This window comes from Dermacentor silvarum, chromosome 1 (genome assembly GCF_013339745.2).
Source record: "Dermacentor silvarum isolate Dsil-2018 chromosome 1, BIME_Dsil_1.4, whole genome shotgun sequence".
Lineage (NCBI taxonomy): Eukaryota > Metazoa > Arthropoda > Arachnida > Ixodida > Ixodidae > Dermacentor > Dermacentor silvarum.
In genome coordinates this window covers 390,292,437-390,436,615 of record NC_051154.1, presented here as the reverse complement: position 1 = coordinate 390,436,615, position 144,179 = coordinate 390,292,437, and the positions used below count along the sequence as shown (strand labels likewise).

Genomic DNA, 144,179 nt, shown 5'->3' with positions numbered 1-144,179 from the left:
GAAGACGGAGCCGCACAGGAGGCCTAAGGCGTCGTAAGGACGAAGGGCTCGTGATACGGCTTGAGCCGATCGACATGGACAGTTTCGCGGCTGCGGCGACGCAGGTCCGTAGGGGGCGTCAGAGGTTCGATGACGTAGTTCACCGTAGAAGTTTGCTGTAGAACCCGGTAGGGTCCATGGTATCGGGATACAAACTTGGAGGAGACACCTGGTGTCGAAGTAGGAGGCACCCACAACCAAACGAGAGCGTCAGGCGAAAACTGGCTGTGGGGGCGCCCGTCGTCATGACGAAATTTCTGTAGCGCTTGTTCTTGCGTTGTTAGAGAGCGAGCTAGTTGCCGACATTCTTCTGCATACCGGGCGGCTTCGGAAACCGGTGTACCCTCTGATAAGTCGGGACGGTAAGGAAGAATAGTGTCAATCGGAAATGACGGTTCTCGGCCGTATAGAAGAACGAAGGGAGAAAAGCCCGTCGTTGCCTGGGGAGCCGTATTGTAGGCGTACGTGACATAGGGAAGGATGAGGTCCCAGTTTGTGTGGTTGGAGGCGACATACATCGAAAGCATGTCGCCAAGAGTTCGGTTAAACCGCTCTGTCAATCCATTTGTTTGCGGGTGATATGCGGTGGTACAGCGATGAATAATGCGGCATTCAGTGAGAAGTTCTTGAATGACATCGGCGAGAAAGACGCGACCTCGGTCGCTCAGGAGTTCGCGGGGGGCGCCGTGACGGAGAACGAAGCGTTGAAGCAGGAAGGAGGCAACGTCACGAGCTGTCGCGGCTGGTAGAGCGGCCGTTTCTGCATACCTCGTGAGGTGGTCTATGGCTACAATGACCCAGCGATTGCCAGCAGCTGTGTATGGCAGAGGCCCGTATAGGTCTATTCCAACGCGGTCAAAGGGTCGCGAAGGGCACGGTAAAGGTTGCATTGGTCCAGAAGAGCGGCAAGGATCAGGCTTGCGGCGTTGACATTCGGTGCAAGAGCGAATGTACTTTTGCACAAATGTGTACATACCGCGCCAATAAAACCTATGACGTAGTCTGGTGTAGGTCTTGAAGAGACCAGCGTGTGCACACTGAGGGTCGGCGTGGAAAGCGGCGCATACATCAGTGCGGAGCTGCCGGGGTATGACAAGCAGCCATTTGCGGCCGTCGGAACTGTAGTTACGGCGATAGACGATTCCGTCGCGGATGGCGAAGTGCGAAGCTTGTCGGCGGAGCGCTCGGGATGGTGGGCGTGCAGGTGAATCGGAGATGTAATCTATCAAAGATGAAATCCAGGAGTCCTTGCGCTGCTCCAAAGCCATGTCGACAGAAGCGAATGGGGGAACTGGGTCATCTAGAACGGAGACACTGACAATTTCGGCGGGGACAGGCGAGCGCGAAAGAGCATCGGCATCGGCGTGCTTCTTGCCGGAGCGGTAGACAACACGGATGTCGTACTCTTGGAGCCTCAGTGCCCACCGGGCAAGGCGGCCGCAGGGATCCTTGAGGGACGACAACCAGCAAAGTGCATGGTGATCGGTAACGACATCGAAGGACCGGCCGTACAGGTATGGGCGAAACTTTGTAATGGCCCAGATGATCGCTAGGCATTCTTTTTCAGTGACTGAATAATTCGCCTCAGCCTTGGTGAGAGTGCGGCTCGCGTAAGCAACAACATATTCCTGGTAGCCGGGCTTTCGCTGGGCGAGCACAGCGCCAAGACCAACGCCGCTAGCATCCGTATGGATTTCCGTGGGAGCAGTGGGATCGAAATGGCGCAGTATCGGTGGTGTTGTAAGCAGGCGCCGTAGCGTCGCGAAGGCCTCGTCGCAAGGCGGTGACCATGCGGAAAGATTGGGGTCTCCCCGAAGAAGCTCTGTCAGTGGTGCCATAATCGAAGCGAAATTTCGAATGAAGCGGCGGAAGTACGAGCAGAGGCCAATGAAACTACGCAAGTCTTTTAGAGTCGTCGGCCTTGGGAATTCTTTAACAGCACGGAGCTTTGTGGCATCGGGGAGAACGCCATCCTTCGATACGACATGTCCGAGAATTGTCAGCTTTCGTGCCCCAAAGTGACATTTTTTCAGGTTGAGTTGGAGGCCAGCGTCACTGAGACAGCGTAAAACCTGCTCCAAGCGATGAAGGTGAGTAGGAAAATCTGGTGCAAACACTACTACATCATCCAAATAACACAAGCACGTGTTCCATTTGAGGCCTCGAAGAATAGTATCCATCATCCGCTCAAAAGTGGCGGGCGCGTTGCAAAGGCCGAATGGCATCACACGAAATTCGTATAAGCCATCTGGTGTGATGAAAGCAGTTTTAGGCTTATCGTCTGCAGCCATAGGCACTTGCCAATAACCAGAGCGTAGATCGAGGGAGGAAAAGAACTCTGCGCCTTGTAAGCAGTCTAAGGCGTCATCGATCCGCGGCAATGGATAAACATCCTTTCGAGTTATTTTGTTTAGGCGACGGTAATCCACGCAAAAGCGGATCGAGCCATCCTTCTTTTTAACCAAAACAATTGGCGATGCCCATGGACTGTCGGACGGTTCAATGACACCACGCTGCAGCATTGCACCTACTTGCTCATCAATGACGCGTCGTTCTGTCGACGATACGCGGTATGGTCGCTGCCGTAGCGGTGAGTGAGCACCAGTGTCAATCCGGTGACATACAGTCGTCGTTCGACCCAAAGAAGTGCTATGGCTGTCAAAAGCAGGGCGAAATTTCTCGAGGAGACGGAGAAGGTCATGGCGTTGCTTGGAGTTTAAGGCGCTGTCGATGACGTGGCTGAAAACGTCTTCAGGCGATGTGGCAGGTGCGGGACTACCGGAGAATGTGTTGACCTCGGACGATCCAAAAAGTTCCAACGTGGTAATGGTGTCGTAAGGCTCCACAGTGCCGAGAGATTCACCGCGAAGCAACGTAATCGGGAATGGGAAGTGGTTGTATACAGGAAGGTGAGTCGCGCCTGCTTGAAGGCCAAGCAGCGCGGTTGGCAGTGGTGAGATGTGGCTAAGAACGAAAGCAGTGGAAGGTGTGAAGAGTACGGTAGAGTCGCAGGCAACGGAACAGGACACAGGTGCCAGAACGGATGCGTGTGGAGGTATCTGGAGGTCGTCAGTGAGGGACAACTTGGTGCGGGAAAGCGAAACGTCGTCAGATATGGCATTTCCAAGCGAAGAGAAGGCGACTTCTGCACGGGAGCAATCAATAACAGCTTGGTGACGGGAGAGAAAATCCCAACCTAAAATAATATCGTGGGAACAGTGGGGAAGAACGACGAACTCGACGAAGTAGAGCACTCCTTGAATTTCAAGTCTGGCGGTGCACGCAGCCACTGGCTGGACGTGCTGTGCTGTGGCCGTGCGGAGTAATGGACCGAAGAAAGGCGTCGTGACTTTTCGTATTGAGCGGCATAGTTTTTCGGCAATCACAGATATGGCGGCACCTGTGTCAATGAGGGCAAGCACAGAGACACCTTCAACAGCGACATCAATAACGTTGGGCGGCGAAAGAAGAGGGCTTGAGCGTTGCGACGATGACGCAGTTCTTGCCTCAGGAACTGCGCCACTTAGTTTTCCGTGTCAGCGGTAGAGGGACGTCGACGCATCGGGGAGAGCGAGCGACGACGAGGAGAAGGAGAACGGCGGTCAGAAACTGGGCGATGGCTTGGGCGGGGAAGGGGTAAATCGCGGTCTGGAGCGTAAGACAATGGATGGTCGTACGCTGCTGAGCGTGGGTCGTCACGTGGATGAAGTGGACGGCGGTGGCACAGGCGTGCAACGTGTCCGGCAATACCACACGAATAGTAGATGGGCCGATTGTCCGCTGTGCGCCAAGGATTTACTCGATGCACCGGAGGTCGTGAGGGCGTGGAGGTAAAAACAGGGCTAGGCATCGGAGGCGGAGCCCGGAACGTCGGTGGGCGTGGTCGTGCGACGGCGTCGGCGTAAGTCAACGGGGTGGTGAGTTGAGGCGCCCGCTCCAGAGGAAGAACTTCGGACACTTGTTCTTCGATAACGTGTCGTAGGGTCGGACTAAGGGACGAACTTGACTCCGGCGGGTTGTTGGAGATAAGGGAGAGCTGGCGAGCAACTTCTTCCCGGACGAATGCCTTGATCTGCGAGAGGAGGGTGGAATCTGGAAAAGGGGAGGTCAAGCCGGACAACGATTCCTGATGGGGATTAGGGCGGCGGGTGAGGAGGCGTTGACGGCGTAGCTCGTCATAGCTTTGGCATAGTTCAATGACTTGGGCAACAGTAGAGGGGCTCTTTGAAATGAGCATCTGAAACGCGTCCTCGTCGATGCCCTTCAGTATTTGTTTGATTTTATTGCCCTCAGGCATGGATGCATCGACGCGTTTGCAGAGATCGATGACATCTTCAATGTAGCTGGTAAAGGTCTCACAAGGCTGCTGAGCGCGCGACTGCAGACGCTGTTCGGCACGAAGCTTTTGAACAGCAGGACGGCCGAAGACCTCGCTGAACTTCGTCTTGAACACGGTCCAGCTTGAGACTTCGCTTTCGTGGTTTCGAAACCACAAGTGGGCAATTCCGGTGAGGTAAAATGGGACGGTGGTCAATTTCGTGATGTCATCCCATTTGTTGTTGCGACTCACGCGTTCGTATGATGACAGCCAGTCATCAACGTCGTGGTCATCACTGCCGCTAAAGAAGGGAGGGTCCCGCTGACGGAGTGTGCCGGGGCATACGGAGGACTGGGGAGCAGCTGGTGGTAAGCTCGTGGTGCTTGCGGAGGTCATGGTAGCAGGGAGAATCCGGCTGCGCAATTCCAGGATGACAGAAGACCCAGCAAACCTCCACCAAATATGACAAAGAAGTCTGGCACAGCTGTGGACGACACGAAGGACGCTGACAGGAAGACACAACTGCGTAGGCTTAGCAAGGCGCACCAGGAACAGCGTCGAGCCCGAGCCCCACTTCAGTAGCGCTGGCAATCCGGCTGCGGAGCTCTGCACGGCGTACTTCTTCTTCCTTACAGAGGTAATGAGTTACATTGAGATATGGTGATCATACTGTGACCTGTGTTCCAGTATGACCAACATTTGGCATGGGCCCAACGCATTTACACAACAGGGTTGAGACTACAAGTGTCACCCGTGTTTTAAAAACACTTACCATATTGCGAGATGTCCGGAGATCTGTAGCCCCCTGGGCAGTCCTTGAATGGATTTTTGTACTTTTCAAAATCGGGCGAGGAGAACTTGAGCTCAAATGGCTTGAGAGGGCTGTAAGAGCTGCTATCTGACAGGCTAGGAGATCCAAATTCTTCGCCAGCTGATTGTAGGATGCTCCCTTTTAACCTAGTGGTTGAAAACATCAACAAGGAAGATAGATGGTGAACAATTGGAATTTCACTGTGAATTAAATTATTAGTAGAAGTGGGCAAAGATAAACGTTTTCGAATACTAACTGAATACAAATATAGTAAGTATCAAATGCAGTGGACTCCGAATAAACAAAAACTTGCTTAAACGGAAATGCAGCATTATCAGAACAGTGGTGTCAACTTTAGTTGGCTAACGGAACCCATCTTTCTGCGAACACCGGTTAAACTGAACTTTAACAGAAAGTACCACTTCCCTCATAAGTGTATGGGTAGTGAAAGAAACATGTCATATGGTGAGGCTACTGCGAACTAATACTGTCATGGCGCTCTTTGGCCATACCTGGCCCTTGCGCCACTAAACCCCAACAATCATCATCATCATATGGTGAGGCTATGTAGAGTGAAGATAGCCCAGTCCATCAGGCAGTAGCGGGACGGTTCATGCAACTTAAACATGGTGAAGTTGCAAATGTGTTTCTATCATGAGGACTTTGGTGATTCCTGAGGCGGAACAGAACAATGGAATCGGTAGGATCTTTCAGTCTCGTTGCCACTGCTGTTTCATTCAAAGCGCCAGAAATAAGGAAATCCAGATGATGCTCTCGTTACCTGCTCTGAAGAGATATTTGAAATTATTTATCGGAGGAATCCATGGCACATGCCACGATTCTGTTAACGAAGACGGTTATTACTCGCCCAGTGTGCGTTACCGTTTCTAACCGGATGGCAAGAGATACAGTTGAAAGTTTGAAGCGCTTTCTCAAATGCAAGGACTGCGCAGTATTATCGGGTATCCTTCCGTGCATGTACATTACCTCGCGCGAAAACTATCGAAATTAGAAGCAGTACCTCTTTGATATCCCAGTAATATTAACCCTTTCAGGCACAAATTTTATTTATTGAAAACTTGTTACTTCAGAATCATAAAAAGTGTACAGTTGCAAGATTAAGAGTTTTCAATTCTTTAGTGAGTTTTGTCAAGTACACAGAATGTAGACTCCATGTGAAAACTCACTACAGAAACATCAGAAATGAAAACAGGAACTCTTTCATGCCTAACAGGCTCGCACCTAACCAGCCACTTGAATATTGTGACCAATGCAACACAGTGAAACACATGTGCCAGGCCACGAAGACGACGCTGAAGTAGCACGCGGGTGGAAAAACAGACAACGCGACAACGATGTCGCGTTGACTGCTCAGATAAAGTGCTGTTATCCGTGCTCTACCCCGGGTTTCTCGTCTCTTACTAGGATCTGAAAATATGATTTTGCACCTTGGCCTTGATTAACACATTCGTGACCACTGCTGTGATGGGGCAGCTAACATGTCCGGCCATTTTGCAGTAGTTCCGGAAAAGAATAGTGATTCTGAGACAAGATCTCTGTATGTAGGTTGTAATAATGATCCTGTATTGCAGAAAACTACTAAGAGCTGTAAAATCACTGACGATGTTTTGAGAACCGTAAACGATCCTTCCAAAGTCATTCTTGAATCAAAAAAGTGGAAAATTGGAACTTTGTCTATTGTTATTCGCTCAATAGGGGATCCATCGGATGAGCCAGATCAATGCCAGTGACAGCATTCTGCCACTGTGCCCGACGAGGTAGACAGTCAGGGTAAAGCCGATGAAAAGGCTCACTGAGGACCACGCCAGCGTCCAAGAAACACTGAGTGAGATCCTTTAAGAAACACGCTGGATGGCAGGCAACAGCAAAGCTGTTTTGAAGGGATACCAAAGACTCCTGGGAAAGTGTGAAATGTTGGGAATAAATATTTCTATAGCTCCCTTTGGTCTGTGCGAGGAACTAGCAAGGGGTCCTCCAACGCTCAACGATTCACGCTGCAGGTGTGCAAGAAGCTGTAGAGAGACTGTGCAAGGCATTGTCCTGCCTTCGGTCTGAAATTGAGTTTCAGGAGATGTGGGACTGCATGGCCACTGTTGCAACTCAACTAGGCCTAAACAAGTGTCGCAGTAGAAGGCCTACAAAGACATCGAGGAGGTTTCAGATGTTCACCTTATCTCTCCCGCCAGTTGCACTTGACCCCAAAGCTGCCTTGCGCAAAGAATACATTGAGGCGATCGATCATATTACGAGCGAAATGCGGCGGTGCTTTGATCAGCCTCGTATTGAGCAGCTAATGAAATTAGAAGGAGCATTGATTGACGCCGCCATAGGAACACAGCTCTCGGCTGATGACCTAAACGTGGCATAAGGTGTGCACGTTGCCAATTTTGATCTAAGCCAGCTCGCGGCGCAGTTCTTACATTTTCCTTCCAATGTCGAGTCTCTATCAACTGAAAGCATTTCAAAGACTCTTCAGGCGAAATGTGAATAATTCCGTGAGCTGTTAGACCAAGTCCTCAAATGCATGCAACTTCTTTCTCTACCTGCAGATGTAGCTTCGGGAGAATGCTCATACAGCACTTATGCCGCATTAAAACTTACTTGTGGGACTGCACAATGCAGAGGAGGCTAACACTGCCACTCACTTTGCATGTTCACAAGGAAAGGACCGCCCTGCTTAACTTAGAAGACGTGATCAAAGAATTTGTCACCAGGACTGCTGAGCGAACAGCCACTTTTGGTCGTGGAGGCAATCAGTAAGGTGTGCATCTGTCATCATAGGTTTGAAATCTGCATCATACAGCATACGCTAAGTAAGTGCAGCTATTGATCACTCTCGTTACGTCTGCCTTGAATTATCAGACGTGAGTCCATAGGCGGGCTGTTTAGAGTTTATGATGCAGAGATGCAGCTTTAGGCACTGCCTTGATTAAGCTTGCGAGTATAATAATTCATTCATCTATGAGCAGTGCATACCACGGTGTTCCATGCACAGCTCTTCCCCGTCCCCCTTGGAGCGGTGTTTCTTTTCATACACAGCAGGTCAGAACACGGGCTGTAAGCGCACTCTCACGCAGAAAAGATGCAGTGTTTCATTAAGCTTCGCGTGACGACAAGGATGACTGATAACCCAAAGTTTTGGCTTCAAACTGACGCACTGCTTCATGATTACTTGTATATTGTTACGGTGAGGAAAACAGACAAGGTCGACGAAGGAGAAGAGGACGAAGTGGCAACAGCCTCTCTGTGTTCTCAGCTGCTGTCTATCTCCTGTAAATACATTCTGTAAATAGTTTATACCCGTGACGTTTTGGTGGAGGTGCTGGGTACGCGTCTTCACCACGGAGCTCCGCAGCGGACGTCTCACCCAGCCCGAGAACATGCATTCAGCGGCAGGCACCGCGTCTTCAGCTGCATCGCCGACTACGCAGACCCAGTACGTTGCTCTACCTCAGCCGCAAGACCCCGGCAAGTTCAACGGCCTCAATGGTGTTGACGTAGAAGAATGGTTAAAGATGTACGAGCGCGTCTGCAAGGTGAACAGGTGGGATCCTACCATAATGCTCGCCAATGTCGTGTTCTACCTCGATGGAACACCGCGAACGTGGTATTATACACACGAGGAAGAGCTCACCAGCTGGGAGTTGTTTAAAGAGAAGCTGTCCGACGTTTTTGGCAATCCGACCGGTCGACAGCTAGCCGCCAAGCAACAACTCGCCACGCGTGCCCAAACTACTACAGAGTCGTACGTCTCCTACATTCAGGACGTCCTCGCCCTCTGTCATAAAATCGACACGTCAATGCCAGAGGAGGACAAGGTTGGCCACATTATCAAGGGTATCGCGGACGACGCATTCAACCTTCTGGTCTTCAGAAACTTATCGACCGTCGACGCCATCATGAAGCAATGCCGCCGTTTCGAGCAGGCGAAGAGCCGCCGTATACATAATAAGTTTACACGGCTTCCAAATACTGCAGCGACCTCTTCTTGCACCGACCTAACCGACCAATCTAGCGTGCCACCACCAAGCGAAAACGTGACCCGCATTGTGCGCCGCGAACTCGAAGCTGCGTTTCCTGTCTCGCCTCAACCGACTTCTTGGACCAACACTGCTGAGACGATATCGCTGATTCAATCCGTGGTTCGCCAGGAAATTGCTAATATGGGTCTCCCCAGCGCCTGCTCCTTGAGTCGTCCTGACCCCGGCCCTGCCCCTATGCCTCGGTCCTATCGCGCTCCACCCTCCAGTGCCCGTTATCCCTACAGTGCCCGGAATCCATCGGACTGGCGTACACCTGATGACAGGCCGATCTGTTTCTTCTGCGGCCGAATCGGTCACGTTTCCCGTCACTGCCGTAGCCGTTGGTCGTCCCCGCCTCGAAACACGTTCTGGAATACAAGTTCGCCCCGCAGTTCTTCACCCCGTCGCTTCTACGACGCTTCCGACGCCGCTACCTCTTTTCGCCGCTATACTCGCTCGCCCTCGCCTCAACGTCGCCAGCCACGTGCGCCCCAGTTTCACCACTCGCCCTCGCCGACCTACTCAGGACCATCCCAGCCGGAAAACTAGGCAATGCGGCACCTCGGGGTAGTGCGGCAATGTCGAATACGCCGCAAAATCCTCCTTTGACGCTGTTTACGAAACGTAACCTGCTCGACGTCCACGTTGATGGCACACCCGTCACAGCACTCATAGATACCGGAGCACAGATATCGATTATGACCAGCCGCCTTCGCCGCCATTTAAGGAAAATTGTTACGCCTGCCGTTACTCGGGTCGTACGAATCGCCGACGGCAGCATGGTGGCCGTGGTCGGATTGTGTACTGCACGCGTGAGCATTCCCGGCCGCCATACTGTCGTACTTTTTGCTGTGCTTGACCAATGCCCCCATGACCTCATACTAGGCCTCGACTTCCTCTCTGCCCATTCAGCGCTCATCGATTGTTCTTCAAGTACTGTGCGTCTTGACCTGCCTCTGCTGGACGACCCTACAACACCTCACGAAATTCGCCTGAGACCGACTGATTTTGTTCCCGTTCCCCCACAGGCCTTGCAATACATCGAAATGGCGTCATCTATGCCAGTTCCCGATGGTGATTACATCTCCGCTCCAATAACTGCCATCGTTCTCAGCCATAACGTTACTGTCCCGCATACAATACTGAGAGTCAAAGACAATCGCACCTATCTCCCTGTGGTGAATTTCGGGCTTACGAAGCAAATTCTGCCTAAAGATATTTCCCTGGCTACGATCATTGCCTTAGAAGTTCACTGCGTTGAAACTTTTGCCGTCGACACGTCCTGCGAACCCTTCCTGTCTACCAATTGTACTGACCACGACATTTCGAAAATGATCGCCCCGCGTCTTACGCCTGTGGAGGCTGAACAGCTCTCCAGTTTATTGCTTTCGTTCAAGGATATATTCGACCTAAACAACCGTCCCTTAGGCCAAACGTCTCTTATCAAACACCGTATACATACAGGCGATAATCCTCCCATCCATCGGCGACCCTACCGAGTTTCAGCTTCGGAGCGCCAAGTCATCAAAACTGAAGTGGACAAGATGCTCGCGAAAGACATCATTGAGCCGTCGTCAAGTCCCTGGGCGTCACCTGTTGTGCTAGTAAAGAAGAAGGACGGCACATGGAGATTCTGCGTCGACTACCGGCACCTCAACCGCATCACGACGAAAGAGGTCTACCCACTACCTCGTATAGATGACGCCCTTGATTGCCTATACGGGGCACAGTATTTTTCATCCATCGACCTACCGTCCGGATATTGGCAAATCGCTGTGGATGATCTCGATCGTGAAAAGACCGCCTTTATAACGCCTGATGGTCTTTACCACTTCAAAGTTATGCCTTTTGGGCTCTGCAACGCTCCGGCTACCTTTGAGCGTATGATGGACTCATTACTCCAAGGATTCAACTGGTCGACTTGCCTCTGCTACCTCGATGATGTTATTGTGTTCTCGCCCACTTTCAGCACACACCTTGAGCGCCTTTCAGCTGTACTTGCTGTTTTCGCAAGGCTGGTCTGCAGCTCAACTCGAAGAAATGTAACTTCGGCCACCGTGAAATTACAGTCCTTGGCCATGTCGTCAATGCGTCTGGCATCCGACCGGACCCGGAGAAAATTCGAGCCGTGAAAGATTTTCCTGTCCCACAGTCCGAAAAAGATGTCCGCAGTTTCGTGGGCCTTTGCTCCTACTTCCGTCGCTTTGTTAAAGATTTCGCCACCATAGCACGCCCGTTGCAAATGGTGTAACTAAACCTGCGGAGCGTATGTCATCCTACCTCACACCATTAAAAGTGTAGAGCTGTACATATGTGCAGCTGTGCATTTGCTCTGCGGTGGTCGTGGCGAGCGGCATCGCAGAAAGTGTAACCAAGTTCTTCGATTCTTGAAGTTGCGGCTATCCGTTCCTGGAAACATCGGCCACGTGGCACCGGCGCTGACAGAGGAATCCTTCCACGATTACATCCAGCAGTGACGTCACCGAGCTACTCTAAACGAACAAAGCTCCCGTGGCATCGGCGCATTTGCTCTGCGGCGGTGGTGGCGAGCGGCATCGCAGAAAGTGTAGCCAAGTTTTTCGATACTTGCAGGTTGGTGCTGATGCAAAATATAACTTTTATTAGAATTCCTGCTTGCTCCCTGCCACCACCACTGCTGCTTCTAATGTTACTTTGATGCACTTTTTTTCTTATAAATGCCTCTGTCTGTACTTTGTCTAGTCTGCAATGACACGCTTCCAGAATCAGGCTCGTACCATATGTGCACAAATTGCGGCTTTAGTTACCACCTCGGTGCATGCTCAGGTGTGACTAAGACCGCGTTTAAGGCACAAGATCGCGCAATGAAGAATAATTGGACATGTCAGACGTGTGTTGTATTAGCGGCCCAAATGGCCGCTGGCATGCGAAAAGAGAAACACGAACAAGCTTCAGGAGTTGAACGGATGCTGTCTGAAAATAACACGCAGTTGACACAACTACCTGCCATTATGAATAAAGTTGAAGAACTCAACCTGCTGAAGCACACAGTAACCAAATTAGAGCAAACTGTGCGGCATTTCTCGGATGTGTATGATCAAGTGCTGGCTACAATGGAAACACATTCTTCAGAGATAGCTGTTTGAAAAAAAAGGCCGAAGAAGCTGAGGCAAACAACGGCAAAGAAGAAATTCCAAAACTGCGACAGCAAATTAACCAACTTGAGCAGTATAGCAGTCACCAAAATTAGGAAATTCATGGACTTCCGCATAGTGACAATGAAGTACTGTTTGACAAAGTAAACAACTTAGCGAAAACACTGCAACTTGCTGAACTGTCTCGAGCAGACGTTGAACGTATGCATAGGCTTCCACCTAAAGCAGACAAAGAACCTTTAGTGCTCGTCCGTCTTGTATCCCGTGTCACGCGGGACGAATGGATGACAAAAAAGAGTGATTTGAAAGCTAGGAAATTAAATGTTTACTTCCTTGATAATCTGACGCTAGAAAATAAGAATATTCTGTGGGAAATGAAACTACGATGTCAGGAAAAGCATCACCAATTCGCTTGGCATAGGGATGGCAAATTGTTCGTGCACAGGGCTCAGGCCAAGCGTGCAATCCGTATTGCGTGCGAAGCTGATTTAAGTCTGATACGCTGCCCTTCTCGTTCCTTCTGGGCATTATAGATAACTTTCTTTTCTCATGGCGGGTACGAGCGCATCAGCTTACTTTAACTGTTCTTTATTTACTTCTGCCGTAAATAAGATAAGCTATGTATCTTTCAGTTCTCTGCAAGGAGCCTGAAAAATAAATATATCGAAACTGAAACTTATTTAGAATCTTTAGAACAGAAATTTTAAGTTGTTGCGTTTACTGAGACGTGGCTCACAAGTGCAGACGATATTATTCATTTTGATGGTTATAAATGTGAAGGTGTATATCGTAAACACCGCCGTGGTGGAGGTACTTCATTTTCTTTGAAAAACGATCTGTCCTACGAGCTGCTGTCTGAACTCTCGTGCGTTACTCATTCCTATGAATGTGTTGCTGTAAAATGTTGTAAATATCTAATTGCATCAGTGTACCATGCCCCTTCAGGTGATCTTGATGAATTCATTCAGTTTATTATCAAAATATTGGAATATGGTTGTGATCTGAGCCTCCCAGTTGTCTTGATTGGCGATATGAACATTAACTTATCATCACCTAGTGCTCACACTCAACGATTTATTGAAGTACTGCATTCTTATAATTGCATTACACAATTATTTCGCAACCTGAATAACGCCAAATACTGAATCATTGATATGTGCATAACGAACCACGATCCAAGTGATGTTTTTTCGGGAATTCTCACCTCCGATTTAAGCCATAATTTGCCCGTATTTTGTTTTTTATCACGACATGAAAACAAAAGAAGGCGTTTTTAATGTCAGCTTTCTTTCTTTCGCCCCCTTTAACAATGATAATATGAGTGCTTTTCACTCAGTTATAGAGAACACAGACTGGTCTAAAGTGTATAGTGAAAATGATCCGAATATTTCGTATGATACCTTTATTCAGATAATAAAGTCGTGTTATGATGATGCTTTCCCAATAAACAAATAAGGACCTACAGGAAAGCTAGGAAGCCATGGGTATCTCAAGAGATGTATAAAAGAATGCAGAAACGTGACAAATTTGACAGGGATCCTGCTATACTAAGTGAATACAAGAAAAAGTAGAAATAATTTGACTTCAGACCTCAAAAAAGCTATAAGCAGGTATTATGAACATATGTTTTGTACGATAACAAACAATCAAAAGAAAGTATGGAATGCAGTTCGCAGGTTAAACGGAACCCGGTATAACACAAACCCGAATACTCTAACGTTCGATGATACTGAGAACAGTGAAACTTCCTTGACCAATAAATTCAATGATCATTTTTTACTTGCTGGTGGGTCATCCCAGTCTAGTGTTTCATTACTGGCATCTGAAAGTTTTATAAACTACGAGTCATCCATTTTCCTATCACCTTGCCCCGAAATAGAAGTGTTTTCCATTCTTAAGGCTTTGAAAAAGGATACTGCAGCAGGGACTGATGACATAAAGGCAGCACCAATCGTATCTGTTGCTGATGCTGTCTCGACTCCATTATGCCATATCTGTAACAGTGCTTTTGCAAATGGCATCTTTACCGATTCTATGAAAATTGCCAAAGTGATTGTATTGCATAAGGGAGGCTCTGTCGCTGATTTAAATAATTACAGACCGATATCCATACTACCTCTTTTCTCAAAAGTGCTGGAACAACTCCTAAAGTGCAGATTAACTAAATTGCTACATAAAAATCACGCCCTTATGGACCAACAGTTTGGCTGCCGTGAACACAGATCTACTGAAATGGCACTTGCAAAGATCAAAGAAAAACTCCTCAGTAACATTGAGAACAAACTATATACGGTTGGTGTTTTCCTGGATATTAGAAAAGCTTTCGACTCCATTGAACACATCATTCTATTTAATAAACTGTCATACTACAGAGTTCGCGGAGTGGCCCTAAAACTGATTCAAGATTACTGCACTACCACACAGCAATACATTTCTTTTGCTCAATATACAGAAGAATCTCGTTAGCTAGAACTGCATGGGGACTGGAATTTTATTTGAATAAAACAAAGTTCAAACAAGGGAGAGCCCTTAAATTATAGCACCGGATCAATTGTGTGGTACAGCACACAAACCCAATACCGTCGCAGGATTTGCATTGAAAAACTCTTATCTTTCCTTTGTCAGTGCATGATGACATGTGCTGGCAGAAGCGTGGGCTCATGTTCATAAAGTCCATGTGCGATAAGATTGCACCTATAGTACCGTTTTCAGTGGGTGTGAGAGAAAACGTGCGAGGGTGAGTCGAGAAGGGTGGCGCTTTGATTGTGCCGTACTCCCGTCTGCGCAACGTTGGAGATTACGTGATAAAGCGGCTTGAGCCCTAACTGTTGCTTTTAAGCCGGTTAAAAAAAAGGACACGCGATGCTCTGCTAGGTCCAGTTTGGTCTTGGCTTTCAGTGGTTCTTTCCTCATTATTTTTTCCGACACGTGACGTTACGATAGATAGCGACGCATCGAACCTTCGCTATTGGCTTGGGTTTGTACAAAAAGCGGCATATGGGATTGCGAATTTGTTCGAGATAACTGTTGTGTGGTTTGTGTGGTTTTTGCAGTTCAATTTCGAGAGAGTTTTTTCGTATCGAAATACAGAGGACTTGAGGGGACCACCAGAGCAGTTCAAAGGATCAATAAATATTACTGTATCCATATTCCTATCAATCGAGTGAGCGAGTTCATCCAGTTCACAGTAGTAGAGGCATCTTTTACAAGGTGATGCAAACAAGCCCTTTATCAAAATTGTGTCCAGATCTTTTGATATCTGATTGTGTTCCACTGGTATTGCTTGTAACTTTATCAGTATCACTTATATATACATATTGAGCACAAAGGTCTTGTAAAGATAATATAAGGTTAGAGAAGTATGCTTGCATCACATGGTTAGAATTTTACAGCTACTGTATTAGTGTGCAACATTTGCACAAACTCCATGCACACGCTTATAATTGCTAGTACGAAGGTTGTGTAATAGATTCATCATCATCAGCCTATTTTCATATTCACAGCCGGACGCGCCGTGATTGCTCAGTGGCTATGGTGTTGGGCAGCTGAGCACGAAGTCGCGGGATCGAATCCCAGCCACGGCGGCCGTATTTCGACTGGGGCGAAACGCGACAACAGCCGTGTGCTTAGCTTTAGGTGCACGTTAAAGAACCCAGGTGGACCACATTTCCGGAGTCCCTCACTACGGCGTGCCTCATAATCAAATCGCGGTTTTGGCACGTAAAACTCCATAATTTTTTTCATGTTCACATCAGGATGAAGGCCTCTGCCAGCGACCTCCCGTTACCCGTATCTTGCAGTAGCCGATTCCATGTTATGCCTGCAAATTTCCCAATTTCATTGAACGACTAATTCTCCAGCGTCCTTCATTGGACTTCACTGCCCTTGGCACCCAATACGTTACTAATAGACGCCAGGATATCCACTCCATGCATTACATGACCTGCGCAGCTTCATTTCTTTCTCTTGATGTCAACTAGATTATCGGCTACTCCTAGTTTGCTCTCTAGTCCACACTGCTGCCTTCCCGTCTCTCAACGTTACGTCCAACATCTTTTGTTTCATGGATCATTGTGCAATCCTTAAGTTCAAGCTTCATAACCTCCAAGTTTCTGCCCCATGTGTTATGGTATTACCTGTATAATGCAATAACTTGTACACTTTACAAAAATAGCAGTAAGCTGCCAGTGATCAAATGCAAGGAAGTTTGACACATCAAGAGCCAAAAAAATCCATCTCACAAGTGCGGTTGTTGTGCTCCCCTTGATGCCGGTTTTTGTGCACTCCATGACGGTGCTCAAGCGGTGAGGTATATCCAGCGTTGGCCTGAAAATCGGACTGGGATTGTACGCAGACAATCTTGCAAAGTCCTCGTCCAGCGTCAATTTAGATGCCACAGAAATTGCGGCAGGCGGTGAAGAGGCAACATTGTGTTCATCTGACGCCGCTGACACTGTGAAAGCAAAAAAAAAATAAAGCAGCAGCCTATGAGAGAAGTACCACGAGTATCTCTGTCAAAGAAATGGATCTTTCTGGAAACTGTCGCACTGCACTTGCGATTTTCATGCAAATTTCCACAGCACTCCTGGTGGATATTATCTGGTCAGTTAGCACGTACAAAGTGCAAGAACGTTGGGCCATAATAGCGTGGCTATGATTACCAGCCCGTGTGGTGCGGATTCCTCCAGTGCAATGCATCGGTGTGGATAATGGCACGAGAGATTTGCATGTGTTGCGTCGCATGGCACCGTTAATCTTGGACGCCATGGCTGATTGCACTTAGTGCCCACAGCTGTCATCAGATGGCGCCCACAATAAAGTGTAGAAAGATACGCATACTCGTCCTGAGCAAAACAAAGAAGTCAGTTTTCCTACAAAGGTAGAGCATTCATGACGATAGCAGAAACAACTAGATAAAGTAAGGTTCGCAATTTTATCGGTGTCACGCACGCTCAGGCAAACGGGAACACACCTCGCTCGATGACCAAGAACACTGCATCACAGCGCGAGCGAACACTGCACTCGGAAACATGAGATTAAGCGACCGCAAACACTAAAAGCTCGGTAACACGATGTGCATCACGGCACCAACTGCATCGGCTTGCGCTTTGCACTTGCTACAGATTACTTCCGTGATACGGAGCGTGGTCCACGTATGGACGCGCGCGCTATGGGGAGGGTAGAGGGCAAATTGTACATCAGGGATGCTACAACATGCTTACAATTTCATGTTTTCTCTACGGTTCTACCATAGCATTGGGATGTTCTGTGTGCTTGTTCAGAAAGATTTTTCAATATTAACAAATTTGCACTGCATTTTATTCATTGTGTACTGAAGAGGGACGATGCAGTGGGGCATCCTTATACCAGCGCTGTCTAGTGGGTCAGTCTCTCCAGCGCATCGCTCGGACTACGCCGCTCGCGCTCGCGGTTCCTTGAACTGACCCAACGGTTGGCCCCAACGCCTGTGAGCAATAAACACCTTTACAAGTGGTGGAGAGTGCTACGCTCGAACGCATCCTGGCCCTACGATCCCGTACCCTCTCTTCAACCATGTCTCAGGGCGCATCTCAGCGGAAGTCCCAACAAATGCCTCCTGCACCCTCCATCTCGGGCTCTGGTCTACCTCGCCACAAGGATCCTCCTGTTTTCAGCGGCACCGACGACACCGACGTGGACGACTGGCTGTCCACGTACGACCGAGTAATCGTCATCAATAAATGGGACGATGCCGCGAAACTCAGCAACGTGCTCTTTTACCTCGCCGGCGTGGCAAGCCTTTGGTACAACAACCACGAGACGGAAGTTCAGACATGGTCCACGTTCAGGACTTTATTAGTAGCTGTGTTTAGCCGTCCTGCTGCGCGGAAGGTGCGAGCAGAGTCCGGCTTGCGAGAACGAGCCCTACAGCCGGGAGAGTCCTTCACGAGCTACATCGAAGGTATCCTGGACTTGTGTAAGCGCGTGGACGCGACGGTGTCAGAATCGGACAGAATCAGAAACGTTATGAAAGGCATCGAGGACGCCGCTTTCAACATGCTGCTCGCTAAGAATCCGCAATCCGTCACTGAGATCGTTACGTTATGCCAAAGTTACGAGGAACTACGCAGGCAGCGCTCGCTGACTCGTCGGTCTTCATCACGCGACGATCACATCGCTGGTCTGGCTACCACCTACGACCAGACCGCACTGCTTGCGGACATGAAAGCTTTCATTCGGGAAGAGGTAGCACGACACCGCCGCATGTCCCACAGCCCGCTTCGGCTATCGTGCCTCCGCTCCGCCGCACCAGTGAGCAAGAAATCGCTGAAGTCCGGAATCGCCGAGAACAAGAAATCGCCGACCACCGCCACCATGTTCGTGCGCCTGTGCCACTGAGCTATACCGAATTCGTCGCACCACCCCAACAGGCCCCGGCACCAGCACCACTGAGCTACGCTCAAATCGTCGCGAGGCCCCAACCACTCTCTGCTCGTGTGCCCCTCACTTATGCCGACGTCGTGGCTCGGCCACCAGTGCAGCCCGTTATACAATCCTATCACCATCCGCTCCATCCAGGGCGTGCTCTGACGTGGCCGGGACCAGCTACAGCGAACCGGTGGCGTACATCTGATAACCGGCCTATATGCTTTGGCTGCGGCTACGCCGGTCACGTGGCCCGTTTCTGTAATCGTGTGCAGCCGCCCAGCGTCGAATCATCCCAGACGAACCGTTCGCCCCGTCCATATTACGACCCACCATCCGGTATGTCATCGACAAACCGCCCGCCGCCGAACACCCGCCGTTCCTCATCTCCTCGCCGGCGCTCGTTATCGCCGATGCGGCCTCGTGCCACCCCTCGGAATGAGAAAAACTAACAGTCGCAGTCCAAGAGGCAAGGGCTGCGAAAACTTCGAAGTGCACAAGTCCTCATTGCAGCCCATCCAATGTGATAGACGTGTTTGTGGACGGTGTGCGCGCGTCTGCACTCCTGGACACAGGAGTAGCCGTATGTGTTATGGACGCTACACTTTGCCGCTTACTTCTTAATGTCACGACGCCCCTGTCCGGACTATCCCTTCGCACAGCCAGTGCTCAGCATATTCGAGCCTTGGCGTCTTGCTCTGCTCGTGTAGAAATTCAGGACGTTGTATACGCCATAGAATTGTTCATCATTTCCTCCTGCTCTCACGATGTCATCCTCGGCTGGGATTTTCTCTCACGCCACAATGCCGTTATCGAATGCGTACGGGCCGAAATAGAACTATCGCGGCTGCAAGATTTGACGCCCACTGAAGCTCCGACGATTTCCAGGAAGCTGATCGTCGAAGCTGACAAATGATCGTCGAATGATCGTGCCCACGCACTTCAGTGGCCTCTCGGACGTCATTGCATTACTTTCGCCATCTGGCCGTTTCCTCACAAGGAAGGGCCTGTTGCTACCTTTTGCGACTGTGGACATCACCAAGGGCAGTAGCGCAATTTTCGTTTGCAACCCGTGCCCATACCCTGTCATGCTGCTCCGAGGAGAATGTGCAGGTACCGTGAAAGCCATCGACGACGTGGAAGTTATCGACGTGCCCGACTACCCGAATTGCGCAACCTACCATACGCTAAGTGCTGTTTCTACATCTGACGCATTGCCCGCAGACGTATTTGGTTCCTCCATCGCTGGAACCCTTACAGCGGCCCAGCGTTCCCAGCTGCTGTCCGTCTTGGAAGAATTTCGTTCGTTTGTCCACGTGGGTAAATTTCTCTGGGTCGGACTTCAACTGTAACGGATCACATCGACACTGGCTCTCACCCACCATTGCGACAACGCCCGTATCGCGTTTCTGCCAGCGAACGTCGTGTGATTAACAATCAAGTCGACGACATGCTTTGGCGCAAAGTAATTCTACCCTCAAAAAGTCCATGGGTTTCGCCTGTCGACCTTTTACACGGAAGGACGGTTCCGTCAGTTTTTGCGTAATTATCGCCGGCTTAACAAGATCACTCGCAAGGACGTCTATCCCCTCCCACGCATAGACGACGCAATTGACTGCCTGCAAGGAGCCGAGTTCTTTTCATCGCTGGATTTGCGCTCCGGGTATTGGCGAGTGCCTATGGAAGAAGTCGATCGGCCGAAAACAGCCTTTATCACGCCCGACGGCTTGTACGAGTTCAACGTCATGCCTTTTGGACTCTGTAATGCACCCGCGACGTTCGAGCGCATGATGGACACAGTTCAGCGAGGCTTAAAGTGGCACACGTATTTGTGTTATCTTGACGACATTGTCCTTTTCGCGCCTGACTTCAGCACGCACCTCTAACGCCTTCGGCGTGTTTTGCCATGTTTATCGAACGCCGGCCCACAATTAAATATAAACAAGTGCCGATTTGCTGCGCAGCAACTCACGATACTTGGCTATGTGGTATCCAAGGGCGGAACTCTGCCCGACCCCGACAAACTTCGCGCCGTTGCCGAGTTTCCCAAGCCAACATCCATCAATGAATTGCGCAGTTTCATCGGTCTGTGCTCCTACTGCAGACGCTTCATTTGGAATTTCGCCGCCATCGTATCGCCCCTGACGAAGCTACTTGGGAGCAACGGGCTCCTCACGTCGTGGTCATGAGAGTGCGACGAGGCGTTCACGAGTCTTCGTCGTTTGCTGACTTCCCCCCAATTTCGCTCCACTACAACCCGACGGCCCCTACAGAGGTACACACAGATGCCAGCGGTGTTGGCCTTGGCGCTGTCCTCGCGCAACGCAAGCAAGGGTTCCCTGAGTATGTCATTGCTTATGCCAGCCGAACGCTCACGAAAGCCGAGAATTATTATACCGTGACTGAAAAAGAATGTCTCGCGATCATCTGGGCTAAGTTCCGGCCATATTTGTATGGCCGCCCATTTGATGTCATCACGGACCACCACGCACTATGTTGGCTGGCGTCGTTGCAAAATCCGTCCGGCCGTCTTGCACGTTGGGCACTTCGCCTGCAAGACTACGACATCCGCGTACTCTACCGCAGCGGGCGACACCACTCGGACGCCGATGCCCTCTCGCGCTCTCCTTTGGCTGACAACAATATATCTCGGTTGACTGTGTCTTCCATCGACCTTCGCACCATCGCTTCCGAGCAGTGCAAGGACCCCTAGATTGCGTCGATTATAGGCTGGCTCTCTGATCCATCGACCAGGTCAACAACCCGCTCGTTGCGCCGTCATGCTCACCATTTCGCCATTCGCGAGGACCTGCTTCACCGGTGCAATTACAGCTCCGACGGTCGCCAGTGGTTGTCAGTAGTGCCTCGCAGCCTGCGTTCCGAAATATGCGCAGCTTTCCACGCCGATCCCCAGTGTGCCAATGCTGGCGTTTTAAAGACTTACCAGCGCCTTCAACAGCGGTACTACTAGCGAGGGATGTACAGCTACGTTCAAAAGTTCGTACGCTCGTGTCCCGATTGCCAGCGCCGGAAATCTTCACCCCGCCTCACGCCAACTGGGCTGCAACCTTTACCTTGTCCCACCCGGCCCTTTGGGCGCGTCGGCATAGATTTGTACGGGCCCCTTCCTATGACTTCGGCTCGAAACCGTTGGGCCATTGTAGCAGTTGACCATCTTACGCGATACGCTGAAACTGCGGCGCTTCAGGCAGCTACAGCGCGCGACGTAGCCTTCTTCCTGCTTCGTCGATTCATCCTACGTCATGGGCCACCCCAGGAGCGTCTCAGTGACCGCGGACGGGTCTTCCTCTCCGCAGTAGTTCAAGCTGTTCTCAAAGAGTGCCACGTTGTTCATCGCACAAAACGGCGTACCACCCTGAAACCAATGGACTCACGGAACGATTCAACCGTACGCTCGGTGACATGCTCTCAATGTACGTCTCCTCCGACCACACGAGCCATATTTCTTATTCTACGGCCGGCACCCATCGCAGACCATCGACACAATACTGCCATACCGGCCCGACGTATCTGAATGTGCGCCCATTTCTGATACGGTGAGACATGCCGAAGAGTGCCGCGACCTCGCCCAGGCCTTTACCTCCAAAGACCAAGAGCACCAGAAGAACACTCGCGGTGACACAACCTCCGCGCCCACCTTTCTTCCTGGAGCGCTTGTGTGGCTCTCAGTTCCTTCCGCTGCACCTCGTCTGTCTTCCAAGTTAATGCCCAAGTATGAAGGTCCCTACCGCATCGTCGGGCGTGCATCACCCGTCAGCTATGTGATAGAGCCCGTTGAACCATCGTCGGAAATGCACCGTCGCGGAGCCGACATTGTCAACATCGAGCGCCTCAAACCATATTATGACCCACTAATAGTGACGAAATGTTAGGTCGCCGGACGGTTCCCTTTTTCGTCCCCGGGGTAATTGTAGTAAAGAAGAGGGACGATACAGTGGGGCATCCTTATACCAGCGCTGTGTAGTTGGTCAGTCTCTCCAGCGCATTGCTCCGACTACGCCACTCGCGCTCGCGGTTCCTTGAACTGACCCAACGGTTGGCCCTAACGCCTGTGAGTAATAAACGCCTTTACAATTGGTCAAGAGCCACGAATGGATTGATCAATTTCGGGCTGTCCAGAAGGCCCACGATGCGGTGGTGAGGCTTGGCCTTCCCGTCCCTACGTGGGAGCGGCCCGCAGTCTTGCCCTTATAAAAACGGGCTGAAGATTCTTCCGGACCAGAATAAATTTTACTACCTACCTACCGCATACAATGCGCTCGCTTACTTGAGTGTTCATAGTTGATGGAAGAGCCGCTGTTTTATTCTTGTGTGCACCGAAACTCAGAACGCCAGCGCAATACCGGGGAGTACCGATAGTTCATGGAAGAGCCGGCATCGCCCATGCACCTCTTGTTTAATTTGGATCATCGGATAATTCAGCCAATTTTATTGGTCCCATCAGGGTTGAGTTAACAGAAGTCAACTGTATAAACATGTTAAACGACTGTGTTCATTCTGTTCCCACATGCACATGCATAACGCTCGAGGATAACAAGTTTTCTGGGTGTATAATATACTTTGGGCACAAGACACCCCTCGATATGTGTAACAAAAGCACATCATAATGACAACATTTACTGCCATTCCTCATTTGCTTAATACTAAGAATCTCTCACTGTCTTTCCAAGATACTAAATGCCCAACACAGTTGATGGTGTCTTGCGTGCTTACCTGTGCTTGCGGGAGAGTCCATCAGCGAGGATGGCCATTCCCTGTGGGCATCGTAGCACTTGGCGATATCCTCCCGTATGAGACGCGGATAAGCTGTCATGTCCGGGCTCATAAACTGTGGGACAGTCGGTGCTCGGCCACTGCAGCATGCAGTGTTCCAGGGGCCTTCGTCGGCATTGGACTCTTCTGCTTCATCTTCTGTGGCCAGCTCGGGATTTAGTTCCACGCGTCTGCAATGAGGACACCGCAGTGTTGACCGGGGCACAACTCTTAACGAGTGTCAACTGTAGTCAGATTACGATAACTCATGATATTATCTTCAGACAAAGATCTCTGCTTTATCTGGTCTACTACACTCCGACAAAAAAATAACGCCTCACTGCAGCTTGTACAGATAAAAGGCAGTATCTATGGTGCTTTGTCATAATGACAATGCTCGGGTGCTGTTCTGCTCATCGGTGGCAGTGAAGGATTGTGACGACTTATGCTTCGTCAGGCCGTTTCTCATCACAAGTGAGTTCAATTGCGCTAGAGGAATGCGGTCACTTAAGTCGCAATTCTCTCTTGAAGCAAGCTGTTCGTGGGCAAGAAAATTATGCATATCCAACGTACTGTGGGAATCGATGTATCCGAAGTGTTCACAATCCAGCAAAGCAAAATGTCGCATTACGACAGGAAACGCGCTGTAGATTTCGGCGACTGACGAGTTCCTTAGCAAGCTGATAGTCCTTGCAGAGAAAGTGGAACGTTTATTGAGAATTAAAGAGGTACTAACATGATTTTTCAACTATTCATTTCTTGCACTAAATGCAAGTCCCAGAGGTCTGAACTCTAGAAAAAATTGTCGCATGCCTCAGAGTGCCGATTATAATTCAATGTAATCGCTTTTCTACAGTCAGTTTCTGTTTTGTTTCCATAAGTATAAAGTGCAATCTCGGATATAAGATCTTCACGGGAACCGGAAAATAAAGCGTATCATCCGAAAATCGTATTATCCAACGTATTACCGAACCAAATGGCATTATCAGGAAACAAAATGAAATGCATTATCCTGAAAAGCATATTACTCCGAATCGTATCAATACGATTGTCACGACGCGGTATTTGGTAGCGGGACATTGTGACGTTCTGACTCGCTAAGGCTCGCATGGTAGGCTCGTATTCTGCTACTCATTGAGAGGGTCGATGCGGCAGCATATCGGATGGTTGAGCGAGCTGGAGCGAGTGTCAGAACTTCACAACATCCTGTTCCCACGTGACCAAATACTGTGTGGTGATGTCACGATATAGTATCCTCCTGGGAAACGAAACCAAAATGGCTGTAGAGAAGCAATTATTCACGGTAATCTGAGGATTGTCCAGATTTTTACAGCGAAGCTGTTTATGCCTAGGGTTCCGTGTATTTTTTGTGTGCGTAAGCGAAACCTCAGGTCCCGCGCGAACGTGCTTGTGCCACTGTTGGCTTGTTTGTCGTCGTTTTATTCCACAGCTGGGTTGTCGGCGTCTCTCGGATATGAATTTTGAGTACATAAGTTATCAATCGGCCGCTCAAGATCAGTAGTCTTCCAGGTAGTTAATAAAGGATTCTCAGAGATTTGCTGCGATGCGTGCCGCGTTCGCCATGTCTACGTTCGCACCACCCTTTCTTTGTTGGCGTTCCAAGTGCTTAATTATCTAGTTTCCTTTCCTTCCACTCTCCCGTGGTGGCGGTATCTAAACAAACCACAAAAAAAAGTTGCCGTTCTCCATTTTGAATTTCACTTCTCTTCTGTCGGTTGTAATGGCTCCGGAGGCCGCGTATAGTCTGGACTCTGGAGAAGCAATGCGCCTATGAAGAGCGATGGCAAGAAAAGATGCCAGAGTGCATTCGGCGCCGGCGGGCCACAAATACCAAACGTCCACCGATCAAGACAGTAAATGTGTTCGTACTGTGGCTCAAAATTCTGTGACTTGTCTATGTTGTGTGCTAAACAGCTTCACTGGTGATCAACCTTAACTGAGCGGATTGGGTCATGATTTTTCTCTTGTTTGTTAGTTTCTTCTGTCTCAAAGATGATTTGCTTACCTATTTGGATGTGATTCTGGGAGTTCGCAGAAGGACGCCGGATTTTTTCTAGAGTTTAAAACTATAGGACCTTCATTTATAGCAAACAATAAAAAAGGAAAAATAATTAGTCAGAAATATCGAGTCACTACCCTTTAAAATGTCTTGAATCACACTCGCTCAACATTGTAGAAATGTGCACCGGCGTCACAATGCGATGAGAAACCCGCAGGCAATTTTGGCGACGAATGCGTCCTGTAACTTCTATCTTCATAATCAGACAGAACATGCACGTGCTCAGTTTCTGTCAGTGAACTGTTGCAATCTGATGCAGCTAACAAGCCAAGAGTCTCAAAGCGCTGGCTTGCACGGAGGAAGTTGGTAAGAATGTTTTATTCCGCCTTTTTATTCCGATGCGCAAATCGTTGCAGTATGAGGCGCCGACGCGCATCGAACTGGTGGGGCTTTGGTGGCTTTAGAAGCGTTTCGTTGTTTTGGTGTTGTGTAGTGTCTTAAAACGGCAAAGGAAAACCGAAAGAAAATCAAGCTGGTGGGCGCTGCCACTGGAGCAAAATGTGAAATGTTATCACCTAATAAAAGCCTGTAGAACGTTTCTAACAGCCCTACATCCCACAAGCTGTAAAACAGATAGGTGATGATGCTTATCGAATAGGGTTACCGGTGATAGTGAATGTGGTATGCGACGACCTGGGAGGAGATATGCTGGTACCAGAATAATAAACTAAGTGTGCGCCACCATTTTCAGGTGAGACGGGCACCTATAGTGCATGTCTCGCGCCTTTTCTTGAAACTCAAATTATGGGGTTTTACGTGCCAAAAGCAACATCGGACTATGAGGCACGCCGTAGTGGGGAACTGCCGAATAATTTGGACCACCTGGGGTTTTTTAACGGGCGCCTAAATGTAAGTGCATGGGTGACAAAGAAAGACGTTCACCGAACAAATAAAATTTTAAAAGCAAGAAGTTTCGGCTTCCAAACGTTTTGGTCGAAACATCTTGCTTTTCAAGTTTTGTTTGGTCGGTGTACGTCTTTCTTTGTCATGTTTCGTCTTGATAAGATGGGCTTCCGTCGAACTCTCGATTACAAGTACAAAGGTGTTTTTGCATTTCGCCCTCATCTAAATATGGCCACCGTGGCCGCGATTTGATCCTGCAACCTCAAGCTTAGCAGCCCAACACCATAGCCACGCGCCTTTTCTAGTTTACATGAGACCTAGCGGCCGGTAAACGTATCATACAATTGCTATTTGGCCATATATTGAGTGTTGGTCTGAAATATCGTGTCTTCCGGGAACACACGAACTGGATAAAATTAAGCCTAACACTACTGGGTCGTTCTGTGTGTTCTCGATCGTGAACGTTGGCACCGGGAAATCGTATCAACGAGTTTCTACTGTATCAGCATGAGGGACTTGTGAGTGGTTGCGAATATGTATCTGAATGAGTTGCAGTAAGTGGAAGCTGACGCAAGTATGAGGGTGAGTGGGTATAGGTATAGAGTGAACAGAAGTTGCTATGAACTTGAGCGAGCGCTGGTGATGAATTGTAGAGGCATCAGCGAGTACTGATCAGTTAGTGCATATGACTACGGGTACATACCCTGCAAACATAACGGCGTTAGTATACATGCAACTTGTCCTGGTAGACATGGCTTTCAATCCCCGAACACCAATTCATACATCCTAATGAACTGAAATGCTCAAAGTGGTCAACTCTACGGCTCACAATTAATTACAAATTAAGTTCAGGAGAAAAACATAGGTAAAAAGATCACAGGAAGCCCGTTCTGTTCAAAATGCTTGGAAAGTTATTCCCATCTTTATACATTAAAAGCGGACTGCCATATTGGTTAGAGGGGGGTTGTTTTCTTTTTACAATAATAGTCGCTGCAGGTTGTTGACATTGCACACTGTCATCTCTACTAGATACTGCCAGTGGATCTGTCAGACCATATGAAACAGATATCTTTGTGCAGCCCTTGTTTGCAATTCCATAGTCCACAGAGGCAAAAATAAAATCTTTTTTCTCTTGAACAAACATTACGCAAGTTGCACGTGTTAAGTGTTTTGAACTTAACGAAGTTTTTCATTTATTTAAATAACTAGAATCCACTTTGTGAAACTGAGGTCTAATGTAGGGCTTCAGCAGTTTAGAAGTGATACTGCTACCTTTCATTCAAGCCATCTTTCACTTCTTCCTCGGCGATTTCAGAAAGACATTCTACCCACCTAGACTGATTCAGCAGTATTTCCCTTCTTGCGTGTCTAAAAATATAACCTTTCCGACTTACTTTGTCGCATTTATCGGTGAGAATTCGGAGAAGGCAAGAGGAGACATGCTCTTTGTTGCTCATAGCCTCCTCAGGGTCACAGAACAGGTAAGGCTGAAGTTTTCAGCACTGCGACATGGTTCAGGCGCGTTCGCTGCAATGTCCGATATATATCACCAAGTGACATTTCTGTTTCACAGCTAGAGATGTAAGCGCTGCGAAAAAGAACGGGATTCGGGGAAAAAACGTTCTTTGCGATTTTTTCCACAGAGACAAAATGTAGAAAAAATCATTAAAATTTCTACATGCAGTTGTACATGAAACGTATGCTGCTCTGCAGCATACACTTCTAGAAGCGATGACGACAAGAGAACGGCAGCAGAGTTTTCAAGTGTCTTTATTATACGCTTTCAGTTTCATGTTGAAAACGCAGTGTAGCTTTCAAAGATGGCGGAATGCAGGACGCCATCCGAGTTTGGTTCCGGACTCTTGTCTCGGACTTCGCCAAATATGTGAAACCACCAACCTGGTGGCAAGGCCTTTGCACTAATTAGCTGCTCACACCGAATAGCTTCACGGCTGCTGCAGATAACTTTGTCATCTGCCAGTTGTGAACAAAACTGTCTGTGTTTGAAATGTTCATAACAAGTTTTGCACCAGACTCTCAAGTACACATTTTCGAAAGCTTGTCCACGTGCAATCAAATCTGAATATGGAAGCAATCCGTGGCCAATTTGAATTGGAGTGTGCCTAGCGAGAGTTACTGACACAGCGAACTTTTTCTCTGTTATTACATTAGCCATCTTTTGCAGAAGAGAACAAGGTGTTCATTCCATTGTCTTCACATTCTTTGCGGAATTATTGCATGTGTTTAAGTATAATTATTCTTGATTGCAGGAATAATAAGGTATAAAATATATTTAATGAAGTTTCATTTTTTTCTCGAAATCTAATTTAAATTAGGGCGTTTTACATGCCATAACCACGGCCTCATTATGAGGCACGCCGAAGTGGGACCACGTGGGGTTTTTTATAGTCCACCTGAATCTAAGTACACAGGTGTTTTGGCATTTCGCTCCCATCTAAATACGGCTGCTGTGGCTGGGATTCGATCCCAAGACCTCGTGCTTAGCAGCCCATCACCATAACCAGTAAGAAACCACGGCTGGTTCTCAAAATTTTGAGTTTTCTGAAAGAACAAGGGGGAAAGTTTGCTTCCACTCAGCATTTACGGAAATTTTGCATCCTTGTTCGCAGCACCGATCAGTATACGATTTTCTTGGAGGTTCGAAAGGTACAGCGCAAAGAAAAATGATGCATCTATACTTTTTCTGATTGGCAGGCGGTGCTTTAAAAACTATGCAAGTAGTTTTTTACAGTGGGAATTCCTGGTGCTGTACATAATATGTGAGCCCGTTTTTTGTACATGCAATAACAAACAATAAACAATAATCAAAGCTGCGGTCATAAAACTCTTCCTTTTAGCATTTTGCGGTACAGTCCTCTTTTATCCAGAACGCTTTCTACAGAGTAGTTTATACATGTACAATAGTACCTGCCAACCTATTAATTTATTTATTATCACACCCTCAGGGCCCAATGCACATTACAGACGGGGTGGGTACATGGTTTACAATCAAAAACATGCAAGCCTATAAGGTTAACGATAAGATAAACAGACACTGACAGCAGGAAAATAAAAAGAAAGAAAAAAAAACAAAAGTTTGAGTCATTTTAAAAGATGACCTGTTACAGCGGTCTTGAATGATGATGCATCGGCTAAGGTGGCGATGGAAGAGGGAAAGCGGTTCCACTCGGAACGAGCTCTCAGCATAAAACAATGCAGGAACATATCAGTGCGACAAAGACGAACAGCTACCTTCTTACTGTGATCGATAAGGGAGGATAGGTACGCTGGCTGCGGAATGAGTTGCGGATTCAATGAACCGTGATGGAACACTTTCTGGAATAAACAAAGGCGCGAGATTTTGCGCCGACTTTGAAGGCTAGGAAAGTCAAGTGACGATTTCTTCTTTCAGACACTAGCAGTACGTGAATAGTTTAACATAATAAAACAGGATGATTCATTCTGAAGGGATTTTATGAATTGAATGAGAGTGCAGTGAGCCGGATCCCAAAGTGTATGCGCGTATTCGAGTTTCGGAAGAACGAAAGTTTGGTAAAGCATTATTTTAGGCGCTGTGGAGCTTGGAAAAAATTGCGTCGGAAATAACCGAGAGTGCGATTTGCATTACCCATGATGTAGTCAAAGTGAGTATGCCTTGACAAGTCATCAGATATGTAAATACAGAGATACTTGTATGCAGACACGCGTTCCAGTCCGATGCCATTAATTCATTAATCTGAAGAGATTGAGCCATTAGTGCTTCGCGAAAATGTCATGTACTTGATTTACTGATATTAATCGTCATTAACCATTTATTGCACCATTCAGATACTTTGTTTAGGTGAGAATGAAGGACAAGTGTAGCATTAGGGTTATTTATTTCGCTATAGATAACGCACTCGTCTGCAAATAGCTTTATACTAGAGTTAATGTTATCAACAAGATCATTTATATACATCAGGAATAGTAGGGGACCTAAAACGGAACCTTGACGGACGCTAGATTCAACAGAACAAGGAGAGGAAGCAGTATTGTTAGCGAGCATTTAAAATTCATCAGAATACCTGTGTGCATAACAAGGAGCAGGGGGTGTGTATAGCAAGAGTTTTGTAAATCTTTCCTTGAGCACACACATTTCGTAGCCACATTCACACTTTATTTACCATGATTGACCTTCAGACAGAACACAAGCAGAAGCAAACTTGGAACAGCAGAGACTTGCAACGCACACAAAATATCACAGTGGCTGTTGCAATGACATTACTCTTGACGATTTGGCCAACTTAAGGAACTCATCTTAAACCTGTCTGAAGCATGTATACCCCCTCTCAGATATGGCCTCTTGCGCTAACACAAGAGGACGGAGCAAATGTCGGCATGATCAGAATTTAGTTTTTGAATGCTTCTTTTGCAATGCTGCCCTGCTCCATACTTCAACTTCGCAACATTTCCGAGAACGGAATTAATTTGTCGTATAACTTCACGCAACATCGGTAAAATCGTAGATCGAGCCGAAGTTCCTAAACCTTACGAAAAATTCGGGAGCGTTTACAGGTGTGATATAACAACCTGTAGACTGAAGGGTATGTCCAATGATGCTATATTTGTGCATCGCTGTGTATCCATTGTGAGACGTACCACGTTTAGGGCAGTTTTTTCAACTTTAAGTTTTTTCAATGCAAGGAATGCACCGTGACAGCCTGTCTCATAGATTTGGCACTTCACTCAGTTGGCAGAAAGAAGGTTCCCAGTTGAGACACTTGCTATGTAATAACTGCATCACATTTTGCTTCATAAACATACGAGACTTCATTGCATATGACGCAAACTCATCTGCCATATTTACGTTAATTGCTGGACAAACGCCTCTCCAAACGATTTTCAGTTACCCCCGTCTTGCACCAGCTGACCCAATGTTATGGCTGCGAATTTCCCAACTTTATTGCACATCTTTTATTTCTCTGCCATCCACAAATGCGCTTCCCTTCTCTTAGCACCCATTTTGTAACTATCTTATAACCCTTTTTGTAACCAGCCCAAGAATATTTCTTATTCTTAATGTCAGCTGTAGAATATTGGCTAACCCCCATTCGCTCTTTAATCCACACCACTGTCTTCTCTCTTAACACTTCACATAATTTCTCGTTCCATCAATCTTGTATGATTCGTAATTTTTTTCTCGAGCTTCTTTGTTAACCTTCATGTTACTGCTCTGCATGTCAGTGCCAGCAGAATGTTGTGATTGCACACTTTTTTTTCAAGGGTAGCGGTAAACTGCCGATAACGACCTGGCGATGCCTACCGTATGCACTGCAACCTACATTTCTTTGTTAGTGAATTTCCTTCTCATAATCAAGATCCCTTGCGCGTAAATGACTCAGATACACGTACTCCAGCAATGATTCTAGAGGCTGACTGCCAATCGGGAATGCTAGTTGATACGGTGACAACTGATGGGTTGATTGTTGGAATGGTTAATTCTGGGGCTTTTAACTGTAACGACCTCAAAATAACGAACAATTTGCTGCTGTCCCCTGATGTTCATTATATTAAGATTTCTCTGTACTACAACTGCACACCACCACCATCCATATTTTAACTTCTAAGGAAGGAGAAGAGGTGGCCCCAATGTGCCACAACTAATAAACTACACATGTTTGGTTGGAAACGTTAAATTTATAATGAACAATCTGGTTCAACATCCTAAAGCAATGCCGGGACAATTAGAGATGCTAAAGTTGAAGGCTCAGTTGCACTCAGTTGCATAATAAGCACATTGGCGTCTTTTCTATTGTGTCCCATTTAGAATGCGGCCATGGGGGCCTGGAATCGAACCCTCGACATTGGTAGCTGCAGCAGCAAAACACCATCACAACTGAGACGCCTTGGACTGCTAACCAAGGCAGGGTGAGATGAGAGCATTTATTTGACAAACCAAGAACATGTCACATGTCAGTCTGCTTGGATACATGCATACATACTTGCAGCCAAGTTGGGATACTCACTGTTATGTGCTGGCGAGTCTGGCAAGCGGATCGCCACATTTATTTCGTCATCAGTTCTCGAGGTCACAGGCGGGGTGTAAACTCTGGCGAGGAGTCCACTGAATTAAGAAACAAAATGAATAAAACTACTAGGGAGCAGCTCATCGCTAGACATGAACAGCTTTGGACACAGACTGCCCTGGTTGATTTGCCGTATGGCTTTTGTCACCTTTAAATGTTTCATACTGGTGCACACTACTTCATCTTTGAGAATTGTATGCGAATGTCAGAAACGCAGAAACGTAGTTTGAACGTATACATACTTGACATCAGACCTGATAACAATGGTAATATGAAGATAACGCCAGTCATGATAATTGTGAACCTGAAGCTTCTATCACATTGTTCGATTGTGAGATGCAGCTGCTTGCTCATGTATTTCTTGATGTCAACGGCATATGCACAGGCAGGTTGCGTTTTCTTTTGTGTTTTGCTCCCAACAAACATCAGTTATATCAGTGTTTTAGGTTTTAGAGGAGTGCAAAATTTTTGAAGTGTATATATATTAAAGACGTGTATAATGAATTACAAGTTTCAGTTTCAGCAAGTCCCGTTGCCATGAAATTGTTCACAGCAAAGCTTGACAAACAAAGCCAAAGACCAATTCATTTACAGTCACTGACTTGGTTAGTGCACCTGCTTGATTATTTGAAGATCGATCCAAGAGCACCGCAACCCTCTTTTTAGAACCAATGTATAACGACTACCAAAGTTTTGAACGGCTTATTTAAGGTGCCCTGTTCGACTTTTGTGCAGGTTCTGCACGCACGAGGCCATTAAAAATGGTAGCTGTGAAGAAGCCGCCATTCAGGTTGTCCCCTGTGCTCTCACTTTTGCTCATGATATGGCTTCTCAACTACCTGAGAGCTGTACGGCTGGTAAGACCTGACGGCAAATGTAGGTATGGCAACGGTGGGCAAACCTACGCAGGAAATTAATGCCCATGACTGATCATGTCAGGTTGTGCACACGAGCTAGGCTGAGGGATGCAAAAGCAGAGAGCGTGCCTATGAAGTTCCGTTTGCGCACTTACTAGATGGAACAGGTTAAGCTTGCATGTAGACAGAAAGCATCGAAATGAACTTGTGCAACGCAGCCTAAGCTACCAGATGACACAGTCAAAATCGCACTTTGCAGCATCACATTAATCGTTGAACACAAAAAGCTCTCGTGTGCTCGACCATCACAAAAATTGGAGGACGCTTAAGCTTCGCCTTTAAGAGTTGAACGCGATAGCGTTATCGTGACCCGTTCGCATCGCATCGTTCGCATACGGCAAGTAGACTTCATTCATTGCAACACTGAACTTGGGAAAGCCAGCTTACACCAATCCCCTTAAAGTTGGCTTCCCTTTTAAACTGAAATGCATTGCTGGGAAGACGTTTTTCCAGGGGCAGTATAAGTGGTCTTATATTAAAATGTGAAGGCCCTAGCACCTTTTTTATTATTTTAATAATTGTTTGCTGTTGCCCCGACGCGCGCAGGCCTGGTAGAAACGTTTGAGTTTTCTCGAAGGAGCATTCAGTTTTCTCGTACATTCAAATTACAATCTGACGCGTATTGGTAAAAAATCCGACGGCGAATCCAACGCTGAATGGTAAAATTGTACTTTACCATTTTTGGGTGGATTTCACTGTGAGAAATTCAATTTTTGTTCACCAAAACCTTGAATCACGTGGAGGGCCAGTGCGGCCGATGTGGTTGGATGATTTTCTCCGCCACCCGCGATTACACGCCGGTTGCTGAGGCCAGATTTTCTGCTTCTGGCCCTAAACGCTATCACGTTAAAATTACAAAATAGGCTCAGGCACAACAAGAGCCTCTAAATGAACGAAAATGAAAAGAATAGTGAACTTGCGTTTTCACATGAAAATATCTCAAACAGCACTGATAATAAACCGGTTCAAGAGAGAACCACTTTATTTTTTATTTTATCCAAATTTGTTTTTATGTGGCATTTGTGTCAAGATTTTATGTAATTCCGCAACTAGTATTCAAACCATTCACTTTGACATTATTTGGCACTAATTACTATTAGCTTAAATTTTTCTTCTAACAAAAAAATCTATATTCAAACAAGCCTTGGTATTTTGCATACTAAGCTAGCAGCGATGGAGTCACACCAGGTTTTTTCAACGTTGGTGAAAATTGCATCCACTAGAGCAGGGGTTCTAGGGCATATTGGTCCCAGGGAAACCTGATAAGCTCCATGAAAGGCTCTAAGCAGGAGGAGTGCGCGCCTGCGTATGCGCTCAGCCTCAGCCGCACTTACAGCTATGCGCAGCCACAGCCGAGATCCGCGCCAGAAATCAAGGCCGCACGAGCAAAGCGAGCGAGTGCGGTAAGGCACTCTCGCGACGCCATTGGGCGCGTTAGGTTAAGGCGCTCGAGCGCGCTCTAGCCAGCAGAGCGCGCTCTTTTTAAACTTAATGGCTAAAAAGCGACTTCCGGTGTGTCATTACGGAGCGCGCTCTACGCGCTCCACCCTGGAGACGGTGCGCGAGAGCGCGCGCCTGCTACGACTTCCGGAAAAATGACGTATTTCCGACTCTTTCCACTTATGCAAGTCCGTGCTCCTTGCCCACTCGTTCCTGCCGCCGCTGCGAAGCCGGGCGTCTGCTCTAAGGCATGATCGGGAACTTCGCGTGTTGGCGCGGTTTGAGCTTATCATTAACCGAAAATGACGGCCCGATCAATACTTGCAGACGCTCAGGTACGTAACCGAGCAGTCGCAGTTTGGCGCCTTCTCGTCGCTACGTTCATGTGTATGACTTCTTCAGGTCCTCATGGTTTCATGGAAGATGTTGGGGCACTGCTCTTTGAATTGTGTGTCCGTGTATCTGGGCGCAAGGTTGATCACATAATCCTGGATGTCTCGGATCATAAGGCTTTCTGTCCTCTTGCGATCGGCAATGAGTCATCAGTCAGCATACCCGGAGCAGAAATAAATCCTCGGATAGGGTACCTCTGAGAACAGCACGAACAGCTTGCATCGCATACATAAGCCGCTGCTGCTGCGTCCGTCACCGCGCGTCAAGTCTTCTAGCTCTTCATCGCCTATCAAAAACTGCAGGAGGGTGTTTATCGGCGGCGCCATCTTCATAAAGCTCGCGCAATGCGATAGCGGTCGCGGAAGCAACATAACATTCGCCAGACGGCGCGTTCGAACGCCCGAAAGCAGTTGGCGAAATCGCCGTTAAGTTAAGCTCCGAAGGCGTCGCACTCGAGCGCACTCGAGCGTGCTCCTTTGGAGTTCGGAGCGCGCTAACTTAACGCGCCCATTACCTTTCCTGTCGATCCCTGACACGCTTTCACTCACACCTGAAGCACACAGTGCACGGGGCATGGTAGTATCTTATCGCGCTTGGACTTTATGCGGGACTTCGTCGGTCGCTCATGTCGCGCAGTGCGATTTGAGAGGTGCGTTCGCAGGGAGCCGCTTGTAATTCAATCATCTGACCATCTGCTTCCGCGGAAGTTTCCTTTTATTCTCTTGGTATTCTTTTGCGGCGGCATTGAAATTTCATTATAAAAATCGCGTATAAACACACTTCGTTATATTGAGGTTCTAAATCATGTCTTCTATGGACAACGAGGTTATGAAAAGTTTAGTTCGTTATATTGAGAATTTGGTTATATTGAAGTTTGTTATATCGAGGTTTAACTATTTCAGGCAGTACCCATCAAGACCACATCCGCATTATCAGTTGGAAAATGCATTAGAAGCTGAGCCGATCGTAGCGTGTTTGAATATTTTGCAGCATGTTCGCACAATACGTTTACCGGGTGTCACATTTTCTTCTAGCAGTCCCATGGTAAACATTAATGTTAGAGGGCTTCTACCATACTATCTGTATGGAGAAAAAAGCACAACAAAAGGCTAGCCCTAATGACACGGAATCATCAGTGTGTTCACACATTATGTCAAAAGTACATAATATACAGTATCACTTTCAATATAGGAGGTAATGAGTTAAAATGAGATATGGTGGTCATACTGTGACCTGTGTTCCAGTATGACCAACATTTGGCATGGGCCCAACGCGTTTACACAACAGGGTTGAGACTACAGGTGTCACCCATGTTTTAAAAACACTTACCATATTGCGAGATGTCCGGAGATCTGTAGCCCCCTGGGCAGTCCTTGAATGGATTTTTGTACTTTTCAAAGTCGGGCGAGGAGAACTTGAGCTCAAATGGCTTGAGAGGGCTGTAAGAGCTGCTATCTGACAGGCTAGGAGATCCAAATTCTTCGCCAACTGATTGTAGGGTGCTCCCTTTTAACCTAGTGGTTGAAAACATCAGCAAGGGAGATAGATGGAGAACACTTGGAATTTCACTATGAATTAAATTATTAGTAGAAGTGGGCAAAGATAAACTTTTTCGATTACTAACCGAATACAAATATAGTAAGTATCAAATGCAGTGGACTCCGAATAAACAAAACTTGCTTAAACGGAAATGCAGCATAATTAGAACAGTGGTGTCAACTTTAGTTGGCTAACGGAACCCATCTTTCTGCGAACACCAGTTAACTGAACTTTAACAGAAAGTACCACTTCCCTCATAGGTGTATGGGAAGTGAAAGAAACATGTCATATGGTGAGGCTATGTAGAGTGAAGATAGCCCACTCCATCAGGCAGTAGCGGGACGGTTCATGCAACTTAAACATGGTGAAGTTGCAATTGTGTTTCTATCTTGAGGACTTTGGTGATTCCTGAGGCGGAACAGAACAATGGAATCGGTAGGATCTTTCAGTCTCGTTGCCACTGCTGTTTCATTCAAAGCGCCAGAAATAAGGAAATCCAGATGATGCTCTCGTTACCTTGCTCTGAAGAGATATTTGAAATTATTTATTGGTGGAATCCATGGCACATGCCACGATTCTGTTAACGAAGACGGTTATTACTCTCCCAGTGTGCGTTACCGTTTCTAACCGGATGGCAAGAGATACAGTTGAAAGTTTGAAGCGCTTTCTCAAATGCAAGGACTGCGCAGTATCATCGGGTATCCTTCCGTGCATGTACATTACCTCGCGCGAAAACTATCGAAATTAGAAGCAGAACCTCTTTGATATCCCAGTAATATTAACCCTTTCAGGCACACATTTTATTCATTGAAAACTTGTTTCTTCAGAATCATAAAAATTGTACAGTTGCAAGATTAAGAGTTTTCAATTCTTTAGTGAGTTTTGTCAAGTTCACAGAATGTAGACTCCATGTGAAAACTCACTACAGAAACATCAGAAATGAAAACAGGATCTCTTTCATGCCTAACAGGCTCGCACCTAACCAGCCACTTGAATATTGTGACCAATGCAACACAGTGAAACACATGTGCCAGGCCACGAAGACGACGCTGAAGTAGCACGCGCGTGGAATAAGCAGACAACGCGACAACGATGTCGCGTTGACTGCTCAGATAAAGTGCTGTTATCCGTGCTCTACACCGGGTTTCTCGTCTCTTACTAGGATGTGAAAATATGATTTTGCACCTTGGCCTGATTAACACAACATTCGTGACCACTGCTGTGATGGGGCAGCTAACATGTCCGGCCATTTTGCAGTAGTTCCGGAAAGATTAGTGATTCTGAGACAAGAACCCTGTATGTAGGTTGTAATAATGATCCTGTATTGCAGAAAACTAGTATGGGCTGTAAAATCACTGACGATGCTTTGAGAACCGTAGAAGATCCTTCCAAAGTCATTCTTGAATCAAAAAAGTGGAAAATTGGTAATTTGTCTATTGTTATTCGCTCAATAGGGGATCCATCGGATGAGCCAGATCAATGCCAGTGACAGCATTCTGCCACTGTGCCCGACGAGGTAGACAGTCAGGGTAAAGCCGATGAAAAGGCTCACTGAGGACCACGCCAGGGTCCAAGAAACACTGAGTGAGATCCTTTAAGAAACACGCTTGATGGCAGGCAACAGCAAAGCTGTTTTGAAGGGATACCAAACACTCCTGGGAAAGTGTGAAATGTTGGGAATAAATATTTCTATAGCTCTCTTTGGTCTGTGCGAGGAACTAGCAAGGGGTCCTCCAACGCTCAACGATTCACGCTGCAGGTGTGCAAGAAGCTGTAGAGAGACTGTGCAAGGCATTGTCCTGCCTTCGGTCTGAAATTGAGTTTCAGGAGATGTGGGACTGCATGGCCTGCTGTTGCAACTCAACTAGGCCTAAACAAGCGTCGCAGTAGAAGGCCTACAAAGACATCGAGGAGGTTTCAGATGTTCACCTTATCTCTCCTGCCAGTTGCACTTGACCCTAAAGCTGCATTGCGCAAAGAATACATTGAGGCGATCGATCATATTACGAGCGAAATGCGGCGGTGCTTTGATCAGCCTCGTATGGAGCAGCTAATGAAATTAAAAGCAGCATTGATTGACGCCGCCATAGGAACACAACTCTCGGCTGATGACCTCAACGTGGCATAAGGTGCGCACGTTGCCAATTTTGATCTAAGCCAGCTCGCGGCGCAGTTCTTACTTTTTCCTTCCAATGTCGAGTCTCTATCAACTGAATGCATTTCAAAGACTCTTCAGGCGAAATTTGAGTAATTCCGTGCGCTGTTAGACCAAGTCCTCAAATGCATGCAACTTCTTTCTCTACCTGCAGCTGTAGCTTCGGGAGAATGCTCATACAGCACTTATGCCGAATTAAAACTTACTTGTGGAACTGCAGAATGCAGAGGAGGCTAACACTGACACTCACTTTGCATGTTCACAAGGAAAGAACCGCCCTGCTTAACGTAGAAGACGTGATCAAAGAATTTGTCACCAGGACTGCTGAGCGAACAGCCACTTTTGGTCGTGGAGGCAATCAGTAAGGTGTGCATCTGTCATCATACGTTTGAAATCTGCATCCGACAGCATACGCTAAGTATGTGCAGCTATTGATCACTCTCGTTACGTCTGCCTTGAATTATCAGACGTGAGTCCATAGGCGGGCTGTTTAGAGCTGTATGATGAAGCGGCACTGCCTTGATTAAGCTTGCGAGTATAATAATTCATTCATCTGTGAGCAGTGCATACCACGGTGTTCCATGCACAGCTCTTCCCCGTCCCCCTTGGAGCGGTGTTTCTTTTCATACACAGCAGGTCAGAACACGGGCTGTAAGCGCACTCTCACGCAGAAAAGATGCAGCGTTTCACTTAGCTTCGCGTGACGACAAGGATGACTGATAACCCAAAGTTTTGGCTTCAAACTGACGCACTCCTTCATGATTACTTGTATATGTTGCAAATGGTGTAACTAAACCTGCGGAGCATATGTCATCGTACCTCACACCATTAAAAGTGTAGAGCTGTACATATGTGCAGCTGTGCATTTGCTCTGCGGTGGTCGTGGCGAGCGGCATCGCAGAAAGTGTAACCAAGTTCTTCGATTCTTGAAGTTGCGGCTATCCGTTCCTGGAAACATCGGCCACGTGGCACCGGCGCTGACAGAGGAATCCTTCCACGATTACATCCAGCAGTGACGTCATCGAGCTACTCTAAAAGAACAAGGCTCCCGTGGCATCGGCGCATTTGCTCTGCGGCGGTGGTGGCGAGCGGCATCGCAGAAAGTGTAGCCAAGTTCTTCGATACTTGCAGGTTGGTGCTGAAGCAAAATGTAACTTTTATTAGAATTCCTGCTTGCTCCCTGCCACCACCACTGCTGCTTCTAATGTTATTTTGATGCACTTTTTTTCTTATAAATGCCTCTGTCTGTACTTTGTCTAGTCTGCAATGACACGCTTCCAGAATCAGGCTCGTACCCTATGTGCACAAATTGCGGCTTTAGTTACCACCTCGGTGCATGCTCAGGTGTGACTAAGACCGCGTTTAAGGCACAAGATCGCGCAATGAAGAATAATTGGACATGTCAGACGTGTGTTGTATTAGCGGCCCAAATGGCCACTGGCATGCGAAAAGAGAAACACGAACAAGCTTCAGGAGTTGAACGGATGCCGTCTGAAAATAACACGCAGTTGACACAACTACCTGCTATTATGAATAAAGTTGAAGAACTTATGCTGCTGAAGCACACAGTAAGCAAATTAGAGCAAACTGTGCGGCATTTCTCGGATGTGTATGATGAAGTGCTGGCTACAATGGAAACACATTCTTTAGAGATAGCTGTTTGAAAAAAAAAAGGCCGAAGAAGCTGAGGCAAACAACGGCAAAGAAGAAATTCCAAAACTGCGACAGCAAATTAACCAACTTGAGCAGTATAGCAGTCACCAAAATTAGGAAATTCATGGACTTCCGCATAGTGACAATGAAGTACTGTTTGACAAAGTAAACAACTTAGCGAAAACACTGCAACTTGCTGAACTGTCTCGAGCAGACGTTGAACGTATGCATAGGCTTCCACCTAAAGCAGACAAAGAACCTTTAGTGCTCGTCCGTTTTGTATCCCGTGTCACGCGGGACGAATGGATGACAAAAAAGAGTGATTTGAAAGCTAGGAAATCAAATGTTTACTTCCTTGATAATCTGACGCTAGAAAATAAGAATATTCTGTGGGAAATGAAGCTACGATGTCAGGAAAAGCATTACCAATTCGCTTGGCATAGGGATGGCAAATTGTTCGTGCACAGGGCTCAGGCCAAGCGTGCAATCCGTATTGCGTGCGAAGCTGATTTAAGTCTGATACGCTGCCTTTCTCGTTCCTTCTGGGCATTATAGATAACTTTCTTTTCTCATGGCGGGTACGAGCGCATCAGCTTACTCAGTTCTTTATTTACTTCTGCCGTAAATAAGATAACAAGCTATGTAACTTTCAGTTCTCTGCAAGGAGCCTGAAAAATAAATATATCGAAACTGAAACTTATTTAGAATCTTTAGAACAGAAATTTTAAGTTGTAGCGTTTACTGTGACGTGGCTCACAAGTGCAGACGATATTATTCATTTTGATGGTTATAAATGTGAAGGTGTATATCGTAAACACCGCCGTGGTGGAGGTACTTCATTTTCTTTGAAAAACGATCTGTCCTACGAGCTGCTGTCTGAACTCTCGTTCCTTACTCATTCCTATGAATGTGTTGCTGTAAAATGTTGTAAATATCTAATTGCATCAGTGTACCATGCCCCTTCAGGTGATCTTGATGAATTCATTCAGTTTATTATCAAAATATTGGAATATGGTTGTGATCTGAGCCTCCCAGTTGTCTTGATTGGCGATATGAGCATTAACTTATTATCACCTGCTGCTCACGCTCAACGATTTATTGACGTACTGCATTCTTATAATTGCATTACACAATTTTTTCGCAACCAGAATAACACCAAATTCTGAATCATTGATATATGCATAACGAACCACGATCCAAATGATGTTTTTTCGGGAATTCTCACCTTCGATTTAAGCGATAATTTGCCCGTATTTTGTTTTTTATCACGACATGAAAACAAAAGAAGGCGTTTTTAATGTCAGCTTTCTTTCTGTCGCCCCCTTTAACAATGATAATATGAGTGCTTTTCACTCAGCTATAGAGAACACAGACTGGTCTAAAGTGTATAGTGAAAATGATCCGAATATTTCGTATGATACGTTTATTCAGATAATAAAGTCATGTTATGATGATGCTTTCCCAATAAACAAATAAGGACCTCCAAGAAAGCTAGGAAGCCATGGGTATCTCAAGAGATGTATAAAAGAATGCAGAAATGTGACAAATTTGACAGCGATCCTGCTATACTAAGGGAATACAAGAAAAAGTAGAAATAATTTGACTTCAGACCTCAAAAAAGCTATAAGCAGGTATTATGAACATATGTTTTGTACGATAACAAACAATCAAAAGAAAGTATGGAATGCAGTTCGCAGGTTAAACGGAACCCGGTATAACACAAACCCGAATACTCTAACGTTCGATGATACTGAGAACAGTGAAACTTCCTTGACCAATAAATTCAATGATTATTTTTTACTTGCTGGTGGGTCATCCCACTCTAGTGTTTCATTACTGGCATCTGAAAGTTTTCTAAACTACGAGTCATCCATTTTCCTATCACCTTGCCCCGAAATAGAAGTGTTTTCCATTCTTAAGGCTTTGAAAAAGGATACTGCAGCAGGGACTGATGACATAAAGGCAGCACCAATCATATCTGTTGCTGATGCTGTCTCGACTCCATTATGCCATATATGTAACAGTGCTTTTGCAAATGGCATCTTTACCGATTCTATGAAAATTGCCAAAGTGATTGTATTGCATAAGGGAGGCTCTGTCACTGATTTGAATAATTACAGACCGATATCCATACTACCTCTTTTCTCAAAAGTGCTGGAACGACTCCTAAAGTTCAGATTAACTAAATTGCTAGATAAAAATCACGCCCTTATGGACCAACAGTTTGGCTTCCGTGAACACAGATCTACTGAAATGGCACTTGCAAAGATCAAAGAAAAACTCCTCAGTAACATTGAGAACAAACTATATACGGCTGGTGTTTTCCTGGATATTAGAAAAGCTTTCGACTCCATTGAACACACCATTCTATTTAATAAACTGTCACACTACAGAGTTTGCGGAGTGGCCCTAAAACTGATTCAAGATTACTGCACTACCACACAGCAATACATTTCTTTTGCTCAATATACAGAAGAATCTGGTTTGTTAGAACAGCATGGGGACTGGAATTTTATTTGAATAAAACAAAGTTCAAACAAGGGAGAGCCCTTTAAATATAGCACCGGATCAATTATGTGGTACAGCACACAAACCCAATACCGTCCCTGGGTTTGCATTGAAAAACTCTTATCTTTCCTCTGTCAGTGCATGATGACATGTGCTGGCAGAAGCGTGGGCTCATGTTCATAAAGTCCATGTGCGATAAGATTGCACCTCTAGTACCGTTTTCAGTGGGTGTGAGAGAAAACGTGCGAGGGTGAGTCGAGAAGGGTGGCGCTTTGATTGTGCCGTACTCCCGTCTGCTCAACGTTGGAGATTACGTGATAAAGCGGCTTGAGCCCTAACTGTTGCTTTTAAGCCGGTTAAAAAAAGGACACGCGATCCTCTGCTAGGTCCAGTTTGGTATTGGCTTTCAGTGGTTCTTTCCTAATTATTTTTTCCGACACGTGACGTTACGGTAGCTAGCGACACATCGAACCTTCGCTATTGGCTTGGGTTTGTACAAAATGCTACGTATGGGATTACGAATTTGTTCGAAATAACTGTTCTGTGGTTTGTGTGGTTTTTGGAGTTCAAATTCGAGAGAGTTTTTTTGTATCGAAATACAGAGGACTTGACGGGACCACCAGAGCAGTTCAAAGGATCAATAAATATTACTGTATCCATATTCCTATCAATCGAGTGAGCGAGTTCATCCAGTTCACTGTAGTAGAGGCATCTTTTACAAGGTGATGCAAACAAGCCCTTTATCAAAATTGTGTCCAGATCTTTTGATATCTGATTGTGTTCCACTGGTATTACTTGTAACTTTATCAGTATCACTTATAATACTACATATTGAACACAAAGGTCTTGTAAAGATAATATAAGGTTAGAGAAGTATGCTTGCATCACGTGGTTAGAACTTTACAACTACTGTATTAGTGTGCAACATTTGCACAAACTCCATGCACAAGCTTATAATTGCTAGTACGAAGGTTGTGCAATAGATTCATCATCATCAGCCTATTTTCATGTTCACAGCCGGACCCGCCGTGATTGCTCAGTGGCTATGGTGTTGGGCTGCTGAGCACAAAGTCGCGGGATCGAATCCCAGCCACGGTGGCCGTATTTCGACGGGGGCGAAACGCGACAACACCCGTGTGCTTAGTTTTAGGTGCACGTTAAAGACCCCAGGTGGACCAAATTTGCGGAGTCCCTCACTACGGAGTGCCTCATAATCAAATCGCGGTTTTGGGACGTAAAACTCCATAATTTTTTCCTGTTCACATCAGGATGAAGGCCTCTGCCAGCGACCTCCCGTTACCCGTATCTTGCAGTAGCCGATTCCATGTTATGCCTGCAAATTTCCCAATTTCATTGAACGACTAATTCTCCAGCGTCCTTCACTGGACTTCACTGCCCTTGGCACCCAATGCGTTACTAATAGACGCCCGGATATCCACTCCATGCATTACATGGCCTGCGCAGCTTCATTTCTTTCTCTTGATGTCAACTAGAATATCGGCTACTCCTACTTTGCTCTCTAGTGCACACTGCTGCCTTCCCGTCTCTGAACGTTACGTCCAACATCTTTTGTTTCATGGATGATAGTGCAATCCTTAATTTCAAGCTTCATAACCTCCAAGTTTCTGCCCCATGTGTTATGGTATTACCTGTATAATGCAATAACTTGTACACTTTACAAAAATAGCAGTAAGCTGCCAGTGATCAAATGCAAGGAAGTTTGACACATCAAGAGCCAAAAGAATCCATCTCACAAGTGCGGTTGTTGTGCTCCCCTTGATGCTGGTTTCTGTGCACTCCATGATGGTGCTCAAGCGGTGAGGTATATCCAGCGTTGGCCTGAAAATCGGACTGGGATTGTACGCAGACAATCTTGCAAGGTCCTCGTCCAGCGTCGATTTAGATGCCACAGAAATTGCGGCAGGCGGTGAAGAGGCAACATTGTGTTCATCTGACGCCGCTGACACAGTGAAAGCAAAAAAATAAAGCAGCAGCCTATGAGAGAAGTACCACGAGTATCTCTAACAAAGAAATGGATCGTACTGGAAACTGCCGCACTGCACTTGCGATTTTCATGCAAATTTCCACAGCATTCCTGGTGGATATTATCTTGTCAGTTAGCACGTACAAAGTGCAAGAACGTTGGGCCATAATAGCGTGGCTATGATTACCAGCCCGTGTGGTGCGGATTCCTCCAGTGCAATGCATCGCTGTGGCTAATGGCACGAGAGATTTGCATGTGTTGCGTCGCATTGCACCGTAAATCTTGGACGCCATGGCTGATTGCACTTAGTGCCCACAGCTGTCATCAGATGGCGCCCACAAAAAAGTGTAGAAAGATACGCATATTCGTCCTGAGCAAAACAAAAAAGTCAGTTTTCCTACAAAGGTAGAGCATTCATGACGATAGCAGAAACAACTACCTAAAGTAGGGTTCGCAATTTTATCGGTGTCACGCACGCTCAGGCAAACGGGAACACATCTCGCTCGATGACCAAGAACACTGCATCACAGCGCGAACGAACACTGCACTCGGAAACATGAGATTAAGCGACCGCAAACACTAAAAGCTTGGTAACACGATGTGCATCACGGCACCAACTGCATCGGCTTGCGCTTTGCACTTGCTACAGATTACTTCCGTGATACGGAGCGTGGTCCACGTATGGACGCGCGCGCTGTGGGGAGGGTAGAGGGCAAATTGTACATCTGGGATGCTACAGCATGCTTACAGTTTCATGTTTTCTCTACGGTTCTACCATGCATTGGGATGTTCTGTGTGCTTGTTCAGAAAGATTTTTCAATATTAACAAATTTGCACTGCGTTTTATTCATTGTGTAGTGAAGAGGGACGATGCAGTGGGGCATCCTTATACCAGCGCTGTCTAGTGGGTCAGTCTCTCCAGCGCATCGCTCGGACTACGCCGCTCGCGCTCGCGGTTCCTTGAACTGACCCAACGGTTGGCCCCAACGCCTGTGAGCAATAAACACCTTTAGATGTGATGGAGAGTGCTACGCTCGAACGCATCCTGGCGCTACGATCCCGTACCCTCTCTTCAACCATGTCTCAGGGCGCATCTAAACGGACGTCCCAACAAATGCCTCCTGCACCCTCCATCGTGGGCTCTGGTCTACCTCGCCACAAGGATCCTCCTGTTTTCAGCGGCACCGACGACACCGACGTGGACGACTGGTGGTCCACGTACGACCAAGTAATCGTCATCAATAAATGGGACGATGCCGCGAAACTCAGCAACGTGCTCTTTTACCTCGCCGGCGTGGCAAGCCTCTGGTACAACAACCACGAGAGGGAAGTTCAGACATGGTCCACGTTCAGGACTTTATTAGTAGCTGTGTTTGGCCGTCCTGCTGCGCGGAAGGTGCGAGCAGAATCCCGCTTGCGAGAACGAGCCCAACAGCCGGGAGAGCCCTTCACGAGCTACATCGAAGGTATCCTGGACTTGTGTAAGCGCGTGGACGCGACGATGTCAGAATCGGACAGAATCAGAAACGTTATGAAAGAGATCGAGGACGCCGCTTTCAACATGCTGCTCGCTAAGAATCCGCAATCCGTCACTAAGATCGTTACGTTATGCCAAAGTTACGAGGAGCTACGCAGGCAGCGCTCGCTGACTCGTCGGTCTTCATCACGCGACGATCACATCGCTGGTCTGGCTACTACCTACGACCAGACCGCACTGTTTGCGGACATGAAAGCTTTCATTCGGGAAGAGGTAGCACGACAACTCTCCTTGGTACCCTTTCTTCCACCACCGCATGTCCCACAGCCCGCTTCGACTATCGTGCCTCCGCTCCGCCGCGCCATCGAGTAAGAAATCGCTGAGGTCCGGAATCGCCGAGAACAAGAAATCGTCGACCACCGCCACCATGTTCATGCGCCTGTGCCACTGAGCTATACCGAGGTCGTCGCACCACCCCAACAGGCCCCGGCACCAGCACCACTCAGCTACGCTCAAATCGTCGCGAGGCCCCAACCACTCTCTGCTCGTGTGCCCCTCACTTATGCCGACGTCGTGGCTCGGCCACCAGTGCAGCCCGTTATACAATCCTATCACCAGCCACTCCATCCAGGGCGTGCTCTGACGTGGCCGGGACCAGCTACAGCGAAGCGGTGGCGTGCATCTGATAACCGGCCTATATGCTTTGGCTGCGGCTACGCCGGTCACGTGGCCCGTTTCTGTAATCGTGTGCAGCCGCCCAGCGTCGATTCATCCAAGACCAACCGTTCGCCCCGTCCATATTACGACCCACCATTCGGTGTGTCATCGACAAACCGCCCGCCGCCGAACACCCGCCGTTCCTCATCTCCTCGCCGGCGCTCGTTATCGCCGATGCGGCCTCGTGCCGCCCCTCGGGATGAGAAAAACTAACAGTCGCAGTCCAGGAGGCAAGGGCTGCGAAAACGTCGAAGTGCGCAAGTCCTCATTGCAGCCCATCCAATGTGATAGACGTGTTTGTCGACGGTGTGCGCGCGTCTGCACTCGTGGACACAGGAGTAGCCGTATGTGTTATGGACGCTACACTTTGCCGCTTACTTCGTAAAGTCACGACGCCCCTGTCTGGACTATCCCTTTGCACAGCCAGTGCTCAGCGTATTCCACCCTTGGCGTCTTGCACTGCTCGTGTGGAAATTCAGGACGTTGTATACGCCATAGTATTGTTCATGATTTCCTCCTGCTCTCACGATGTCATCCTCGGCTGGGATTTTCTCTCACGCCACAATGCCGTTATCGAATGCGTACGGGCCGAAATAGAACTATCGCGGCTGCAAGATTTGGCGCCCAAGGAAGCTTCGACGATTTCCAGGAAGCTGATCGTCGAAGCTGACACTCAGGTTGCTCCCAACGCCTCAATGATCGTGCCCACGCAGTGCAGTGGCCTCTCGGACGTGATTGCATTACTTTCGCCATCTGGCCGTTTCCTCGCAAGGAAGGGCCTGTTGCTACCTTTTGCGACCGTGGACATCACCAAGGGCACAAGCGCAATTTTCGTTTGCAACCCGTGCCCACACCCTGTCATGCTGCTCCGAGGAGAATGTGTAGGTACCGTGAAAGCCATCGACGACGTGCAAGTTATCGACGTGCCCGACTACCCGAATTGCGCAACCTACCATACGCTCAGTGCTGTTTCTACATCTGACGCATTGCCCACAGATGTATTTGGTTCCTCCATCGCTGGAACCCTTACAGCGGCCCAGCGTTCCCAGCTGCTGTCCCTCTTGGAAGAATTTCGTTCGTCTGTCCACGTGGGTAAACTTCTCTGGGTCGGACTTCAACTGTAACGCATCACATCGACACTGACTCTCACCCACCATTGCGACAACGCCCGTATCGCGTTTCTGCCAGCGAAGGTCGTGTGATTAACAATCAAGTCGACGACATGCTTTGGCGCGAAGTAATTCGACCCTCAAAAAGTCCATGGGCTTCGCCTGTCGTCCTTGTTACAAAGAAGGACGGCTCCGTCAGATTTTGCGTAATTATCGCCGGCTTAACAAGATCACTCGCAAGGACGTCTATCCCCTGCCACGCATAGACGACGCAATTGACTGCCTGCAAGGAGCCGAGTTCTTTTCATCGCTGGATATTCGCTCCGGGTATTGGCGAGTGCCTATGGAAGAAGTCGTTCGGCCGAAAACAGCCTTTATCACGCCCGACGGCTTGTACGAGTTCAACGTCATGCCTTTTGGATTCTGTAATGCACCCGCGACGTTCGAGCGCATGATGGACACAGTTCTGCGAGGCTTAAAGTGGCACACATATTTGTGTTATCTTGACGACATTGTCCTTTTCGCGCCTGACTTCAGCACGCACCTCTAACGCCTTCGGCGTGTTTTGCCATGTTTATCGAACGCCGGCCCACAATCAAATATAAACAAGTGCGGATTTGCTGCGCAGCAACTCACGATACTTGGCTATGTGGTATCCAAGGGCGGAACTTTGCCCGAACCCGACAAACTTCGCGCCGTTGCCGAGTTTCCCAAGCCAACATCCATCAATGAATTGCGCAGTTTCATCGGTCTGTGCTCCTACTGCAGACGCTTCATTTGGAATTTCGCCGCCATCGTATCGCCCCTGACGAAGCTCCTTGGGAGCAACGCGCTCCTCACGTCGTGGTCTTGAGAGTGCGAAGAGGCGTTCACGAGTCTTCGTCGTTTGCTGACTTCCCCCCAATTTCGCTCCACTACAACCCGACGGCCCCTACAGAGGTACACACAGATGCCAGCGGTGTTGGCCTTGGCGCTGTCCTCGCGCAACGCAAGCAAGGGTTCCCTGAGTATGCCATTGCTTATGCCAGCCGAACGCTCATGAAAGCCGAGAATTATTATACCGTGACTGAAAAAGAATGTCTCGCGATCATCTGGGCTAAGTTCAGGCCATATTTGTATGGCCGCACATTTGATGTCATAACGGACCACCACGCACTATGTTGGCTGGCGTCGTTGAAAAATCCGTCCGGCCGTCTTGCACGTTGGGCACTTCGCCTGCAAGACTACGACATCCGCGTCCTCTACCGCAGCGGGCGACACCACTCGAACGCCGATGCCCTCTCGCGCTCTCCTTTGGCTGACAACAATATATCTCGGTTGACTGTGTCTTCCATCGACCTTCGCACCATCGCTTCCGAGCAGCGCAAGGACCCCTAGATTGCGTCGATTATAGGCTGGCTCTCTGATCCATCGACCAGGTCAACAACCCGAGCGTGGCGCCGTCATGCTCACCATTTCGCCATTCGCGAGGACCTGCTTCACCGGGGCAATTACAGCTCCGACGGTCGCCAGTGGTTGTTAGTAGTGCCTCGCAGCCTGCGTTCCGAAATATGCGCAGCTTTCCACGCCGATCCCCAGTGTGCCAATGCTGGCGTTTTAAAGACTTACCAGTGCCTTCAACAGCGGTACTACTGGCGAGGGATGTACAGCTACGTTCAAAAGTTCGTACGCTCGTGTCCCGTTTGCCAGCGCCGGAAATCTGCACCCCGCCTCACGCCAACTGGGCTGCAACCTTTACCTTGTCCCACCCGGCCCTTTGGGCGCGTCGGCATAGATTTGTACGGGCCCCTTCCTATGACTTCGGCTGGAAACCGTTGGGCCATTGTAGCAGTTGACCATCTTACGCGATACGCTGAAACTGCGGCGCTTCAGGCAGCTACAGCGCGCGACGTTGCCTTCTTCCTGCTTCGTCGATTCATCCTACGTCATGGGCCACCCCAGGAGCGTCTCAGTGACCGCGGACGGGTCTTCCTCTCCGCAGTAGTTGAAGCTGTTCTCAAAGAGTGCCACGTTGTTCATCGCACAACAACGGCGTACCACCCTGAAACCAATGGACTCACGGAACGATTCAACCGTACGCTCGGTGACATGCTCTCAATGTACGTCTCCTCCGACCACACGAACTGAGACGCCATTCTGCCCTTCGTCACCCACGCGTACAATCCCGCTACGCAGAGCACTACTGGGTTTTCGCCATATTTCTTATTCTACGGCCGGCACCAATCGCAGACCATCGACACAATACTGCCATACCGGCCCGACACATCTGAATGTGCGCCCATTTCTGATACGGTGAGACATGCCGAAGAGTGCCGCGACCTCGCCCAGGCCTTTACCTCCAAAGACCAAGAGCACCAGAAGAACACTCGCGGTGACACCACCTCTGCGCCCACCTTTCTTCCTGGAGCGCTTGTGTGGCTCTCAGTTCCTTCCGCTGCACCTGGTCTGTCTTCCAAGTTAATGCCCAAGTATGAAGGTCCCTACCGCATCGTCGTGCGTGCATCACCCGTCAGCTATGTGATACACCCCGCTGAACCATCGTCGGAAATGCACCGTCGCGGAGCCGACATTGTCAACATCGAGCGCCTCAAACCATATTATGACCCACTAATAGTGACGAAATGTTAGGTCGCCGGATGATTCCCTTTTTCGTCCCCGGGGTAATTGTAGTAAAGAAGAGGGACGATACAGTGGGGCATTCTTATACCAGCGCTGTCTAGTGGGTCAGTCTCTCCAGCGCATCGCTCGGACTACGCCACTCGCACTCGCGGTTCCTTGAACTGACCCAACGGTTGGCCCTAACGCCTGTGAGTAATAAACGCCTTTACAATTGGTCAAGAGCCACGAATGGATTGATCAACTCCGGGCTGTCCAGAAGGCCCACGATGCGGCGGTGAGGCTTGGCCTTCCCGTCCCTACGTGGGAGCGGCCCGCAGTCTTGCCCTTATAAAAACGGGGTGAAGATTCTTCCGGACCAGAATAAATTTTACTACCTACCTACCGCATACAATGCGCTCGCTTACTTGAGTGTTCATAGTTGAGGGAAGAGCCGCTGTTTTATTCTTGTGTGCACCGAAACTCAGAACGCCAGCGCAATACCGGGGAGTATCGATAGTTCATCGAAGAGCCAGCATCGCCCATGCACCTCTTGTTTAATTTGGATCATCGGATAATTCAGCCAATTTTATTGGTCCCATCAGGGTTGAGTTAACAGAAGTCAACTGTATAAACATGTTAAACCACTGTGTTCATTCTGTTCCCACATGCACATGCATAGCGCTCGAGGTTAACGAGTTTTCTGGGTGTATAATATACTTTGGGCACAAGACACCCCTCGATATGTGTAACAAAAGCACATCATAATGACAACATTTACTGCCATTCCTCATTTGCTTAATACTAAGACTCTCTCGCGGTCTTTCCAAGATACTAAATGCCCAACACAGCTGACGGTGTCTTGCGTGCTTACCTGTGCTTGCGGGAGAGTCCATCAGCGAGGATGGCCATTCCCTGTGGGCATCGTAGCACTTGGCGATATCCTCCCGTATGAGACGCGGATAAGCTGTCATGTCCGGGCTCATAAACTTTGGGACAGTCGGTGCTAATCCACTGCAGGATGCAGTGTTCCAGGGGCCTTCGTCGGCATCGGACTCTTCTGCTTCATCTTCTGTGGCCAGCTCGGGATTTAGTTCCACGCGTCTGCAATGAGGACACCGCAGTGTTGACCGGGGCACCACTTTTAACAAGTGTCAACTGTAGTCAGATTACAATAATTCATGATAATATCCTCAGACAACCATCTCTGCTTTATCTGGTCTACTACACTCCGACAAAAAAATAACGCCTCACTGCAGCTTGTACAGATAAAAGGCAGTATCTATGGTGCTTTGTCATAATGACAATGTTCGGGTGCTGTTTTGCTCATCGGTGGCAGTGAAGGATAGTGACGACTTATGCTTCGTCAGGCCGTTTCTCATCACAAGTGATTTCAATTGCGCTAGAGGAATGCGGTCACTTAAGTCGCAATTCTCTATTGAAGCAAGCTGTTCGTGGGAAAGAAAATTTTGCATATCCAACGTACTGTGGGAATCGATGTATCCGAAGTGTTCACAATCCAGCAAAGCAAAATGTCGCATTACGACAGGAAACGCGCTGTAGATTTCAGCGACTGACGAGTTCTTTAGCAAGCATGATAGTCCTTGCAGAGAAAGTGGAACGTTTATTCAGCATTAAAAAGGTACTAACATGATTTTTCAACTATTCATTTCTTTCACTAAATGCAAGTCCCAGAGATCTGAACTCTAGAAAAAATAGTAGCATGCCTCAGAGTGCCGATTATAATTCAATGTAAGCGCTTTTCTACAGTCAGTTTCTGTTTTGTTTCCATAAGTATAAAGTGCAATCTCGGATATAAGATCTTCACGGGAACCGGAAAATAAAGCGTATCATCCGAAAATCGTATTACCCAACGTATTACCCAACCAAATGGCATTATCAGGAAACAAAATGAAATGCATTATCCTGAACAGCATATTACGCCGAATCGTATCAATAAGATTACAATGTACTGTGTTGTGACGTCACGACGCGGTATTTGGTAGCAGGACATTTTGAAGTTCTGACTCGCTAAGGCTCGCATGGTAGGCTCGTATTCTGCTACTCATTGAGAGGGCCGATGCAGCAGCATATCGGATGGCTGAGCGAGCTGGAGTGAGTGTCAGAACTTCACAACATCCTGTTCCCACGTGACCAAATACTGTGTGGTGATGTCACGATATAGTATCCTCCTGGGAAACGAAACCAAAATGGCTGTAGAGAAGCAATTATTCACGGTGATCTGAGGCTTGTCCAGATTATTACAGCGAAGCTGTTTATGCCTAGGGTTCCGTGTATTTTTTGTGTGCGTAAGCGAAACCTCAGGTCCCGCGCGAACGTGCTTGTGCCACTGTTGGCTTGTTTGTCGCCGTTTTATTCCACAGCTGGGTTGTCGGCGTCTCTCGGATATGAATTTTGAGTACATAAGTTATCAATCGGTCCCCTATTCAAGATCAGTAGTCTTCCAGGTAGTTAATAAAGGATTCTCAGAGATTTGCTGCGATGCGAGCCGCGTTGGCTATGTCTACGTTCGCACCACCCTTTCTTTGTTGGCGTTCCAAGTGCTTAAGTATCTAGTTTCCTTTCCTTCCACTCTCCCGTGGCGGCGGTATCTAAACAAACCACAAAGAAAAGTTGCCGTTCTCCATTTTGAATTTCACTTCTCTTCTGTCGGTTGTAATGGCTCCGGAGGCCGCGTATAGTCCCGACTCTGGAGAAGCAATGCGCCTATGAAGAGCGATGGCAAGAAAAGATGCCAGAGTGCATTCGGCGCCGGCGGGCCACAAACACCAAACATCCACCGATCAAGACAGTAAATGTGTTCGTACTGTGGCTCAAACTTCTGTGACTTGTCTGTGTTGTGTGCTAAACAGCTTCACTGGTGATCAACGTTAACTGAGCGGATTGGGTCATGATTTTTCTCTTGTTTGTTAGTTTGTTCTGTCTCAAAGTTGCTTTGCTTACCTATTTGGATGTGATTCTGCGAGTTCGCAGAAGGACGCCGGATTTTTTCTAGAGTTTAAAACTATAGGACCTTCATTTATAGCAAACAATAAAAAAGGAAAAATAATTGGTCAAAAATATCGAGTCACTACCCTTTAAGATGTCTTGAATCACACTCGCTCAACATTGTAGAAATGTGCACCGGCGTCACAATGCGATGAGAAACCCGCAGCCAATTTTGGCGACGAATGCGTCCTGTAACATCTATCTTCATAATCAGACAGAACATGCACGTGCTCAGTTTCTGTCAGTGAACTGTTGCAATCTGATGCAGCTAACATGCCAAGAGTCTCAAAGCGCAGGCTTGCACGGAGGAAGTTGGTAAGAATGTTTTATTCCGCCTTTTTATTCCGATGCGCAAATCGTTGCAGTATGAGGCGCCGACGCGCATCGAACTGGTGGGGCTTTGGTGGCTTTAGAAGCGTTTCGTTGTTTTACTGTTGTGTAGTGTCTTAAAACGGCGAAGGAAAACCGAAAGAAAATCAAGCTGGTGGGCGCTGCCACTGGAGCAAAATGTGAAATGTTATCACCTAATAAAAGCCTGTAGAACGTTTCTAACAGCCCTATTTCGTCCTCATCTAAATGCGGCCACCGTGGCCGGGATTTGATCCTGCAACCTCAAGCTTAGCAGCCCAACACCATAGCCACGCGCCTTTTCTAGTTTACATGAGACCTAGCGGCCGGTAAACGTATCATACAATTGCAATTTGGCCATATATTGAGTGTTGGTGCTGAAATATCGTGTTTTCCGGGAACACACGAAATGGATAAAATTAAGCCTAACACTACTGGGTCGTTTTGTGTCTTCTCGATCGTGAACGTTGGCGCCGGGAAATCGTATCAATGAGTTTCTACTGTATCAGCATGAGAGACTTGTGAGTGGTTGCGAATATGTATCTGAATGAGTGGCAGTAAGTGGAAGCTCACGCAAGTATGAGGGTGAGTGGGTATAGGTATAGAGTGAACAGAAGTGGCTATGAACGGGAGTGAGTGCTGGTGATGAATTGTAGAGGCATCAGCGAGTACTGATGAGTTAGTGCATATGACTACGGGTACATAGCCTGCAAACATAACGGCGTTAGTATACATGCAACTTGTCCTGGCAGACATGGCTTTCAATCCCCGAACACCAATTCATACATCCTAATGCACTGAAATGCTCAAAGTGGTCAACTCTACGGCTCACAATTAATTACTAATTAAGTTCAGGAGAAAAACATGGGTAAAAAAATCACAGGAAGCCCGTTCTGTTCAAAATGCTTGTAAAGTTATTCTCATCTTTATACATTAAAAGCGGACTGCCATGTTGGTTAAAGGAGGACTGTTTTCTTTTTACAATAATAGTCGCTGCAGGTTGTTGACATCGCACACTGTCATCTCTACTAGATACTGCCAGTGGATCTGTCAGACCATCTGAAATAGATATCTTTGTGCAGCCCTTGTTAGCAATTCCTTAGTCCACAGAGGCAAAAATAAAATCTTTTTTCTCTTGAACAAACATTACGAAAGTTGCACATGTTAAGTGTTTTGAACTTAACGAAGTTTTTCATTTATTTAAATAACTAGAATCCACTTTGTGAAACTTAGGTCTAATGTAGGGCTTCAGCAGTTTAGAAGTGACACTGCTACCTTTCATTCAAGCCATCTTTCACTTCTTCGTCGGCTATTTCAGAAAGACATTCTACACACCTAGACTGATTCAGCAGTATTTCCCTTCTTGCGTGTCTAAAAATGTAACATTTCCGACTTACTTTGTCGCATTTATCGGTGAGAATTCGGAGAAGGCAAGAGGAGACATGCTCTTTGTTGCTCGTCGCCTCCTCAGGGTCACAGAACAGGGAAGGCTGAAGTTTTCAGCACTGCGACATGGTTCAGGCGCGTTCGCTGCAATGTCCGATATATTACCAAGTGACATTTCTGTTTCACAGCTAGAGATGTAAGCGCTGCGAAAAAGAACAGGATTCGGGGAAAAATGTTCTTTGCGATTTTTTCCGCACAGAGAAAGTGTAGAAAAAATCATTAAAATTTCTACATGCAGTTCTACATAAAACGTATGCTGCTCTGCACCATACACTTCTAGAAGCGATGACGACAAGAAAACAGCAGCAGAGTTTTCAATTGTCCTTATTATACGCTTTCAGTTTCATGTTGAAAACGCAGTGTAGCTTTCAAAGATGGCGGAATAACAGGACGCCACCCGAGCTTTGGTTCCGGACTCGTGTCTGGGACTTCGCCAAATATGTGAAACCACCAACCTGGTGGCAGGGCCTTTGCACTAATTAGCTGCTCACACCGAATAGCTTCAAGGCTGCTGCAGAGAACTTTGTCACCTGCCAGTTGTGAACAAAACTGTCTGTGTTTGAAATGTTCATAACAATATTTGCACCAGACTCTCAAGTACACATGTTCGAAAGCTTGTCCACATGCAATCAAATCTGAATATGGAAGCAATCCGTGGCCAATTTCAATTGGAGTGTGCCTAGCGAGAGTTACTGACACAGCGAACTTTTTCTCTGTTATTAAATTAGCCATCTTTTGCAGAACAGAACAAGGTGTTCATACCATTGTCTTCATATTCTTTGCGGAATTATTGCATGTGTTTAAGTATAATTATTCTTGATTGCAGGAATAATAAGATATAAAATATATTTAATGAAGTTTCATTTTTTCTTGAAATTTAATTTAAATTAGGGCGTTTTACATGCCATAACCACGGCCTCCTTATGAGGCATGCCGAAGTGGGACCACGTGGGGCTTTTATAGTCCACCTAAATCTAAGAACACAGGTGTTTTGGCATTTCGCTCCCATCTAAATACGGCTGCTGTGGCTGGGATTCGATCCCAAGACCTCGTGCTTAGCAGCCCAACACCATAACCAGTAAGAAACCACGGCTGGTTCTCAAAATTTTGGAAGTTTTCTGAACGAACAAGGGGGAAAAGTTTGCTTCCACTCAGCATTTACGGAAATTTTGCATCCTTATTCGCAGCACCGATCAGTATACGATTTTCTTGGAGGTTCGAAAGGTATAGCGCAAAGAAAAATGATGCATCTATACTTTTTCTAATTGGCAGGCGGTGCTTTAAAAACTATGCAAGTAGTTTTTTTACTCTGGGAATTCCTGATGCTGTACATAATATGTGAGCCCGTTTTTTGTACATGCAATAACAAACAATAAACAATAATCAAAGCTGCGGTCATAAAAGTATCACTTTTAGCATTTTGCGGTACAGTCCTCTTTTATCCAGAACGCTTTCTACAGAATAGTTTATACATGTACAATAGTACCTGCCAACCTATTAATTTATTTATTATCACACCCTCAGGGCCCAATGGGCATTACAGAGGGAGTGGGTACATGGTTTACAAACAATCAAAAACATGCAAGCCTATAAGGTTAACGATAAGATAAACAGACACTGACAGCCGGAAAATAAAAAGAAACAAAAAAACCCATAAAAGTTTGAGTCATTTTAAAAGATGACCTGTTACAGCGGTCTTGAATGATGATGCATCGGCTAAGGTGGCGATGGAAGAGGGAAAGCGGTTCCACTCGGAACAGGTTCTCGGCATAAAACAATGCAGGAACATATCAGTGCAACAAAGACGAACAGCTACCTTATTACTGTGACCGATACGGGAGGATAGGTACACTGGCTGCGGAATGAGTTGCTGATTCAATGAACCGTGATGGAACACTTTGTGGAATAAACAAAGGCGCGAGATTTTGCGCCGACTTTGAAGGCTAGGAAAGTTAAGTGACGATTTCTTCTGTCAGACACTAGCAGTACGTGAATAGTTTAACATAATAAAACAGGATGATTCATTCTGAAGGGATTTTATTAATTGAATGAGAGTGCAGTGAGACGGATCCCAAAGTGTATGCGCGTATTCGAGTTTCGGAAGAACGAAAGTTTGGTAAAGCATTATTTTAGGCGCTGTGGAGCTTGGAAAAAATTGCGTCGGAAATGACCGAGAGTGCGATTTGCATTACCCATGATGTAGTCAAGGTGAGTATGCCTTGACAAGGCATCTAATATGTAAATCCATAAATACTTGTATCTCTGGACACGCGCTCCAGTCCGATGCCATTAATTCTTTAATCGGAAGAGATTGAGCCAGTAGTGCTTCGCGAAAATGTCATGTACTTGGTTTACTGATTTTAAACGTCATTACCCATTTATTGCACCATTCAGATACTTTGTTTAGGTCAGATTGAAGGACAAGTGTAGCATTAGGGTTATTTATTTCGCTATAGATAACGCACTCGTCTGCAAATAGCTTTATACTAGAGTTAATATTATCAAGAAGATCATTTATATACATCAGGAATAGTAGTGGACCTAAAACGGAACCTTGAGGGACGCTAGATTCAACAGAACAAGGAGAGGAAGCATTATTGTTAGCGAGCATTTAAAAATCATCAGAATCCCTGTGTGCATAACAAGGAGCAGGGGGGGGGTGTATAGCAAGAGTTTTGTAAATGTATTACTCGAGCACACATATTTCGTAGCCACATTCACACATTATTTACCATGATTTACCTTCAGACAGAACACAAGCAGAAGCAAATTTGGAACAGCAGAGACTTGCAACGCACACAAAATATCACAGTGGGTGTTGCAATGACATTGCTCTTGACGATTTGGCCAACTTAAGGAACTCATCTTAAACCTGTCTGAAGCATGTATACCCCTCTCACATATGGCCTCTTGCGCTAACACAAGAGGACGGAATAAATGTCGGCATGATCAGAATTTAGTTTTTGAATGCTTGTTTTGCAATGCTGCCCTGCTCCATATTTTAACTTCGCAACTTTTCCGAGAACAGAATTAATTTGTCATATAACTTCACGCAACATCGGTAAAATCGTAGATCGAGCCGAAGTTCCTAAACCTTACGAAAAATTCGGGAGCGTTTACAGGTGTGGTAGAACAACCTGTAGAGTGAAGGGTATGTCAAATGATGCTATACTTGTGCATCGCTGTGTATCCAGTGTGAGACGTACCACGTTTAGGGCAGTTTTTTCCACTTTAAGTTTTTTCAATGCAAGGAGTGCACCGTGACAGCCTGTCTCATAGATTTGGCACTTCACTCAGTTGGCAGCAAGAAGGTTCCCAGCTGAGACACTTGCTATGTAATAACTGCATCACATTTTGCTTCATAAACATACGAGACTTCATTGCATATGACGCAAACTCATGTGCCATATTTACGTCCATTGCTGGACAAACACCTCTCCAAACGATTTTCAGCTACCCCCGTCTTGCACCAGCTGACCCTATGTTATGGCTGCGAATTTCCCAACTTTATTGCACATCTTTTATTTCTCTGCCATCCACAAATGCGCTTCCCTTCTCTTAGCACCATTTTGTAACCATCTTATAACCCATTTTGTAACCAGCCCAAGCATATTTCTTATTCCTAATGTCAGCTGTAGAATATTCGCTAACCCCATTCGCTCTTTAAACCACACCACTGTCTTCTCTCTTAACACTTCACATATTTTCTCGTTCCATCAATCTTGTATGATTCGTAATTTTTTTCTCGAGCTTCTTTGTTAACCTTCATGTTACTGCTCTGCATGTCTGTGCCAGCAGAATGTAATGATTGCACACTTTTTTTTCAAGGGTAGCGGTAAACTGCCGATAACGATCTGGCGATGCCTACCGAATGCACTGCAACCCACTTTTATTTGTTAGTGAATTTCCTTCTCACAATCAAGATCCCTTGCGAGTAAGTGACTCAGATACACGTACTCCAGCAGAGATTCAAGAGGCTGACTGCCAATCGGGAATGCTAGTTCATACCGTGACAACTGATGGGTTGATTGGTGGAATGGTGAATTCTGGGGCTTTAACTGTAACGACCTCAAAATAACGAACCATTTGCTGCTGTCCCCTCATGTTCATTATATTAAGATTTCTCTGTACTACAACTGCACACCACCACCATCCATCTTTTAACTTCTAAGGAAGGAGAAGAGGTGGCCCCAATGTGCCACAACTAATAAACTACACATGTTTGGTTGGAAATGTTACTTTTATAATGAACAATCTGGTTCAACATCCTAAAGCAATGCCGGGACAATTAGAGATGCTAAAGTTGAAGGCTCAGTTGCACTCAGTTGCATAATAAGCAGATTGGCGTCTTTTCTATTGTGTCCCATTTGGAATGCGGCCATGGGGGCCTGGAATCGAACCCTCAACATTGGTAGCTGCAGCAGCAAAACACCATCACCAATGAGACGCCATGGACTGCTAACCAAGGCAGGGTGAGATGAGAGCATTTATTTGACAAACCAAGAACATGTAACATGTCAGTCTGCTTGGATACATGCATACATACATGCAGCCAAGTTGGCATACTCACTGTTATGTGCTGGCGAGTCTGGCAAGCGGATCGCGACATGTATTTCGTCATCAGTTCTCGAGGTCACAGGTGGGGGTGTAAACTCTGGCGAGGAGTCCACTGAATTAAGAAACAAAATGAATAAAACTACTAGGGAGCAGCTCATCGCTAGACATGAACAGCTTTGGACACAGACTGCTGAGGTTGTTTTGCAATATGGCTTTTGTCACCTTTAAATGTTTCATACTGGTGCACAGTACTTCATCTTTGAGAATTGTATGCGAATGTCAGAAACGCAGAAACGTAGTTTGAACGCATACATACTTGACATCAGAGCTGATAACAACGGTAATATCAAGATAACACCAGTCATGATAATTCTGAACCTGAAGCTTCTATCACATTGTTCGATTGTGAGATGCAGCTGCTTCCTGATGTATTTCTTGATGTCAACGGCATATGCACAGGCAGGTTGCGTTTTCTTTTGTGTTTTGCTCCCAACAAACATCAGTTATATATCAGTGTTTTAGGTTTTAGAGGAGTGCAAAAGTTTTGAAGTGCATATATATTAAAGACATGTATAATCAATTACAAGTTTCAGTTTCAGCAAGTACTGTTGCCATGAAATTGTTCACACCAAAGCTTGACAAGCAAAGCCAAAGACCAATTCATTTACAGTCACTGACTTGGTTAGTACACCTGCTTGATTATTTAAAGATCGATCCAAGAGCACCACAACCTTCTTTATAGAACCAATGTATAACGATTACCAAAGTTTTGAACGGCTTATTTAAGGTGCCCTGTTCGACTTTTGTGCAGGTTCTCCACGCACGAGGCCATTAAAAATGGTAGCTGTGAAGAAGCCGCCATTCAGGTTGTCCCCCGTGCTCCCACTTTTGCTCATATCGCTTCTCAACTACCTGAGAGGTGTACGGCTGGTAAGACCTGACGGAAAATGTAGGTATGACAACGGGCGGCAAACCGACGCGGAAAATTAATGCCCATGACTGATCATGTCAGGTTGTGTACACGAGGTAGGCTGAGGGATGCAAAAGCAGAGAGCGTGCCTATGAAGTTCCGTTTGCGCACTTACTAGATGGAACAGGTTAGGCTTGCATGTAGACAGAAAGCATCTAAATGAACTTGTGCAACGCAGCCTAAGCTACCAGATGACACAGTCAAAATTGCACTTTGCAGCATCACATTAATCGTTGAACTAAAAAGCTCTCGTGTGCTCGACCATCACAAAAATTGGAGGACGCTTAAGCTTCGCCTTTAAGAGTTGAACGCGATAGCGTTATCGTGACCCGTTCGCATCGCATCGTTCGCATACGGCAAGTAGACTTCATTCACTGCAACACTGAACTTGGGAAAGCCAGCTTACAAATGCCAAGCTTACACCAATCCCCTTAAAGTTGGCTTCCCTTTAAACTGAAATGCATTGCTGGAAAGACGTTTTTCCAGGGGCAGTATAAGTGGTCTTATATTAAAATGTGAAGGCCCTAGCACCTTTTTTATTATTTTAATAATTGTTTGCTGTTGCCCCGACGCGCGCAGGCCTGGTAGAAACGTTTGAGTTCTCTCGAAGGAGCATTCGGTTTTCTCGTACATTCAAATTACAATCCGACGCCTATTGGTAAACAATCCGACGGTGAATCCGACGCCGAATGGTAAAATTGTACTTTACCATTTTTTGGTGGATTTCACTGTGAGAAATTCAATTTTTGTTCACCAAATCCTTGAATCACGTGGTGGGCCAGTGCGGTCGATGTGGTTGGATGATTTTCTCCGCCACCCGCAATTACACGCCGGTTGCTGAGGCCAGATTTTCTGCTGCTGGCCCTAAACGCTATCACGTTAACATTACAAAATAGGCTGAGGCACAACAAAAGCCTCTAAATGAACGAAAATGAAAAGAATGGTGAACTTGCGTTTTCACATGAAAATATATCAAACAGCACTGATAGTAAACCTGTTCAAGAGAGAAATCTATTTTATGCTGTGCAAGCAAAGAACCACTTTATTTTTTATTTTATCCAAATTTGTTATTATGTGGCATTTGTGTCAAGCTTTTATGTAATTCCGCAACTAGTATTCAAACCATTCACTTTGACATTATTTGGCAGTAATTACTATTAGCTTAAATTTTTCTTCTAACAAAAAAATTTATATTCAAACAAGCCTTGGTATTTTGCATACTAAGCTAGCAGCCATGGAGTCACATCAGGTTTTTTCAACGGAGGTGAAAATTACATCCACTAGAGCAGGGGTTCTAGGGCATATTGGTCCCAGGGAAACCTGCTAAGCTCCATGAAAGGCTCTAAGCAGGGGGAGTGCGCGCCTGCGTATGCGCTCAGCCTCAGCCGCACTTACAGCTATGCGCAGCCACAGCCGAGATCCGCGCCAGAAATCAAGGCCGCACGAGCAAAGCGAGCGAGTGCGGGAAGGCACTCTCGTGACGCCATTACCTTTCCTGTCGCACCCTGACACGCTTTCACTCACACCTGAAGCACACAGTGCACGGGGCGTGGTAGTATCTTATCGCACTTGGACTTTATACGTGACTTCGTCGGTCGCTCATGTCGCGCAGTGCGATTTGAGAGGTGCGTTCGCAAGGAGCCGCTTGTAATTCAATCATCTGACCATCTGCGTCCGCGGAAGTTTCCTTTTATTCGCTTGGTATTCTTTTGCGGCGGCATTGAAATTTCATTATAAAAAATCGCGTATAAACACACTTCGTTATATTCAGGTTCTAAATCATGTGTTCTAAGGACAAGAGGTTATGAAAAGTTTAGTTCGTTATATTGAGAATTTGGTTATATTGAAGTTTGTTGTATCGAGGTTTAACTGTATTTCAGGCAGTACCCATCAAGACCACATCCGCATTATTAGTCGGAAAAGGCATTAGAAGCTGAGCCGATCGTAGCGTGTTTGAATATTTTGCAGCATGTTCGCACAACAGTTTACCGGGTGTCACATTTTCTTCTAGCAGTCCCATGGTAAACATTAATATTAGAGGGCTTCTAGCGTACTATCTCTATGGAGAAAAAAGCACAACAAAAGGCTAGCCCTAATGACACGGAATCATCTGTGTGTTCGCACATTATGTCAATAGTACATAATATACAGTATCACTTTCAATATAGGAGGTAATGAGTTACAATGAGATATGGTGGTCATACTGTGACCTGTGTTCCAGTATGACCAACATTTGGCATGGACCCAACGCGTTTACACAACAGGGTTGACACTACAGGTGTCACCCATGTTTTAAAAACACTTACCATATTGCGAGATGTCCGGAAATCTGTAGCCCCCTGGGCAGTCCTTGAATGGATTTTTGTACTTTTAAAAGTCGGGCGAGGAGAACTTGAGCTCAAATGGCTTGAGAAGGCTGTAAGAGCTGCTATCTGACAGGCTAGCAGATCCAAATTCTTCGCCAGCTGATTGTAGGATGCTCCCTTTTAACCTAGTGGTTGAAAACATCAGCAAGGGAGATAGATGGTGAACACTTGGAATTTCACCATGAATTAAATTATTAGTAGAAGTGGGCAAAGATAAACTTTTTCGAATACTTACTGAATACAAATATAGTAAGTATGAAAAGCAGTGGACTCCGAATAAACAAAACTTGCTTAAACGGAAATGCCGCATAATCAGAACAGTGGTGTCAACTTTAGTTGGCTAACGGAACCCATCTTTCTGCGAACACCGGTTAAACTGAACTTTAACAGAAAGTACCACTTCCCTCATAGGTGTATGGGAAGTGAAAGAAACATGTCATATGGTGAGGCTATGTAGAGTGAAGATAGCCCAGTCCATCAGGCAGTAGCGAGACGGTTCATGCAACTTAAACATGGTGAAGTTGCAATTGTGTTTCTATCATGAGGAATTTGGTGATTCCTGAGGCGGAACAGAACAATGGAATCGGTAGGATCTTTCAGTCTCGTTGCCAGTGCTGTTTCATTCAAAGCGCCAGAAATAAGGAAATCCAGATGATGCTCTCGTTACCTGCTCTGAAGAGATATTTGAAATTATTTATCGGTGGAATCCATGGCACATGCCACGATTCTGTTAACGAAGACGGTTATTACTCTCCCAGTGTGCGTTACCGTTTCTAACCGGATGGCAAGAGATACAGATGAAAGTTTGAAGCGCTTTCTCAAATGCAAGGACTGCGCAGTATCATCGGGTGTCCTTCCGTGCATGTACATTACCTCGCGCGAAAACTATCGAAATTACAAGCAGAACCTCTTTGATATCCCAGTAATATTAACCCTTTCAGGCACAAATGTTATTCATTGAAAACTTGTTACTTCAGAATCATAAAAAGTGTACAGTTGCAAGATTAAGATTTTTCAATTCTTTAGTAAGTTTTGTCAAGTTCACAGAATGTAGACTCCATGTGAAAACTCACTACAGAAACATCAGAAATGAAAACAGGAACTCTTTCATGCCTAACAGGCTCGCACCTATCCAGCCACTTGAATATTGTGACCAATGCAACACAGTGAAACACATGTGCCAGGCCACGAAGACGACGCTGAAGTAGCACGCGGGTGGAAAAACAGACAACGTGACAACGATGTCGCGTTGACTGCGCAGATAAAGCGCTGTTATCTGTGCTCTACACGGGGCTTCTCGTCTTTTACTAGGATGTGAAAATACGATTTTGCACCTTGGCCTTGATTAACACAACATTCGTGACCACTGCTGTGATGGGGCAGCTAACATGTCTGGCCATTTTGCAGTAGTTCAGGAAATGATTAGTGATTCTGAGACAAGATCTCTGTATGTAAGTTGTAATAATGATCCTGTATTGCAGAAAACTAGTAAGAGCTGTAAAATCACTGATGATGCTTTGAGAACCGTAAAAGATCCTTCCAAAGTCATTCTTGAATCAAATAAGTGGAAAATTGGTAATTTGTCTATTGTTATTCGCTCAATAGGGGATCCATCGGATGAGTCTGAGTTAATGCCAGTGACAGCATTCTGCCACTGTGCCTGACGAGGTAGACAGTCAGGGTAAAGTCGATGAAAAGGCTCACTGAGGACCACGCCAGGGTCATAGAAACACTGAGTGAGATTGTTTAAGAGGCACGCTTGATGGCAGGCAACAGCAAAGCTGTTTTGAAGGGATGCCAAACACTCCTGGGAAAGTGTGAAATGTTGGGAATAAATATTTCTATAGCTCCCTTTGGTCTGTGCGAGGAACTAGCAAGGGGTCCTCCAACGCTCAACGATTCACGCTGCAGGTGTGCAAGAAGCTGCAGAGAGATTGTGCAAGGCAATGTCCTGCCTTCGGTCTGAAATTGAGATTCAGGAGATGTGGGACTGCATGGCCGCTGTTGCAACTCAACTAGGCCTAAACAGGCGTCGCAGTAGAAGGCCTACAAAGACATCAAGGAGGTTTCAGATGTTCACCTTATCTCTCCCGCCAGTTGCACTTGACCCCAAAGCTGCATGGCGCAAAGAATACATTGAGGCGATCGATCATATTACGAGCGAAACGCGGCGGTGCTTTCATCAGCCTCGTATGGAGCAGCTAATGAAATTAGAAGGAGCATTGATTGATGCCGCCATAGGAACACAACTCTCGGCTGATGACCTAAACGTGGCATAAGGGGTGCACGTTGCCAATTTTGATCTAAGCCAGCTCGCGGCGCAGTTCTTACTTTTTCCTTCCAATGTCCAGTCTCTATCAACTGAAAGCATTTCAAAGACTCTTCAGGCGAAATTTGAATAATTCCGTGAGCTGTTAGACCAAGTCCTCAAATGCATGCAACTTATTTCTCTACCTGCAGCTGTAGCTTCGGGAGAATGCTCATACAGCACTTATGCCGAATTAAAACTTACTTGTGGAACTGCACAATGCAGAGGAGGCTAACACTGCCACTCACTTTGCATGTTCACAAGGAAAGGAGCGCCCTGCTTAATTTAGAAGACGTGATCAAAGAATTTGTCACCAGGACTGCTGAGCGAACAGCCACTTTTGGTCCGTGGAGGCAATCAGTAAGGTGTGCATCTGTCATGATACGTTTGAAATCTGCATCAGACAGCATACGCTAAGTATGCGCAGCTATTGATCATTCTCGTTACGTCTGCCTTGAATTATCAGACGTGAGTCCATAGGCGGGCTGTTTAGAGCTGTATGATGAAGCGGCACTGCCTTAAGCTTGCGAGTATAATAATTCATTCCTCTATGAGCAGTGCATACCACGGTGTTCCATGCACAGCTCTTCCCCTTCCCCCTTGGAGCGGTGTTTCTTTTCATACACAGCAGGTCAGAACACGGGCTGTAAGCGCACTCTCACGCAGAAAAGATGCAGTGTTTCACTAAGCTTCGCGTGACGACAAGGATGACTGATAACCCAAAATTTTGGCTTCAAACTGACGCACTGCTTCATGATTACTTGTATATGTTGCAAATGGTGTAACTAAACCTGCGGAGCATATGTCATCGTACCTCACACCATTAAAAGTGTAGAGCTGTACATATGTGCAGCTGTGCATTTGCTCTGCGGTGGTGGTGGCGAGCGGCATCGCAGAAAGTGTAACCAAGTTCTTAGATTCTTGAAGTTGCGGCTATCAGCTCCTGGAAACATCGCCCACGTGGCATCGGCGCTGACAGAGGAATCCTTCCACGATTACATCCAGCAGTGACGTCGTCGAGCTACCCTAAAAGAACAAGGCTCCCGTGGCATCGGCGAATTTGCTCTGCGGCGGTGGTGGCGAGCGGCATCGCAGAAAATGTAGCCAAGTTCTTCGATACTTGCAGGTTGGTGCTGATGCAAAATGTAACTTTTATTAGAATTCCTGCTTGCTACCTGCCACCACCACTGCTGCTTCTAATGGTACTTTGATGCACTTTTTTTATAAATGCCTCTGTCTGTACTTTGTCTAGTGTGCAATGACAAGCTTCCAGAATCAGGCTCGTACCCTATGTGCACAAATTGCGGCTTTAGTTACCACCTCGGTGCATGCTCAGGTGTGACTAAGACCGCGTTTAAGGCACAAGATCGCGCAATGAAGAATAATTGGACATGTCAGACGTGTGTTGTATTAGCGGCCCAAATGGCCGCTGGCATGCGAAAAGAGAAACACGAACAAGCTTCAGGAGTTGAACGGATGCTGTCTGAAAATAACACGCAGTTGACACAACTACCTGCCATTATGAATAAAGTTGAAGAACTCATGCTGCTGAAGCACACAGTAAGCAAATTAGAGCAAACTGTGCGGCATTTCTCGGATGTGTATGATCAAGTGCTGGCTACAATGGAAACACATTCTTCAGAGATAGCTGTTTGAAAAAAAAGGCTGAAGAAGCTGAGGCAAACAACGGCAAAGAAGAAATTCCAAAACTGCGACAGCAAATTAACCAACTTGAGCAGTATAGCAGTCACCAAAATTAGGAAATTCATGCACTTCCGCATAGTGACAATGAAGTACTGTTTGACAAAGTAAACAACTTAGCGAAAACACTGCAACTTGCTGAACTATCTCGAGCAGACGTTGAACGTATGCATAGGCTTCCACCTAAAGCAGGCAAAGAACCTTTAGTGCTCGTCCGTTTTTTATCCCGTGTCACGCGGGACGAATGGATGACAAAAAAGAGTGATTTGAAAGCTAGGAAATCAAATGTTTACTTCCTTGATAATCTGACGCAAGAAAATAAGAATATTCTGTAGGAAATGAAGCTACGATGTCAGGAAAAGCATTACCAATTCGCTTGGCATAGGGATGGCAAATTGTTCGTGCACAGGGCTCAGGCAAAGCGTGCAATCCGTATTGCGTGCGAAGCTGATTTAAGTCTGATACGCTGCCTTTCTCGTTCCTTCTGGGCATTATAGATAACTTTCTTTTCTCATGGCGGGTACGAGCGCATCAGCTTACTTTAACAGTTCTTTATTTACTTCTGCCGTAAATAAGATAACAAGCTATGTATCTTTCAGTTCTCTGCAAGGACCCTGAAAAATAAATATATCGAAACTGAAACTTATTTAGAATCTTTAGAACAGACATTTTAAGTTGTTGCGTTTACTGAGACGTGGCTCACAAGTGCAGACGATACTATTCATTTTGATGGTTATAAATGTGAAGGTGTATATCGTAAACACCGCCGTGGTGGAGGTACTTCATTTTCTTTGAAAAACGATCTGTCCTACGAGCTGCTGTCTGAACTCTCGTGCGTTACTCATTCCTCTGAATGTGTTGCTGTAAAATGTTGTAAATATCTAATTGCATCAGTGTACCACGCCCCTTCAGGTGATCTTGATAAATTCATTCAGTTTATTATCAAAATATTGGAATATGGTTGTGATCTGAGCCTCCCAGTTGTCTTGATTGGCGATATGAACATTAACTTATTATCACCTTCTGCTCACACTCAACGATTTATTGACGTACTGCATTCTTATATTGCATTACACAATTTCTTCGCAACCAGAATAACGCCAAATTCTGAATCATTGATATATGCATAACGAACCACGATCCAAATGATGTTTTTTCGGGAATTCTCACCTCCGATTTAAGCGATAATTTGCCCGTATTTTGTTTTTTATCACGACATGAAAACAAAAGAAGGCGTTTTTAATGTCAGCTTTCTTTCTGTCGCCCCCTTTAACAATGATAATATGAGTGCTTTTCACTCAGTTATAGAGAACACAGACTGGTCTAAAGTGTATAGTGAAAATGATCCGAATATTTCGTATGATACGTTTATTCACATAATAAAGTCGTGTTATGATGATGCTTTCCTAATAAACAAATAAGGACCTACAAGAAAGCTAGGAAGCCATGGGTATCTCAAGAGATGTATAAAAGAATGCAGAAACGTGACAAATTTGACAGGGATCCTGCTATACTAAGTGAATACAAGAAAAAGTAGAAATAATTTGACTTCAGACCTCAAAACAGCTATAAGCAGGTATTATGAACATATGTTTTGTACGATAACAAACAATCAAAAGAAAGTATGGAATGCAGTTCGCAGGTTAAACGGAACCCGGTATAACACAAACCCGAATGCTCTAACGTTCGATGATACTGAGAAATGTGAAACTTCCTTGACCAATAAATTCAATGATCATTTTTTACTTGCTGGTGGGTCATCCCACTCTATTGTTTCATTACTGGCATCTGAAAGTTTTCTAAACTACGAGTCATCCATTTTCCTATCACCTTGCCCCGAAATAGAAGTGTTTTCCATTCTTAAGGCTTTGAAAAAGGATACTGCAGCAGGGACTGATGACATAAAGGCAGCACCAATCATATCTGTTGCTGATGCTGTCTCGACTCCATTATGCCATATCTGTAACAGTGCTTTTGCAAATGGCATCTTTACCGATTCTATGAAAATTGCCAAAGTGATTGTATTGCATAAGGGAGGCCCTGTCGCTGATTTAAATAATTACAGACCGATATCCATACTACCTCTTTTCTCAAAGGTGCTGGAACGACTCCTAAAGTGCAGACTAACTAAATTGCTAGATAAAAATCGCGCCCTTATGGACCAACAGTTTGGCTTCCGTGAACACAGATCTACTGAAATAGCACTTGCAAAGATCAAAGAAAAACTCCTCAGTAACATTGAGAACAAACTATATACGGTTGGTGTTTTCCTGGATATTATAAAAGCCTTCGACTCCATTGAACACACCATTCTACTTAATAAACTGTCACACTACAGAGTTCGCGGAGTGGCCCTAAAACTGATTCAAGATTACTGCACTACCACACAGCAATACATTTCTTTTGCTCAATATACAGAAGAATCTGGTTAGTTAGAACTGCATCGGGACTGGAATTTTATTTGAATAAAACAAAGTTCAAACAAGGGAGAGCCCTTTAATTATAGCACCGGATCAATTATGTGGTACAGCACACAAAACCAATACCGTCGCTGGGTTTGCATTGAAAAACTCTTATCTTTCCTCTGTCAGTGCATGATGACATGTGCTGGCAGAAGCGTGGGCTCATGTTCATAAAGTCCATGTGCGATAAGATTGCACCTCTAGTACCGTTTTCAGTGGGTGTGAGAGAAAACGTGCGAGGGTGAGTCGACAAGGGTGGCACTTAGATGGTGCCGTACTCCCGTCTGCACAACGTTGGAAATTACGTGATAAAGCGGCTTGAGCCCTAACTGTTGCTTTTAAGCCGGTTAAAAAAAGGACACGCGATGCTCTGCTAGATCCAGTTTGGTCTTGGCTTTCAGTGGTTCTTTCCTTATTATTTTTTCCGACACGTGACGTTACGATAGCTAGCGACGCATCGAACCTTCGCTATTGGCTTCGGTTTGTACAAAAAGCGGCGTATGGGATTGCTAATTTGTTCGAAATAACTGTTGTGTGGTTTGTGTGGTTTTTGGAGTTCAAAGTCGAGAGAGGTTTTTTGTATCGAAATACAGAGGACTTGACGGGACCACCAGAGCAGTTCAAAGGATCAATAAATATTACTGTATCCATATTCCTATCAATCGAGTGAACGAGTTCATCCAGTTCACTGTAGTAGAGGCATCTTTTACAAGGTGATGCAAACAAGCCCTTTATCAAAATTGTGTCCAGATCTTTTGATATCTGATTGTGTTCCACTGGTATTACTTGTAACTTTATCAGTATCACTTATAATACTACATATTGAACACATAGGTCTTGTAAAGATAATATAAGGTTAGAGAAGTATGCTTGCATAACATGGTTAGAACTTTACAACTACTGTATTAGTGTGCAACATTTGCACAAACTCCATGCACAAGCTTATAATTGCTAGTACGAAGGTTGTGTAATAGATTCATCATCATCAGCCTATTTTCATGTTCACAGCCGGACCCGCCGTGATTGCTCAGTGGCTATGGTGTTGGGCTGCTGAGCACGAAGTCGCGGGATCGAATCCCAGCCACGGCGGCCGTATTTCGACGGGGGCGAAACGCGACAACACCCGTGTGCTTAGTTTTAGGTGCACCTTAAAGACCCCAGGTGGACCAAATTTCCGGAGTCCCTCACTACGGGGTGCCTCATAATCAAATCACGGTTTTGGCACGTAAAACTCCATAATTTTTTTCAGGTTCACATCAGGATGAAGGCCTCTGCCAGCGACCTCCCGTTACCCGTATCTTGCAGTAGCCGATTCCATGTTATGCCTGCAAATTTCCCAATTTCATTGAACGACTAATTCTCCAGCGTCTTTCACTGGACTTCACTGCCCTTGGCACCCGATGCGTTACTAATAGACGCCCGGATATCCACTCCATGCATTACATGACCTGCGCAGCTTCATTTCTTTCTCTTGATGTCAACTAGAATATCGGCTACTCCTACTTTGCTCTCTAGTCCACACTGCTGCTATCCCGTCTCTGAACGTTACGTCCAACATCTTTTGTTTCATGGATGATAGTGCAATCCTTAATTTCAAGCTTCATAACCTCCAAGTTTCTGCCCCATGTGTTATGGTATTACCTGTATAATGCAATAACTTGTACACTTTACAAAAATAGCAGTAAGCTGCCAGTGATCAAATGCAAGGAAGTTTGACACATCAAGAGCCAAAAGAATCCATCTCACAAGTGCGGTTGTTGTGCTCCCCTTGATGCTGGTTTCTGTGCACTCCATGATGGTGCTCAAGCGGTGAGGTATATCCAGCGTTGGCCTGAAAATCGGACTGGGATTGTACGCAGACAATCTTGCAAAGTCCTCGTCCAGCGTCGATTTAGATGCCACAGAAATTGCGGTAGGCGGTGAAGAGGCAACATTGTGTTCATCTGACGCCGCTGACACTGTGAAAGCAAAAAAATAAAGCAGCAGCCTATGAGAGAAGTACCACGAGTATCTCTGTCAACGAAATGGATCTTACTGGAAACTGTCGCACTGCACTTGCGATTTTCATGCAAATTTCCACAGCATTCCTGGTGGATATTATCTGGTCAGTTAGCACGTACAAAGTGCAAGAACGTTGGGCCATAATAGCGTGGCTATGATTACCAGCCCGTGTGGTGCTGATTCCTCCAGTGCAATGCATCGGTGTGGATAATGGCACGAGAGATTTGCATGTGTTGCGTCGTATGGCACCGTTAATCTTGGACGCCATGGCTGATTACACTTAGTGCCCACAGCTGTCATCAGATGGCGCCCACAAAAAAGTGTAGAAGGGTGATTCCATGTACGATCGAACAAAGGATGGCTGGTCGACCTTTTAAATTTAGTTCAAAATTTTAGATATTGTTGCCTGAGGAGTGAAAAGAAGAGATCCGCAATTGGTTTTGCTGCAAAAATTTTTTCGAAGCACCGCGAATCAATAATGACGAAGAGGTGGAGTGCCGCGCTTGCCTGCTCTGCTGTTTGAGATAGGTAATATGGGTGAATGAAAGCCTTTTATGTAGATTTTACTTTAAGAACGCATTATTTGTGTAGCCATATCCAAGTTTTAGGCGAAGCCTCGTACAACATCAGCCAACACAAGCCTCGCAGACACATATCCCGTCATTCCCATGAGGGCACGGCGCCCTTTAATAAACTCGCATAGACGGTGGCGCCAGTTTAGCCTCTAGGTGTTATAGTGAGAAACTCTGGCCTGAACAGCAGACGGTCTGTCAGGAGATAGCCTGAATCGATCTGCTGTTCACACTTCATTCGACACCGATAGTGCTTGCGCTTTGCTCTTACTCTACTGTTCCTGTGCGTCTCATGGCGGCAAAGTAAAGCTCCGAGCGAGTGTATTGTGCAGACTACCTTTCTAAGCACAACACGCTCATTGAAAAGAAGCGAAATTTTCGCACAGTTACCGACGAAGACGTTAACACTTTGGAGAAACTTTTAACATACGAAACATCAGTAACTGCCAAAGAGAAGGACTACTTGTGCTACCCGTGCTTTCGCTACTTCTGCAATGAAATATCCTCACGGAACACACAGTTGAGCGATGACATTTTTATGCCCCCTGAAGCAGAAATCAACGTCGCCAACCAGATCATTGCGACTACCTGCGTGTCCCCTTTGAAACGTCCAGGTGCAGTGAGAAGTAGGGACAGGCCTACTTACATCAAAAGAAAACAAAGTGAGGTGCAGAAGGCGGTAGCGGAAAATGTTCGCAACAAGATACGCCGGGCGTACAACCAATGTGATCCGTCGGGAAATTCAGCCGAAGGAAAGTGCTCCTTCTGCGAGCAGTGGATCGAAAGCTTTCGGCAAGCCTATGCAGCATTGACGACACCTCAGGAACGTTATCAACTTCTCACTCTCCTGCCATCAACACTAGCTAAACATGAGATTAAGAAGCTTATTCCTGAAGCATCGATGTATCAAATAAACAAGTCCAGGAAATTGTAAGAAAATCACGGTGTGTGGTACCGACCGGATCATTTCACCAGGCACAAGGTGAACCCTGCGTGCGTATCTGCGGCACGTGAGTACTACACGAAGGACGAATTGGAATGCTCGAGACAAAGCCCTAACAGAAAGGATGTCTTGTCGGTTACGATCGATGGAGGAAAACTATTAGTAACAAAGCGTTTCATGACCAGAGATCTATTAGAGAGGCATTCCGCATATACAAAGACAACCATCCTGATTATGGCATTGGCCTATCAAAATTCTACACCTTGCGACCGTGCTGGGTAAAATGTTATCCCCAGCATGATAGGTTTGTGTCATTTGCGCCAACTATAAACTTTGCCTTGCCGCTCTTGAGAACATTACTGGCCACAGAATAAATTCTGATGGCCTTCACTCAGCATTCATTTGCATTCCATTATCAGCACATTGCCCTTTAGGCGAATGCAATCAGTAGTGGAGGAACTTAATATCCCAGAACACGCATAAATACTGATAGCGACGTGTAAGTCCTATAGTGTATAGCGACGTGTAAGTCCAATAGTAAGTCCTCAAAATTAAACAAAAATGTTTTTGTGTAATAATAACGGTAAATCAGTTTTTTACGTGCTATTTCAACAGGAAATGAATCTTTGTGACAGACGGAACGGTGCTAGCCAGGCGCGTCTTCAAGGCGTTCAGGCTCTCCAAGAAGGATGCCAATCCGAAGGCACAATATACCGGCATTCCCACGGATACCACAGCGCAGCAGCGCCAGTTTTCCCTCTAGGTAATAAAGTGAGAAACTCTATGGCACAGGCAGTCTGCTGCCGTCATCTGAGATAGGCACGCGCATCCGGTTACCTATAGTTTTGCTTTTGTTTCCCTTGGCATTCTACATCTTGATTCACCACTGGGGTGCCACGTTCATACTTTCCACCTATTTTGGTACTACTGGCGTTTCAAGAAACAGAAATACAATCCTGCCTGCATTATAAACACTTAGCGGGCAAGAAGTCGGATCTACAACAATTGCCTATCCTTGCGTAAGCGTCTCATTCGACGGGCTGTAACAGCGAATGAAACAAAATTATGCAATATGTTTTAATGATTATGAAAGCTGATGTGGAGGAGAATAAGAGGGGCAAAGTTTAATAAATATCAAAAATGGTGGTTCTTTTTAAATTGTCATCAGAAGTTTTCATTGATCGGTGTTTTCTTGAAGTTAGCCCAATAGTATCTCTTTATTGAAAAGTTATATAAATATAAGCTTTAGTAGTTTGGTAAATAAGTATGCTTAAAACGTAATGCGGAATTGTTGCCGCTCTACCACAAGCCTTTTTTGAGAGAAGGACCTGAAAAGTAGATAAACAAACGTTTCCTGGGCCGAATTTGAAGTTTCTTATAAAAACATATACACTACCCACAAGAACCATAAATAACTGAACACAAGCAAAAACATGCATATATTTATTTCAAGAAATTTCAGCTACCTAACTTTAATATATTTTGTGTAATTCATAACCAAATTTGGCCAAAACAGCAGACCTGGTAAGCCCGGCACTCCACCTCTTCCTCATTATTGACTCGCGGTGCTTCCAAAAATTTTTATTGCGATAGCAATTATATGGACACTTCAACCGGATTTCTGCCGTCGGCGTCGCCGTCGTCGTCGTCGCCGTCGCCGTCGCCGTGAGGTTCCCTATAGATAAATCTTCGCCGCGTGCCGTATGCCCGAGCGGAAGCGTGCGGGGACGCGCGCTATCACGGAGAGCGAACGCACTCAATCTCCCACGCGCAAGCAAGGAAGCGGGAAGCCAGCGCCGGAGGGAGCGGGGGGTGGGGGCCACGGTGTAAGAATAAGGAGAGGTGCTGACACTCTCCCCCCAACGCGCGCGAAAGCGCCGCTCGCTCGCGTCCAGATTATGTTCGGCTTGGTTGCAGCTGGTTCGGCGCCGTCGTAGAGGGCGCTGCGGTATGCGGTCCCAGCCTCGGCGGCGATGCGCGTGCTGCCGCTGCTTCGCCTGCTTGCATGTGCGGTTGCGCTGTTTTGAAGGCACGATTTTTGTTCGCGTTCGTTTCATGAGCTTGTGCTTGGGTATTGTCGCCATGGGCCCTCGACGAAGGTGACAGCGCCCTTCTGAGGGGCGTTTGAAATGGCTATAAAGTGCTTCGTTCCGAACTGCAGTTCTGCATACCTGACTTGTGCGGAGCGTGTGCTTTTATTCAAAGCGCCGTCCGACAGCGGTCGTCTAGAGCAGTGGCGCCGTGCAAATCTGAGGGCAGAACGAACTCTAACGCCTACCGACCATGTCTGCACCAGCCATTTCTCGGAGGATACGATATCGATGGCATATTGTCACGACGTCGAAATCTCGAGGGACAAACGAAACGCACTTGTCGGCAGAGGCAGTAACAAGAACGGACGGTTTTAAAATAGCCCGCGCTAGTCACTGCTTCTTCCTCTTCTTCTTGCTATGTTTTTCATAAGTGCCTATGTGTCTTATGCCGTCGTCATCGCCGCGCTAGACACGTGGCAATATTACGCGGAGCGCTCGATAAAAGGATTCCCACCTTATTTCCAAACTGTCCAAAGAACCTCACACGGTCAAATAAACCTCGATAGCCGCTGCGGAAGAGAGAACCTCCTGTGTGCCGCAGTAGTTTGTGCAAATTTTGCTGCATGTAAAAGATATATACTGGGTGGTTTACTATCATGCACCAAGATTGGAAAATATGTAAATGTCACGTAGCTGGACAGAACCAAGGTAATGTTGTCTGCCGTCGCTTGGAGATACTCAGATTATTTTTTTTATTCCGCTTAATTACATAATTATTTTCATAATTGATTAATCGACTCTTTTAATGCTATAATTGGATAAAAAGTATGAAAAAGAGAATTGCACAGCAGCGTGGAAAACTCCCAATATAACTTTCTGTTGCTCAATACGTGATACAAAAAAGTGTTTTCCGAACGTGAACGAAACCCGCGAATACAGCAATATTGCCGCGCGACTGGCGGCGCGAGGCACTTTGCGTGTATTCGTGAGCTTCTTTCATGCTCGGAAAAACACTTCTACGTAGCGCGTATTGAGCAATACAAAGCTTTATCAGGAGTCTTTGATGTTGCTCTACAATTTTCTCATTGACACTTTTAATCTAATTATAATAATTGAGAAGTTTATCAATAAATACGACTAATTATCTAATTAGGCGAAATGTAAAAAATAACCGAGTATCTCCAAGGGACGGCAACAACATTACTATGGTTCTGTCCAGCTACGTGACATTTGCATATTTTGAAATATTTGTGCACCCTGTAAAATACTGCTGTTTTCTGTGCAGAGGCGTGCCTGATTTTCAAATTTGTTCCATCCTGGCTACTGAATTTTTTTACAATACGTGTGCGGTGTATATTACACGCTTGCATGTTTTTATACATTTTTCCATTGTGGAAGTGTATGAGACCGCAAGCTTCTGGGATGGTTATCACCTATTAAAATTATCGAGCTGCTTCATGCACAAGTTTTTTCGTATTGTGTCTATGCAAAAAAAAAGGTCTATGGGATTATTGTGTGGTGGGTGTAAGTGTGTTTGTGGACAGGCTGTAGCATGCATTGTCAAATACGCTTACATTGGCACATTCTCATATGCAATTTAAGAAAAAAGAAAGTTACCTCTTCTTTTTTAGATCCTGCAAGACTCGAGTCACTCAGTCCTCAATGGACGAAAGCCCAATGAATAATATACACGGTCTATGTTACGTGGAATTGGAATAAAAAAAGCATTTGCTCAGGTTTTCATCAGTAAACTGTGGTAGTGATGCTCTAATTCAAGATAGACGCCTGCCTTCGTCCCGCCTAATAAATTCCCATTTGAGAGTTTTTACATGGCTGATGTGCATTCTCATCTTAAGTTCTAGCCATGAACAGCCACTCTACTTTAGTGCATTGCATATCGGAAGCTTGCGCCTTTTCATTTCTTAATTTATATCGTGGCCACATTGAATTCGCGCAACGATGATTGAACGGTTTTCGGAGTGTGAATGGAAGCAGCGATAAGCATGAAATACATTTTCTGGTGCAGTCACTGTTTTCTTCTGATCGAGGGGTAGCACGTGGGCTAACGCTTTCCTTTTTTTATGCTTGGATGAATGGCTATACCGGACGAAACAAATTGCGCGCGCGAGGGTAACTTCAGTGGGCTTTGAGTGCTGCCCGATTGATCCGTGTTCACGTCATCCACGCCCTGCACAAGGAACCTTCATGTTAGCGAAGCCTGGTACACTTATCACTTTAATGTGAAATCACGATTTTTTTTTCGCGCTTTGAGATTTACTCACTCCACTACGAACGAAAATTTAGCGGAGGCAGAGGAATGCCAAGCCGTCGGCGCCGCTAAGCTGGGACCGTTGGCCGCGGCGCCCTCTATCTGCTCGCAGCAGAGCTACTCGGTGCGCCCGCGCGCGGCCGAACATAATCTGGACGCTCGCTCGCGCGCAGTGTCATCACCTAAATATTCTTCCACCGTGGTGGGGGCGCACTTCCACTCTGCCAACAACCGCGCTCGTCGCTCGCTGGCACCGTCTCTTATCTCCACACGGCTCTGACCTTTATGCGCCGTGCATTCGCCGCTCAGTTTCCGTTGAAGCGATAGACCGCACGTACCTTCGCCGCTGCGGCGTATCCGCTTGCTGCCAGAGTTTTGACGGTCGTTGTCTGCAGTTATTCAGTGTGATCTATTCATGTTTGTGCGCGCTCACACCACGCTTGTTCATTGAGTTAGTAATAGTCGGGCCACATTTTCCAACGCACACTACACATGCAATGCTGCCCGGATCGGCAGTGCAGCACTACAGGTGTGTCCCTTCCCACGCGCTGCCCACGGGAAGCGCTTCTCATCAACACCACCGTTTCACACGCGCCTTCTCGTGGTCATCGAGTCTCTTCATGTCGGTCTACTTACGCCGCAGCACACCTGCTTACTTAATCAGCTGATGTTTGCTACAATTCATATTGCTACCAAAGCCACTTACCTTACTTCGTATGACATTGCTTTGGTGCTATCGCATTCATTGCTTCGCCCTTAGGGCGAAACTGACATTTTTTGGCAGCAAAACCAATTGCGGATCTCTTCTTTCCACTCATCAGGCAACAATATATAAAATTTTGAACTAAATTTAAAAGGTCGACCAGCCATCCTTTGTTCAATCTTACATGGAATCACCCAACAATGAACGAAGCAATAGGTAAAGTGGTTCGTCTGCCGCTGCTGCTATACGAGCAGCCCGAGCAGAGGCTCAGCGTCGCCACCGAGAGGACCCTGTTGTTCAGAATCAAATTCTTTGCCGTGAAATATCGCGAACTCAAAATACCTAAACAGCGGCACTCAAAATTCGCCTTAGGGAGTATCGTAATCGTCGGTTCATTTTTTTTCCTTCTTGCCTTTTTACTGCGCTGCGTTTCTCCAGGGGCAGTTTTTAGTGCTCTGCATTAGATGAGATACCCAAGTCACGTGCTGTAATCGGTCGCGTTTAGGGCATTGAGATTGAAGCATAGGTGATTAGGCGTGTAAGCTCGATTCTCCGACAGGAAGGGCGAGGTCCCTCGAGTGAAAGAGCTCGCGCACGGGCTTTCCTTTGAAAGTTAAGCAGTTTTTGCGCAGTTGTGACGCAGTACTGCGGTTGATAATTTTCACACACAATAGTCGGTGTGCGATCTCCACACTGGCCCCGCTTGTTTATTTGCATAGAGTTTCTGACTATATTACCTATAGGGAAATCCTGCGCTCCTGCGCTTTGGTATGCTTGGGAATGCCGGTATATTGTGACTTTGGATTGGCATCGTTCTTGGAGAGCTAGGACACCTTGAAGACGCGTCTGTCTAGCACCGTTCCCTCTGTCACAATGATTCCTTCCCTGACCAAACAGCACGTAAAAAGCTGTTCTCGCTTTATTCTTAAACAAACACATGTTTTGTTTAATTTTGAGGTTTCGTTATTGGATGTACAATTATATGAAACGTAAAAATCATCAGCGGGCCGCTAAATTTGTAGGACCGATGACAACATTCGCGCGCGCTTTAACACAACTTGTCTGTTCTTGATTTGCTTCGCTTGATCCTGCATTGTAGGTGAGTAAACTTATTCAGAGATGTAATATGGGTGAATGAAAGCCATTTATGCAGATTTTATTTTAATAACGTGTCACTTGCGTAGCCATATCCACGTTTTAGACGAAGCCTCGTTCAGCCCCAGCCAACACAAGCCTCATAAACATATCCCGCCATTCCCATGATGGCACAGCGCCCTTTAAGAAACTGGCATAGACGGTGGCGTCAGATTACCCTCGAGGTGTTATAGTGAGAAACTGTTTGCAATGCCAAAACCCCGTGAGTTTCCCTTTAAGTGCCCGTATATCTGCTGCGTATTAAATTTGCCGCGCTTACGTGAATGTTATAGGAAGCTCCCATGCTGGGCGAGTATTTGATCTGGAGCGTGCCTGGTCCGGGGACCACGAACTCCTGGCCCTTGTACTGGTCGCCGAATGCGTGGCGCGCGATGATGATGGGCCTGCGCCACTGCTTCACGAGCGGAGGGATGTTGCGGTAGACCATCGGCTTCCGGGAGACGTCACCGCCGAGGGCGCTGCGAATGGCGCCGTTGGGCGACATCCACGTGCGCTTCAAGTGGTACTTCTCGAGAACGACCTCCTAGGACGTGATGGCGCACTTGACGCCGCCCACGTTGTGTACCTCGAGCGCCTGGGTGGCCTGCAGGGTGATCGTGTCGTTGATCTCCTTGCGATGTTCGATTGATAGATCAAACGCCCTCAGGTTGGCGTCCAGGTACAGCTCCATGAGTCTCTACCGGACCAGGTCCCAGACGACGCGTGCCATGTCGTCGCCCCACATCTCGATCACGGGCCCGCACATGTGTTTCTCCATGGGTACAGGGGCCAGCCGGTGGGAACAGCGGGGCTAGTCGATGCTTCTGGACAAGAGAGCGGCCACCTGGAAATACGAGCGCGTTCGTCTCGCGGTAGTCATGCTCGCGACCACGAGCTGATCGTGCCTCACGCGGCAAAAAAGAGCGAAGTTTTTACGTTTAAGATTATATGCATTCAGCATGCATTCAGCATGCATTCAGGTTAACTACTTGATATATACATCGGTCCATTGCAAGATTGTTGCCTGAATCACTGAAAATCAAAGAAAATTATTCATTGCTACCTTCAAAACTTTGTGGTGGAGAGATACCCGCAGGTAGCATAGCCCCGGAGGATGGTGATGATGATTTCCTCAATATGGCACATACCCATCACTGACGGCGGACCGAAAAAGCGGCGGCACAATTAAAGTAATCAAGCAATCAATCAATTAAAGAAATAAATAAATCAAAAGGAACTTTTATTTCTCTGCAAGAAATATGGGGGTAACGAATAGAAAGCCGCAAACTGCAGCTTGTCATGGCTCCGGCTCCCACATCAATATAATATGAAGAAATAAATGGCAATATAAGTGTTATAAATAGAAATCAAATTGTAATCACGCAGGATTTATTAAAGGTGATTGAAATAAAATTCCGACTTGCGCATGTGAAATCTGCAAGAAATGAGAAGGATGATAATATTAAATTATCGCGCCAATCTTTTTGTGTTGACCACGTTTTGAGGCAACAACAACAACATGAGTCATGAACTCCACGAAGGACGACGCAAGGCTCACGTCGACAGACAGTGCCGACAATTGAAGGATGACCCCGTACGTAAACTACGTGGACGTGGCGGCATACCCTGCAGAGGGTAGGCCACCTCTGCAGGGTCCCGAAACCACCTACTTCGCGGTAGCCGCCGTGAACGGGAGAGACAACTCCTTGACCCTTGCGGCCTCTGTCAGGGCAGCGTCCCCAGCTGCGGCTGAGACCTTAGCAGTGGCGCTAGTAATAAAACAATATGACAGGGTGGGCAGGGAAGTTCATGTCGTTACGGACTGGCAACAAGCCTGCCGTAACTTTACGAACGGACGAACACCGCTGCTGGCGGCTCATATGCTAGGTCCGAGGCTGCAAGAATCCCATCAAATCACGTGGACGCCGGCTCACGCGGGACTGAAGGGAAACGAAAGGGCGAACGCCTTAGCTCCAGTGCTAATCAACCAAGCGGGGCAAAACCAATCGTCTCATCAATCCTCTTCGTGCGCCTGCCATCCAATTACTGCGACCGACTCGAGATCCAGGGACTCAACCGCAAGATTTATCCTCCCTCTCACAAAAAGCTCAGAACTGAAGAGGTAGACCTCTCAGGCTTATCCAAACAGCCACATTCCCAAACCTACACAAACACAGCAAAATATACCCACAAACATATCGCTGCATTTGCCCCTGGTGCGGCGACACACGCCCTACACTCTATCACATCTCGCGTGGGTGCGGGGGCAAACCTCAACACTTAAAGACGCCTAGCACGTCATTTGAGCGGTGGGAGGTACAGCTGACCAGCAATACCCTGGCGGGACAAGAAGCTCTCGTCCCGCAAGTACGTCGAGCAGCCATGGCCAGTGGAGTCCTGGAATGAGGACTTCACCCACTCGTCCTCAAGATCAAGGACCTAGTTGATCCAAATAAATGGTCTCTCTCTCTCTCTTTGTGTTGAGAATGAAATTGTATAAGGCAATTCAAACATCCCTATAGCTGCAGCCCAGGGCCCAGGCCCCAATGGAAAGGATAATTTGGGAAGTCAATGAGAGTCAGAGTTTGTGAAACGGAGCCTCGAGAAGTCTTTTGCGTTGTAGTGAAAATCAACGACACCACAACAATAATGAATTGATCAATTGGTCTCCGGTTCATTGCAGACGTGACAGAGATGGGACTGCGTCAAACCAGCCCTGTGCAAATAAAAAATGTCACAGTTTCGCCCTAAGGGCGAAGCAATGAATGCGATAGCACCAAAGCAATGTCATACGAAGTAAGGTAAGCGGCTTTGGTAGCAATATGAATTGTAGCAAACATCAGCTGATTAAGTAAACAGGTGTGCTGCGGCGTAAGTAGACCGACATGAAGAGACTCGATGACCACGAGAAGGCGCGTGTGAAACGGTGGTGTTGATGAGAAGCGCTTCCCGTGGGCAGCGCGTGGGAAGGGACACACCTGTAGTGCTGCACTGCCGATCCGGGCAGCATTGCATGTGTAGTGTGCGTTGGAAAATGTGGCCCGACTATTACTAACTCAATGAACAAGCGTGGTGTGAGCGCGCACAAACTTGAATAGATCACACTGAATGACTGCAGACAACGGCTGTCAAAACGCTGGCAGCGAGCCCATACGCCGCAGCGGGCGAAGGTACGTGCGGTCTATCGCTTCAACGAAAACTGAGCGGCGAATGCACGGCGCATAAAGGTCAGAGCCGTGCGGAGATAAGAGGCGAGCGACGAGCGCGGTTGTTGGCAGCGTAGAAGTGCCCCCCCCCCCCCCCCGCGCTCCCTCCGGCGCTGGCTTCCCGCTTCCTTGCTTGCGCGTGGGTGATTGAGTGTGTTCGCTCTCCGTGATAGCGCGCGTTCCCGCACGCTTCCGCTCGGGCATACGGCGCGCGGCGAAGATTTTATCTATAGGGAACCTCAGGGCGACGGCGACGATGACGGCCACGGCAGAAATCCGGTTGAAGTGTCCATATAATTGCTATCGCAATAAAATGTAACTGTGGAATGTGGCATCGCAATCTCGTAAATGTAACCTTATATTGACGTTATGGACACCACTGGATATTCCAGATGAACTACAGGCGCTGGAAGTCCGAATTCGATAGTATGTTTTGTTTTGTACCTGTTTGACCAAGACAGAATGTTCTGTATCTTGCTGAAGTGAATTACGCCTTCACCGGCTAAACGGAAACAACGTCCGGGCCATCCAGGGAAGCTTTGCCAAGAGAATCTGATATTTCATTTTAGTTTCTTTCACAGTGACCCTGTACCCAAATTACGTTAACATTCTGTATATCTGGAGGTACTAAACTATGAAATGTTGCCAGTATTTTCGCGCCTGTTCTTCAAGTAAGCATTCAGCACACATATATCGAATCTCTTAAATTAACGAATGTAGACACAATTGATGGCAACTTGCGCAGGGCTACAGTGATGGCCATTATTTTGGTCTCAAAATAGATGTAAAATCAGGAAGACGAATACAGAAATGTCAACACAGGTGCGGAAAAAATAAGACGACTCTTGATCTCTCGTCACACATGGACGCATCAGTTGCAAACATATATTTCGCCTGGAGATGTTTTGTGTGTTTCTCTAAAAGACCATAAAAATAGATCCTTGGCCAGAGCTTCGAATTTTTTTGATAAATATTGTGGAATTGAATGGGGAGATTTGGCGCAGAAATATCTTGTGGGACGATGCTACGTATATATGTGTAATGTTCTTAATCGTACTTGCACAAAAAGGACTTGTAAGTCCATTTCCAGGTCCAAACTTTTTCTTCAACAACGTTACCATGACGTTTGCTCCTCGCTCCCGCCCCTGACGACCGATGCTGGCTTTTGTGTCACCGAGTTTAACGAGCTTATTAGACACCACTCGGTCACTGCACTCGCAGGGATCTTCATTATCATCGGCTGCGTAGCTATAACTGTTAGGCGAACCAAGTGTCGCAAGGATTAAACGCTTTCTGGCTTTCTTTATCAGGCCAGACTATTTGCGTTATGGAGAACTTCTATTTGGGATGCGTCCCGAAGACAGTTCATGAAGCAGCCTACGGCCAAAGGCAGGGATAAAGACTGCCGTAGCGTTGACCAGCGTAATGGCTGGAACATGCAGCCTTCCCCCGTCAAAAAAGGGTGTTTCTTGGAGTACGCAAGCTTTTATCTGCACGCTGACATCATAGCGTCTGCCACCAAGGATAACTATCCATTGCCAGAGAATAAGACAATATGAGCTAGACACCAAAACCGCGTATTCAACAACTTGCATTGACGATTATACGTTTTCTTGGAGGTAAAATCTGAGGTCAGGTAATATTAAGATCGAAAATGCTGTTGAACTCTCCATTCCGGCGTTGCTCATTATTAACGCTACGGCTTTTGGGTGTTAAGTATAAGCAGTAGACTAAAAAAACTGTCACTAGTTAGCATACGCGAAATTACTTGATTAATTACTTGACATTCTCATTCGAATGCGTTGTTACTTCTTATTATTTGTTTTCTCCCACCAAAGATCGCGGATTCGAGTGCCTGAATTAACTTTCGTCTTCATTTCCTTTGCCTTTTTTTGCACGATGAGTGGCGTCGGAGCCAGCTGTCGAAGATGACGACGAACGTGCGGGCGGTGGCACGAGCGCGTCTCTACGCGCGGCGAGTACAATACAATACAATACAGATTTATTTCCAGAAATGCAAGATTTCCGGTGGACGTCATAGGCTAAAAGCTGTTGGGAAACAGCTTGACTAGGCCTATGGTCCTTTACAAGGCATACGTGGTGGTTACATCAAAAATAGTAAGATTGTTAGACACTCAAAATAAATAAATTACATAAATGCATAGAAACAAGACAGAAAAATTAATAAGAAAAAATATATTTGATACATCTGAAAAAGAAATATATGTGTGCAAGGGTTACAAATTGGTAATACAAATGGGCTCTGATAAACAATCAGTGATCACATGTTTACAAAATGCTTTCGAAGTTCTTTGGATGAGGAAATATATGTACCTTCATATTTATTTAATATAGATGGTAAGTTATGTTGTAATGGCTGTAGGCTATATTTATTTCGAAACCAGGGCACATGCCACGTGTCGCTATTTCTCGTATTGGCAGAAATTAATTTAGGTGTCAATGATGCAGCAGACACCAAGAAATTTTTGAAAGCAGTATTTGAAAAGTAAAAAGAATTTAGAAGCCGAAAAGTGTATAGGTGTTCTACTTTAATAATTTTATGTTTTAGAAAAGCTGGCCGCGTTGTGTCCAGAAAACCCATGTTGTCAATGCGCCGAATCACCTTCTTTTGCAAAGAAAGGATTTTCATAATGTTCGTCTTTCCTGTGGTCGCCCACACTAAGCGACAATAATTTAAATGTGAAAAAATAAGGCATAATAAATGTTTAGTTTTGCTTTCGGTGGAAGAAGGCATCGACATCGAGACAAAACACCTGCGATTGCAGACAATTTCTTGCAGATATTTTCAGTATGTTTATCCCAGGTAAGGTGCGAAGAAAAAGTAACGCCTAATATTTTATGTTCATCAACAATTTGCAGTTCTTTACCAGCACACACTAGAGTTTGATTGCTGCTAAGAGCTTTATTTCTTGCGCGAAATAGCATTACTTTAGTTTTAGTAGGATTTATTTTTAGGCAATTAGTGATTGACCATTCAGATAGCTTAGTTAATAGATCGTTACATTTTTCTATTAATATCCGTGAATTGGGACCAGAAATATATAAGAAGAGTATTGTCATCGGCATATATGATAAATTTTACAGTTTTATCAATTTTAATAATGTCGTTAACGTAGACATTAAAAGGCATAGGACCTAATACACTTCCTTGTGGCACGCCGTTTAATAAAGGAAGGAAAGAAGACTTCTCGTGGTTTATGCAAACTGATTGTTTCCGATCACTAAGGTAGGACTCGAATACTGTTAATGGAGTACCTCTAACGCCATTCTGTGATAATTTCCATAGCAAAATTTTATGCCTTATACTATCGAAAGCCTTGCTGAAGTCGATGAATAGTGCGAAAGTGAAGAAATTTCTTTCTATGTTTTTTAGTACATGTTCCTTAACAGTGAGCAAAGCAGTTTCCGTTGACCTGCCTTTACAAAAGCCGAACTGAGCACAAGATATAACGTTTTGTCTGTCGAAAAAATTTGACACGCGGGAAAAAATAATCTTTTCTAATCCTTTGGAAAACACTGGTATGATTGAGATGGGTCGGTAATTTGATACATCATTTCTGTTGCCTCCTTTAAAAAGTACAGTTACCCTACTCATTTTCATTTTCTCTGGGAACACCGCAGACTGTAAAGCTAGATTAAATCTATGCGTTAAAGCTGGAGTGATGTATTCTAAAACATACTTTATAGGTTTTATTTGTATATCATCAATGTCAAGAGCTTTACTATTTTTAAGGTTCATAAAAATGCAAAATACCTCGGATTCACTTGTGGGATTTAAAAATAGACTGTTCGAAGTGGAAAGAAATGATGACGTATTGGGCGGAGTTTGCTCCGTTTGCTGTGGCACGGTTATACTTGCAAAGTACTTATTGAAATGATTTGCGAGCGCTAAACCTGATATTTCATTGTTATTGCAGATTATCTTGTCTGATGAGGTAGAATGCTTTTTGCGACCAAGAACATTATTGATAATGCTCCACAAGGTCTCAGAATGTTTACTCGTGGCGTCTGCAAACAGACGCTCATGATAAGCATTCTTAGCACGTTTAAGTTCCGTATTTAATTTGTTTCTGTACCTTTTGAATAGTGTCAGTGCCTCAGGCACGCGTGTAGTAAGAAATCTATGGTACAGTTTATCTTTGTGTTTTATTTTTTTTAAAAGTTCCTGCGTAATCCAAGGTTTTCTTATCTTTTTGGTTTGCGTAATCTTTTTGAAAGGGAAATGTGTGGTGTAAATTTGTAGAAACGCAGAAAGAAACTTGGAATACGCGGCATTTGCATCACTTATTTTGTATAGGAAAGACCAGTCGTAATTGCAAACGTCATGTTTAAAAAGAACCATATTTTTATCAGACATATCTTGTATTGTAAACACATTTGTCTCAGAACTACTTTTTTTCACATTGATACGATATGTCATAAACACAGGGCAGTGATCACTGACGTCCGACGTCACTGTTCCAGCATGCTCTACAACAGTGCCAATATTCGTGATAAGAATGTCAAGACATGTAGACGAAGACATCGTAACACGAGTTGGTGTACAAATTAGATTAACAAATCCCGCACAGCTAAGTCTATTAGTAAATTCTAATGTGGCAGCTGTATTTTCAAGAAAATTAATGTTAGTGTCTCCCCCGCATACAAGCCGAAATTCGTTAGCAGCAACATATTCCAGTAAATTATCAAAAACATTCAGAAAGCCATAAATATTTCCATTTGGCGGGCGATATACGACCGAAATTATATCGGATAAGTGTTTAAGCGTTAAAATTTCATAGTCGTATGTTGTTGCACAAAATTCTGATACATATTCGCATTTCCATCCCGACGCGACATAGATTGCCACACCCCCTCGCCACAGCCACAGCCTCCTCGCCTGTCAGTTCGATTTAAAACGCAATCAGCATAGCCATCAAGGTACAGCCGAGCACTGCTGTCATGATGCCATGTTTCGGTTAGCATAATGATATCAAACTTGAAAGAGAACAGATTAAAAAAATTACTAATTATTTCTTGTTTATTGGCTGCAGATCGAGCATTCAAGTGCAGAACGGAAATGTTGGAGTTTCGTTGTAACTGCAAACGATGCGGTAAGATGAAATCATGATATTCCATGGCCATCTTAAGCGAGTGTTCCCAGTAGCGCCAGAAACAGCAGACCTAATCCTAGCAAGGTCACGCTCTTCCGATATTTGCACAGCATCAGAGCTATCATTTTCCCTTGCATAGATCTTTCCGTTGCTGGTCCACACAGATTTCCATTTATGTTCATATTTCCTTTTCACTGCCATGCCAAGCAGCCTCTTTAGCGCCGGGCACAAGTGTCCGTTTACGTACACGGGGCACGTGGATTCTAATCCTAGGTCTCTGTTCGCGATTCTTGTTTTCTTTGCTTTTTTCAAGGCGGCGTCGCGTTTGGCTCTAGATTTAAATTGAACAACAATGTTTGTTTTATCCGGGTTGCGAGTTGGAACACGGTGACAACGCTCAATGTCAGATGAACTGATAGGCTCATGGATTGCATTACCGATATCAGACAAAATAATAGCAAGGTCCTCATTTTCTTTCTTTAGAACACCCTGTATTTCCAGATTAGCATTTCGTGAGTACTGCTCCGAATGTGTGAGTCGTCTTTCAAGTTCTGCTGCTTTTTTTTTTCCAGTGCAGCACATTTAGCGCGTAGTTCGTCATTTTCGTTTGCCTGAGTTGCATTCTTTGAGAGCTAAGAATTCAGTCTTTGCTTCATTTCTTCGATTGACTCATGCACAAAGTCAATGCTTTTACTCATTTGGCGCTGCTCATTGCGCACCTCGCGGATTTCATTCCTGAGGTCACGTTCCGATGCATCTTTGAAAGCTTTGAATTCTTGTCTAATTTCTTTGAGCAATTCAGTCCTTATCTCTTCCTTTAGCTTTGCGAGTTCCTTAGCCATATCGGTAATGCTACTATACAGCAGCCAGGTGCACGAATCAAGCAAATACAAACTTAAACTTCAAACAAACTCAAACTTGGCATTGGCGACGATACTGTATAAATGCAAATGTAAATGTATATGTACAATGGGCACTAACCTGTAGTAAAACAAGCAGTAACCTTTAGTTGAGCGCCGCACAGCGTCGTCACCAATGCCAAGTGAAAGGACGGGTGGCTGGCAGCCTTCTTTTATACCAAAGGCGGTATCGCAAGATGCCGAGAGATTGTCTAGAACTGACGATGGGCCCCACGCCTCCTGGTGGCAGCCAGTCCAAAACTACGTCTTCCGGGCTTTCGCTGCCTACGGCGATGTACCTGACGAAGATCGATTCTTCCCAAAACGTCGGAAATGCCCAGCTCCGGCAATCTGTAGTAAAACAAGCAGTAACCTTTAGTTGAGCGCCGCACAGCGTCGTCACCAATGCCAAGTGAGTACACGTGACTTTCTGTACCACACGCAATGTTTTCAAGGCCACCGTCAGATGAGGCGTTTAAGGCTTTCGCCTTAACACGTCAGCCTAACAAGCATCCATCCAATCAAAACATCAGCATAGAAAACGTTTTGGGCGTCACAGAGCAAGATGCAGCGGGAAAGAGGAAACGACTGCGCCAAGTTATATAGAAGGTGTCCCAACTATCATGCACCAAGATTTAAAAGAAGAGAAATGCGTTACTCGAAGAAACCCTAGTACGTATTGTTTCCAGTAAAGTCGAGTAGCCACTCGTAATTTTTCGTTACTGAGATTTCATTAGATAACTGCAATTAATTCTCTAACTCGAGAAGAACTGTTCTATACGCAGCCTCTATTTTGCTTTTTCTTTTTTACTCTGAGTCCGAGTATAGGCGCCCCTGCGCATAACCGCTATTGATTTTCATTTCGAGTAAATCGGGTTTGGCCTTATCTCGGTTTCTGAGTGAATTATATATAAGACCTCTGTATGCAAGCGGAGATGTTGCCATCCTAAATAAATGCTGTTAATTAGAAGAAGAGTTCTTTTCTATCATAAGCCCTTAGCATTGCCTATTGGAAAGAACAGCAATATTGAGAAGCAATGCCATTCACGTGCATTATCACCCTTTGTTGATAAAAGACTCTGCAGAAGACCCGCCGTGGTTGTTTCGTGGTTATGGTGTTAGGCTGCTAAGGACGAGGCAACGGGATCAAGTCCCGGCCACGGCGGCCACGTATCGAAGGCGGCGAAATGCAGAAAACACCCGTTTACTTATATTTAGGTGCACGGTAATAAAGAACCTCAGGTGGTCCATATTACTGCGATAGCAATTATATGGACACTCCAAGGGCATTTCTGCCATCGGCGTCACCGTCGTCGTCGCCGTCGCTGTGAGGTTCCATGTGAAGTCGTACGCCGATAAAATTGTCGCCGCGAGCCTTATGGCGTGTGCGCGAGTGAAAGCCTACGCGTACGCGGGTGAGCCGGCAGTCGCGGCTCAATGTAGAGCTTGCGAGGGAGGAAGGCCGGCAGGAAGCGCGCGGTTTTCCTTCATGCGCGAGGCACGAGGGCGATGCCATGGAGAGAGGGAGGGGGGATGCGATCTGCACCAACGGTTTCAGCTCACAGCGCGGCCGCGCAGGCGGCATATCTTGAAAGCAATCGGCGATGTGGGTGAAGCGCGCGCCCGCACGGCCGTCATCTTCAAAGCGATCTGCGATGGGGACAAAGTGCATGCGCCGAGGGCCGGTAGCTTCGTATGCGCTCTGCTTTCGATGTTTAGTTCGCGTTGAAACGAGAAGAGATCGTGAAATTCAATTTGCCCGCTGCTGCTGGCGCGCTTTCTCACTCCGGCATTTTCACAGCTAATTTCCGCGGTAATAGAGCGAGATGTGCTCATGTTTACCTGTGCGCGCGTGACACCGTGCTTATAAGCGAATGCGTACAACATTATAAGGCCCAGTAAACTACTATGCTTGCTTCGCATAGCCATCTACTAATTTGCTATCGCAATCATTGCTTCGCCTTTCGTGCGAAACTGCGACGTTGTTTTCCGGAGTCCCCCACTACGCCGTGCGTCATAATCATATGGTGGGTTTGGTACGACAAACTCCATAATTTAATTTTAAATTTTAAGGTGTATATCCTGCTGCAAAGTGCTCAATAAATTCCTCAATGCCAAGCATGTCATTATAGAATATCCCTTTCTAAAGCCAGCCTATTACATTTGGCTTAACCGAAGATTGATAAACCTCGCGACAAACTCCGTGGCAAACATGATGTGGCAGATAAGCTAGAAAAAACAACATGCCTGCGAACGGAGCGGGACGTGCGTGCCGTATTCAACGGTCTCACAACCAGTTCACAACGTGGCTTAGCTCGGCAGTTAGCGCCGCTCGCGCGTCCTGGACACTTTTGTCCCCCAGTAGTACAGAGCACTCACCAACGAGCAGCGTGTTGTGCACATTGAACTCGTTGTAGGTATACACATACATGTATACAAGGGTATCTGTATCCGTATTCATCTGATGAAGTTCGTTGAATTGGCCACGGTTAGGCTTGCCGATCTCGGGGCCCCATACCGCTGACACGGCAGCGTCCTCTTTGGCACGTTGTCTGCAGTGGTCGCAAGCTCGCGGGTGTCATATAAACTGACGCATTGCGATTTGCTACAAACATCACCCGCCACCAGAATTTGGCCTTCTCCGCTCGATATAACAGCAATTTCATTCTAAACTAAGGATGGCCTGTTATTTGCATATATGAAATCATCGTTCTATAAAACAAGATTTTCAATGCATGTTTATATGGTCATTTCAATGGCAACAATGATTATTTCTCTATGTGATTAGTTCGCTATATAAACGTTTAAATACATCTGCAGATATTTTACCAGAACCTCCGCAATGGAACAAGCATATACAGGGTGTCCCAGCTATCACGCAGCACGATTTAAAAAAAAGGAAAGGCGTTACGCGAAGGAAACCTAGTTCGTATTGGTTCCAGCACAGTTGAGTAGCCGGCAGTAATTTTTTGTTACTGGGATTTAATTAGGTAATTGTAATTAATTATTTAACTCGTGAAGCACTGTCCTAATTATCAAAGTGTCAATGAGAAGATTGTAGAGCAACATGAAAAACTCCCGATACAGCTTTCTGTTGCTGCTACATGTGTTTTTGCGAGCGTGAAAGAAGCCCACGAATGCATGTAAAATGCCTCGAGCGGCCGTCGCGCGGCAATTCTGCGTGTATCGCGAGCTTCTTTCACCTTCGGAAAAAACACACTTATGTAGTAGGTATTTAGCAACAGCTCAGGAAGCACATTACATGGCGCCAACTAGGGCCGATGATGGTTTTCAGCCGGCACTGGCTGGGCCGCGACGGCCTGCCGTTGCCTCCGTAATGCCAGTGCTGGCAAAGCCACTGTAATGCCACGTGCACACTAGCGGAAAAACGCGCGCGCCGCGCCGCCGGCGGCAAGACGCGCGCCGCGAAAGCAGCCGCGATACGGGTTTTTATTGCCGCGGCAGGGATCGGTCTTGGACCGATTTTTTGCGGTTTGCCGCGTGCCGCGGATGAAGGAGACCAATGCGAGCGGCCCGCTTCCGTGACGTGCGCGCGGGTAACTGGTGCCATGCGGACCCGCCCGACCGCTTGTTTCTCGGTTCGCACTATCATCTGCACGCGTGAGCTCCCGGATAGTTCGAGAAGGGGAGAGGAGTCTAGTTTGTCACGTGATTGCCGCAGCGGCGCACCGCCGGTTGGTGTGGCCGCCCTGGCGCTGCTGCGTTTTGCCGCCGGCGGCGCGCCGCGCGCATTTTGCCGCTAGTGTGTACGTGCCATAACAGACATCTAGCGCTGGCCCTGCCTTTCCGGTGAATGCCCGTTAATGGCAAGGCCGCGAGACGCACCTGGCTATCCCGGGCCTGCTTTGCCATTAGAGTGCCGTCATTGGCTGGTTCGCTGGTTCACTGGTTAACCAGCATCATTGGTTGGTTAACAGTCTGTATGGAGTGCTTGGGCAGTGATTTTACCAGCGAAGCTGTTTAAGCCAGCCGCAATTTGTGGTCCGTGGTGCTTATCAAGAAACTACCAAGAAATAAAAAAAATGTGGTTGATCCCTCTTTTATAGGAATCGGTATAGAACACAAAAGTGAAACGTGTCTTCACAGAAGTAGTGTAATGTTTATTGCACATTGATATATAATGTCTATTGGTGTTTTGTGGCTAAAGCGCCCTTAGGCGTTGATGCGCCCACGCTGACGCCTGGTGGCACGTCTCCTCCATCACGACTACCAACGTCGATGACCATGAGCAACCGTCGTGCATATGGAAGCTGCACTACGCTGCACACGCTAGCACAACGCGAAAGACGAAGCACGTAACTGACACACTAATACAACGCGCAAGACAAAGCACGTAACTGAATCGTCACCGAGTCAAATCAGCGCGTACAGCGCGTCGTAATTGCAGCCTCCGCGATCAACTTCAGAAACATTTTCAGAGCTAATTGCGGAGGCCACGCTCCGCTGTGCTGAGTACGGTGAACGCCACCTAGGTGGCGTTGGTAGTGCTTCTTGATGCCAGCGTCCCTTCGAATGCTGGCATCGAGGCGTCGTAGTGCTGAGACCACCGAAGCGTTCACTGTCGGTGCGCGTTAGTGTCATAATGCAGTACTTCTCTTTTCTGCTCGTAGGCGGCGGCACCGCCCCGAGCAAGAGCGCGGGTACACGGAGGAGTGTTAGATATATAATGCGCGTCTGTGTAGCTCTCTGCAAATGCGTTTGTGGCGCAATGGGTTAAACGCTCGGCGATCTATCGTCGCGGACCGAGAGGTCGTGGGCTCGATTTCCAAATTTTGCATGTTTGTGGAACTTTTTCTTCTGGTTTCTTTCTTTGTATTATGTTCGTGTACATTGTAAGAACGTCATATCCGTGACGGAAATACGTCAGTGAAGTCTTGGTGGACCCCGGCATAAAACACTTTCGTGTTAATAAAATAAACTTTCTTACCGAGGCGGGATGTGTCGACCAGCTGTCTCATTACGGGCTACTCAAGCGCTCAGGCTATGGCTTGGGTACTGTCCCTGGTGAACCGATAACACTACAAGTCTGAGAGAGTCGACGCTAGTCCGCGTCAACATGAGTCGTAGTATGTCGAAGTGAGTTGAATATCCGAGTTCAATATTTTATTTGCTGGAGATGTCACTTGTCATCGTCTATCATGGGTTTTAAGGACTGATTGAAGCGTGGAAACGTTTTAAGTAAGTTTCTCTCAGATTGCAGCAAGAGAGACGGCGTCACTGTGGTTAGGTTATCAGAAAACAAAAGAAGCTGGTACCCGGGCATCGATAAGCGAGAAGGCAGTAGATGACTTTCACTTGCGGGCTCTGGTCGAAGCAACATTAGAGCGGGTCTAGTCTGGGGAAAGTAGCTTGCCTTGTTGCACTATAAGCAATTTAGACAGAACTAAATAAAACGAATATTTTTTATGCACCGAGTTTTTGAACACTGAGAAATAAAGGCCTACCACAAAGTGCTTCAGAGTTCTCAAAGAACACGCCCACACCGCAAGACTGCCTGACGGTTCTGCAGTTTACCAAAAGGGTAATCCTCTCACGGACGCGTCGGCCGACATGATGGTCAGTGCCGTGTCGCGTAGAGCAGCTGCGAAATTAGTGTCGGCGGGCGCATGCGCACACAGCATGCTCTTGTTCGAGCATCGTGTGCTAGGCTATTTCGCTTGGCTCAACACAGCCCCTGCTGCTTATTCGCTTCTAACGCAAACTAAAATAAGCACAGGTTTGACAAAATCGATTGCTAAGGATAAATTTGCTGATGAACAGCAGGCGTTACATGTAGGGTTCACCGAAACAGCCCAGAAGACGATGCTTAGACACTAGGACACCCTGCGCGCTCGCGCCTAATAGCGCGTCATTTTAAGGTGAGCCCCGTGACACGGAACTAACCTACGTGCTGGCTGGCGCGCTTGTGAGGTCATTATTATATAGGACAGTTGTATACATGCTATTGGGAAACTAAGCACGAACTCTCTATTTGGACCGATCTCTGAAACAATCAATGGGGCTCAGTGACAAGGCGGTTATAAAAAAACTTCTGGAATGGAGATGCCGCGCCGCGGCTGACGCCGGCGACCGCCATATTGCTCCGGGCAGAAAACGCAGCTGCGCCGCTTGGGCCCTTGCGGTAGTTCGGCAGTTGCGGCATTTATAGTGCTTAGTTACGGTCTGCTGAGCGGTAGTTCTGCGTTTGTAAGGGAACATCCAAGCTCTGCTGAACGGGATGGTGAACGCCTGCGTCGCACGAATCGTGCGAAGCAAAAGTCAGGAGTAACGTTTCACGTGTATATGTAGCGCGAAAAAGCCTTCAATCGCTCGACCATTGCTGTACACTATCTCCGTCGAGGAGCGCTGTTGTACATGAAATCTACTTTAAATTGGCTAATATAGGCTGAAACAAGCTTTTTTCTGCGTACGTATGTTTGTGCGACAGGTTCCCGAAAGAGAAAGCGCTACGTGACGCATGGCAGCCCGCTGTTCGCAGAGATGGCTGGGCGCCTAAAGATTCGGATGTTCTTTGCTCGGTGCACTTTGAAGAGGGTTGTTTTGACAGGTCTGGTCAAACGACAAGGCTGCGACAGGGCAGCACTCCAACCATTTTTCTAGTGTTCTCCGCACATCCGCATAAAAAAGCGAGTTCGTAAGAAATGCTTGCTGTTCGTATATATTTCCGGTGCGCTTGCATATGAGATTCCGCATGTCGAGAGGAATTATTTACTGCTTATTTATATCAAATGATACAGCTCACAGACCTGGCGGAGGTCATAGCTGCGTCTCACAAGTTGACTGTTTATAAGCGTGGCACGCAACTGTTTCGCATCAAAACAAGAAAATAACTGACCGAACTGGCAAAGAAAGAGTATTTCCAGTCACATATCGTGTGTGTAACAACACGATATGTGCCTGGAGCAACAACAGTTCTTGTGCAGCTGTAGGTATCCTATCTCGGCGTAATTTAACTTAGGCTGGATCGCGAATATTAATGTTTTCGGAGATCAAGTTGCTGTTGCATGCCATCGTGTAAAGCTCTATACAAATCAGAGTTCATACAAATTCGTCTATTGCGGACTCACGATCTTTACAATATTTAAAAGCCATTATTCGTAGTTACTGAACCGTGCGCCTTAAGAAGTGACATTATCAGCATGCCTTTAATTTTGGGCATTGGTGCAATTTTTCGTTTTTGCGCAGCCGAAACATTTGTTTGTTTTGATGTGTTTGCATTTTATGTATGCCTGTTTGGCATTGTTTTCCTATAGTATACGCTGTGATGCACCAGGTAGTTATGCAATATTTTATTCATTTTTTCCACCATCTTGTTTTATGCTTATTTTTATCAAAATAGCCAGAACATAATAAAAATTTATTTACCACTTTACTGATTTCACCTTGTACTCCGTGTCACTTCGGTAATGTGGCAAGCTGATGCGCATGAAACGCGTTACAGCTTCAGCCCACGTATTCTTGCGTTAACAACTGCCTTGTGCATTTGTCCTTAGCGTGACATGACAAAGATTACTGGGGATTCCTGATGATAGAACTAGGCGACATGAAAGCCCTAGCGTCGCTAACTCAATGATACGAGGGCCGGTTTCCACTTCTTTTACGGAGTCTTCGTCACTTTATTTCGTCACAATTCATTCAGCAAAAAGTCACTCTAAATTCGCCTAATTCACCTCTCTGTGCACGCATTATCGCCTCAGTTCAATCGCGTAATCACTTTTAGAATGTTAAATGTGGCTTTCCCATCATCATCAACTAGCCCAGCACCGCGTGTTCTTCCCATCATTACCTTTCGTTGATCTCCTATCACCCAACTAAACCCCTTTAATCCACGATTATTTACTCCTAATTCAACATTATTACTGTCACAACACACTTCATTCACCTATCTATATTCATTGTTACTGCAGTTCACATGCTTAATTAATATTGTATACTTAATAGTGGTATTGCGCGCGCTATCACCTCTTATCCTAAGAGGATCATTTCGTGTCAACAGCATGGTTTTGAAACGGCCTTGAGACTGACACCCCACCATGAGGTATGCATAAAAGGCTGTCACATTAAAAAAAACATCTGCGCTAAATAAATCATAGTAATTCTCCCGCTTTCATCATAAAACGCCGTCACGAAATCGCACTGGTTACGCTACCAGCGCGCCAGCAGCGCTCGTTCTTGCCTGGAGCAAGATGGCCGCCAACCGGTTTTCCAGGCTTCAGGTGGTCGCATGGGCGCGCATAGGGGATCTCCACTCCAGAAGTTTTTTTATAACCTCCTTGCTCAGTGAGCTCTTCAATGCCGCTTCTTGTACGCATGGTAGCTCTTTATGCAAAATAATGGCAATTCGCCGCTTCAGTAACGGCACATTATAAAACACAATATACAAGTTTGTGCAGTACACTTGCCGCGTCATGTCTATGTCGTTATACTCTGGAGTACGAGGTGCCATGTTCGATACCCTGCCGCGGCGGCCGCATTTCAATGCGGACGGAACGCAAAAGCGCTCGTGTACCATGCTTTAGGTATAGGCTAAGTAAGCTCATGTTGTCGAAATTAACGCGTTGTCCGCCATTAGGGCGCCCTTCCTAGCCTGCGAATTGAGTTGCTTTGGGGTGCCACGCACCCATACTTTTTTTAGTACGTGATTGTGGGCGCTTTCCCTACATCGCCAAGCAAGCCTACCCGGTTACTGATAAACACAACTGCGTGCCTCATTGAGTGGGCCAACCAACCGCTTGGGACGTGTGGCCTTATTTATCTAGGTGGTACCCGCAGTCTTCTAGCTGGTGTTGGTTATGATGGATTAAAGTGGATTATGGGGGATTAAGGGTTGTACAAATTAGATCAAGGTGTACGAAAGTGGATAGGGTGCATTAGACCTGATGAAGGTGGATTAAGGTGGGGAGGAAGCAAGAGAAAGGCAGAAGGCAGGGAGGTTAACCAGAATAACGTCCGGTTGGCTACCCTACACCGGGGGAATGGGAAGAGGGAACACAAAGATGACAGGGAGAGAGAGGAGGGAAGGAAAGAAGGGAAATGAGTGGTTAGTTCGCTGACGCGTGTTTCAGTGCACTATTAGTCACATACGTTGACACAAGCCCGTCGTCCTCAAGAAGCACAGAAGTGCCTTCATCGCTTTATGGGCCGGCGAGCGATGGGGGCGGTGTTCCAGCAGCACCTGCACGGAAAGCGTCCAATTGTCCAGTTTTTTTAGCGCGTTAGCAAATTCTTGTCTTTCTTGGGCATATCGTGGATAGTGGGACAGCAGGTGGTCAATAGTTTCGTCGGTGCCGCAGACCTGGCATGCTGCACTGTCGGTCACTCCAATTAATGTAGAGTATGCCGTTGTGAAGGCAACTCCTAACAAAAGGCGACAGAGAATCGAAGCTTCACGTCGAGGAAGTCCGAATGGAGGTCGGAGTTGCAGTGAGGGGTTTAATTGATGCAGTCGTGTAAGTCGTAAGTTTGGCGAGTTCCACTCGGTCAGTGAGAGACTGCGTGCCAGGTGTCGAAGCTGCCTTGCGGCGTCTGTCCTCGAAAGTGGAATTGTAACGCTGAGCTCTTCTTGGTGTGATGTGCGAGCAGCGTAGTCTGCAGAATCATTGCAACTGATTCCACAATGACCAGGTACCCATTGAAATACAACCTCGTGGCCTTTTTGTTTGACGTGATGGTGAAGTTTCACGGTTTCGTATGTCAACTGTTCATGACAGCCGCGTCGGAGAACTGACTGCATGCACTGTAATGCCGGTTTTGAGTCTGAAAACACAGCCCATTTTGTAGGTCTTTCAGAATCAATGAATTCTAGTGCACGACGCCGAGCCGTTAGTTCTGCCGCCGTTGAGGTCGTGACATGCGATGTCTTGAACCGCAGTGTTATTCCTCGCGTTGGTATAACCCCCGCACCACCAGAACTGGACGACGTAGTCGAGCCATCGGTATAGATGTGCACGCGGTTGCTGTACTTTTCATGCAAGAGGAGTAAGCTCAGTTGTTTTGGAGCAGGGGCCGGTACATCTGACTTCTTCTGTAGTCCTGGAATCGTTATATGTACTTGTGGACGGCTCAAACACCACAGAGGAAGCACTGGCTTCGCCGCAGGTGCGTACCCTGAAGTAAACGATGCACGATGTGCACTGACAGTAGCGCTAAATGTCGAGCAGGTCCTTTCAGCAGTGAGGCTCGCCAGGTGGTGGGAAGGGGTCCTAGCATAGTGTCTGAGATGCGTACGCATTGTCTCAACGGTAATGTGTGTCGTGATTGGGTAATCCTGGGCAATGGCAATGGTTTCAGCCGTTGATGCACTGTGTGGTAGGCCAAGACATATCTTAAGGGCTTGGGCTTGAATGCTTTGAATCGTACAGAGGTTAGTCTTGCAGGTGTTGGATATTGCAGGCAGGCTGTACCGCAGCAATCCAACGAACAACACCAAGTACAGCTGTAACATACCGTGTATGGATACTCCCCAACTTTTTCCTGCAAGGAACCTGAACAGGTGACAGATAGCAGACAGCCGCTTTTTCACGTAATTCACGTGCGGAGTCCAAGACAGGTCTCTGTCAATTACGACTCCCAGGAGCCTGTGACTTCTGCTGTATGGTATAAGTTGTCTGTTAATTGATATTCCGCAAGCAAACATTGGCTTCCTGGTGAATGCCACCATTGCGCACTTTTCACAGGAAATTTCAAGTCCTTGTTGACGAAGGTAGCAAGATGTCATTGTGGCTGCCTTCTGAAGCCGAGCGCGAAGCTGAAGTCGTGTTACACCTGATGCCCTAATGCAGATGTCGTCCGCATAGATGGAAAGTCGTACGGTGCTTGGCAGGTTATGGCAGGATTATGAAACACAATGGGGAAATCAACAAACTCAACTCGTTAATCTTTAACTTAGAACACGTCCACCAGAACGTCGACACAATGCAATACGCAAAAATACACGAAGCACCGCATGAACACCTAGCTTGGGATGGCTTCCATCTAAACCGCAGAGGAATACATCTAGCTTCCGAACACATCAAATCCTTTATTAAGGACAAGTACAGAAAAACACTCTGTAAATCTAACCCTACCGAAAGTGCCACCCCGCACAACACAACTGCAACAGTCACTTCGGGCACACAGACAACTCATTGTAAAACGAGCCACCGCGCACATGGTATTCCAAAGACGAAATCAACGGCAGTGCAAACAGACACAACTGTTACAGGCAACCATAACCGACGCATTCACACAGACACCCACACGCTCGCCTGCACACGCAATGGCAGTACAAACAGACAACTGTCGCAGACAACACAAAATCCATAACCGAAACATTCACACAGACAGCCACACGCTCGCCTGCACACGCAAAGACTCAAACAGAAACAGAGGTGGAACTAAGTGAGGCATGCGGAAACAAACCTGCCAAACAGAAGCAAACGACACGCAAATCTACCCGCCAAAAGGCAAATAAATGACAGTCATTGAAAGTTAATAACCACTCTCAGCCACGCAGTACACAATTTCTGCAGGCCAGAAAACTTACCAAGAAACGTGTGAGTTACACTTTTCATCTGAAAACGTACACAGACTGCACACAGAACAATATAATCCCCAAGGGACTAACCCTGAAGGCTATACCAGCTCTAGGAACACTCCCACCCCGTCATCGTGCAAACTGGCAGACAACATTAAACAATGCCTCCTTCTCACTTTTGAATATACTCACGGAACACTGGGAAGAACAACTGGAAAGTTTTAGCCATAGACTTCAGAACATAGCTCTGACACCGGATGAGACGAAAGATTTAGAACAGTACCACGAAGCACAGTCTCGAAAACTGGTTCAAAAACAGAGGAAGAAGCGATCTTCAATCAGAAAACAACCTTCCAGGCAAACGGCTACCTCACGCCAACAAAAGGGAGCTCGAATCTACAAATAGCAGACGTGGCTGAAGGCTCCCCAAAATTAAATCAGTCTAATGTTGTAGATATTTCAAAAACATTAAGTAGGGAAGAAATAGACGTACTTAGCAAGGGCCTAAACTTTTGTCCCACGAACAACACAGTAAATGAATTTGAGCTTCACAAGGATCTTTCGGAATTTTCCCGACGAATGCGGGTAAGACATTTTTTCGCCAACAACGCACCAGACACCGGGACGACCCCACTTAGAGCCCAATCTACTTGGACTCCTGAACCAGAACAAGCCATAGAACTCGACCTATACCTCAAAACTGTTACTAAAGAAATTATAGGCCAATCCAAGACAGCTAAGCGACTTAAAAACATAACTTCATCAGAGAATCGTATCATTTCAAATCTTAGTTGCCGGAACGACATTGTCATTAAGGAAGCAGATAAGGGTGGAAGTATAGTTATTTGGCCGATAGATAAGTACAAGCACGAGGCTTACAGACAGCTAAACAACCCTGAACATTACCGTAAGCTAGACAATCATCCGACGTTACCATACACACTGAAAATTACCAACAGGCTGAAATCACTTTTGGATGATGAATTGATAACACCGTCAGAATTCAAATTTCTTAAACCAAGCAACAAAGCTGCAGGACGCTTCTACCTCCTTCCGAAAATTCATAAAATTCCACCCACTGAACTTCACACCGCTAATATCCCAGGGCGTCCGATAGTATCGAACAACAACACCCCGACAGAAAGCCTCTCCACATTTCTTAACGACTTCCTTGGTGACTTTCGGAAAACACTTGCGTCATTTGTACAAGATACCCCCCCGTCTACTCAGAATTATAGAGGACATTAATACAAAAGGCACACTACCGCAAAACATAATTCTCGCAACACTAGACGTCACGGCCCTGTACACCAACATTCCAATCCCTGATGGTTTAAACTTGATAAAAGAAACGCTGTCCAAACACAATGCTCAACACTCTATTGAAGTATACTTGCCTCTTCTTGAACTAGTTCTGACATATAATTACATCGAATTTGAGGAAAATTACTATCTACAAATACGTGGGACAAGTAAGGGCACACCTTTTGCACCAACCTGCGCCAACATATTTATGGGTACTCTAGAAAGGATTTCCTATCTCGTTGCACCCACAAGCCCCACACATACCTACGATACATAGACGATATATTCATAATATGGGAACATGGTCAGGAAAGTTTAGATAAATTTGTAACTTTCCTAAATTCTTTTCACACAACAATAAAATTCACATCGGAATCTTCAAATGAGCGCATAAACTTTCTGGACACAACAATATATATTGATAATGGGACACTAAAGACAACGCTGTATATAAAACCTTTTGATAACCAACAGTACCTAGATTATACAAGCCACCATCCCAGACATTGCAAACAAGGTATCTTTAAAGGCCAAGCCACCCGACTTCGTCGCATTTGCGTTGAAAACCATGACTACATAGACAGACTCGATCACCTTAAGGAAACCCTATCAAGCAGGAACTACCCGAACACTGCCCTTCAGAAAGCCTACACCGCTGCAACCAAGCTTGATCGAGCCAAGGTCCTCAAACCCCGCCCTAAGATCACAAGGACAACAACGCCTCTTCTTACTACTAAATTCTCAAACGCACTCCCCAACGTGAACAATATCCTCAGGAAATACCACCCAATTCTCACCAGCAACCAGAAACTTAATAAGATCTTTCCCGACCCACCCAGAGTAGCCTACAGACGGAACAGTAATTTCAAGGACATTCTTGTACACGCCAAACTAAGGACAAAGACGAAGCCAACATCCGGTCCCTGTGGCCGCTCCAGGTGTTCCACATGCAAACATATTCAATCTACTACTGCAGTAAAAAGTACAGCGTCAGATTACATTCACAAGGTAACTTCGAATTTCACCTGCACGTCAAGCAACGTAGTCTACTGTCTAGAATGTGCCGCTTGTAACAAGCAATACATAGGTGAGACTGGACAAGAAATGCACACGAGACTCAACGGTCATCGCGCAGATACAAAACACAATTTACCTAAAGCAGTAGCCAGCCACTTCAATGAGCACGGCCATATATTTGATGAAGCAAGACTCTATATACTACAAACAAATTTTCGTTCACCTCGCGAGAGAAAATATACAGAATCATACCTCATACACAAGTTTAAATGCCTGCACCCCACGGGGATGAATTTATCGCGTGGCAACTTAGAATCGCTAAAAGCAGTAACATAAACCTTAAATTGTTATACCATTAACAAAGGCGCAAAACAAGTTAAACCTCCAGCTAATCTCGATGCTCAACCTCACCTATTCTTCCATTTCCAGTTCTTCACTGCATCTCCCCTACCACTCAATTTATTATCCTCCTCCATGCTATTACTCATTGATAAACCATACGAACGCTTTTCCAGGTACACCTGTCCCCTCAGTGTTCATGTTTCAAATTATATTTCTTCCGCTGTCACTCTCATGTGCCGGTTTTTTTTTTCTCTTCTTTTCTTTTTTTTCCTTTTCCCCTCAACCTCACCTATTCTTCCATTTCTAGTTCTTCCCTGCATCTCCCCTACCACTCAATTTATTATCGTCCTCCATGCTATTACACATTGATCAACCATACGAGCGCTTTTCCAGGTACACCTGTCTCCCCCCCCCCCCCCAGGTTTAAATTTCTAATTATATTTTTTCTACACTGTCACCCTCCTGCGCCGGTTTTTTTTCTCAAACGCGCGTTTTTCTTGTTTTTTTTTTGTTGTTTTTTTTTTCTCCACACGAGATCCACACCGAGACAGTCCAAATTCCCAGACGCCAGGATACCTTTTTCGGCGCCTTGACCACACAAGGTCTCGCCAATTCTGTATACCACCGCGACGACGCCTAGGGCGTACTAGTGAGGCTGACGTCCCTTGACGGACCAAGCTGCTCCCTGTCAACCACAAAATTACCCGATGCCTTGATGCTACGCTACTCAAGTCATCCTTTCAACTCGTATTGTGACCTGCACACTGACCGGCTCTTCAGGGACCCCAAACGGACGCCGACCACGACTCCTCCGAACGCTCACTCGCCTCTCGCTCCCCCAACCCCCTCTGACGGTTTTTTTTTCTTTATAATTTTTTTTCCACTTTGTCGCTCTCCCGCTCTTTTCCCCTCGTCTTAGAAACCGCGCCTAGCCAGTCAAGCGCCGGCGCTCATTTTCTTTTCAGTCTCTCCCTTTACAGCCAGCCACAGCGGACATCGACGTGACTTCACTCCACTAACCCTTTAAAACTAACCCGCCGAGGATGACGAGGCCGCCTTTGACGAAGATAGGTCCTCCTATCGAAACGTTGGCCAGCCTTTCTGAGGCACCTTATCCCTGTTTATAATCCTTATTCCTCGACTGAAAGACAGATGCATTCTTGATCTCCTCTTGAAACAACGCCATCTCTCGGGCTGTGGTTTTACCCTAGAGCCCCAAGTAGCGGACTTAAGGTGTCCGGCACCTGCAGTGCGCTCTGCGCCGATGGCGTTTTCATGCTGCTCAGTAGAATGCGCATGGCGTCCATAAGTGACTTCAACATCGCTATGACTTGGCGATCCTCAGTTGTCGTCACATCAGCGGTTTGTGAGGTCATCGAGGGCGGCGCGATTTGATGTGACTTCGAGGCAGGTTGTGCTCGTCGAAGTTTAGGCCACTCTTCTGGAGGAGCGAGTGTTGCCCCTTTCTTCGTTGTCGCAGTGTCCGTCTTTGTGGAAGTAGGCGTTGGTATGGTAGCCGCTTTGCCGGAAGATGGTGTATCTCTATCGGTAGATGCAACTCTTCGTGATGCTCTTCGGTGGCGATGTCGTCGTCGCCGCCTGAGAGTAGCGGCAGCCTCTCTGTGTGTAGAATGGTCCCGTACCATACGTTTGAGTACCGCTCGCTCGTTCCTCACCCGCGGGCAATCCTTGGATGAGGCCTCATGGCTACCATGACAGTTAGGGCACTTTACCACAGTTGCGCGGCAGGCTTCTTCCGAATGAGATTCAGCGCACCGTGGGCACACGAGATTGTTCCTACAGACACCTTTTAGGTGTCCCATCTTGCAGCATTTGTAGCATTGCAGGGGCTTCGGTACGTAGGGCCGGACTAGATGGCGGACGTGGCCAACTTTGACGTGTGAGGGAAGGCTGTCTCCCTCAAACTCAAGCTTCAGGCAACGTGTTTTGCCAAGTCTTGCCATGTGCGTGATAAGAGTGCCTTCTGTAGTTGGCTTTATTAATATAGGCAAGTCGTCCGTTTGTATAGAAATAACGACATCATAAATGACGCCGACAGTGCTATTGCAGCCTGTAGAAATCAAGGATCGCACTTTCACTTTGTCGATCTACGTTACGTGCCGCAGGCTTTGCAGCGCACTACGGTGTAGAACGTCTACTGCGAGTACATTCTTCCGTGCGTTTATTCTCAGGTCTTTGATCTCATTTGGTGCGATTCCCTAAAGAAACGCAGAAAGGACTTGCCTGTTTAGGAGTCGCAGATTAGACACAGGGTCCACGGGCATGAAGAGCATGTCATCTGCAAACCGAAGGTTGCTGAGATGATCGCCGTTGATCCTCACTCCAAAGCCTTCCCAGTCTAAGAGCTTGAATACTTCTTCTAAGCATGCAGTGAATAACATTGGAGAGATTGTGTCTCCTTGCCTGACCCCTTTCTTGATAGGTATCTTCCTACTTTTCTTGTGGAGAACCAAGGTAGCTGTGGAATCCTTGTAGATGTTTGCTAAGATATTCACGTATGCCTCCTGTACTCCTTGATTACGCAATGCCTCTATGAATGCTGGTATCTCTACTTAGTCAAATGCCTTTTCATAATCGATGGAAGCCATGTAGAGAGGTTGATTGTACTCCGCAGATTTATCGATTACCTGATTTATGACATGGATATGATCCATCGTAGAATATACCTTCCTGAAGCCAGCCGGTTCTCTTGGTTGGCTGAAGTCAAGTGTTCCCCTGATTCTATTGGAAATTATCTTGGTGAATATTTTATAGAATACTGATAGCAAGCTAATGGGTCTATAATTCTTCAGTTCTTCAACGTCTCCCTTCTTATAGATAAATATAATGTTGGCGTTCTTCCAGCTCTCTGGTACACATGAAGTTGTGAGGCATTGCGTATAAAGGGCCCCAAGCTTTTCAAGCATGATATCTCCTCCATCTTTGAATAAATCTACTGTTATTCCATCTTCTCCAGCAGCTTTTCCCCTGGTCATGTCTTTCAAGGCCCTTCTAACTTGAGCGCTAGTTATAGAAGGAGCCTCTGTATCCGGTTCATCACTATCTTGAATGAAAGTAGCTTGGCTGTTTTGGGCACTGTACAGGTGAGTATAGAATTCTTCCGCTGTTTTTACTATGTCATCGAAATTGCTGATGATATTACCATGCTCATCTTTCAGTGCATACATCTTGCCTTATCCTATGCCAAGCTTTCTTCTTACTGATTTAATGCTGCGTCCATATTTTACGGCTTCCTCAATCTTTCCCACGTTATAATTTCGAATATACCTTAGTTTTTTCTTGTTGATTAATTTTGACAGTTCAGCAAATTCTATCTGATCTCTTGAGTTGGACAGTTTCATCTTCTGTCGTTTCTTTATTAGGTGCTATGTTTCTTGGGAGAGCTTACCCACTGGTTGCCTTGGTTCCCTACCTCCCACTTCAATTGCTGCTTCTGAGATAAACCTAGTTACGGTTTCATTCATTACCTCTATGTTGTCTTTACCTTCCTTTTCTAAAGCTGCATATTTGTTTGCAAGCACCAGCTTGAATTGGTCTGCTTTTACCCTTACTGCCTCTAGGTTGGCCTGTTTCCTCTTGACTAATTTCACTCACTCTCTCTTCAAATTGAGAGAAATCCTAGACCTCACCAAACTATGGTCACTGCACTTAACCTTACTTGACACTTCTACATCCTGCACTATGCTTGGATCAGCAGAGAGTATGAAGTCTATTTCATTCTTTGTTTCTCCATTAGGGCTTTTCCAGGTCTACTTCCTGTTGCTGCGCTTCCTGAGGAAGGTATTCATTATTCGGAGCCTATTCCTTTCCGCGAATTCTACTAACATCTCTCCTCTTGCATTCCTAGAATCGATGCCGCAGTTGCCAATTGCTTGCTCACGAACCTGCTTTTTCCCCACTTTTGCATTGAAGTCGCCCATGACTAAAGTATACTGAGTTTGCGCCTTTCTCATTGCTAGTTCAACATCCTCAAAAAACTGTTCTGTTTCTTCATCATCGTGACTAGAGGTTGGGGCATAGGCTTGTGCTACCTTCATTTTGTACCTCCTGTTCAGCTTTATTACGACGACTCCTACCCTCTCAAGGTTAACCTTTCATTGGCAAGTGAAAGGTTAATGCTGTAGAATTCATCAATGTTGCCCGCTATGTTGTTATGCACTAGAAATCCTACCCCGGATTCTTTCTTATCTGGAATACCTCTGTAGCAGAGGACGTGGCCGTTAGTCAGCACTGTGTAAGCCTCACCAGTTCTTCAAACCTCAGTAAGGCCACTAATATCCCAGGAAATGCCTGATAATTCTTCAAATAGTCCTGCTATGCTAGCCTCACTCGAGAGGGTGTGCGTGTTGAACGTTGCCAGGTTCAGTTTCCATTGGAGGCCTGTCTTGACCCAGAGATTCTTAGCACCCTCTGCCGTGTAGCAGGCCTGACCGCCGCCTTGGTCAGGTGCTCCGCAGCCACTGGGAACTGAGGGCCATGGGTTAATTGGTAGTGGCCGGAAACTGCACCAGGGAGGCCAATTCCTGTTTTGGTGAGGGAGTGACTTTGATGAAGCTTAGTGGGCCTTTCTAGTTTTGGTTGCACCTGAACTAGTATAGCCCCACTAGCTCTCGGCGATATATATTTTTTTCTGGCGGTTTCAGGCACCACTCTATGCCTGAAAATTTGGTGGACTGGAGTAGGATTCGAACTTACGACCTTCAGATTTGAAGCCGGGTATTCTACCTCTGCTCCACGCCAGCACGTGACGTGGCGTGGTGGCGTGGAGCAGAGGTAGAATACCTTCGTTCTCTCACAGTGCCGGGGTTTCATTCCCATCGGCCGTCGGCTGCGGCGCGACAGCGCAATGTGTTAATACCGGCTATGCATGGTCCCTTTCATCGCGACCGCCAGCAGCAGAGCAACCGCACGATGCACTAGGCATTTTATCAAGCGTGACAAGGCAGCGCGAGAGTGAGGGAGAAGCTTAATGTCACCCACGGCACTCTAGACACAAGCGCGCGGAGCAAGACAGCAGCGCCCCGTTGTGGCCAGGACACCACTCCGGCCACCGAAGCCGTGGTCCGTTTACTTTCTTGGCCGATAGTACACCACCTACATACCTGACCCGACCATCCAGATTACACGTTGCGCTACGGCAGGCATAGCCAAGGGGTCTGGTGCCTCCTCCGTTATGTGGGCGCTGTTGTGGGTCACAGACTCGCCACTATAATATAAGTTCTGTGTTAACTTATAACAGTGGCACATAGCTTTATAAAGCTGTCAAATTGTCTACACATGCATGGAGCATCTAAAAAGAGTCACGAAAACAATGTTTGCATTAGTGCAGTGTGCAGTGCACTTGTTGTGCAGTGCAGTGCAGTGTGCAGTGTGCAGTGCACTTGTAGTGCAGTGCACTTGAACGCCACTGAACATTGATCATTAACGGCTGTTATACTTTGCGCACCTGCAAGCGCGCGAATTTATGCTAAGTTGCAGCTGGGATTATCGGTGACATGATAGTTATCCGACATATCTTGTATGACTCTGGACAGACTCCTACAAAGATGTACTGCACCCCGATATCAGACCCTGCAGTATATTTGACGGCCGCTAATTTTTTATCACGACTCTGGTGTTTGAAGAGAGGAAAGACTGTTCACGGTCGCTTCCACTAAGTGGACAGTATCGAGGCAACTTACAACGTGTTGTCAAACTTGGAAGCCGCAGAGTTGTTTATTAGTCTTCAGGACTCTCCACATTATAGTGCAGTACATTTGATCATAAGGAACTTCGAATAATATTCAAGTTCATGTGTGGAGATCCTTAATCTGGCGCTTTGACTTCGCACAGACGCGACCTTGGACCAGGGGTTTCTGGATGGCGAAAGCGGATAATATCCACGGTTCAGTAATTAATGAAGCATTTTGCACTTTCGAAGCATAATGTAAATAAATGAAGAACGAATATTGTACTTTATGCCAGTTATATTGTGCCGCGGGAAGATTTTTTAGGTGCTCTAAGATTTCAGGCAATTCGTTTTCTCCGCAAGATTGGAGAATACGACCAACAGCAGTGTTGCTTGCGCCGGTGGCCCTTGTGCGCTTTTAAGCCCCAACTGCAACCACAAAAGAAGAGGTCTTACAATTATCAGACGCTGCTTTTATTGAGTCTGGTTGAAACCGCTTTGTGAGTACAGAAAATAAGCCGTTAAAGCAGCTTTTTTTACGTGCCCATAGAATCCCCGTCGTGGAGTATAGTGCATGTTAGAGGCACTGCAATTGAAGCGCGAAAAACAGGGCCAGACCGAGCGTACAACACAAGTTAGCAGCAGACGATATGCGTGTTTTTCGCGACGGACTTACCATATGTAGCACAAACGAGGCGGATTTTCTGCACTTCTCCAACTGTTTTAAAGCATCCTATTAAAAGCCGATGGGGTCCTTCGTTTGAACCAGCGTTAACTGATAAGGTTTTTGTTATTTTGTTTTCGTTTCAGGCGATTCGAGCGGGGCTATACAAATAGCCACTGTGCTTCAAAGATAGGGCTGGTCAAAGACAGTGCTATTCCTGTAGGTAACTTATAAACGTTTACCACAGTAAAGGACAGGACGACGCATGAGCACGCCGCCACGCGAGACCAACGCGTTCGTAACGAACAGATCTCGAACACAGGAGCTACGTGTAGGTGATGCTGGCGCAGTTAAGCAGCCGGCAACTCGACCACTGCAGACAAGCGTGCTTGGTCTCTGTACTATGTGTACAGGCAGTATTGCGGGCAACATTGGAAGTATCTCGTGTTCTAACTGCAGCAGGCACACACAAGCAAGAGCAGCGGGCGCGCTTAACGACGAACGCTCTTTTTTTTAGCCAATTCTTGCACGTGTTATTGAAACAATTACCGCGGCTGCGTTATAAAAGATGCGCGTGTTCCTCAATGCATGGTTATTACGGAATAATTGCATGAAGCGGGATTGTTGACGCCGTGCTTCAACTTTCAGCCGCATGCAGCCTGCTCGGTGATATCCAGATGCTTACGACTCGCTTTCTTTTCAACAGTTTGGGATGGGTCAGGAAGTAGAGATTTGCCATAGCCTAATTACCTGCGTTTTTCTTTCCTCATAAAACATGTTCAGTGTTGATGCTGAGCTAACATACAAATTAGAGTAGAGAAGAATTATGCATTTCGATGCATGGTTGTGCATCAACGCGCCAGAAGTACGAACGTATAATGCGGTGGCATCAAACTTGCTGACATCGCTTGTCCATCGCTAGGAAAATGATCAGGAACCTCCTGATCAAAATAAGTTCAAAATTTAAAGCCCGCTCCAAATTCAGTTTGTCGGCGGCATTTGTCACAAAGGGTGACTAGACTACCGAATGTCACAGTGTCCAGTTTTACGTCGAATGGATATTTTCCGCTAGAATCGTTTGTTATAACGTATCTCAAAGTGCAGGGTGGTTGCACAATAGGTTGTCTCGTCAGTTGCAACTACGGGAGGGCCATTATAAGGTTTTAGGGTGTTTTTGAACATCGCCTGTGGCAGATTGCATTATCCTTGTCCTTGAGCGGGATTATATGAAGAAGGCGGCCATACTAGCAAGAGAAATTGAAACACATATGCCACTGAATAACGGAAGTTGACTAAATAATTCTTATATAAATTTTTACGACTTTGGCGTTCCAGTTGCTTCTGTGCTGCAAAGAATAAAATAGCTTTTTGTCAAAAAGAAAAGGGGAACTACATCGCCTTTTTACGGCGGCTATGATGGCGCATATCCCCAATGCGGAGTGATTCTGTAAATTCATTCCAAGTGGATACGCCTAGCAAGTTCACCAGCTACAATGCCTACATGGCAGCATGTCCCGTAAAGTAATTAATTAAAAAGTTTATTAGCGAGTTTTTGTAAATTAGGTAAATATATGTTTACATTTCTCGTGCAAGTAATTCCTGCTTGTCTGAATAATCGAGCTCAAAGACTGCAATTATGCGTTCTGCAACATATGATTTTTGAAAATTTAGTAAAACTGAAAAATGATCATCCCGTATATCATATATAGGATATTTTCACACACTGTTGATACAGCAGTCATACACCGGTAAATTTGGTATGCATCACGACAAAATGCGAAATATAGGGCTAATTAGACTTAAAAGAGCGCAGCCTCAAATCTCTGCTCAGGTGAGGTCTACACATTCGTTTGATGTATACCCGAGACTATCGCTGCAGGCAGTAGCTGACACGCAATAAAAGAGGAATGCGGAACAGAACGGCGCCAGCTCCATTAAGACACGTTAACCTAACCCTGTTGAGTAGTAATTAACATGGTAACAAGGGCGGGATGCATTGTGCGTCCCATAAACATTAGGATGCACACTTGCATTGCTACACCATCTGTTGCTCCAATTTGTACAACAGAATTGTTTCACGTTCCTCTCACTAACTTTGAGTGCGCGTTTGGAGTTGTGCGAGCACCGATGGACTTAAAACCAACTACAAATCTGAAAATGGCCACCACATTTTACTTAAAAGCACATTTGGGTGATATTAAACAGCGGGTGCTGCCTGCTGACGTGAGTATTTCAGCGCGTAGTAACAATATACGTCCTTCCTCGAGAGGTACGGTACATGGTTTATATTAGACACTGACAGTTTTAGTTTGACGTACGCAGAAGCTTTGCGCACACAAACACGTAGCATTCTAAATGCATATTTGCATGCGCAAAGTTTCTGCCTACGTGCGACTCAAGTGGTATACTATTATATGAGCGTATACAGTGAACAAGCACACATAGTACGCATTACGTTACGTACGGTGCAAGGGCCTTCTGTACCACCTTCTGTAGGCACTGGACACTCGCTATGATGCGGCAAATGCTTCAGTATTTTTTGAAAGCTTATGTCTATATATATATATATATATATATATATATATATATATATATATAAGTAGCATTCTTGTTTTGTTTTTGACAGACTAACTCTAGGTGAAGGCACGAAAGCCATTCTTTGTTATCCGTTCAGTGCACAGCGTCGCAAATGATTATTTGTAGGAAACAGTGCGCACACGGAATTCAGGGTTGCTTAGCTTTTTTTTACCTTCAGAGCGCAGCTCCTAGGTGCCCGTTCCCTCAGCGAGCGGCGACGTAACCGAGCGAACGAGCACAACAGCGAATGACAAAAAAATTTCGCTGTTTCACCCGAAAGGCGAAGCATCGATTGCGATAGCAAATTATTATACAGCTATTAGGAGTAGGAATAGTAGTTTTATCGGCTACATAAACTTGCATACTTTGACTTACTAACTCAACTAACAATCGTGGTGTCAGCGCGCACAAGCAAACATGAATAGATCACACTGAATGATCGCAGCCAACGAATGTCAAAACGCTGGCAGCAAGCGCAAGTTTGCGCGCTCTATCGCTTCAATGGAAACGGAGCGGCGAATGCACAGCGCATACAAAGGTCAGAGCCGTGTGGAGATAAGAGAAGGTGCGGGCGACCGCCGGGCAGAGAAGTAGTTGTTGGCAGAGGAGAAGTTGCCCCCCCCTCCCGCCCTCTCTCCCGTTTCGTGCTTTCGCGTGGGAGATTGAGTGGCAAGAAACGCCATTGGCGCCGGAGCACAGCGCCGCCCCGCCTCCCACCCTCCAATACCCCCACGGTCTTTCGCGGGACGGTCGCGTTTGCTTTCCGCCATGCGTTCGCTCTCCGTGTAGGGCGCGGGGGAGTTCGTCCTCCGTGATAGCGCGCGTCCCCCGCGCGTTTTCGCTCGCGCATACGGCGCGCGGCGACGATTCTATCGCCCTTGGAATCTATACGGAACCTCACGGCGACGGCGACGACGACGGAAGAAATCCGGTTGAAGTGCCCATATAATTGCTATCGCCATAAAATGCAACGTGGAGTGCAGCGGGGAACGATAGAAAGGTGGCGATAGCAAGAGAGCGTGAGGAGGAGGGTATGGCGAGAGCGTGAGAAGAAAAGCGTAGCGCTGCGCAGGACTCGTTGTGCGACGATGGCTACGAGATGGCGCCAGAGTACCACGGGTCTTCTTTTCACTTTGTCTTGCTTCGGCCACTGCTTTTAACGGCTAACAAATACTAAACATCATCCCTCGATGCACGACGTGCCTGCATTTATCAGAAGTTTCTCGAATGTTATCGATAGTTTTAGCTGTTCGCTGTTGTCATCAACGGTTTTCGTAATCTGACTGTATGCGCGACCCGAATTGTGTAATACTTTCTGGAAGCCACGCGGGGATCGAATCCCGGCCACGGCGGCCGCATTTCGATGGGGGCGAAATGCGAAAACACCCGTGTACTTAGATTTAGGTGCACGTTAAAGAACCCCAGGTGGTTCAAATTTCCGGAGTCCCCCACTACGGCGTGCCTCATAATCAGAACTGCTTTTGGCACGTAAAACCCCATAATTAATTAATTAAAGCCACGCGGGCACCAGCGATTACACTGGCAAACTCGACGAGTCATGCATAAAAGCCGACGCGCATGAACCGCACATTTCCAACAATCGCCGACTCTACTTGCCGCTATCGTTGCGCTTGAGTGTTACTTGTTTTGCTAGGGACTAGTTGGCTTAACAAAGAGTTACATTTGTACCTCACAGTTTCGACACGGTCGTTCTGAACTGTTACTGCCACGTTACAATATAATCACAATACTAAATAGTGTTAGCCAGGTCATTCTCAACAATGAGCGACGGAGCCGGTATAGAAGCGCATGTGCCACAGCTGCTAAACGAGCTGCCCCAGCAGAGGCCTAGCGCCGCCGCCAAGAGGACCCTGTTGGTCAGTATCAAATTCGTTCCCACAATATATCGCCAAATTAAAACGCCTTAGGAGCTGCACTCAAAATTCGCCTGAGGGAGTATCGTAATGGTCGGTGACTGTTTTTTTTTTTTTTTGTCAGTTTGCTCCGCTGCGTTCCTACGGGGGTGGTTTTTACCCCTCTGCATTGGACGATTTACCGAAGTCACGTGCCATAATCGGTCGCATTTCACGCATTGAGATTGAAGCACAGATGATTATGCATGTTAACTCGATTCTCCAACAGGAAGGGGGAGCTCCTTCGAGTGAAAGTGCTCGCGCACGGGCTTTCCTTTGAAATTTCAGCTGTTTTTGCACAGTTGAGGCGCAGTGCAGCGGTTGATACTTTTCAGAGAAGAGCCGGTGCGTGATTTACGCCTTGGCCGTGCTTGTTTGTTTGCAATGCCTAAACCCGGTGAGCTGCCCTTTAAGTGCCCGTACGTCTGCTACGTATTAAATTTGCCGGCACTTACGTCATGGTTGTAGTAAGCTCCGATGGAAGGCGAGTACTTGATCTGGAGCGTGCCGGGTCCGGGGACCACGAAGTCCTGGCTGTTGTACTGGTCGCCGAACGCGTGGCGCGCGGTGATGATGGACCTGCGCCACTTATTCATGAGCGGAGGGATGTTGCGGCAGGCGATGGGCTTCCGGAACACGTCACCACCAAGGGCGTTGCGAATGGCGGCGTTGGGCGACATCCACGTGCGCTTCAATTGGTACTTCTCGAGAACGTCCTTCTCAGCCATCATGGTGGCGCACTTGACGCCCACGTTATGTAACTTGAGCGCCTGGGTGGCCTCCAGGGTTACAGTGTCATTGGTCTGGTTGCGATGTTCGATTGACAGATGGAACGCTCTTTGGTCGGTGTCCACGCACGGCTCGATGATACTCTCCTGGAGCAGGTCGCCGACGATGCGCGCCATGTCGTCGCCCCGCACCTGGACCACGGTCTCGAGCATGAGTTTCTCCAAGGGCGCAAGAGACAGCAGGTCCGAACAGCGGGCTAGAGGCCTTGAAAAACGAGCGCGTTCGTCTCGCGGTAGTCGTGCTCGTGACCACGAGCTGATCGTGCCTCACGCGGTCAACAAAGAAAAAGAAGTTTTTACGTTTAAGATTACATTTAACATCGCAGCATCCATTCAGGTTAAGCACTTCAAATATATATCAGTCCATTGCAAGTTTGCTGCCTGAATCACTGAAGATTAAAAAAAATTATTCATTAACACCTTCAAAAATTCCTTGCACAGCCTTTCACTGCTTGGAATACCCGCATATTGCATGCTCCCAAAAATATGGTGATGATGATTTCCTCAATATGGCACATACCCATCACTAGGGGTAGGCCATGAAGCGGGCGGGACAATTAAAGTAATACAATATCATATGAAGAAATAAAGGGCAATATAAGTGTTAAAAATTGTGATGTTTTTTGTTGTCACCGATCTCGGAGGCGTGCGGGTGTTAAAAGAGATGGAGAAGGAAGACGGATGGCGACACAGCAAACAGATTTTTTAATAACACACACACTCAAAACTCAAACTAAAAATCAAGCACATCTAAGCACACTACGAGAAGAAATACTAATAAAAATACAAACTAAAATACAAAGCCTAACATTCTACTTGGCGCCTATGCGCGTCCGTGGCGGCTAACTCTTCACAGTCAGGCAACCCTGTCTTATCTCTGAGACGCTACAAACAAAGAGTCACCTTGCTGCGTTCGTCGTTGCACGTCTGTCCGAGTTCGAAGCTCGTCGGTCCCTTTTCTCCAGCAGTCGGTGTACTCGTTGATGCTATAGTCGCTTTCGCCTTGTTGTCGGCGCGTCGTCTCTTTACCAGTAGGGAGCTCGCTGGTGCTTCATCGGTGATGAGCTCGTCGGCTCGTCCGCAACGGCGGTCGCCGTAGCTTAGGCCTACCTGCCTAGGCCTAGCGTCGGGACGCGTCCCAACTCCTTCAAGAGTGCCGACGTGGCGTCCCGAGGAGGATCAATCGTGCCGGTCTGCCGCAGAAGGGGGAGCCTCTCTGGGGTGCCTGGTCCTGCCGTGAGAAGCTGCAGCTCGTCCAGGAGCCTCGCCCGAACTTGCCGAGGTCGACGGCCACGCCTTGGACGGCCAACGTCACGGACTCGGCCAGACCCCCAAGTCTCCCGTCGCCAGTGCGGTGCTGGCGATGCGACCTTCCTGGCCCGGAACCACGTTGATAATCCTCAGACAGCGCCGTTCATCCCTCGATTACGGCTCGGCTCATGCGCCTCGCGCGCTCGCGCCGTTCGGAACGCTCCGATCACATCGTCCTCGTCTTCTTTTATTTCGCCTCCGGCGTCTTACTCATGACATGGCTCCCCTTTTTAAGAGTTTTTTCTCAAAAAACTGCTTTCTGTCCGTCTTCTTTCTTGGTGGCGAACTTGACTCTTGTGACTTGGGTGCCTTTCTGTGCGTCGTCTTCGCTTACCACTCATCACCACACTTCACTGCACTATCGCGCACATTTCACTGTTTGCACTGTTCACAACACTCATGAGTTCATTGTTCGCGCCACTTCAAATATGTACATTTGTTTTGTCCGCGTTATGTTCTCACTGTTTAGTCAATCCATTGCCCTATTCATGTAATCTGCCCCCACGTTCTGTCGTCCCTTAATGTACTATATGTGGAAAGTAAGACTCCCTCTCATCATATCTGTTATACGTCAGCTTAGCTTTATATACACGGGCTCCTCTGTTAAACACTGCATCTCGCTCCGCCCAACTTCTATTTGCTCGGGTAGGTCTAAAAATCCTTCCTCGACCATGTTTCTCTGCCTGGGGCCTGCCCACTGTTTGTATCTTATCTCGTGTATCGTCCTTGGGCTCGATTCGTCCCGTTCCCAATTTGTGCCCCACAAATTCCCTAGTCTTGTAGCCTATCTCACACTTGGTTGGCTCTATCGTCAATCCTATGTCCTTGTCATCGGCAATCGCCAAACAAACACCAGTCTTCTCCTCGTTTTTCCCCTTAGCCATCGTCTTTTGGCATACGTCACATGCTTTTACATATCGTTTCACGTCACTCTGCACTCCCAGCCAAAAGAACTCTTCTGTTATTTTTTGTAACGTGTCTTTGATTCTCTGGTGACCTGCCGTTACACTATCATGCCCTAACTTCAGTACTTTATTCCTCAGTTTCTTCGGGACCATCAACTGTAATACTTCCCTACCTGAACTGAATATACATCTCTGGTACAATAAATCATTCTTCTTTATAAACTCCGCTACTGTCCGACTCCTTTTCCTTTGTACCCGTTCCCCTATCTTCTGTTCACACTTTCTTATCGACTCATCCTTGTTCTGCATTTCTCTAAATTCTGCTACCGTTATATTTAACCCCTTCACGGCCGTAACCTGCAATGTTGGCAAAGGTTTGATGCTCTTGCTACTTGCTCGTGTTTGTACTACAGCGGCTACGTCTGTGTCTTGCATTTCCACCTTTCGCGCTTCTAAGCGTTCCTTCTCTTCTACGTCCTTCTCGGTCCTCTTCCAATTTGGGTCGGGGTCATCTGCTTTCCTCGCTCCCGGTACATTTCCCACAATCAAATCATAGAGGGGATCGTCTACACATCTAGCTGTGACTAGTCCTGTATAGAAGGGTGTCGATATTTGGATCTGTGCCTCTGGCAGATACTTGACTGACTTGTCTACCAAGATCACTGGTTTAAAGTATCCGGTCATGCTTTCATGCGGCACTAAACTTTTCCTCACTATAATTGTATTTGCTCCTGTGTCTCTCAACACTGTAACTTTGTGCCCTTCTACCTCGCCTTCCACTACAGGCATGTTCTGCTCTCTCTGTCCCTCCTCTATTGACTTCACAATACATGTAGTCTGATCCATGAATCTGGTCCTGCATTCGTCTGCTCTGTGACCTTTCTTTTGGCACAACTGGCAAACTACCGGTGCTTCGTGACGATTACCTCTCACCCGACAGTTCATCGCTACATGACCCAACCGATTACATAGGAAACACCTCTGCGGTCCCCTTGGTCTGTTCATTTGTCCTTGATTCTTCACCTCTTCTACCGCTGCTGCGTGCGTATCTTTATCACTCTTTCCCAAATTCTTCAACCCTTGTGCTTCTACGAACTGTTCGGCTTGTTCGGCCATCTGCTTTACTGTTTGCAACTTTCTTTCTTTGAGAAATATTGCCAGACTGTTACTGCACCTGGCCAGAAATTGTTCACCTACGACTTTGTCACGAACTGCTTCATACGTTTTGTCAGTCTCTGAAAGCTCTATCCACCTTTCAAAGTAGTTAGTTAGTCGGCACGCAAACTGTTTGCCTGTCTCCGAGTCTTCTGGCTTGCATGAGCGAAACTTCTCTCGAAACCCTTCTGCCGTCAACCTGAATCTCTGTAATAAAGTATTTTTCACCTTGTCGTAGTCTAGTGATTCTTCAGCTGACATACGCCCATATACACTCAACGCTTCACCCACCAAACATAGACTTAAGGCGTTAGCCCACTCGCTCTTCTCCCAGCCTTGCCCGATGGCTATTCTCTCGAACCGATGCAAATATGCATCCAAGTCGTCTCTTCGCTCGTCAAAAGGAGCCATTAATTTTCTAGGGCAAATTCTCTTTGGTCTGGAAGCAGCTGAGTTGGATGACGCCGATCCGGGTGAACTTGTGCCTTCGCGAGAACCCGCGCCCATCTCCGCTAGTCTTATCTTTAGTTCTAGAATTTCCTTTTCATTTTTCTGCTGTTCGCGTACTTGTTCATGTTCCTCGCGTGCTCGTTCGTGCTTCTGGCGCTCTCGTTCGTGCTCCTTCTCTTTCTCTTGACGAGTGTACTCGAAGAATGTCATCGCCTCATCCTTAGACATATTCAAATCCTTTACTATTGCCGCCAAACGTTCCCACTCCATCTTTGCTACTGCCGAGTATCGGTGACTGGGCTGGATAGAATCCGGGAACGGATCCTGGCAGGCTCGCCAATTGTGATGTGTTTTGTTGTCACCGATCTCGGAGGCGTGCGGGTGTTAAAAGAGATGGAGAAGGAAGACGGATGGCGACACAGCAAACAGATTTTTTAATAACACACACACTCAAAACTCAAACTAAAAATCAAGCACATCTAAGCACACTACGAGAAGAAATACTAATAAAAATACAAACTAAAATACAAAGCCTAACATTCTACTTGGCGCCTATGCGCGTCCGTGGCGGCTAACTCTTCACAGTCAGGCAACCCTGTCTTATCTCAGAGACGCTACAAACAAAGAGTCACCTTGCTGCGTTCGTCGTTGCACGTCTGTCCGAGTTCGAAGCTCGTCGGTCCCTTTTCTCCAGCAGTCGGTGTACTCGTTGATGCTATAGTCGCTTTCGCCTTGTTGTCGGCGCGTCGTCTCTTTACCAGTAGGGAGCTCGCTGGTGCTTCATCGGTGATGAGCTCGTCGGCTCGTCCGCAACGGCGGTCGCCGTAGCTTAGGCCTACCTGCCTAGGCCTAGCGTCGGGACGCGTCCCAACTCCTTCAAGAGTGCCGACGTGGCGTCCCGAGGAGGATCAATCGTGCCGGTCTGCCGCAGAAGGGGGAGCCTCTCTGGGGTGCCTGGTCCTGCCGTGAGAAGCTGCAGCTCGTCCAGGAGCCTCGCCCGAACTTGCCGAGGTCGACGGCCACGCCTTGGACGGCCAACGTCACGGACTCGGCCAGACCCCCAAGTCTCCCGTCGCCAGTGCGGTGCTGGCGATGCGACCTTCCTGGCCCGGAACCACGTTGATAATCCTCAGACAGCGCCGTTCATCCCTCGATTACGGCTCGGCTCATGCGCCTCGCGCGCTCGCGCCGTTCGGAACGCTCCGATCACATCGTCCTCGTCTTCTTTTATTTCGCCTCCGGCGTCTTACTCATGACAAAAATGGAAATCATAGAGTAATCGTGCAGGATTGAATCAAGGTGTTGAAATAAAACAAGTTTACATCAGAAATATGCAAGAAACGAGAAGGGCGATAATATTCTAAAGGTGTTTTTCGGCAGAGCTCGGAGCAGCGCAACGTCAACGGTCAGGGCAGTGACAGCTTCCAAGAATGAGAGCCATTGCCAAGCAAGAGTGCTCGACCCACTAGCATTTTGATCCAGTAGAGCTGAACCCACTAGCGTCTCTTTACATCGCTACAATCACCCCCGGGAGCGATAAGGGAGCCGTCCGGTGACCTAACAGCTCGTCACGATGTGCGGGTCGTAGTAAGACTTTAAGCGTTCGGACGTGGACAATGTCTCGTCCATGGCGGCGCATGTCTGAAGATGGCTCAACTGGTTTTATTACATAGTTCACAGGAGATGCGCGTTCGAGGACACGATAAGGGCCATCATCTTCGGAACCAGTTTGATGAGATGCCAGGGGCAGTGAAAGGGACTCAGAACCACACGAGCGCTCCCGGTTCGAAGGTGACCGTGAAATGGCGTCACCGCGAGGGCTCCTCTGGCGCTCTCGGTCATCGGAAGTAAAGGCCCGAGCGACGTCGCGGCACTCTTCTGCATGTGGGACCGTTGTATAAAATAGCCACGCACTCGGATGCATCCGGCCGGTACGGCAGAATTGTGTTGATGGTGTGCGAACGGTGCCGCTAATACAGTAAAAAAAAATTGGTTTAAAATCTGGTGGTGGTATGCGTAGCGGTGTTATACGCGTAGGTAACGAAGGGTAGGATGACGTCCCAGTTAGTGTGGTAAGAGGCGACGTACATTGAAAGCATGTCGTCGAGCGTACGGTTGAAGCGTTCTTTGAGGCCATGCATTTGAGGGTGCAGCGCCGTAGTTGTGCGATGAATAACGAGGCCCACTTTGAGAATGGTTTCAACTACTTCCGACTGGAAGGCGCGTCCGCGATCGCTGAGCAGTTCTTGAGGTGAACCATGCCGCAGAATGAATCAGCGAAGCAGGAATATGGCAACGTCGCACACTGTAGCTGCCGATAGGGCGACCGTTTCGGTGTATCGTGTGAGATGATCGACTGCAACAATGGCCCAGCGGTTACGAGCTGATGTCAAAGGAAGTGGTTCATACAGATTAATTCTAACACGGCCGAACGGCCGGTTAGGGCAGGGTAGAGGCTGCACACCACCTGGCGAGAGCTGGGGTGAAGATTTGCGGCGCTGGCAGCCGCGGCATGAGCGAACTAACTTTTGAACGCAGTTGCACATTCTTCGCCAGTAGTAGCGTTGTCGGAGGCGCTGTAAGGTTTTGAAAAGTACCGAGTGTGCACACCGTGAATCAGAGTGGAACGATGCGCAGATTTCAGAACGCAGGCTTCGAGGTACTACTCATAACCACTGGCGGCCGGCAGAGGTGTAATTGCGTAGGGGAAGCAGGTCGTCGCGAATGGCGAAATGGCGACGACAGCGAAATGACGGCGCCGCGCTCCAGCTGGTTGTTCAGCTTCACCTCCAGGTCACCTGTGCATTGTATTCGAGTTTTTTCACTTGAAACTTGATTGACTGATTGAGTTTATTGCCGCAGAGTAACGCAGAGGCAATCAGCAATTGTATAGTAAAGGGCCTCGGATAAATTTTGGCCTCCTGGGGCCCTTTAGCTCCTTAAGCCATTTTTACCATTTTTTTTGAGAAAAGTGAATAAATTTTTCATGGTCAGAAATGCTTGAAATACATGTTTAAAACAAACAAATCTTTGGAAACATTTTATGGCAAATAAAAAATTATTTTACACCACCCACTCCTTTCTTTCGAACTTTGTGAGAAAAGATTGGATTGTAGTGTTCCCGCTCCATTTATATTGTGCGGAACTACTACATACTACCGGCGGTATGATGGCGCTTAAATCAATGTACTCTGAACTGCACGTTATCGCACCACCTACACCTGTCCGCCTGTGAACATTTAAAATTCGCCAAATCCGGCAGACAGGACGAGGCTAGCTCAATTTCTTTTGAAGCTATAGAAGAAAGCACGGAGATAGCACAAATTGTTTAAAGCTTGCTTCGATCACACTTTTTTCTAAGGATGCATACGTTTTCTATTCATAAGCAAAAGCAGCCGCAAACTTCGAACAGCAGAGACTGACAAGCAACACATTTCTTTGAGACCGCTTTTCCAGGGGCTTGGCTGTTCCGGGCTTCGCCTGTTTCAGGAACTTGTCTCAAGCTCGCTTCAAGCAGGTACCGGTCTTTCACTAATGAAATTCTGGGGTTTTACGTGCCAGAACCACAATTTGATGTCGAGGCACGCCGTAGTGGGGGACTCCGGATTAATTTTGTCCACCAGGAGATATTTAGCGTGCCCCCAATGCACAGGATACAGGCGTTTTTTGGATTCTCAAATCTATTGTCTCTTTTTGTGGTTCTGGGACAGTAGCACACATTGCTATTATAGCTTTGCATTTATAATGAGCACCTCAAGCCAAGGAGAACAGACTAGAGCACTGCAAGGGCTCGAGCTTACCCGAAATCCCGGGCCCGGCCTGGCCCGTGGGCCGGGTCGGGCAGTTTTTCACGGGATCGGACCGGGCTCGGGCACAGCATGGGCTTTCTGATTCGGGCCCTGGCCGGGCTCGGGTATTTCGACGCGGGCTGTGGCCGGGCTCGGACTTTCTGGTGGTGTGCATTTAACGTGCCGCGAGTTATCCTCACACGTCTCGACTCTGTAAAACCTCTTGCCCCGGCGCAGCTGGAAGGTAGCAGTGCTACTCCTGTGCACTTCCCTTTCTTCTTCCGTCGTATTTTGTGCTGTGTCAACAGAATGTAAAAGTCCAGAAAGACCGAAGTCGCCTCAAACCGAAGGATGTCATTGTATTACTTACCTAAATCAATGTAATTAATGCTTTCAGCGCGGTGTAAGCGCGTTCGCCACTTCCTGATTCGTCAAAGGCGAATTTGTAAAACTATGACTGATAAGATAATTTGTCACGCGGCTGAAATATGGCACTGCGTCCATCCATTATTGCATGCATGTTCTCAAATGGCCGCCTCGCAGCAGCGCATTACTCTGCACCACGGAGGAACGAGAAGCTTTCTTTCTCCATTTACTTCATCCATGCGCTGCGCTCACGACCGGTCGTGGCGGTGCTTCGGCTATACTGTACAAGAATACGGTTTAGTGGGGCAAGCGTCTGGGCGGCGCATACTTTGCAGTAAGGCATCCGATGTGGAAAATACTGTGGCGGCGTGGCGATAGAAGTCATCTTCATCTTTCTGGTGTTTTTTACGCCAAAACCAGTTCTGATTATGAGGCACGCCGTAGTGGAGGGCTCCGGATTAATTTTGACCACCTGGTGATCTTTGACGTGCACCACAACACAAGCACACGGGCGTTTTTGCATGTCGCCGCCATCGAAATGCGGCCGCCGCGGCCGGGATACGATCCTGAGATCAGCAGCGCAAGGCCTTAGCTGACGGAGCCACCGCGGCGGTTGGCGATAGAAGTCGATTGAGCGGCATCAAAGTAGCGCCGTTGGAACCTGATGGTGATACTGCTCGGCAGGATCATTCGTACTACTTTGCGCGCTGGTAGCTGCGTTCAGACCACTAAAGTGGTTTTCACAATTGCATATGACATATATTTATGCCTTAAGAATAAATTTCTTTCATTCTATTCTTTATTTTATTTTTTAATGCCACTCGGTGGTCTTTTTTTGGTCTAGGGCCACGTTCGGGCCGGTTTCTAGTCGGGCTCGGGCCGGGCTCGGGCCTAAAGTAAAGGGGTAGTGGGCCGGGCCGGGCGGGTAACGTAGATTAATTCCGGGCCTGGGCTGGGTCTCGCCATAAAACTTTTGGTGGGGCTCGACTAGGCACCTCGATGTAAAATCGGGCCCGGGCCGGGCCCAGGCTGAAAAAATTGGCCCGTGCAGTGCTCTACTTCCAAGGCCGCCTGCTCTTCTTCAGCGCTTCACGCGGAAGGCTCGTAACCTTTAGCGGTAATATTTTTTGCCAAGTTGGAATGGTCCTCATTTTCAAACGGGTACTCATCCCTGCTAGACGCACCAGAACTCGAATCCATGCTTGCGATGGCGGCGTCGGCGCGCTTTTCAGATTTCGTGTCCGTATCCCTATAACAATCAAAAACAACTGAAATGGGTTCGAACGCGTACTAAGTGAAGGAAACATTAAAGGAATGCGTAGAAGTCATAGCCAAGACCATGACTCAGCAGAAATGAGAAGGACTCATCGAAAAAAGATTAACACTTCAAAACGAATGCAATGGGTTCGGATGTGATACAAAGTGATGGAAAAGGCTTAGGGTTGATGGTTGAAGTCATAGTCATGAGCGTGACTAAGCCTTTCACCGTAAGGTCTCTTAGATGTAGCTAAAGGGAATCCTGAGGACTCGTGCCATGAATGTCATGACAAGCGTGTCATGTAGGGCATGAAAGAGCCGCCCACATCTTTGTGCTCTCATGGTCGTTTCGTTAACTTGGTAGGCTCCCCGCACACGACTGCGAATAACATCGATTCCCACAGGGCGTGGGATCTACTGGCTTTTTTTTTCACTTCAAGATTGAGCAATCTATGATCGTCGGTCTTGATAAGCGCTTAAAAATTCATACAAACCATCTGAATTTCAAGAGTGAGAAGGGAGGTCTGCACTTCGAACTGCGATGTTACCTGGCGGAGACGGATTGTAGGCAAGACGTGATTAGCTCTAAACTGCAACAGCGGGTGTTGCATGTGCAAAACGTTGCCATGCTCAGTGAAAAGCGCCGACTGCATCATTCGTAATATGCTTTCGAACGTGGAGACGAAGTCCTTGCGAGTACAGGTGCGAGAAGCACTTTGACCTGGCATACATCACAAGTTCATGGATAGCAGTGCAAAAAATGTGTTCTCGACAGCACGTCCAGAAGAGCAAATTTGAGAAATATGGCTGCGCTCATGTAAAACTAGGCTATGAGATAGGTAACATGGGTACCTACATCCGTGAGTAAAAGTATATGGACCAGGGACTGCCCAGCACCAACGGCGAGCTGCGGCTTGTAATGCTCTCGGTACAGCAGTCTGCTGAGCCCGATGACGCCTGGTTGTAGCCGCGCACGTAGCTCTACAATTCGCTTCTTCAGCAGCGGTTCGTACCTTGCGAGGAAATGCCATGACGGGTACCGCCCCGCAGGGGCGTCTGCGTAAGCAGGCGTTTAGTGAGTTGCGCCACCACGTACCCGAGCACACGAGGGTTGGAACCTCGCGCGTTTATGCTGCGCGGCTTAGCCGTGTCCGGGGAAAAGGGGATCCTGGGGGTTGAGCCAACGCTGAGTATTTGGACCTTTAAGGCCCCTCGGCGGAGGCAACACGCCCCTTTGGCCTCTGCTTCACGTAGACGGCACCCCCGGACTGACCCGCCCGGGGGAGATCGGTAGTAGTCTTTTCCTGTCCCCCTCTCCAATCTGTGTCTTTCTCTCTTCCTTTCAATCTTTCCTGTTTTCTCCTCTCTTCTATTTACTTCTGACTTTCCAGGCAGTGAGGGTTAACCTTGTGTGGGTGGCCAGCCTTGGGTACTCCAGATTGGGTTATAGTAGCACCGTACAACTGGCGAGGGCTTGTCTTGCTCGCAAGATTTGCTCCGTCCCCTTGCTGGGCTCGGTGGTGGGCGGTTGGCGCTGCTGCCGAACTCATGACCCATATATTATGGCTTCCTATAAACCGCTTTCCCTTAATCGCTCTCTGAAAAAAGAGCGCAGCGATGCCACTTTTCAATTCTTTTTGAAAAACAACGTCGAACACTTTCCTAAGTACCATGTCATCCACAGTGAAAGCAACACGAGCGTGCGTAAATTTTCTCCTTTCATGGTGGCGAAATGCCTCGCAAACACGATAGGACCTGGCTACAAAGCCATAAAGATGACCAATGGAGACCTGCTCCTTGAATTAAAAGACAAAGCACAATTTGAGAAATTGAATGACTTGAAATGCATCGGCGATGTAGCAATCACTGTGTCGGCACATCGAACCATGAACACGAGCCGTGGAGTAATTTCGGAAGACGACTTCTTGGACCTTAGTGAAGAAGAGCTGCTTGAAGGTTTTCAGGACCAAAATGTCATCAAAGTACAGAGAATCCTTATCCGGCGGAATAATGCACAACTTCGAACAAAGCACATTGTACTAACCTTTGGAAGCAGTGTGCTCCCTAGTACACTAGAAGCAGGCTACATCAAAGTCCGTGTGAGGCCGTACATCCCAAATCCTCGACGGTGCTTCGAGTGCCAGAGGTATGGGCACGGATCTCAGGCTTGTCGAGGAAGGCAGACTTGCGCGAAATGCAGCTCCAATGATCATCAGACACTTGCGACTCATCTCCACATAGTCTGAACTGTGATGGAAGCCATCCAGCCTACTCTAGGACGTGCCCAAAATGGAAGAAAGAAAAGGAAATCATTGCATTGAAGGTCAAATAAAATATAACATTTCACGAACCAAGGAAACGCCTTTAATACTTAGATCACCCCTGCTTTTCCGAGGTGGCGCGAAGGGGGGCAGTGTCACAAGTGCTTCTGGAGTCTACCGTGGTCACTGTCAGTGGTCCGGTAATCACTCCACTCCCCTGATGGCAGCAGCAAGTGCTGCTCCATCATCGTCATCGAAGGTGGGCCAGCAGACCTCGGTTCCGCAGGTCCCAAAGATAAACTGAACTCCACGGCCTGAGACGCGAGTTTCAGCGCCTAGTTCTCGATCCTCCAGCGCCTCAGAGAAGGTTATGGAGGTCGATTCAAGAACCCCGGCGTCATCGACGCCAAAAGAACAGCGCTCTCTGGAGCGAGCTAAGAAGGATAAACTTCCTGTAACTGCGCCGGGAAAGGGACCGATAAGCTAAACAGTTACCGTCCTTATATACATATTTAACTATCCTAACCACATGCTCTTGAAAACAGGCAACACAACTCCTCCCCAATATGGCTACACAAATAATTCAGTGGAATGCCAGAGACCTATTTCACAATCTAGAAGATGTCAAAGATCTACTAAAGGAACATCAGCCACGATTGTTCTGTGTTCAAGATACACATTTAAAGTCCACACACAAGAACTTCTTAAGACAATACATAGTCTTCCGTACAGATCGAAATAATGGTGATTCTTCATCCGACAATGTGGCAATTACAGCCCAAAAGTCAGTAGCATGCCAGCATGTTTCGCTCCAGACTTCATTCGAGCCAGAGGCTGTTCGAGCTATATTGTTCAATCAATTTATAACTGTTTGCTCCATATATTATTCACCTGATGAACGGTTTGATATAGCAGAATTTGAAAAGCTGATGGACCAGCTTCCTGAACCCTCTATATTAATCGGAGATTTTAATGCCCACAGGGCATTCTGTGGTGACTCAAGATGTGCGTGACAGGACGGGCAATCGAAATGTTCCTTCTTTCATCTGGAGCCTGTCTGTTTAACAAGGCAGAGCCAACTTTTTACAGTTCTACACACAACACGTACTCATGTATAGATTTAGCCATAGGGTCAGCATCACTTCTTCCATACCTGGAATGGAGAGTTATTAGTAATCCATATGGGAGCGATCACTTCCCAACACTCCTAGAAACAACAAAGTGGCACGATGGACCAGCTTACCCCAAAAAATGGAGACTTCATAGTGGAGATTGGTCGAAATTTAGAAACCTATGTACACTGTGCCTGGAAGAGGTGGACCACCTAAGTGTAGAGGAACTGACCAGCTACATCACTGAACATATCCTCTGTTCTGCTCAAAACTGCATACCTGAGTCGTGCACAGATAAAATCACTCCAAAACCGTGGTGGAACAAAGAGTGTGAAATTGCAAAGGAACTCCAGAACAAAGGATGGAGCAGATTTTCACGCTACCCAACAACAGAAAATATAATAAATTTTAAGCGGTGCAAAGCGAATGGCCGCCGTATCCGCCGAATATCCAAAAGAGAAAGCTGGACACGTTACGTATCCTCAATAAACTCATACACGGATGTGAGCAAAGTATATAATAGGGTACGTAAACTAAAAGGACAACGCCCAAATTCTTTTCCTCTCATAACTGGCTCTGGTGATACAATAGAAGATCAAACAAACACTCTCGGTAAGCACTTTCGGAGAGTATCAAGCTCGGAAAATTATTCCGAAAAGTTCTTCCACCATAAAAGAATAGCTGAAAATATTCCTCTGCGCCCAAGCAAGTCGTCATCAGAAGGTTACAACAAACCACTAACATTCCATGAACTCAGGCTTGCCCTAGGCTCTTGTGGCAGCTCAGCTCCAGGTTCTGACAGAATAACATGAAATAATAAACAATCTGCCTGATGAGACCCTAAACTGTATCCTAGGTCTTTACAATAAGATTTTCGCAACTGGTTATGTACCTTCCTCTTGGAAAGAGGCAATAGTCTTACCAATACTCAAACACGGCAAAGTGTGATGTTTTTTGTCACCGATCTCGGGGGCGTGCGGGTGTTAATAGAGATGGAGAGGGAGACCGGGTGGCGACACAGCAGACAGATTTTTAATCGCACGCAAACTCAGAACCAAAAACCTCAAACTAAAAATCAAGCACACTAAAACACACTGCGGGAACAATACTAACAATGATACAAACTAAAGATTAACATACTAAGCATGTTCCGATTTACGCCTACACTTGTCTGTGGCGTCTAACCCTTCAAAGTCAGGCAACCCTGTCCTATCGCTGAAACGCACGCCTGAAACGCTACAAAGAGTCACCTTGCTGCACCCGTCGTTGAACGTGTGTTCCGACTTGTCGGCTCTTTTTCTCCAGCAGTTGGTGCTCTCGTTGAATGCTGTAGTCGCCTTGCCGTCGTCGCGTCGTCTCTTTCATCGGTGGTCAGCTCGTCGGTACTTCGTCGGTGATGAGCTCGTCAGTAATTCTTCAGTGACGGCGCTCGGCGTTGCTTAGGCCCACCTAGATAGGCCTAGCGTCGGGATGCGTCGCAAGTTCTTCATGAGTGCCGATGTAGCGTCCCGAAGAGAATCGAACGTGCTGGTCTGCCGCAGAAGGGGGATCCTAATAAAAATAAATTATGGGGTATTACGTGCCAAAACCACGATATGATTATGAAGCACGCCGTAGTGGGGAACTCCGGAAATTTGGACCACCTGGGGTTCTTTAACGTGCACCTAAATCTAAGTACACTGGTGTTTTCGCATTTCGCCCCCATCGAATCGCGGCCGCCGTGGCCGGGATTCGATCCCGCGACCTCGTGCTCAGGAGCCCAACACCTAGCCACTGAGCAACCACGGCGGGTTAAGGGGGATCTTCTCTGGGGTGCCCGGTCCTGCCGTGAGAGGCTGCAGCCAGCCCAGGAGCCTCGCTCGAACTTGCCGAGGTCAACGGTCACACCTTGGACGGCCAACGTCACGGACTCAGCCGGACCCCCAAGTCACCCGTCGCCAGAGCGTAGCTGGCGATGCGACCTTCCTGACCCGGAGCCACGTCGATAATCCCCCGACAGCGCCGTTCATCCCCCCATTACGCCTCGGCTCACGCGCCTCGAGAGCTCGTGCCGTTCCGAACACTGTGCTTCACGTGCTCCTCTTCTTTTTGCTCCGCAGGCGGCCTCTTACATATGACATGGGTCCCCTTTTAAGAGTATTTTCTGAAAAAAACTGCCTTCTGTCCGTCTTCTTTTTGGTCGTGAACTTGACTCTTGTGACTTGGGTGCTTCTTTGTGCTTCGTCGCCGCTTACCACTTATCACCAAACTTCACTGCACTGTCGCGCACATTTCACCATTTGCCTTGTTCACAGCACTCACGAGTTCATTGTTCGCACCACTTCACCTATGTACACTTGTTTTCTCCGCGTTATGTTCTCACTGCTTGGTCAGTCCATTGCCCTACTCATGTAATCTGCCCCCACATTCTGTCGTCCCTCAATATCTTCTATGCGAAAAGTAAGGCTCCCTTTCATTATATCTGTTATACGTCGGTTTAGCTTTACATACGCGGGCTCCTCTGTTAAACACTGCATCTCGCTCCGCCCAACTTCTATTCGCTCGGGTAGGCCTGAAAATCTTTCCTCGACCTTGTTTCTCTGTCTGGGGCCTGCCCACGTTTGTATCTTATCTCGTGTATCCTCCTTGGGCTCGACTCGTCCCGTTCCCAATTTGTGCCCCACAAGTTCCCTGGCCTTATAACCTAGCTGATATTTTGTTGGCTCTATCGTCAACCCTACGTCCTTGTCTTCGGCAATCACCAAACAAACACCAGTCTTCTCCTCGTTTTTCTCCTTAGCTATCGTCCTTTGGCATACGTCACATGATTTAACATATTGTTTCACATCGCTCTGCACTCCCATCCAAAAGAACTCTTCCGTTATCCTTTCTAACGTGTTTTTTATTCCCTGGTGACCTGCCATTCTACTATCATGCCCTAACTTCAGTACTTTATCTCTCAGTTCCTTCGGGACCATCAACTGTAATACTTCTCTACCTGAACTGAATATACACCTCCGGTACAATAAATAATTCTTCTTTATAAACTCTGCTACTGTCCGACTCTTTTTCCTGAGCACCCGTTCCCCTATCTTCTGTTCATGCTTTCTTATCGACTCATCCTTGTTCTTCGTTTCTCTAAATTCTTCTACAGTTATATTTACCCCTTCACGGCCGTAACCTGCAACGCTGGCAAAGTTTTGGTACCCTTACTACTTGCTCGTGTTAGTACTGCAGCTGCTACGTCTGTGTCTTGCATCTCCTCCTTTTGCGCTTCTGAGCGTTCCTTCTCTACCACTTCCTTCTCGATCCTCTTACAATTTGGGTCAGGGTCATCTGCCTTCCTCACTCCCGGTACATTTCCCACAATCAAATCATAGAGGGTATCGTCCACACATCTAGCTGTGACTAGTCCTGTATAGAAGGCTGTCGATATTTGGATCTGTGCCTCTGGCAGATACTTGATGGACTTGTCTACCAAGATCACTGGTTTAAAGTATCCGGTCATGCTTTCGTGTGGCACTAAACTTTTCCTCACTAAAATTGTATTTGCTCCTGTGTCTCTCAGCAATGTAACCTTGTGCCCTTCTACCTCGCCTTCCACTACAGGCATGTTCTGCTCTCTCTGTCCATTCTCTCTTGGGCTCATAATGCATGCACTCTTATCAATGTAACTAGTCCTTCCTTCGTCTGCTCTGTGACCTTTCTTTTGGCACAACTGACAAATTACCGGTGCTTCGTGACGATTACCTCTCACTCGACAGTTCATCGCTACATGACCCAACCGGTTGCATAGGAAACACCTCTGCGGTCCCCTTGGTGTGTTCATTTGTCCTTGATTCCTCATCTCTTCTACCGCTGCTGCGTGCTTATCTTTATCACTCTTTCCCAAATTCTTCAATCCTTGTGCATCTACGAACTGTTCTGCTTGTTCGGCCATCTGCTTTACCGTTTGTAACTTTCTTTCTTTGAGGGATATTGCCAAGCTGTTACTACACCTGGCCAGAAATTGTTCACCTTCGACTTTGTCACGAACTGCTTCATACGTTTTGTCAGTCTCCGACAACTCTATGAACCTCTCAAAGTAATTAGTTAGTCGACATGCGAACTGCTTGCCTGTCTCAGAGTCTTCAGGCTTACACGACCGAAATTTCTCCAGAAATCCTTCTGCCGTGAACCTAAATCTCTGTAATAAAGTATTCTTTACCTTGTCGTAGTCTAGCGATTCTTCAGCTGACTTACGCCCATATACACTCAAAGCTTCACCCACTAAACATAGGCTTAAGGCGTTAGCCCACTCGCTCTTCTCCTAGCCTTGCCCGACCGCTATTCTCTCGAACCGATGCAAATATGCATCCAAGTCGTCTCTTCGCTCGTCAAAAGGAGCCATAATTTTCTAGGGCAAATCCGCTTTGGTCTGGAAGCAGCTGAATCGGATGACGCCGATCCGGGTGAACTCGTTCTGTCGCGAGAACCCGCGCCCATCTCCGCTAGTCTTATCTTTAGCTCTAGAATTTCTTTCTCGATTTTATGCTGTTGGTCACGCTCTACACGTGCTCTTTCGTGCTCCTTCTCTTTCTCTTGTCGAGTGTACTCAAAAAATGTCATGGTCTCGTCCTTCGACAGGTTTAAATCCTTTGCTATTTCCGCCAAACGTTCCCACTCCATCTTTGCTACTCCCGGGTATCGGTGACTGGGCTAAGATATAATCCGGGACGGATCCTCACAAGCTCGCCAATTGTGATGTTTTTTGTCACCGATCTCGGGGGCGTGCGGGTGTTAATAGAGATGGAGAGGGAGACCGGGTGGCGACACAGCAAACAGATTTTTAATCGCACGCAAACTCATAACCAAAAACCTCAAACTAAAAATCAAGCACACTAAAACACACTGCGGTAACAATACTAACAATGCTACAAACTAAAGATTAATGCACTAAGCATGTTCCGATTTACGCCTACACTTGTATGTGGCATCTAATACTTCAAAGACAGGCAACCCTGTCCTATCGCTGAAACGCACGCCTGAAACGCTACAAAGAGTCACCTATGCTGCACCCGTCGTTGAACGTGTGTTCCGACTTGTCGGCTCTTTTTCCCCAGCAGTTGATGCTCTCGTTGATGCTGTAGTCGCCTTGCCGTCGTCGCGTCGTCTCTTTCATCGGTGGTCAGCTCGTCGGTACTTCGTCGGTGATGAGCTCGTCAGTAATTCTTCAGTGACGGCGCTCGGCGTTGCTTAGGCCCACCTGGATAGGCCTTGCGTCGGGATGCGTCGCAACTTCTTCTTGAGTGCCGACGTGGCGTCCCTTAGGAGAATCGAGCGTGCCGGTCTGCCGCAGAAGGGAATCCTCACGCGCCTCGAGAGCTCGTGCCGTTCCAAACACGGTGCTTCACGTGCTCCTCTTCTTTTTCGAGCCGCAGGCGGCCTCTTACATATGACACAAAGACCCTTCCTTAGTTAACACTTACAGACCAATTGCACTCACTAGCTGTTTACTTAAGGTATTTCAAAAAATGATTAACCCCCGCGTGCCGGTCTGCCGCAGAAGGGGAATCCTCTGGGGTGCCCGGTCCTGCCGTGAGAGGCTGCAGCCAGTCCAGGAGCCTCGCTCGAACTTGCCGAGGTCGACGGCCACACCTTGGACGGCCAACATCACGGACTCAGCCGGACCCCCAAGTCTCCCGTCGCCAGAGCGTAGCTGGCGATGCGACCTTCCTGGCCCGGAGCCACGTCGATAATCCCCTGACAGCGCCGTTCATCCCCCGATTATGCCTCGGCTCACGCGCCTCGAGAGCTCGTGCCGTTCCAAACACGGTGCTTCACGTGCTCCTCTTCTTTTTCGCGCCGCAGGCGGCCTCTTACATATGACACAAAGACCCTTCCTTAGTTAAGAGTTACAGACCAATTGCACTCACTAGCTGTTTACTTAAGGTATTTGAAAAAATGATTAACCCCCGCCTTGTCTACTTTTTGGAATATAATGGTATATTGGACCCTCACCTATCTGGCTTTCGAAGAGCGAGGTCTACAACCGATAATCTTGTTCTCCTTGAGTCATATATACGTGATCCATTTGTACACAACCAATATTGTCTATCTATATTCTTCGATCCTGAGAAGGCATGTGATACTGCCTGGCGATACGGTATTCTGCAAGACCTGTCGTCTTATGGAATTTGTGGTAGTATGCTGAACATTCTGCAAAATTACCTATCTGAAAGGAAGTATCGCGTAAGAATTGGCACTGTACTATCGCGCATTTTTGTTCAAGAAAACGGTGTACCACAGGGAGGAGTGCTAAGCTGCACACTTTTTATAATTAAAATCAACTCTCTCCGCTCTGTTATACCACCTACAATATCTTACTCTGTCTATGTGGACGACATCCAAATCAGTTTCAAATCATTCAACCTGTCCATATGTGAACGGCAGATACAGTTAAGTGTTAATCGGCTCGCCAAATGGGCAGATGAATATGGGTTCGGATTCAATGCAGAAAAGACTACTTGTGTGCTTTTCTCCAGACGAAGACGGCTATGTCCTGACCCATGCATTTCGACGAATGGGAAAAGCCTGACTTGCAAAAGAACAAAAATTTTTTGGTGTAATCTTTGATGCTAAGCTTTCTTTTATCCAACATATAAAACAGTTGAAGCTGAAATGCCTTAAAACTATGAACCTTTTAAAGATTCTATCTCACCAATCGTGGGGAACAGATACGTATTGTCTCCTATCTCTTTTTAAAAGCCTTGTGTTGTCACGCATAGGCTATGGATGTATTGTTAACCAGTCAGCTTCAAAGACAACACTTAAGCTACTCGACCGTGTCTATCACTTGGGTATCCGCCTAGTACTTGGTGCCTTTCGTACCAGCCCTGTCCAAAGTCTCTATGCAGAGTCGGATCAGTGGCCACTGGATTATCAGCGTACATATCTTGGAATCACCTATGCAATAAGAATCATGTCACTAAAACAACATCCATGCAAAGCACTCATAAAATGATCAGTCCACAAATCAGTTGTTTTTAAACCGGCCTTCACACGCCCCGCCGTTCCCGTTAGTAGTGAGGTCGGTTGCGGAAAAACTTGCAATAGTTTTCACAGATCTGCAGGAAACTGACTACGCTGAACTCATCCCACCTTGGGAGCATGGGAGCAATGTCCAGTCACATGTGACTTGTCCTTTAAAGAGCTTAACAAAAAGAGTTCTCCAAGTGCCCTCATCCAGCAACATTTCTTGGCTCTTGAAGACAAGTATAGGTCTATGGCATTTTTTACTGATGCTTCAAAGTCTGCAACTTCAGTATCATGTGCAGCCCATGGCCCCAACTTCTCCAACTGTAAAACCTTGCATAATCACAGCAGCATCTTTACAGCGGAAGCGTACGGTATTCTAATCACTGTTGAGTACATAGTTCAGCACAAGATACAAAAGTCTATAATATACACAGATTCTTTAAGCGTTGTCACAGCCCTGTCCTGTGGCAAATCAAGCCGAAACCCTGTATTAAACAAGCTCCTTAAACACATACAAGTAGCGTATAAACTAAACCTTGCTCTTGTTGTATGCTGGGTGCCAGGCCACTCTGGGATCGCAGGCAATGAAATGGCGGACAAAAATGCTGGAGAAGCGGCTCATCGGGACACAATTGATGTAGGCTGGGTACCTGGCGTAGACCTGAAACCTGCGGTACGAAAGGGGCTCCGTAATCATTGGCAAACTCAATGGGACAAAGAAGCTGAAAATAAGCTGCACCTGCTTAAACCACAACTAACCAAATCATTCCCAGTAAAGCTTGATAGACACACCGAAGTCACCTTGGCACGACTCAGAATAGGACACACTTATGGGGCACATAAATACCTCTTGACTGCAACTGACCCTCCGACGTGCACACGCTGCGGCGAGAACCCAACAGTCCTACCTGTCCTCATTCAATTTCCTGAACTTCACCGAGACAGAGTAGCCCATTTTAAGGAACTTTATACACATCATATACCACCCCATCCCTCGATGTTCGTATCAGATCACGCACTTTTTAACTTTAAAAGAGTGCTTAGTTATCTTGCGCAAGTCAATTTTCTAGACATCATCTCATTTCATCCTAACCGTCAGAATGTGCCTCACAGGTGAGGTATGGTCTGATGCACAAAAGTAAGTCTGAGTCCTTGCACTTCTTGAGTAAGCAAGAATTGTACAGCAAGGGACTCGGACTATGTACAATAATTTACCGTCTGTATCTGTAGCCAATGCACCCAAGGCCTTATATTTATTCTAGTCATTATTTACAGGTCATTCACTAATACTATACATCGATCTTCTTCGTAGGCCTCTATACAGCCTCTATTTTAAATCAGTTTTTAACTCATAATTTTGCTAAATCAAGACACATGTCCTGGCGCTCTTTGGCCTTAGATGACCTTGCGCCAATAAATTCAATCATCATCATCATAACGTGTACCGAAGAGTTACTCAGAATATGTCGCCCACATCTAACACTGCGATAGCGTTGACTGCGCGCCTCATCTGAATCGCATCTTGTCGTCTGCGCCTGCGCGCGCGGTGGTTGCAGACACCTTAACTAGATAGCTCCACCATACTGGCGGAGGCACGGGTCATCTGCGCCTGCGCGCCTGCCTATAGAGCGCGTGTAAAGGGAATTTTTCTGAGGCGTGATAGCTAGCACTGGCGTGGCTCAGTGGTAAAGTATCCGACTACCAAGCAGCGGGCGTGGGTTCAATCGCGGCGGAAAGCGGTTACATTTTGTAGCGTTAGCTACACTGGCCTAGCCAAGCCCGTTTCGCGCGGCACATCAAGAGCCGTGCTGCGCATGCGCAAGGATCAGTGATGTCACACGGCTTGCGCACCGGAGCCACCGGAGCCGGCACCTCTCGCGCACTCCGCCGCCGCCGGTCTGCGCATTCCTACGAGTGACGTCGTAGCCGTGGTAGACGCATTGGCGCCGGCGCGCGCTCGCTGTGCAGCCGCCGTCTGACACTGCGCTGGAGCCGCTGCGCTTCTGACTGGCGTTTGCCAGTGTGGTACAGCCATGGAGAAGAGCGCAAATGCTGCTCAACAGCGCAGAAGAACGGAGAAGCTTGACTCATCGGATCCCGAAGTAGTTGCCTGGCAATTAGTGGTTGAGCCTAGGAGACAACCAGGAAAGCTAAGAATAATAAGCTGAACCTTTGCTAACGCTACGTATATCCTGGCATAGGCGAGCTAAGCCACTGCAACTTTTTTTGCATTTCCGGTGATAGCGGTTACGCGGCGGCAGCGGCGGACAACAACGCGAACTGAAACGGCTATTAGAATGAGCCCATAACAGCTTACGGTGTAAAAGGAAAATCAACCAGGAGTATTATAACCTACCACGCGCTCTGACGTATCCCCCATGCTCTGACGTTTTCACCACATGTTAGGCCACCACCCAGGCAGCACATTACATGGGGCCAACTAGGGCCGATGGTGGTTTTCAGCCCGCACTGGCTGGGCCGCGAAGGCCCACCGTTGCCTCCGTAATGCCAGTGCTGGCAGAGCCACTGTAACAGGCCTCCAGCACTGGCCCTGCCTTGCCGGTGAATGCCCGTTAATGGCTAGGCTGGGCGACGCAACTGGCTATCCCGGGCCTGCTTTGCCAGTAGCGTGCCGTCATTGGCTGTACATCTCTAAACATTGGTTAATAACGTCCGTTCAAAGCTATAGGCATAGCCACATTGTTTAGCAGTTTGGATAGACCCGTAAATATCAACCCGTCAAACAGAACGGCATTTCAATATTATTTTTCATGCAGCATTCGCTGGCCATTCCCGATTATATACGTATGTTTACAGCACGCGATATTTATTTGAATTTTTCACCGCTCACGCCAACTGCAACGAGATCACTCTGGTAATTTTTTTTGTTTCTTACTAAATTATTATGTATGTTGTGCATATTTTCTTCGTTTTATTACAAAGGCTCTTAACTTTGGCGTAATTGTATTTATTTTGTAGAATCATTCGATCGGTGATTGTTTACAAGTGGCACAAGGGCACTCCATTATAACCCAGCAATGCGCGCTTGCCGTGTGCATCCTCGATAGGCGCAATAACAAATTCAAGGGGGTGTATAATTAAAAAGCATGTGAGCTTTCAAGTGCATCGTTTAAATAAGGTTGCGGGTAGTGAACTTCGAAATACTGCATAACTTTATGGTGGAATCATCTGTACCACTTGCCAGTAATGCCGTTGCTAGCTGAACTTCTGTAGCGGCTGTAAATTTTATTGCTAGTACAATACAAGTCATTTTGGATGACTGCTCACTTGCATATATGCATAAAAAGCATATCAAACCGTGTAGTAGTGCCTCCTGCGGCCCGCTTCATTATAATCTTAGGTGCCTTTCCCGGAAAGCTCTGTCGTGCGTGTTTTTTTTTATGCCAGATGATTTTTTCTGACCAACGGGCACAGTAGGCGTAAATTCCTCCCCGCAAAAAGAATCGGGGAAAAAAAGAAGTTGTGCCATGTTGAAGAAGAGGTTTCTGCTGGACTATTGGTGCATATTTCTAAAACAAAAAACAGTCAATAGAAGAGACAAGAATGTGAGACAATCCCAACGCTAACCCACAATGAAATGCTTATGTTGCACGACGCCAAATATATCTGCACTGAAGAGAAGGGGGAAGGCGGAGAACAGAGACAACGCCACAACAGATATACGGGGGTGGGAGGGGGGGAGTGAAGAGAAAAGGTTTGGTCAGACGACCAAGACGAGTATACACAAGGTGATCTCCGCTGGAAGGGAACGCAAAATAAAGAAATATAAAAAAGAACAGGAATGTTCGTGGCCCGCCGCGCCATTCCGAACCTTGACGGATGGCTGAAAGAGTTGAAGTTGCCGACCTACTACTGAGAACGGAGAGCGAGGCTAAGATTAAGGAGAATACAGGAAAATTGAATGGAAAAAGAAAGAAAATCAACGCTACTGGATAAAAACGTAAGCTGCTGAATAAAATAATTTCTGATTAGTTAAACAAGCATAAAGAAAAAAACTACTAAAAAATATATATTTTTTTCAAGTAGGTGAACTCTCTTTGTGAGAGCAACAGAGATTTGAATAAATTGTTCGCTGACGTTTGCATCTTATATCAGCTAATGAATAAACCTATCGTTGTTTTTTGACTTTGCAAAGAGGCATACATAAGCTTCCTTATTCCTTATTAAATTCAGACTCCCACTTACGCCCTCAACGACACACCTCTGGTAACTTCTTCCTCTTGTAGATATCTCGGGATACACATCTCTCACGCAACGTTTTTCTAATGTTTATGTTGAGTTTTAAATTTACCAATGCCAACCACATGTTTGGTTTTTTGCTCCGAAATTTTCTTCATGGGAAGCTTTTATTTTATAAGTACATGGTGGGGTCAATCTTCGAGTGCACCAGTTCTCTCTGGAATCCAGCAACAGCTATACCTTATCGCAAGCTCTCGAAAGCGTCCAAAACCTTGTCGTCCGTGTTTAGATACATACAATTACTCACGTGTAGCCAGTGCGTCTTCTACAAAATCATGGCGTGGTTTACCTTGTCGCCGTATGCGATCTCGCTTGAGTTTGTTCATTAGGATTTATTTTATTACTCCCCTTGCTTAAAGGTCATACTTTTCTACCTCCCACCTACGTTTCTTCTCGCAGCGGCCAGGTTTGAAGTTTTCTTGCTTATGAAAAGAAGAAAAAACTGCCCGTTTTTTATGCAATGCCTTCGGGCTTTGACACTATACTAACATCATTAAGTAAATTAATATGGCAAACTTGAACGAGAACCTTGTACTCGCTTTTTGGGCTTCACTTATATGTTATGCGCCGCGTAAGGTATTGTCGCGAGGTTTCTAAGATACGGCTGCCGCTGCTTTGTGTCTATTCATTTTTTTCCGAAGAGGGAGGTTGTATTGTTTAACTAGAAGCAAGAAACGCATGGGGGCATGTTAGCAAGTGATGTTGTCTGCCGGACTACCCCTTTGCGCACACGTTGTCTTGCTCTACCGTTGTCCTGGGATAAGCAGCGCAAAAAAATTAATAAAAAACATTAATTGATCACTTTTAGTTGTTCTACAGGCCCATTTGTCATGTTTTACATTTCAGCTATCACATATAATAAAATCAGCACAAGTTCTACTGGTCGTTCAACCACAGCAGCTTCTGCAAAAGAAGAAAAAAAATACAAGAATAAAAAAACGTGCGCGTCTCGTTCTTCAATACTATCAGGCGAAGTGACGTCAAAACACCAAGAATGCGTTTCACTCTCACCACATATTCCCTGCGTCCCCTCGCTTTGCAGTGTCGAAGGTATGCATGGTCTCTAATGCGCACAGCCAAGCCTGCGTTGCTAATCAGATCCGGATGGGTGCAGAAAGAAGCGTGAATAATTCCCTGTCAAATTTGTTGCTCCTTGCGCGGACCTCGCCCGTTGCCAAAAAAAAGAAACGTGGCGACTCTCGGTCTCTCGGAGGACGAGGGACCCGTACACATTCTGCTTCTGCCTGTGAGCTGTCGTTGTCCACATTGCTTGCACCATGTTTTGCTTGCGAAGCATGCATCAACTTGACCAGCAGCGTGTTCAGTACCAGCGGCTTGACCTTCGCCACTACAAGCTTGGCTCCACACTGCTATCGGGCGAAACATAAACAACTAGCCAAACGTCGGAAAACTGCATTTACTGCGAAATAAACGCGATTATCGCAAGGTAAGTACAATTGTCTTATTTCTATTCTCAAGTATAGTGTTTGAACTAAGTGCATTGTCTAATGCGTGTATTTTCTTTTTTACAGAGATAACGTACGGCCACTTTTTACTACGTACGTAGACGGTGCTGCACCGCTTCAGCGTCAGCTGAAACGCACTGTCTGTTTCAAAACGTGCAGCACGCCACATTTCGGCTGGTACACTCAAGAAGACCAAAATTTGATTGTAGAAGACCAAAGTTGGAAGACCAAAGTTGGAATGTACTTCGTTACTCTGGAAGTACATTGTGCGAGCTGACTGGTGTTCAGAACTTCCTGCCAAACTATAATCTGTTGTGTTGTAGCTTGCTTAGGTGTTTATTATGAAATAATGCACGCTTTCTTTGCTACCTCTGTTCTAAAAGCTTGCGCATTGCCAAAGGCTAAGTACAGCTATCCACAAGCACTTACGAGAAGTCTTGTGATGAAGGCATAATTCATCATAATTGGCTAGTTTGAACAAAAATCGCATATTTTGATGGAGCGGAATTTTCTACCTAATTTCTGCGTATTTCTGCTTCTTTTCTTCAGCTTCAACAACTTCTTTGAATGGAGGAATCATGTCTTTGGGAGGTTGCCTTCAATATAATAAACGCCATCATGGGCCATGCAGTTCAACTGCCGTAGAGCCTGCATGGGAAGAAAAGCGAGAGACTGTTTAACATGCGGCTATGCAGAGGGGGAACACGTGATACGCATTTAATTTCTAAGTTTTGTGCCTCTTGCTTATATTATGCTTTGCTGGCAGTGTGGGGATAATATAGGTATATGCATTGTATGCAGATGGTGCCTGGGAGACGCAGAGATCGACATCAATCAAGCGCAAGACTTCGTAAGAATGTGACTGCCAGGCGCTGTCGACTGTGCTAATAGCAGAAGGTGGAGTTACGCCGAAGCGGCTCAACCCGTTCAGCATCTTCAAGTGCCCCTTTTCCGAGCCCAGCCTCAACCACCAGTAGCGTCTTCAACAAAGCTTTCGTAGGTGGCCCGCAGGATTGGGGATACCAGTGACAATCTGTATCAACCTATTTTAAGACCAATAAAGAAATTATGTATCATTATTTGGTGATTTTATAGTAGATCACGGCATATTTCATCGAACTAGCGTGCGCTGCCAAATACCGGCGCTGCCAGTAGGCAAGGTGGGACACTAGAATGGCAATGAACGGCAGAGCCGGCCATCTGCCTGTATTGGCGCGGCCACACAATGGCCGAAATAGGCCCTTTAGTGGCATGGCCACACTGGGCCAATCCTGACACGGGTAGCGCTGCCGGTTTCGGGCCTATATTTGTGCCGGTGTTTGCCGTGACATTGCCGTGCTGGGGCCAGCCTGGTTGTGGTGCCTGGGCACAGTCGGCGTCAATCGCGTTTCGGTAGGCTCCCTCCTCCTTTTTCCTTCCTTCATGCTGCAAACAGTAGCAGGCACTCTAAAATTAAGCACAGGTTGCAGAGCGCGCTCCCAGCACTGTGGCCAGGGAATATCTGGCCCCCCGGCGCCCCAGCACCCTTGTTGCGAGCGCCCCTGGTGGTGGCCTAACATGAGTGAGACGCGCCGCGCCTTGCCGTCGGAGCACCTGTTCTTCTTACACCGTGGTGCTACCATGCCCGTGACACTCCCATAGAGCCAATGGGGCCGGTTTTCGCAGGCGACGCTAGCGCCGCCTGGATTATAACGATAGTTGCACTGATAGCAAGAAAATGTTTACTTACTAATAATAGGTGATGTTTTGAAAATTATTCACATGTAATGTAAACTTAAAAACCACAGGCGACATTTCAATAATTTGTACTTGCTTAGAAAGTTAAATGTGTATCGAAAGCGCAACGACGCTTGTGGGGAGTGCCGCACAGCAGACGACTTAGGCCGGTGTCGTCTGCTTCAGCTATTTTTGCTGCGCTGCGTGCTTGCTTTGGCCAGGTATATCCCAGTTTTATCTCCCTCACATATTATAATTTTTACACTTATTTGACACTCAGAATTAGCTCAAATGCAGCAGCGCAAACCTTTGAATGTTGGCACTGCTGCATATATAAGCCGAACGAAATCACAACGCCAATCACACCAACCTGCTGCAAATAAACAGCTTTTATAAAGGAGATTTGTTGAGGTTCGTAGCGACAGCCGGTCGTAGGATGCACCGAGCACAGTCCTCCCGCTCGAGCTTCTGCTGCGCGCTTGATGCTGCCGATGCTGCTGACTCTGCGCCGACGTTCGCCATCTTCCTTACAAGGGCCCCGCGGAAATAAAGGCGCCATCCTGACGATTTAGTTTTCCGGAAGACGATAGAAATGTGATACGGCTTGAGGCGCTGAACGTGAACGACTTTACGGTTCCGACGTCGCATGTCGGACGGCAGCGTGATCGGCTCAACCAGGTAATTAACGGGTGATGTTCTCTCGAGAACGCGGTATGGCCCGTCGTACTTCCGAAGGAGTTTTGAAGCGAGCCCAGGCGTGTGGTGTGGCACTAACAACCAGATGAAGGCGCCCGGGAGAAAATTGGGAGTCGAGTTCCGGGCGTCGTGAACGGCTTTTTGACGGTTCTGGTCGTCTGAGGTGAAGTGGCGGGCCAGCTGGCGACATTCTTCGGCGTGTCTGGGTGCTTCCAAGATCGGCAGGCATTCGAATGGGTCCGACCGGTAGGGCAGGATGGTGTCGATTGTGTGCGAAGGTTGACGGCCGTAAAGAAGGTAAAAGGCTGAGAATCCGGTAGTGGCCTGAGTCGCGGTGTTGTAGGCGTAGGTGACAAGCGGAAGAACTAGGTCCCAATTCGAGTGATCAGGTGAGACGTACATGGCGAGCATGTCACGAAGAGTTCGATTGAAAAGTTCCTTGGTACCGTTAGTCTGTGGGTGATAGGCAGTGTATTTACGATGAACAAAAGCGCATGCAGCGAGCAGTTGTTCGATGACTTCAGATAAGAAGGTGCGGCCTCTGTCGCCTAAAAGTTCACGTGGACCCCCATGACGAAGGAGAAAACGGCGTAGTATGAAATTGGCGATCTCCTGCGCTGTAGCATTTGGTAGAGCAGCAGTATCCGCATAACGTGTTAAGTGGTCTACCGCAACGATGATCCACCTCTTGCCGGTAGGAGTCAACGGAAGTGGCCCGTACAGATCTATGCCCACGCGATCAAAGGGTCGGGATGGGCATTGTAAAGGCTGGAGTTCACCGGCGGAGTTGTGCGGTGGCGCTTTGCGGCGTTGGCACTCACGACAGGAGCGGACGAAGTGTCGGACGAAATTGTACATTCCCCGCCAGTAATAGTGGTGTCGAAGTCTTTCGTAGGTCTTGAAGACTCCCGCGTGGCCACACTAAGGGTCAACGTGGAACGAGGAGTCAATCTCTGATACCAAGGTTCGCGGAATGACGAGTAACCATGTGCGTCCCTCTGGGTCATAGTTGCGGCGATACAGTAGCTGGTCTCCAATCGCAAAATGAGGAACTTGGCGCCGGAGCGTGCGTGACGCTGGAACTTTCGACGTATCCGAGAGAAGGTCGAACAGAGATGCAGTCCAGGGATCAGCACGCTGTGCAGCAGCGATAGTGTCAAAGTCCAGAGATGACAATGTGCACTCGCAGGAGGAGTCGTGACTGGCCTTCGGGGGAAGCGGTGATCGGGATAGCGCGTCAGCGTCGGAGTGCGTTCGCCCGGAACGGTAAACCACGCGGATGTCATATTCCTGAATTCGCAATGCCCAGCAGGCTAGGCGGCCCGATGGGTCTTTTAGCGTCGACAGCCAACATAGTGCGTGGTGGTCGGTCACTACGTCAAAAGATCGGCCGTATAAATATGGGCGAAATTTGCCAAGCGCCCACACAATAGCCAAACACTCCTTTTCTGTCACGCTCTAATTGGCCTCCGCCTTGGTTAACGTGCGACTCGCGTATGCGACGACGTATTCTGTGTGGCCAGGTTGACGTTGTGCCAACACAGCACCAAGGCGTACACCACTTGCGTCA

The 144,179-nt window shown here is 46.8% G+C and overlaps 1 protein-coding gene and 1 long non-coding RNA gene across 2 annotated transcripts; both read right to left on the bottom strand.

The window, feature by feature from the left end:
• Positions 1-55,757: 55,757 nt before the first annotated feature.
• On the bottom strand, positions 55,758-63,740 carry LOC125942473 (uncharacterized). The gene is made up of 3 exons (XR_007465136.1): positions 63,635-63,740; positions 60,372-60,470; positions 55,758-55,885 (listed from the first exon to the last, which is right to left on the bottom strand). It is a non-coding gene; the product is annotated as an uncharacterized LOC125942473 (long non-coding RNA).
• Positions 63,741-80,364: 16,624 nt separating this feature from the next.
• On the bottom strand, positions 80,365-115,023 carry LOC119446300 (isocitrate dehydrogenase [NADP] cytoplasmic-like). The gene is made up of 2 exons (XM_037710702.2): positions 114,538-115,023; positions 80,365-80,517 (listed from the first exon to the last, which is right to left on the bottom strand). The coding sequence occupies exons 1-2, from the start codon at positions 115,021-115,023 to the stop codon at positions 80,365-80,367; spliced, it is 639 nt and encodes a 212-aa protein (XP_037566630.2).
• Between the last annotated feature and the right edge of the window lie 29,156 nt (positions 115,024-144,179).

Excerpts from the sequence above, each read along its gene's own strand:
- LOC119446300 (XM_037710702.2), bottom strand. The coding sequence starts at position 115,023 with ATGCTCGAGACCGTGGTCCAGGTGCGGGGCGACGACATGGCGCGCATC. Across the intron at positions 80,518-114,537 it reads GAGCTTACTACAACCATGAC|AGACTCATGGAGCTGTACCT; the intron begins GTAAGTGCCGGC and ends CTGGTCCGGTAG.